This window comes from Rousettus aegyptiacus, unplaced genomic scaffold, assembly GCF_014176215.1.
Source record: "Rousettus aegyptiacus isolate mRouAeg1 unplaced genomic scaffold, mRouAeg1.p scaffold_m13_p_17, whole genome shotgun sequence".
NCBI classification, from domain to species: Eukaryota; Metazoa; Chordata; class Mammalia; order Chiroptera; family Pteropodidae; genus Rousettus; species Rousettus aegyptiacus.
Genome location: NW_023416292.1, coordinates 2025594 through 2149425, shown reverse-complemented (window position 1 = coordinate 2149425; position 123832 = coordinate 2025594). Strand labels below are relative to the sequence as shown.

At 50.3% G+C, this 123832-nt stretch overlaps 5 protein-coding genes across 10 annotated transcripts; 4 read left to right on the top strand and 1 right to left on the bottom strand.

The window, feature by feature from the left end:
• The first annotated feature begins 2160 nt into the window (after positions 1-2160).
• Positions 2161-15075, top strand: GOLT1A (golgi transport 1A). 2 transcript variants are annotated; one of them, XM_016139938.2, is made up of 5 exons: positions 2161-2341; positions 10906-10997; positions 11982-12160; positions 13988-14051; positions 14683-15075. In XM_016139938.2, exons 1-5 carry the CDS (start codon positions 2317-2319, stop codon positions 14743-14745), a joined length of 423 nt encoding a protein of 140 aa, XP_015995424.1. In that variant the 5' UTR covers positions 2161-2316; the 3' UTR covers positions 14746-15075. The 2 variants fall into 2 exon arrangements, with proteins under 2 accessions (XP_015995424.1, XP_015995427.1); XM_016139941.2 differs by having other exon boundaries at positions 2171-2341; positions 14707-15075.
• Positions 15076-16318: 1243 nt separating this feature from the next.
• KISS1 (KiSS-1 metastasis suppressor) lies at positions 16319-21553 on the top strand. The gene is made up of 3 exons (XM_016139945.2): positions 16319-16433; positions 19206-19346; positions 21254-21553. The coding sequence occupies exons 2-3, from the start codon at positions 19244-19246 to the stop codon at positions 21481-21483; spliced, it is 333 nt and encodes a 110-aa protein (XP_015995431.2). The 5' UTR covers positions 16319-16433; positions 19206-19243; the 3' UTR covers positions 21484-21553.
• A 12909-nt stretch (positions 21554-34462) lies between these two features.
• On the top strand, positions 34463-44393 carry REN (renin). 2 transcript variants are annotated; one of them, XM_016139924.2, is made up of 10 exons: positions 34463-34664; positions 37693-37840; positions 38392-38515; positions 39119-39237; positions 40170-40366; positions 42104-42112; positions 42608-42727; positions 43094-43238; positions 43480-43578; positions 44209-44393. In XM_016139924.2, exons 1-10 carry the CDS (start codon positions 34567-34569, stop codon positions 44368-44370), a joined length of 1221 nt encoding a protein of 406 aa, XP_015995410.2. In that variant the 5' UTR covers positions 34463-34566; the 3' UTR covers positions 44371-44393. The 2 variants fall into 2 exon arrangements, with proteins under 2 accessions (XP_015995410.2, XP_015995416.2); XM_016139930.2 differs by lacking the exon at positions 42104-42112.
• A 2135-nt stretch (positions 44394-46528) lies between these two features.
• On the top strand, positions 46529-64107 carry ETNK2 (ethanolamine kinase 2). 2 transcript variants are annotated; one of them, XM_016139910.2, is made up of 8 exons: positions 46680-47011; positions 48654-48913; positions 51881-52003; positions 56425-56567; positions 57162-57245; positions 59706-59851; positions 61299-61372; positions 62950-64107. In XM_016139910.2, exons 1-8 carry the CDS (start codon positions 46754-46756, stop codon positions 63020-63022), a joined length of 1161 nt encoding a protein of 386 aa, XP_015995396.2. In that variant the 5' UTR covers positions 46680-46753; the 3' UTR covers positions 63023-64107. The 2 variants fall into 2 exon arrangements, with proteins under 2 accessions (XP_036090301.1, XP_015995396.2); XM_036234408.1 differs by lacking the exons at positions 59706-59851; positions 61299-61372; positions 62950-64107 and adding an exon at positions 59008-59664 and having other exon boundaries at positions 46529-47011.
• Positions 64108-67463: 3356 nt separating this feature from the next.
• SOX13 (SRY-box transcription factor 13) lies at positions 67464-80586 on the bottom strand. 3 transcript variants are annotated; one of them, XM_016139888.2, is made up of 13 exons: positions 80388-80586; positions 79121-79232; positions 78943-79029; positions 75755-75927; positions 75331-75399; positions 74929-75043; positions 72496-72581; positions 72186-72348; positions 71664-71773; positions 71413-71509; positions 70981-71124; positions 69906-70122; positions 67464-69237 (listed from the first exon to the last, which is right to left on the bottom strand). In XM_016139888.2, exons 1-13 carry the CDS (start codon positions 80583-80585, stop codon positions 68976-68978), a joined length of 1833 nt encoding a protein of 610 aa, XP_015995374.1. In that variant the 5' UTR covers position 80586; the 3' UTR covers positions 67464-68975. The 3 variants fall into 3 exon arrangements, with proteins under 3 accessions (XP_015995374.1, XP_015995356.2, XP_015995384.2); XM_016139870.2 differs by having other exon boundaries at positions 74929-75040; XM_016139898.2 differs by having other exon boundaries at positions 69125-69237; positions 69873-70122.
• Positions 80587-123832: the final 43246 nt, after the last annotated feature.

Below are 123832 nucleotides of genomic sequence, written 5' to 3'. Positions count from 1 at the left end.
TCTCATGGCGCTCCGATGAAGCCCAGGGTGCTCTGACTTGAGAGCCCAAGCTCTTAATTAACGAGCGGTTTCAATGGGGGTGATACCGCCCCCTAGGGGGAACTTTGGAAATTTTGTGAGGAGCTTAAGGGGGCAAAACTCTTAACGGCATTTAGTGGCTGCCGTGCACAGGGCAGATTTCCACGGTAAATATTTGTCGTCTATCATGAACAATTTTAAAATGTGCAAGTGGACTACACCCACCACCAACCGGTATAAGTCGGTCCTACTACAATTCACAATAGTACTAAAAAGTTTTTATGAGCTTCTAAGTCTTTTTATAAGCTTCTAAGTTTTTTTATGTTTCATGAATAACTCAGTAAGTTAGAAGATGGTTATTATAGAGAAAAAACTTAAATGGAATAAAGACATTGTCTGGAATTATTGAATGATCTACTCATGCACTGTCTATTACAACATTTCAGCCCTGTATATTTAGTTGAAAACAGTTCCGGTGCAGTAGGGTCTTACTGAATAAGCAAAGAAAGCGACCATAAATATTTAACACAGGAAATCTGAGACAACCAAACAGTAGTAAGAAAAGAAGAAATACAAGGTATCTCCTTGGATTTCCTTAATAAATATTTTTAGAAATAATTTCACATTATTGCTATCCTTTATATTTTTTAAGTTTTTGCAGCCCAAGGTCGAACACCTATGTTGTAATGATTACATGTGGAAATGTTTTGGGAAATTGCCTGTTGTTTTTTTCTATCTTTCTCTGACATTGTTCCAGGGGTTCACATGAAATTGCTTTAAACCACTTATATCTCCATTTCTCTTTCCAGCCCCTCCTCTATTGCCCATTGCCTATGGGAAATACATGATCTCCAAAGCCTTTTATGATCCTATGAACTAAATTACACCCCAACACGCGATAGCGTTTCAAGACAGAGACCTACGTGTCTGTGACACGCCCCGCCACCCCGCGCCGCGCCACGCCACGGGGAGCGGCGTCAGCAGCACGCACCGAAGACGCGGGTCCTCGCGTTCACATCGTGCCCCCTCGTTTTCCCCACTTTGCCATCTCTAATTTGCCTTGCTGTATTATTCCTACTTCAACTTAGGTTATTGCCCTCTTTCTCTTTTTATATGCAAGTCCATCTCATCTGTTATTACTTACCTAACATTAATCTTTATTCTAGTATTTACTCCTTACTACTTTTTTTTTTAATTACATAATGGCTCTAGTCTTCTATTTCTCTTAAATTTCAAATTTAAGTGGGTGCAAGCAGTCTGCCTATTTCATTTATGTTTTCTGGTCTTGCCTGCGCATTTATATATTGAGAGACATTGTGTTTTATTATAAATTATTCTTTCTCCTTTTTTATGATTAGCTTTATTTGCGTTTTTAAAAATGATGTATGTAGATTGGTCATCTCATTTTATGAACTTCATTTCAGGATAGAGGGGATGTTACAAAGGGGATGCTGGCTCTAATGGGGTTGAGAACCACTGCCCTATGATGGGATAAAGGATGTTAGGAACGATCTCACCCTCTTTCTTCAGGCCCACAGAGGGAAGAAAGAACGCACCCAAGTCTACATAGCTGGTGAGCAGACTAGAACCAGGCTTCCTCTATAGTCCAGCCCTACCCCAAGTCCAAATTCATTCTCCCCTTCCATAGCTCAACCTCACAGTCCAAAGCTGGTCCCCACGAGGGGAAAGAGGCTGATGCTTTTCGCATTTAACTCCCCTAGGGGGCTTTTGCCCTAGAGTTAACCCAATCTGGCTCTCCCCTGAGACTAGGAGCAACAGGTTTCACTCAGTTGTTTGTCGCCCCCTAGGGTGTGGCATGGTTGCTAGCATAAAACAAGCAAACTACTTATAAGATGAATTTTGTACTTTTCCTAAGAAACACAGATTCCAACTCTTCCCACACCCTCCATTAAACCCAGTAAGGAACCTAGGTACCTCTAGGTCTCAGTTCTTTTATATTCAGTCCAAATTTTGCAGAGGAGAAAGCAGCAGCTGAACTCAACCTCAGAGCTTGGGGTGGGGGATAGAGGGGTCCAGTGGGCGATGCCTCTGGGTGGCCAACGTGTGGAGGGGCGGTGCCTTCTGGGAGAAAACAGAAGGAAATCTGTGACTTTAAGCAGTCGTGTGTGTGTGTGTGTGTGTGTGTGTGTGTGTGTGTGGAAAGTTAATGATTTATCAGAAGTTCATTTCACAACTTACCAAGGGTCAGCTTCCCCTTAGCATATACAAGCTCGGTCCTCTCTACAACTCACGCCTGGCCAGCTTCAACCCCGGAAGGTACCCCAGGCAGCCTGCGGCATGATCTCCATCACTGAATGGCAGAGTGAGTGCAACGGGCCCTGCTGCAGAGGGGCTAGGCTGGAATGGGGTGTCCGGGCTAGGCTGGAATGGGGTGTCCAGGCCAGGTGAGGGCCAAGACGGTGCCCTTCCCAGCTGGGATCACTCTCTGGGGAACTGTGAGGTGACCTCTGGAGTCGATGGCCTGGAGCTGCTGTGTTGGCATCCTCCACGCAGCAGGCTGACAGCTGGGTGTGGCTCCTCTGCCTTCTAGGGGTAGGGAATTCAGACTGTTCAGGGCCCCTAGGTAACCCAAGGCTGGTGGAACTGGAAAGGCCGGGGGAACTGGCAGATTCACCACTCAAGCTGGTGCCTTTCCCATTCAGGGTTCTTAGACCTGGAAAGCTGCAAACATGGACCCAGGAGGCTGCTGCCCATTCAGACATCTTTCCCCCCAAATTTTCAGGGTCTCCTATGACCCTGGGTCCCTTCTTGTCAGAAACTCCTCTCCACTTCCCATTCAGTGAACAAATTGTCTCCTCTGTGTGCCAAGCACTGTTTTGGGCATAGAGTATAAAACAGTGAATAAAACAGACATATACCTAGTTTACCATCTAGAGAGGGAGAACGGGAGATTAAGATAAAGACGTCAGTATGTAGTATGTCAGGTGGTGATACATCTTCTGGACAAAAATAAAACAGGCAAGGAGGTTAGGGAGTATGAGGCAGGAGGTGTTACCATTTTGTACAGAGCTGTCAGAAAAAGCTTCACTGGGAAGGGGCCTTTTATACAGAGACCCACAGGAAGTGGAAGGAAAAAGCTGTGCTGCTATCTGGAGGGGACAGATGTTCTAGAGAGAGGAGAGAGCCAGTGCAGAGGCCCTGAGGCATTAGCCTTCTTGCTGTGTCTGAATAGGCTGGTTTTGATAGAGGGAAGTGGGTAGAAGGGTATATAGTATGAGTTTAGTCACAGAAGCCACTGAGAGACCAGACAGTATAAGAACTCTGGTTTTATTTCCACAAGATGGGAAACCACTGTAGAGTTTTTGTGCAAAGAAGTGATATAACCTATTTATATTTTTAAAAGATCACTCTGGATGTTGGGTTGAGAATGGACTGTAGTGGGGTAAGGTCAGCAACAGGGAGACTAGTTCTGAGGTGACAGATAGTGGAGGAGACCAGCATGGCAGCACTGAACTGGTGGGAAGTGGTCAATGCTGGATCTGTTCTGAGAAATTTGCTGAAAGGATTTACTGATGGATTCAATGTGCAGTGTGAGAGAATGAAGTCAAGAATGTGCTAGATCCTATTAGAGAAAGAAATGAAGGAACCAGATTTGAGTCAAGGAATGGAGAGTGAACCAGGTTTCCGCAAGAACTGACATTGGGTTAAGACCTGAAAGATGAATATGCTTTAGGCAGATAACCAGTGGGAGGAAACCACAGGCCCTGAGGCAGGAAGGCGCATTCTGGAAACAAGGATGTAGCCTGAGTGTGGCAGGTAAGGGGCACGATGGCAGGAGATGAAGTCGGACCAGCAGGCCTAGGCCCCCTTATACAGGGCCTGTGAGCAGAGGACGTGATGGGAGGGCGCTGTTTCACCTAAGCCCAGTGGGAAGCCATGAAGGATTCTGTGCTGTGCATGAATATGGCCGGGTTGCATGCTTTCCGAGATGCCTGCCTGCTGTGCGGAGAAGGGATGAGAGGGTGGCAGGAGTGAAGCGGGGGCTAACGGGAGAGGGCTATAGGGCTCCAGAACAGAGACGAAGCCGGCTTGGCGTCAAGTGGAAAGAGTGGAGAAAAATGGGCAGCTTTCGTGATGCATTTGGGAAGCAGCAGCAGTAAAACTTAGCTGTGGCTTGACCAAGGGAGCGGGGAGGAGACTCGTTGATGGCTCTTGGGCTTTTGCTACAAGCTGCCAGGCGGGTGGTGACATTTTTATTCATTTGGGGAAAACCAAGAGAGGTACAAGTTTAAGAAAAGAATAAAAATAGGGCAGTTTGGACCTGCTGAATTCAAGATGCCTCGAAGAGAGAAAACCAGGCAGATATGCTAAGCAGGCAGTTGGATATGAGCTTTAGAAGCTCAAAGAGAGGCCTGGGGCATATAAATAATAATAAATTTCATATAGTAAAGATAAATATCAACATTGTCCACACAGAAGTGATATTTAAGGACATGGAAATACGTGTGAAGATAGGATGAGAAGTGAACTTGGACCAAAGCCTTGAACAATTCAAATCCCAAGAGGAGCTGGCAAAGGAGCCGAGGGAAGAATAATCAGAACAGCAGGAAGAAAATCAACATGTTGTCATGGAACCCAAGAGACAGGACATTTCAAGAAGGGAGCAGCCACCTGCTAACAGATGAGGGCTGACACCTGTCCACTGGATGTGGGAACATGGGCGTCGCAGATGGCCAAAGCAAGAACAACTTCCGCGGAGGAGCGTGGGGGTGGGAAGTAGACTGGACTGGGTTGGTTAAAGGCACTTTTTCCGGAGCCAGATGACCAGAATCAAACCCTGGTTCTGCCAGCTGCTGATTGGTTGACCCAGGCAAGTGACTTGATCACTCAGTGTTTCAGTTCTGTTTGTGAAATGGGGCTAACAGCATACCTACCTCACAGGCAGTTATGAAAATGCAATGAGTCAGTAAGCTTTAACAGTGTGTAGACTGTGCCTGGCACTGTGTGCTCATTCGTGTTAGTGGTGGTTCTATTAATCACTACTGTTAATTTTAAAAAGTAAAAGAAGGCTCTTTCTCTCCCCCTTTTCCTCCTTCCTCTTCCTGAGAAATCCAGTCCTAAAGCCATTAGGTAGAATGTGGGTGGGGCTGGGTGCCCAAAGTAGGTGTCAGAGCCCTAGCCAGGTGGAAAGAGGTTTACATTGGGGTTGGCCTGGTGCCAAGGCAGGGCGAGGAGGGTCTCCTGCCAGTGTCAGAGCAGGGGGTGGAAAGGAACTTTTTACTGGAGGAGGCTGGCAGCCACCACCTTAATCAAGTGATCAAAGAAACGGCATCAGTAATGAGCCAAATTAAAATCACATGTGGCTTCATCGATGCAACAAAAAGAACACAGCATCAAATCTTTCTGATATTTCTGCATAACCAGTATCTAGTCATGAGCAAATATCAGACAAGCCTAAGTAGAGGGACAGCTACAAAATAATTGGCTCAAATCTTCAAAAGTGTCAAGGTTAAGTCAAGGAAAGATTGAGGAACTGTTCCAGACACTGGAGCCTAAAGAGACATAGACACCAGATGCTACACGTGATTCTCAACAGGTTCCTTTTGCTACAAATTAAATTACTGGGGCAACTGATGAAACTTAATGAAGTCTGACTTTAGACAGTAGTAGTGTATCAGTGTTAATTTTCTGACTTTGATGGTTGTATCCTGGCTACATAGGAGAATAAAGGAAAACCACACCAAAGCATTTAGGAGTGCTGAGATAGCTCATAGCAACCACTCTGAAATGGCTCAGGAAAAAAATTTCTTTGTACTTATTCCTTTTCTATTCATTTGTGATGAGAGAGAGAGAGAGAGAGAGAGAGAGAGAGAAATGAATCAATGGTATTCCAAGGCTCTCTGCACAGCCTCGGGCCAGAAGGACCTGTCCACTTGCTCCAAGAGATACTGCTTTCCCTTCTGGAGCAAGAAAAACATTGAACCTGACTTCAGTTAATGTGAGCTAAAGAGGGGAGTCAGGCTAGCCTGGCTGCGGGCTCTTCTTGGCAGCTGCTCTGGAGCTTCAGGATGGGGGTGGGGGCAGGGGGCGGGGCTAAAGCCTGCCATGCCAGGGAGCCCTAAACTTGGTCTGTCTCTGAGGTCTGGAGAGGTCCCGGCTTCTCACTAGGTGGTGCCCCGGAGATCCGGGCCTCCCTGAAGAGTGACCAGAGTTGCCCGCGAGATCTCAGCTCGAGTGTATGACAGCCCTGGCCCACCTCCAGTAGGGGCCGCGGTGCCCCTATGTCTGGATCCTGGGGACAATGGGCTGCGGGCACTTCTGTCACTCCTGGTGACATGGCCCACCCCCCTGGCCTTCTAAGTCACACTGGCACCCTTGAGAAGGACTTCAGGAGCAACCCCGTGACTGAAATCTCTAAGCTACTCCGCAAGCGGGAGGCCTAGGAAGATCTGAGGCTTGTGTGTGAGAAACAGCTTCCGATTCTTTTCGTGAGGTTTTGTGTCCACCCTAGATTTTTTCCACTGAACACTAGTAACACTAACTATGGCCCATAAAGAAGGCTGTGCCCATTACAGGAAAATTCTGGAATGGTACCAGCCCTTGAAGAAGAGTGTGGAACAAGTTGGAAAAGTAATAACTGGCAAATCAGGAAAGTATAACATAGGAGAAAAGACACAAAGTGTAAATTCAAGAGAGGTTGTTCTTAAGTGTTTACAGTATGGACATATGAATATCTTAACAAAACAAATGAAAAACCAATAAAATATTCACATTGTGTTTCCACACAAAAACAACTACTAAAGGAGATAGAGGAAAAGAGTTAATAGTCAAAACTGAAATCAATGATGTATTTTTATGGCAGGTCTAAGCTAAGACCAGATATTTTTACAATAGGCATAAAATCTTAAAATATCTTTGTCATACAGATGAAAGAATATGGTTGTGGTCTTCCTCCACAATATCCCAGCCTATCTAAAATCATCATGACAAAGTAGATGTACTTCTAGATCCTCAACGTGGTTTCTCTGAGGATAGAGGAATAACACAGTTTGAAAGGACAGAATGCAAAGTTCGTAATGACCCAAGGTGGTGGTACTCCAGGGCCATAGGCTCTAAGAGATTGAATTCAGGCCTCACTAGGAGGCGTAAGTAGGAAACAAGTCCCAGTGGATCGCAGAGGTGGATCGGAACCAGGAGGAGTCAGCTATCAGTACAAGATGGATTCTGGGAGGTTGGGCCGCATGTGGACAGAAATGATGTTCCCATGGGTCCTAACAGACCTCGCTCTCCTGAGAGACCCAGTAAGACTAGCATTTTTCTGGACTATAAAGTGAGTGAGGTTTCAGTTTATAATTTGAAGGATAAATCTAATCCCTATATTTTAAATGGTTCTTTTTAAAAAGCCCTTTGGCCTTAACTTCTGTTCTGGAACTGGTCCTAATCCTTTTAAGCTCTGTGTGGTAACAGATCATGAAAGAATAGCTACCCAGAAGGTGGTTCGAAATGTGTTTCATTTTCTTGCAGTTGTAAATATAACTCAGTAAGTCAATCTCAATAATTTTGTCTTTGTTTTGTTTTCACAGTTTTACTTCTTATTAGCTAGACAACATTGTATAACTATCTATAAAAGCATGGCGATAACACCAATTTTATAGAGCTTGTGAGGGTCGATTCTAAGATATTAGTTAACAAGGTCAGTGAAATTTTTCTCTTTAAAAAGTACTTGTGAAATAATTAATTAATTAAAATTGTTTTTTAAAAATCAAACCAACTTCAAATTTTAAAAATCAAGCCATTTCAAATCAAGTTATACAAGTTGTAGCTTAAAAGATGCTCTTTGCCTTATCTTTAAGAAGGTACTCGTGCCATATCCCTATCCACCATACCATTTACAATAAAAATAATAATAGGGCATTCTAGCTACATTAAGTAAATAAAGTAAATTGCAAAACTGTATGTACAAATAAACTTAAAGTTGTACATCCTCATTAGTAATTTTTTAAATGGACACAATTCCATTTATAATAGCATCAAAAAGAGTAAAACACTCAGGAATAAACTTAACCAAGAAGGCAAAAGACGTGTACAGGCATAGCTTAAAGATAATGCAGGTTTGGTTTCAGACCACTGCAATAAAGCGAGCACATTAAAATGAGGTATGTCCACCCACTGAAAACTAAAAATGTTGCTGAAAGAAATTTTAAAAGAATATATAAATAGAAAGACATCCTATGTTCATGGACTGAAAGATTTAATATTGTTAAGGTGTCAGTACTACCCAAGCAATCCACAGATTCAATGTAATCTCTTTCAAAATCACAATGATTTTTTTTTTTTTTGCAGAATAAAAAAATCCCTCCTAAAATTCATTTAGAATCTCAAGGGATCTCTAATAATCAAAGCAATCCTGGAAATAAAAAATAAAAAAAATGGAGGTTTCATACTTTCTAACTTCGAAACTCATTACAAAGCTACAATAATCAAAACAGTATGGGATTGGCATAAAGACAGACATATAGACCAATGGAATATAATAGGAAGCCCAGCAATAAACCCTGGCCTATATGGCCAAATGATTTTCAAAAAGACCATTCAGTGGAAAAATAACAGCCCTTTCAGTAAGTATGTTGGGAAAGCTGAATATCCACAGGCAAAAAAATGAAGTCAGATCCTTACCTTACACCATATGTAAAAATTAACTCAAAGTTAATTTTAGCTCAAAGTAAGTTATATAACTCTCAGATGAAAACACAAGAGAAAAGCTTCATGACATGGGATATGACAATGATTTCTTAGATATGATAGCAAAATACAGGCATCTAAAGCAAAAATAGGTAAATTGGACTATATCGAAATTAAGAACTTCTGTGCATCAAATGACACAACCAACAGAGTAAAAAGGCGATCTATGAAAGGGGAGAAAATATTTGCAAGTCATATATCTGATAAGAAGGTGGTATCTAGACTATATAAAGAACTCCTACAACTGAACAAGCAACAACAACAACAACAAAAACCTGTTTAAAAAAATGGGCAAAGGACTTGAATGGACACTCCTCCAAAGAAGATATACATATGGCTAACAAGCACGAAAAGACGCTCAATATCGCTAATCATTAGGAAAACACATATCAAAATAACAATGAGATACCACCTTACGCCCATCGGAATGGATGCTATAAAAACAAAACAAAATAGCAAGTGTTGGTGAGGATGTGGAGAAACTGGAACCTTCTTACATTGCTGGTGGGGATGTAAACAGTGTGACTGCTATGGAAAACAGTATTGAGATTCCTCAAAAAGTTAAATATGATCCAGCAATTCCACTTCTGGGTATAAATCCAAAAGAAGTAAAACCAGGGTCTCGAAGAGATATTTGTCCACCCAAGTTCATAGAAGTGTATTCACAATAGCCAAAAGGTAGAAGCAACCCAAGTGTCCATCCACAGATGAATAAACAAAATGTAGTATATACATACAATAGAATATTATTCAGCCTTAAAAAGGAAGGAAATTCTGACTGATACATGCTACTGCATGGATGAACCTTGAGGACATTGTGTTAAGTGAGTCACAAAATGACAAATACTGCATGATTCCACTTACGTGAGGTACCTAGAGTCATAGAAACAGAAAGTACAATGGTGGGTGCCAGGGCTGCGGGAAGGGAGGAATGAGGAGTTAGCGTTTAATGGATACGGGGTTTCAGTTTTGCAAGTTGAAGAGAATTCTGGAGATGGTTAATGGTGACAGTAACACGACGATGTCAATGTACTTACTACCACTAAGCTGTGTACTTCAGAATTGTTAAGATGATAAATTTTATGTGTACTTTATCACAATTTAAAATAAAATTTCAATTTAGTTCAATTTAAAATGAAGCAATACAATGGATTGTCATTTGTTGACTATCAGTGGCAAAGTTGACAATTTTGTGTGACAGAGTTTAAGAAAAAAAGAACTTCATGTCTTGTTATTGTTACAATTCTTCTTAAATATAAAATATTTATCACATTTCATATTTATGCAATCTGAAATATGTATCAAAATGTCAAAAATGTAGCCCTCGACCCAACAAGGGAGCCCTAATATTCTGTACTTCTGTGCTGTGCTCACCGGTTCTGAGCAAATTCCTGCAATTCAGAGAATGCCCCAAGACACAAGGCCAAAAGAAAAGACACTACAGACTGAGGCTGGAGCACTGTTAGTGTGTGGTGAGCACCCATGGCAGCTGCTGCAGGAGGGAGGGAGGAGAAGGGAGCAGGTGTCAGCTCAGGTGTAGACTCCATGTGGAAAGATGAGCATCCTGATTAACGACTATTTTTCAAATCGAGTATGAGAGGCCAACACTGGAAAGCTTGAGACAGAGACAGTTTAGAAGAGGAAGGAGACAGTGTGAAGAGTTGTTCAGCAGGGCTAGCCTCTTAAGAAATACGCAGGACAGCTGGGTGGTTTCAAGACCTTTTGGGGCCGGTGGCCATGAGATGTCAGTGGTTCCCTTCTACCTGAGTGTGGGTTGGGCATCAGTAGCTCCCAATTGCAAGAGGATAGGCTCACTGTGGGCAGATGGTTGTGTTCAGCCAGGGGCCAAATCCTCATAATGATCTGGATATGCAGCCTTTGAAGCCGAGGGGAAGCTGGAAGCAGTGAGGTAGCACTAGCTACCTCGTAGGGTTGTGGGGACCGAATGCCGTGATGTGAAGAACCGACTAGCAGTTTCCAGGTACTAGATGTAGATTTGTGCACATTCTTCCCTTCCTGTCTCATCATTCCCCAAACACACAGGAACTGAGATACCTGGATAAAAATGGAATCTTGCCTCTCCGTCTCCCAGAGGGCACTTGTCCAGTGGTGTTGGGGAAAAGTTCTAGCATCCCCACCCGCACTCTAGAGCCCATCCCATCACAACCTCCTCACCCGTTGCAGAGATTGGTGTGGGCACCACTGGCTTCGGCATCTTCTTCATCCTCTTTGGAGTACTCCTGTACTTTGATTCCGTGCTCCTGGCCTTCGGAAATGTGAGTGCCCCTGCGTGCGGACCGCCCCCAACCTACCTGAGACCCCTTGTTGGGGTCAGCCCCAAGATCCTTCAAATCATGCCCATCCAGGGGTCAGGTGCCATCAAGCTCAGGCAGGCGAGGGTGGCTGGGAAGGGAGTGATGCCCACTGGGTGGAGAATCTGAGGATCTGGATTCTCATGCCAAGCTCTGGGGGAGGTCCTGGGGATGCCAAGTGGAAGTAGACACTGTCCATCCATCGGAATCGCTCCAGTTAGGGATAGGGATGTCATACAAACATACACGACTGGGGAGGGAGATACGGGTGTGGTGAAGTCACCATAAGACGTACTTAATATGAAATAAGATCCTTGGAGGAAAGAGAGTATACCCAGTTGGAGAAGGATGAGAAGGAATTTGGAAAGGAAAAAGGGTGTGGGGGGTGCAGAGAGCACTTCCAGGTCGATGGAACATGCTGGATGAAAGCCATAGTTGAATGTGAAGGGAGCCTGGGCACTCATAAAGGATTATTAGGAGGCAAGCTGAAGACGGTGACAGGACCACATAATGGAGAGCCTGGAGCCGAATTCCACAGGCAGTGGAACCCTGACAGTTCCAGGTGATTCTGGGTATGGCTGCCTAACCTGTGTCAGCCTCGGTCTTCCCCTTCCTAAAATGGAATCTCACTATCTAGCCTATCTTTCTTGGGAGGTGTGATGAGGAATGAAGTCATATGCGAAAAAAAGCACTTGGGAGCCAAGAAATTGGGTTGAATGGGGTGAGAAACTACAGACCTTCAATGTTCTCCTTGTCCAGCCCCCTGCCTTTGGGCAGTTCTGTTTCTAACCAGCTCAAATTACTTAAAGCTCTGGGATTTTGCCACATTCTGGGTGGCAAGTCCTGTCCCATGCCTGACCGCGGCTTGGGCCCGGCCCCTGAACCCCGGGGTCCGGAACGGGGAGAGAAACCACTGTGTCTGTGCTCACGCCCCCCCCTTTCCCACAGCTGCTGTTCCTGACCGGCCTCCCTCTCATCATCGGCCTGAGGAAGACTTTCTCCTTCTTCTTCCAGAGGCACAAGCTCAAGGGGACCAGCTTCTTCCTGGGAGGTGTGGTCATTGTGCTCCTGCGCTGGCCCCTCCTGGGCATGTTTCTAGAAACCTATGGATTTTTTAGCCTTTTCAAGTGAGTGCAGGTCCCTTTCCCCTGGGCAGGCTACTAGCGTCTCTGAGTAGCTGAGATCAGCCCACCAGATTTGGGCAGCCCAACCAGCAGGCAAGCCAGACTGATGGTGCAAGAGACGGGAGCCATGGAAAGACTGAAAATGGGGAGGGGCATCAGGCAGACACTTGGAAAGGTCCCTCCAACAGTAGGCTGAAGGATAAATTGGAAGAATCTGCCCATCCATCAGCAAAAACTGAGCACCTACTGTGTGCCCAGCACTGTGCCTGTCACCAGGGAGGAGACACAGGCCTGCACTCGAGTTGAATGATCCAGGTGGGGTGGAAGGGCACTGAGCTAACATCGGCAGGCTCCACACATGCAGCATCATCATCTCACCCCGTTAACTCCACAACCCATTGTCCTCTATAGATGAGGAAACCAACGCTCAGAGACGCTGCCCTCTGCCCGAGTTCTCACAGGTAGCATGTCTCTGGCTACTGGTTCCGCATCCCTCGTCCTGTCCCATGACAGCCTGGCCCTGGTGAAAGGCAGGGTGTGACTCAGGGAAGACATGTAGGCACCATCAGGGCCAACGTGTGTCCTAGAGGAAGCAGGACTAGGGACAGGTCTTAAGGGATGGGTCTAAGAGAAGACTGGAGGGCGCTTAAGGAGAAGAAAGGAAAAGATATTCGGGAAGGCGGGAGTAGGAGGGAAGACTCCCAGCGTCTCTGGAGTGCTGTGGAGAGAACAGGGGTGGGATAGGGATGATCGGGGATGGCAGAATCATGGCCATGGAAGTATGGGAAGGAGCTGAGGTCAGGAACCCCTGGGTTCCCACGGGAGCCCTCAGTCTGCTTAATGTAGCCTTGAAAATATCCCTGATTAGCCTGACTGGCAAGACCTCATAGACCTCACGTAGTGTGCCCTCGAGAAATGAAATTTTCTCACACATATACTGCCATCCATTTATTCAATTTTCAAAGTCATTTACTAAAAGAGTCAAATATATAAAAAGTACCTACTGTGTGCCCAGTGCAGGGCTAGGTTTGGGGACATGGCTCTAAACAGGGAGAAACTTCTTAAGGAACTTGCAATTCAGTAGGGAAGACAAATTCTGACAACAGTGATCATTTATTGAGGACTTAGAACTGTGACCTGGGCCACTGCAGATTCAGTAGTTCAAACCCAGAGTCAACATGGACAAAAACACCTTTCGGCAGCATTATAAGGGCAAAAAAGCTCAGGCAGCATTCAAATTTCCAATGCCCTCGCCCCTCCCTTCCCGCTCCAACCCCCAGTGCCCCTGAGCCCTTTGAAGGATCACAACTCTGTCCCGGCCAAGCCCTGCAAGGTGTGTTTGATGAGAGTAGAGGGCTGAGGCAGGCGGGACAAGACATGAGCACAGCCCCCCACAGCTGGCCCTGCCTGGAGCCCAGAGAACTTGCAGCCGTGGTGAGAACCAGTTTGGGGAGGAGGAGACAGTGACAATAATAAAAACAAACATTTCTCAAGCATTTCTTTGTGTAAGGCCCTAGGATGTAGATACTATTATTAAACACTTTTTACAGCCAGAGAAATTAAAGAATTTGCCCAAGCTTATACAGCACCAGTAACTGATAGAGCCAAGATTTGAACCTATGGAGCCTGACCCCAGGGTCTTCATTCTAACCACTCCGTTTGGCTGCCTCTAAAACATCGACGGCACAGAACCAAGCCTGCTCCCAGTGCCCAGGGGCCTATTCCCCTGGGAGCCAAAGCTGAAGACTTTCTGTGGACCTCAGCCTTGCAACTCCCCCTATCATCCCCTCCTAGGCCATCACTGACTCCTCTCCACCCCTCTGCTCCTAGGGGCTTTTTCCCTGTTGCCTTTGGCTTCCTGGGCAATGCCTTCAACATCCCCTTCCTGAGTTCGGTAAGTGCCTGTGGCTTGGTGGTAGGGCCTTGGGATGGGGCCTTGGGTTGAGAGGAGCACATGGAGTTGGTAGAACTGCCCCCCCCCCAGGTGCAGTTGACCTTACCCATCTCCCTTGTAACCCCTTCCCCAGGCTGGCCTGCCTCAGCTCCCCTTCCCCTCCCTGCTAATTCTCCATGTGACAAGAGTAGATGAGGTGAGGGGACCCAATAGCAGCTGTGCCTAAAGGATGGGTATAGAGGAAGGTGGCTATTAATAGCTCTTTATTAAAGTCAAAGAGAGTCTAGGTGACCCAGCCAGAAAGTGCCAGAGATTTCTGGGGAGCCATCCGTGTCTGGGCCCCAGACATGGAGAGAATGCGTGACAGCCCAAGACAGCAGGAAGAGCAGGTGGCAGGTTGTTCTCTCCTTGGGGCATGATTGCTGCAGTCGTCCCCAGTGTCTGCCCTGCCCTTTCTCTGAAGCACCTGACAGAACATAAGCTCTCCGAGAAGCCAGCGCCTTGACGCGCCTGCCAGCTGGGCACGTCCCCTCAGCCCCCTCTCCATAGCTGCGCTTGGCACTGCTCCCAGCTCTCAGGGCCAGCTTCGTAATAACCTAGATATTGAGTCTGCTCTCTACTCTTTGTCTAGAATAATGATTCTTGGCTCCCACAGCTGTTCCGGAGGCTTCAAGGCACCAGCTCAATGGTCTGAACAGCAGAGATGAGCTCTTTGAACATGGATCATTGGTTGAGGGGGCTGGAAAGGAAATGGGGTCACCCCTTCAAGCCCCCACACTGCACTGACTCATCTCCCCAACACACTTGTATCTCTCCAAGTCCAGAAGGAAGGACGGAGCACAGTGACTGACTTCAAATCCCCAAGTCAACTCAAGAGACCATCAGGACTGCTGGGAGTGGAGATCCAGGGCCCCAAGGGGAGATCGCACTGGGGCTGGTATCACATCCCACCCTGTATTTATGGGAGGAAAAGCAAAGATTAAATTTGCAGGCTGTGAGTGTGTCTAGGGTTCAAAGTCAGTGTCTCCGGCCCATTAAGTCCATCTCCTGACTCAATGAGGGGCAGGCCTGCTCTCATAGGCTCATTTTATTCCTGGTATTTGAAGGTCAGGAGCGACATGATGTGTTCCAAGCCCCTGTTCACAGGAGGCATTAGACAAGTGATGGGTATTGACCCTGTGTACTGGCAGGAAGTGCTTCCCAACCATTAAGGGGATGTCTGCACAGTGAACCCACCAGAAAGAGCCTGTGCTGGGAGAGCTTCCTGTCTGCGGGTAGAGACATAGCCATGCCTTCAGAGAGCTGCAGTCTGACAGAGAGAACGGTCTGTCCTGGGGAGACCCTCATCTGAGAGTGAAGAGTGTTCTTGCAGGCCCAAGAAGGAAACGAGAGTCCATGACAATGTAAATATCTTTGAGGGCCCTCTATGTCTGTACTGAGCAATGGAGTGGGTGCTGGGGGTGCAGAGGGGAGGAGCCGTCACAGTGGGGTACACAGCAATTACAAAATGTTATGATCGCAGGTGCCACAGACACAAAGGTAGGGCCCTGGAAGCTTCCCCCTGGAAGTCACTCCTCTGCCTCAGAGGTCCCTTAGCATTTCCCAGGTGCATCCACCTCCCAGGGGTACCATTGTATTCTGCCTTCCTAGGCAGCTGCTTACAGGCCTGTCTTACCCATCTGACCATCCTATTCACCTGAAAACCCTGAGCTTAAAGTGCTCAGTAACTGTTTAGGGGAAAAAGGGAAGAAGGAAGGAAAAAAGGAGAGAACTCCCATTCCAGTCACAGATCACAGCCAAGGAGTCCCCTTCAGGTCTGAGACCCACGGCCAGCTGGCCAGAGTTGGAAGCACAGGATCCCCTGAGTCCAGCTGTGCCTTCCCCTTCCCTCCTCCCCTTCATCATGCTCCCTTCACACTGGGTGTGTCCGGGCTCCTGTCTGGAGGGAGAACACTTCACACTATTCTCTCTCCCCCCACCCCTCACACAGTCCATTTCCACATTGTTTGGGGCAGAACGGGTCTTTGGCTGAGTGGGTCTGAGGGGAAAGGGGATGAGGAGGATGGAAAGAACTACAGGGAATCAGACAGAAAGGCAGCCTTGAAGGGCTTCTGAAGGGGAAGGAAGAGGCCGATTCTAGTCATAAGAGCCAGGAGACGGGAGATGGCAGTTTGTGCTCTCTGAGGGGATCTGAGGAGGAGAGAGAGGGAGGCAGAGGGGGGCCTATGCCTGAAACGTCACCCTGGGCTTTATAAAAGGGACACAATCAGAGAGCCAGCAGGAGTGAGCCCAGGAGCCAGCTCCCCTCCCTCCGGGTGTTCGCCCAGCCAAGCAGTGTCCTCAGCAGAGACCCTGCGGAGCTCCTAGGCCGGACAGAGCCAGGTAGGAGCGCTGCGGCGTCCGCAGTTGGGAGGGGTCTGCCCGGACACATGTCCACAGTTGGGAGGGGTCTGCCCGGACACATGGAGGCTCAGCCGGGAGCAGGAACTTATTTCTGAGACTGATAGATGTGCCTCAGGCAGGCAAAGGGGGTGTGATCAGTCCTGATTACTAGGTTGACCGGATTTTCTAGGATGCCTGGGTGAATACACTGAATTTTACTTTATTTGTGAAGCCAAGACCTTCCACAAGTCTCCCCTTACTGTGGCAGGAATCAGTGCAATCTGTGGCTGTGATTAGAGGCCACAGGAGCTTTTGGAGAGAGCTGGGGAACCCCTGAGGGCTCATGGGCTCAACAAGTCTCCTCTGAGGAGTTCCCCCAACTTATGGATGGCAAATACAAACCCAACCAAAAAGTGCCTTGTACCCTGCTAGTCCCCCTGCACTAAGAAGTTTACCCCAGGAAGTTACCCCACTTCAAAAGCTTTGTGGCCAAGCCTGGAATATCTCTACTACGCAATAGGCACAAAAGCCCCTAGGGTAGGGGAGCCACAAACATTGCTACCTCAGGACAGCCACCGTGGCCCCTTGGAAGCTGACAGTTCTTTTTTTAACAATTGATTTCTACTACATGTGTTAAGGGTTGGGGGTGTGTGTGTGTGTGTGTGTGTGTGTGTGTGTGTGTGTGTGTGTGTTGGGGACAAGCGACAGGAAAAGCAGAACTCTCACATGGTGCCCATGTAAGCACGATGAGGAGGCAATGGGGGGAGGCGAGAGGAGCACAGGAGAAGGAGCACTACCTTGTAACCACATGGCCTGCCCACTGCCCCCTTCCTCACTCCCCATCCTGCTTCTGCAGAGTGTCCAGAATGCTCTATCTGAAATGCAAGTCTATACACATTCCTCTCTGGCTCAGATGCTCCAGAGTGAAGCCCTCCTGCCACTGCCTTAGGTTCTTCACTTTCCTTCCGGCAAAGCCCCTGGGAGGCTAGAGGGCCTGCAGTTCCCTCCACCCTGAGCCCTGGCTGGCCTGCCTTCCATGTAAGTCTATTCGTCCGCCTGATTCCTGCAGAAAACCTGCCTAGACCCTCTAGGACGGGCTCCCGTGGGCTCCCCCAGCCCCCTGTGTACTCACAGGCCTCCAGCCTATCATTCATGTTGCTCTTTTAAAATGGTCTGCTTAGGACTCAATTTCTTGTGCTAGACTTGAGATGTGTTTGGGAGCTGGGCAGCATCCCTGTGTCTTAGCATACCTGTGCACCCCAGCACCTAGCACAGCACCCAGCCAGTGCTCAAGGAATGATTTCTGAACTAACCTAAACCCTGTGCATCCGTGATCCAAAGCCACAAAAAAATGATTTTACACTCTTCTCTCTAATGGATCGGTCCTGCCGCTACTCCTCGCCCCGCCCCAGGCCTTAAGGCAAGTGCAGAAAGCCATGGTCTGGGTTTCAGAGTGTCACAGAATCAAAATCTTCACTGATAAGTGGCTATCTGAGGGGACAGTCGGTGGTCAGTCTGACCCACTGCTCTTGTTTTACAGATGGAGCGGTAGGCCCAGAGATGGGGTCGACTTGCTGTGGTCTCTCAGCAAAGGGGTGCAGAGCTGGGGCCGGATCCGAGTTTCCTGATCCCATTTCAGGATTCTTCCCCTCCACTCCAAGCCTGGATCCTGGAGGGAGCAAGGAGGGAATGGGGGGGAGTGGGGGCAAGGACAGAAGGATGGATGGGGCTAACGGACACACATGACAGCTCCACTGGCCCCGCACCCTCAGCCCAGAGTGGCTCCAAGTCTCAGATCTGGCACCCACACCCTCGTGGCTCCTCCCGAAGCTCTACTGCCTCCCCATCAGTTTGTCTTTAATCATGTCTGTTGGACAATCCCCAAGTGCCTAATGATTTTTTAAAAGAGAAATTAGACTTGGGAGCTGGAAGAGATGGGAGGAGGCAGGAGAGGGTAAAGGGAAAGAGGGTGAAGTGAAGGTCAGGGTACACAGCTCCCACCTCAACAGCCAAAATAATGAGGTCAATTCAATTCATATCCTCTCAGAGCCCACAGAGAACAGAATACGGAGACAATTGACCTGACAAATCACAGAAAGGTTTTTCTCTTCCCTGAATTATAGGCAATAAGACAATTTAATGACGGTCTTCAGGCTGTGAAAGGCTATGAGAGAGAGCAAGATGATTGCCTTTCTTCCTTTTTCCATGAAAAAGAAAAAGAATTAAGTTTTTATTACGGCAGGAAGGAAATGGGCCAGGTCCAAGAAGGCACATTCTAATGGGGCGAGTGGAGCACAGGAAGTAGTGGATTTATGCCGAACCCAGCATGGAGGGCAGTGACCAGGCTCCAGAAAGAATGTCTAAACCTCCATGCGGTGGAACTCCTTGCCACTTCACTCCACCCCTCCTTGCTCACTCCTACACATGATATCTCATCCCTCGTTTCTCCAGCATTCCTCTCAATTCCGGCCACTTTCCAACCTGAGCAGTCCTGCCCCTTCCACCAACAAGGATCATTCCTTCCTTCCTAACCTTACTGGCCTCACCTCCTCCAGGAAGCCCTCCCTGATGATTCTCACCTCGCATGAGTTCAGCTTTGACTATACTGTGCAAGTGGTCTCAGTTCCATTTCCATGATGCCTCCGCTCAGACTCATCCCTCAACCAGGGGCCTCCAAGGGCAGGGGCTTCCTCCTCCCTTCACCCTGGGCTCTGCCCCAACACCCAGCCCAGACCTGTGCCTGACCTAGTCCCTCCTCCCTCTCTGTATCAGCCTCAGGGAACTTCCAGGACCTGAGCCTTCTCACCAGGATGAACAGAATGGTTTCCTGGCAGCTGATGCTTTTTCTCTGTGCCATCTCCTTCAGCGAGACATTGGAAAAGGTGGCACCCATGGAGAATCCTAGATCCACAGGTATGCGTTGTCTGGGGGAAAAGGTGAAAAGGAGCAAGTGGGTTATTGCAAAACGAGATTTACCACATTTTTCAGATTATGGCTAGTCTATTGTGAGTTCACCAATGTCTTTAATAGAAACCCAAGACTGGCACATGCAACTCATTTAGGGCCCCCATTAACTTTGCACGTTAGGGGTGGCTTACCGCTGCTATGGGCATCAGCAGGCTCACCTAGGTTCAGGTGCTTGTTAACTAGCAAGCTCCTGCATCATTTTTCTCACACTGTGTTATCTGCTCCACACTAACCACCTCTCTGTAGATCTGTTGGGAAGAAATTTACCATGCAAGTTTCTTTCATCAGTGACCTTAGTCCCTTTATGGGGAGTTTAGGGGTGGGGGGAACCTAAATAAAAGACAGAACCTGTCTACTTTGTGAGTTCACTATGGTACTGATGAGCTGGAGAAACCGAGATTCATATATGTAGATATCTCCCCAAAGTCACTCAAAGCTGCAGAACTTCAGCAGGTGCGGGAGTTCCCCGAAAGCGTGTCTCTGAGTGGCACAAGCTGGAACGGTGCTACTCCCCAAGTCAGATGTTGTGAGTCTAACACTGCTTGGTGGTCAGCCTTCTGGGCAAATGAGAGTTGTGGCTTAGCCGATCTGGACCACAGTTCCTCCAGCTATGGAACTTGGAGCACGGAGCATACCAACACATGTGATATCTCTGTGCCTGATATAAGATATCCCAGAACAGAGAACATAGCCCCCCGTGTTCTTTGCCAAGACGGTCTTCTCTCCTGGGATCGGGTGTCCTTTCTCGGTGAGAATAACCTCACTCTTGCCCTGAGGACATTGAGCTTGTTGGCTGTTTTTTGCAAAAGGCTTTAGGCGAGGACATAAACAGTAGCCTGAGCCATGATCCTACTGCTGGGATAGCCATTGTTAACTGAGAAGGAAGCATTTTCCTATCCCATCTCTTCTTAAGAGGCAGCGCCTCCTGAAGATCATCATTAACGCCTGCCATGCCCACACGCCTCCTCCTCACAACTCCAGGGCATTGAGGAGCAGGGCTCAAAGCCAGCCACCGACCCCCGGCCCCAACACACACACCCACCCGCTCACACATCAGGCTTCATTTCCACTAATCTCTTACTACAATTGGCTGGGTCATTGTGTACTCAGAGCTGGTTGCACTATTTACTGCTAAAAATTAGAGTGAACTTAATGAGCCTTGCCTGTGAAGTGCCTTCCAAATTAGCTTTGTCAACCCCCAGTAGGAAGAGGAGAGATTATACCCAGAGTAGGGAAGATGAGCAAGTTAGGGTGACCTTGATAATTTCCCATTCCTCACCGAGTCCTTACAAATCTTATTAGGGGATCATAGTTATTGAGGGTGTAGGGACACAATGGCCTGGATTCCACTTTCTTGACTTCTCTAACCACAAGTTTTCATTAGCTTTTATGTAGTTAACAAGCATTTATTGAGGCCCTACTGTGTGCAAGGCCCTGGTTCAAAAACTCTGAGGTAAAGGGAGGAATGAACATGGGGCAGCGTGGACTTCCCGGCCCACAGTCCAGGGGGGAAGCCTGATGCAGAGCCAGGCATTGAGCCAAGCTGTTTTCTTTATTTCCACAGTCTACCCTGTTTGCTTCCTAAAAGGAAGTAATTTAATATAAAAGATATTGAAGGTAATTCTGGAAAAGTTGAAATCAAAACTTTGTTGAAGGAGGGAGCAGGAAATGGCCTGGCTACCGAGCAGAGTTGCTGGTGCTGAGGGTGCCCAGTTGGCATTGAGCTTAGCTTCCTAGAGGTCAAGGAACAAAGGGAAGCCTGGGACGGGGCTGTGAGCCGCTGGGTGGCTGGGTGCTCAGATGCCTCTCCTGACCCCGCCTCACTCAGCCTCTCCCTGTGGCTCTGTCCTTAGGCCAGAGACTCGGCCCCCTGGCGTTCCAGACCCACTGGGAACAGAGCCTGCGGTGCGCGGACCCCGCAGGGTCCCAGCGGCTAGGCCTGCGTGTGCCCCGCAGCCGCCTGATCCCCGCCCCGCAGGGCGCCGCGCTGGTGCAGCGGGAGAAGGACCTGTCGGCCTATAACTGGAACTCTTTCGGCCTGCGCTATGGCAGGCGGCGGGCGGCGCCCCGGCATGGCGCCTAGAGACAGGAGACTTCCAACACCCCACTGGTGGCCCCCAAGAGCAAGCGGGGCGGGGCTGGGGGCCGGGCAGTGGGAGGGGGCCTGGAGTTTCTGTCCTGAAGCAATAAAGGAAGTGCTGCCAACTCACCCACGTGCGATTTGTGAATACTTTTTGCAAGCGCGCCAATGGGGCTGTTTCCCTTTCTCCTCGGTTGGCTCTTTAGCTAGTTCTAAGATGGCGATAGTGTTATCAGGGACAGTGCTTTTCAAACCAGAGGTGGTGAAGGACCAGCGTGGGACAGATCAATACTTTTCTCACACACACACACACACACACACACACACACACCCCAATACTTTTAACACACACACACACACACACACACGGAAAAATTTTAAAATAACTAAACACAAAGTAGATGCTGCTTGGTGTTTTCAGCAATATCAAATTTCCATAAAACTTTCCAAAGATGTCCTCTTCCTTTTTAGACTTATCTCACTGCAAATGCATCACAAACATTTTGCAGAGGGGCATGGGGCCACTGCACATACCTTAAGTAGCTCTGACCTAGGCCAGTGGAAAGCAAGACAGCGTAAGTACCTCCCCTTTTCCCTGGAAAGTTTTCAGCCAGTTGGACAGCTTGATTTGGAGGATGATGCCAACCACTGCCCTGGCCACCGAGGCTTAATAATACCCAGCCTCAGAGTCAGATCTGAACTGAGGTGCTAAGCTTCAAGGCACTGAAGCTCTACTCCAAGTACAAGGGGTGTCAGCAGTGGGCTGGGCCATTCATCCTCCCTCACCCCCACCCCAAGCCCTGGATGGAGTCAGTACTTTACATACATGTATCGCTATCTCCTCTGCATCCTCAAAACCACCCAGGGAGCTGGGCATGTATCCCCATTTTCACAGGTGAGAACCCTGAGGTTCAGAAAGATAAATAACTCAAGGCACACAGTCCACGAGAGGCGAGCCTAATCAGGCTTCGAACGCCAGAGCGGGGCTCCCCCACTGCACTGTCATGCTGTGCTGAGATGGCAGGGTTTGCCATCTAAGTCAGCTTTGGTGGACATTAGGAAAGGTCAGTCTGCTTTGTGTGCACATTTCCAGGGATCCCCAAAAGCTGGGGAGTTGGAATTGCTACAGGGTGGAGTAGAGCTTGTCAGCAGAGAAACTCCAAGAAGTCTTCCCTTCTACCCATGCGAAAACCTGGCCCAATTTTACAGCCTCGAGCTACCCCTACTTGGTCCAGATTGACAATATTCTTTCTCATAAGGACTGTGGGACCCACCACCATCCCAGGAAGTACCACAGTGTTCCACCCATTATGAAAACCAAGTTGCCATAAAATGGAGGCAGATCCTTGTTGCTATGGCAACGAGATAGGCTGCCATGGGAACCTGACAACATGCTCTAGTCCATCTCTACCCTGAAACCATCCTCCAGGATCTCTTAAATTATCAGTACTGCTGTGAATTCATGTCATAACATGGCATGACAGGGGGATGCTGTTTTTATTCAGAAGGGTTATCACACCCTGCCAAACAGCCTGGGGTCTCTGTACCTCAGGGAGAGGAGTCATAAACCCAACACCCATTTTGTTAAGTGAGCTATTCTCCTACTCCCTGGACCAGTCTTTCCCTGATGAAGACTGTATGGTAGGAAAAGGTTGATAGGTCTCTAAAATCTGCTCTTAGCCAGCCTCATTTTATAAAATTCCCTGTGACCCCTCTAACCTCTCCTCACAACCTTAGGGTTAGGCAGATATGAAGGGGAGTGTGTGTGTGTTGCTTCAGGAGCATGAGAGTGAAATGTGTTCTCTGGTATAAGCAGCAGACTGTGGGTATACGAGAGGGTGTATGTGAGAGAGGTAAATATGAGAAACTGCTTGCATGTTCATAGACGTGTGTCTGTGTAACCATGTATGAGGTGGGCCCTTCTAACTACATTTCAAAACTTATCAGCTCCCACTGCAACCCAAGTGCCTCCAGGATATCAGTCTAGCTGATTCAGCAGGTAGCCGGAGAAGCTGGGTCTCCCTGTCCCATGCCCCTTGTCCCAGGACTGCTGCCTCTGAGACTCTGGACTTTACAGTTCTTGGCCCCACATTTAGGGAAGAGATCTTTGGTTTCATGCTGCTCCCAGCCTGACTCTGAACCTGTTCCCTGGATTGGAGGAAGAGTGCAGGGCAGGTAGGAGGCTGTGAGGGGCTACAGACGTTCCTGGCCTCAGCGGCTTCCATCCCCCGCTCCAGACTTTCTGGGTGGGCTCAAAGATCCAGTGCACCAGAGCCCAAAGACCCGGAAGTAGGCCTGCCTAAGGATACTAAAATCCACTCCTTCCTGGGGTCTCTGGACAGTCCCAAGGGGGAGAGAAACTAGGAAGGCTCAGGCATCCTTCACTGGAGGAAGGGGAGGCGAGTAGGGCTCTTTCCAGGTTGCACCCCTTTGGGTAAGTCTGTTACAATAGTAGGGAGCTGGTCTCATGCCCCCATGCAAAGGAACATGGTAGGCAGGGCTGGGAGGGATGCAGGAAGATTTCTGGTTCTTGAATCACTCTTTTTTTCTCTTTTTTATATCTCTCTTAATAAAAGAACGAGTAATGTTTGAGTCCCTTAGTGTGCCAAGCACAGGGCTACTCCATTTCATACTCACAATAACTGCATGAAGTGGGCATCCCCATTGTGCAGAAGAGAAAATGGAGGCTCAAAGAGATTAGGTGGTGTGCTTAAGGTCACATAGCTGAAAAGTTATAGCGCCGAGAGTCAGACTCGCTTTCTAACTCTGCATGCCACAATCCTCCTATACACTACAGCCCTTCCTTTTCCTTGAGCCCCGGTGGGACAGAGCCAACCTCCCTCCTAAGTGATGTGTCTTGGGAAAAAGGTCTGGCAGCCAGTGTAACTCTACGCCATCCCTTTCCAGACTCTTTAAGGACAATACAGGTGAAGTCACCAATCGCTAGAGCACGGCTACTCACTCTCAAACCTCCTGCCAGAGACAAGACATCTGAATTTGGACCATATGTCTCTTTTCTTTGGAAGCAGCTTTCCCAAGTTCGGACTTGGTCACAGGGAGTGACAGATGTCAAGTCCAAGGAGCGCCAGCATGCTCTCCCCCTCTCCCTCCCCCTTCAGTGCCTTCTTCCATTTTAAAGGCATCAGAGCCCAAGATATTCCCACGTGTGGCTCATAGCAGAGAGCCTGGGAGCAGGGGTTGGTCTTGGTTGTTAGGAGAGCCAGGACATAACACCTTCTCAGGTTTTGCTTGCCCATGTTCAATATAGTTTTAACAATTGTCCCTTTGATATATTACCTTCACAAAACATTTAAAAGTACCACTTACGCCTTATGCCTCTTAAAAGACAGCAAAGGAACAAAAGAAGTACAAACCCTCAAGGACAAAGAAAAGGGAGAAAAGACCATAGGAGATGGGAAATGACACCAGATTCTGGAGATGAAATTAAATGAAGGGCCTGGCAGAATGCAGGAAGCTGCACCTCAACGCCAGCAAAGGGGGCACAGAGGAGACACGACCGATCCACCCCCAGGACCGATTCTCAGTACTTGGAGGTGTCTGGGATGAATCTTGGGCTGAAAACGGGAGAATGGCTGGAAATCTGTATATGGAGAAGCTAGACTTCCTGTGTCCCCTCTCCTCAGCCAACCAGCTGGCTGTCCCACTAGCCCACTGGGAAGAATCTAGAGGCTTCCTCTCCTAGGACACCGTGGAGACCTCTAGTCATGGGGACACAAGCACAGTGAGGATGGAGATGAAGAGAGTGGCCGAAAAAGAGAGCGATTATGTGAAAGTCTGTCTGGGTGAGACCACAACCCAGTCCCAGTCTTCGTTTCTAGAACGTAGGCAGTAAGGTGTTGCCTCCCCAGGCAGGACAGAGAAGGCCCCAAAGAAAACACCTTCAGATACTAACATTGGAGGGTGTCTGTATGAGTCCGTTCAGGATGCCATAACAAAATATCACAGACTGGATGGCTTATATACAACAGAAATTTATTTCTCACATTTCTGGAATCTTGAAGTCCAAGGTAAAGGGGCCCCAGAGTCAATGCTCAGTAAGAGAGCCTGCTTCCTGGTTCATAGACAGCTGTCTTCTCTCTGTCCTCGCATGGCAGAAAGGAGACGGGAGCCCTCTGCGGTTTCTGTGATAAGGGCACTTATCCATTCACCCTTATGCCTTAATCACTTCTCTCAGACCCCACTTCTAAATACCACCACATTGGGAGTTAGGATTTCAACACATGATTTGTTTTGGGGTGCAGGGGTGATGATGCAAATATTCAGTCTATGGCAGTGCCCCAGAGAAAAGCCAGCCCAGAGCCCCCATCTAGAGTGGGGTGCTCATAGCCCCATCTAGGAGCCCTGTACTTGCATACTGAGTTTCTAGGCCACTCTACCTGTTTCTTAACCATGGAGAACCAAGGGGTCCAGGACTTCGGAGAAAACCTCTAGTTTGAAAGAGGTGACCAAGCAAATAAACACAGAAAATAGAAACATCAATTTTAAAAATTAGACTGTAATTAAAATCCTCAGGGGGCATGAGAGAAAAATTTTGCATCCATAAAACAAGTAGTGGATATAATAAATATAGAAATAATTAAAGAATCAGAAAGGACTTAGATATTAAATTTTAGGAGAAAAAATTTTTTTAAAAATAAAAGAGAACATAAAGTTAAGGAAATTTTCTGAAGGTAGAACGAAAAGAAACCAGAGGATTAAAATAGAAGAAACTTAAAAAATAAACAGAAGCTGTAGCATCCTATCAGCATGAATTCCAGAAGAGAAAAAAGAGAACATGGGAGAGAAGAAATAGCCAAAGAATTAAAGCAGGATGATTTTTCCCAGAATGGAAGGACACAAATTTCCGGACTGAGGCTGTTTACTGAGTGCCCAGCTCACAAGTGGAAAATGTCCACCGCGAGAGATAAAGAAAAGGTGGCGAAAGCCCCTAGAGATGAAACCATAGAAGAGTTGAGAATCAGAGCTTCACAGATTTGTTAAAATCAGAGGATACTGGAAAAACAACTTCCAATTTCAGAGGGAAAATAAATTTCAATCTAGAATTCTATTCACAACTAAACTATTTAGAGCAAGGGTCAAATGGAAACACTTTTAAACACGCCTGGACTGGAAATGTTTACTTCTCACACACCCTCCCTAGGCAAGCTTTGGGAGCATTCCCTTAACAAAGGTGCAAACGGGAGAAAGGAAATCCTCAGAGCCTGGACACAGAGGAGAGCCGCAGAGGCGTAGTGTGCATCTGGGAGCTGGGGCTGCACAGGGCCCCCAGGAGAAAATCCCACTGGACATTTCGCCAGGTGGAGAGAGGGTTTGGAGCACCTGGGCAGAATTCACGGTATCACAGAAAAACAAAAAGTAGAAAAAAGCGGTGGTGGGGGTGTGGGCGATGATGAACTTAATGAAAAGCCAAAAATGACACAAGAAAGGAAATATAACACCCAGTGAACAATAATTATAGTAATGCAAATATTGACTTGATTTTGCCAAAATTCGAGGGACAGGGTATGAGGGAAGGATGATCAATAAATAAGGTATAAAATAGAAAAATTAAGAAATGGCAGTAGAAGCATAACCTTTAGGAATATGGGTGGCCAACAACAGCAAAATAGCAAGAGTTGAAAGATGCAGCCCCTCTTCTGCAAGGCTGGGGGCAGGACTGGTGTCTGTGAGTTTTTATTATAAGCCCTTTAGTTCTATTGGTTTTTAAAACTAGAGCATTTATTTTTCTGATAAAGAAAACAGAAAAGAAGGGAGAGAGGGAGGGAGGAAGGAAGGAAGGGTCCATTTCCTGGAAAGTGGGTTCTTGGGATTCAACCACTTTCCCTAACAGCCCTCCCCCACCACAGCTATCCTTCTGCTGGTGACAATCTTAGCACACAAACCCCTCTCACCTTCCCATCAGTACCACCATCCCTACATCACCCGCCCTCCCCATCCCCAGCGACACACAGACACACACACATGCTCCTCTGAGCTGCTCCGCTGTCATGACCTCCTCTGGAAAAGGTAGCTTCCAGTTTTTTTTGTCTTGTTTTGTTTTGGTTTTTAATAATGAAACAGACCTCTGGTGTCATTTAGGGAAAGGCAGTCTGTGCCGCGCCTGTCTGTCATGCCTCAGGATATGGCGTCTGGCTCCACTTCCACTATTCCGGGTGCATCTCATTTCAGAAACACCCTTCGACCAGGCTCTCCACCGAGCCTGGGGCGCCTGCAGCTCGAAGACCTGTGTGACCTGCTTTCGCTTTCTCTTTGAGCGGGCCTCCGGTTGGGATCACCCCAACCCTGTGGCTGAATTCTTGTTCCCCCAAGTCCCTAAACAAACAGCTAAGGACACTTGGTTCTCCCCTGACCCCCAGCTCCAAGGTTCTGCTGGTCCCAGCCCCAGTGCCTCCCCGGAGCTCTGCGGGTACTTACTTCTTCTGGAGGGCCCACCCACACGAGGCAGCCCTGGCTGCTTATTAAATTCCATTGTGGGTCTTTCTTTCCCTCTCAAGGACCCATCTGTTCATCTCTGTTGAGCTCGGTGCCCCCATCTGATTAAAAAATTCCTCCGAGGAGCCAGCTGGGGCCCTAAACGTGATATGGGGAGGAGGACAGGTGGAACAAAGACATGTCCATCTTTAATGTTTCCCCTGCTCCCCCATCTGCTTTTTATGAACAAAAGCAGGACTAGCCCAAAGACGTTCAGCTCCCCAACTCTGAGCCTCGAGAAGTCCAATCTTCACTTCTTTATCATGTTCCCCAGGGCGGTGGCCATGGCAAGGGTTATCTATTAAACTAACAATGGCCAGGAATACACCCGTGCCTGTTTCAAAGCAGTGTAAATCAGTCTTTTCCTGCTACCAGCTTTCTCTCCCTCTGCCCTTGACCTCCACTGGCCACTCCCAGCCATGGTCTCAACACCCGCATCTCCTTGGGGCCATCATGGAGCAAAATGGGATTGGCGGCCATTTTTAGAGAAACCCTGAACGCCACCGTCTAGAGCCCACCCCCGACCCCCTGCCCCCACTCTACACACTCAGCCATGGGATCTGAGGAAAGGCACAAGGGCCATGCTCCGAGTGGATTTATGCTTCTCCTGACTGGCTCTCACGCTCTGGGTCTGCCCCACTGGGAAAGGGCAGGGACCACGCAACCCTTCCCTCTGCCTCCGTCTGCTCCACTACCCTTGACCTCTAGGTGACGCAGTCCGGGGCCCAGACTTGGAATCCTGGGAACCTCTGTGAGACAAATGGGAGCCCTGGGCTGACGGGGCTTGGGAGATGACCTGATAAGGGTCCCTAGCCATTCTCCCTCCCACGCCATAGCCCAGGGCACTGGAAGTCCCATGGAGAGAAGAGACTCCTGGCGGCACCACCTCTTCTTCCAGATTCTCCCCACCCTGACAGTGGAAGTGGTAGAGTAACAGGTCAGGATACACAGAGCCGATTGTCCCAGGGTCACAGCTCAGCACCTCTCAGGGCATTCACCCTTACCCGTGAGTGCAGACCACTAAATGGTTCTTCCTGAAAACAAAACCCGAGTCTTTCTCCTGGCCACCCCTCAAGGCCTCAGGCTGCAGGATAGGGTTGGCTCTGTTTCCCTCAGAAAATACTTTAAGGACTTTACGACCCCCTGGAGCTGAGTACAGAAGGTGGATTAAGAGAAGCTGCCCCTCCCCCAGCCTCTGAGTTGTCAGGAGAAACAAGATGGTTAAAAGTCTGGACCCTTCTACCCTCCAGAAGTTGACTTTCTTGCTTCTCCTCTGGTCCCGGGCAACTTTCTCATCTAAATTTGACTGCAGCCTCATATGTTATGTGTCTCTCTCCTGGTGAGGTGATTCGCACTTCTTACTCACACTGACTGACCGCACCGCTGCTCTGAGGGCCAGCTGCATACACCCGCAGGAGGCCGGACCACGCAGTGAGGGGAGGGTGCCTGGTTCCGCAGAGGGGCCCAGCCCTGGCTGGACCGCTGGCCCCACCTGTGTCATAGAAAAGCGCTGAGTATTGACCTAAACTACATGTGAGGGTCCTGTGCACTGAGCTGGGTGTCTAAAAGTACAGCCAGGGTATGAGGCTTAAAAAGCTTCCGCCCCCACGGAGAGCTCTGTGGGGCTGGCAGTACTCCCTGCAGCTCAGCCACAGCCCGGCACCCCTGTCTCAGTCAAGAGTGAATCCCATTGACTCTGCCAGTCACCTCTGACACCCATAGCCACAGAGAGGGGCCAGGAGTCACAAGGCAGAACATTCAGCCTGCTCTTCCCTAAGCTCTCTGAAGTCTTGGCTTCCACTTCTGAACAGTGGGGATGAGAGTACCTACCCACTACGGAGGGCTGCTGAGAGGATAAAGTACATTTGTTTGCAAAGTACTTCACAGCACATCGTAGATGCTCAGTAAACGGCGCTGGTGTAACTCCGGGTTCTGATGCAAGTTCCAGGCCCACCCCACTTCCCCGCCTACTCTGTCCCTGTTTCTTGCTCCTTGTGCTCCAGAGTTTGGGGACAGGTGAGGGAGAGGAAGAATGGGTGGTCAGTCACCCGAACCATAACATGTCACAATCTTGTGAGGGCCTGTTGGTGAGAAAAGAGACATCGTCACTCTTAAGCCACTGTCCTGATTCCTAACTGACTCTCCACTGGCAGAGGGCCTCAAGATAGCGAGAAGTGACATCCTGGGAAGAGCACCCACCTCAGCAGCTGAACTCACAGGTAACACAGGATACGACACTGTCCACTCTGCCACCTACCAGCTGTGAATTAGGACACTTTAACCACTTCAGTCTTGGTTTCCTCCTGTGTTGCAAGGACACTGGTCCACTCCCCTCCCAGGGTGACGCGGACATTGGAGACCTTCCTCCTTTCAGGCCCTTGCTTTATACCTTGGACTTTCTCCCCACACTCACTTGCTGCTGTCATTACTGGACTTGAAGTTCCTGCCCCGTCATTTATCAAAGGCCATGGCTTCTGGCTTGCAGCCATCCTCCCCGACCCCTCAACCCCCTTCACCCCTCGGGCCCTCTGCCATCCTCCTGGCTGACGTCACCATCCACGCGGACGGTGACCCACGCGGACGGTGACCCAGCCAGCACCCTGACTCCTCGGTGCCCTGAGTACCCCTCTTCCAGTGGCACTACCCCCTACGCCACTTCGATCATCTCCCCCCACATCCTACTCTGGATTTTTCACCACTTGTAATGGCTCCGCCTCTGAAGAGACTACCTCAAACGTTCCCACTCTTGACAAGCTCTCTTCCTTCCAGCTTCATGCTGCCACTATTCCCGCCATCATCGCTTTTTTCTCACCCGTCCGTGGTCTTCTGCTTCCTCCCAGCTCATCCATCCTGTCCTTTCTTGACTTCTTTCCCACACCCACCTTATAGTCTGTCATTCAATAACATTTTTGCTAGAATCCTAAGTCCCTTTGTCCCTCATCTTTGATCACCACACCTGGCATCACCTCAGTCCTGTATGACACCAGACACACAATTTCCCTGCATCTGTCCCCACGCAGCCAAGCACAATGGTGGGGGTAGGAGCGGCAGAGAACAGGACAAACTGGCTTCCGGTGAAGTCATGATCTCCAGCCATTAAACGTCTCAATCCCTCCCAGAAATCCTCTTAGCATCCCTGAACAGCTTCTTCCCATTTTACGCTTTCCACAATTATTTAGAACTTTTCCCATTTTCCTCACGCCTCCAAAACCCCTCCCATCCCCAACTCTCAGCAGAGTCCCTGCTTCCTACTTGTCCAAGAAGATAACAGTTACCACACAGAAAGTCTCTCAGCTTTCAACACCAAGCAGAGAAACTGTGGACAACACACGCACCCTCCTTCTCGCCATCCTCGCTACAGCACTGGAGTTTCCCTCCCGTGTGCTCCCATGCTCTCAGGCATTCTCCTGCACTGACTATCCCTTCCTCTCGATGGAGTCCTCTCTGTGCCTTAAATATAGTCAGCTCCCTCCCATAATTAGAAAATAAGATGTAGGAGGATGGGGAGAGGAGAAGAGAAAGGAAAAGAAGAGAGGAGAGAAAAACCCTTACTTTGTCCTCATTCCCCTCCAGCTGTGTTACAGCCTACCTTCTCAAAACAGCTGCTGTATGTACCATGCCACCTTCATCTCCCTACTTCCCATCATCCTATCCATCCCTGTCTGAATTTCTGTCGCTCTGCATCACCAAAAGGGCTCCACTAACAGTACCCATTGTTGCACGTCTGTGTTTTAACCTGCATCGTACCTGCCCGAGTGGCAGCACCACCAGTGCTCACCATCCCTCCTTACCACTCTCCTTCCTCACTTCGGGGACACCTGAAGGTTTCCTCCTGCCTTCTGGCCTCTATTCTTTGCTGTCTTCTGCAGATTCTTCCTCCACTGCTGGTCTGTTAAAGCTTGGAGTCCTGGGCCTTCTTGCTCTCTATCCTTTTCCCTGTCTAATTTCGTTCATACCTGTGACATCAATTACCAAGTACAAATAACACATAAATCTTTCACCCAGGTCCATTAATGCACCTGCCATTTAATGTCAGCCCTGAGATATCCCAATGGAACCCTTCCCTCAACAGGTCTTCAAACTCGTGGTCTCCCAGACCCTCTTCCCTTCTGGAATCCTGGTTCTTTTCCACTGTACCCCATGTTTCATCAGGCATCCAGAAACCTCCTTCTCCTTCACTCCTCATATCCAACCCATTACCCAGTCCTGAGGATTTTATTTCCTAAATTTCTCTCAACACATCCAATCTTCTCTACCTCCACCATGCCCACCTACCCTCGTCCAAGCTACTTCTAATGCCATGGTTTCCTAACTGGTATATACTATGTGACTCTGGACCATTCTCAAGTCCTTGCTAGGCCACCCTATAGCCACAGTGTCTTTGCAAACATATCTAATTATAAAACACATTATTATCCTCTCCTTAACCTGTTTATCCACTGCTCTTAGGGTGAACATAGTATGGTGTTCAAGAACTTGTAGCTTTTGACACTCACATCGGCTATGTAATGAGTTCTGGGTCATACTGCCTAAATTCATAGCCTGACTTCATCACTTATTGTCAGCATGACCCTGGGCAAGTTACTTTCTGAATCATCCTGCATCTCAGTTTCCACACCTATAAGAGGGAGTAATAATGATACTACCTCATCAAGCAGTAGTGAGAACTAAACGCGTTCGGCACGTAGTGTCTAAGTGTTAGACCTTCTCATCTCTTGCCTCTCCAGTCTCATTCCTTGTCCCGCTCCCTCTCATCTCTGCTTAGCCACGTTGAGTGTTCTTTAGGGCCTTATTCTCACCATGGTCTCTCTCTCCTCAGGGCACTGCACGTGCTATTCCCATGGGAACTCTTTCTTTCCCTCTTCAGCTAGTCATTGCCTGCTTGTGCAGCCTTCAGTTCACAACTCAAGTATAATTTCCTTGAGTTCCCTGACTGGTACTGGACATTGTTAGTGTTTTACGTTTATGTTTTGATGAGAATAATCTCTCTCCTAAACACCATGGATTCCACAAGAGCAGAAACTGTGTTTGTTTTTATCGCCTTTGTAACTCCAGCATCTAGAAAGATGTCTGACAAATAATAAATTCTCAATGAATATTTTCTAGTAACTGAAAGAGGAATGAAAGAGCTCTAAGGCCTATGTGAATGCTTAATATATATTCTATAATCTGACGAGAGATTTCACACTTAAGAGATTCTAAAACGTCTCCCCCTGCCCTTAAATCCTTCCCCTGCTGCCAACCACAGTGCCTGAAAATTTTCCAGTTAGAGTTTCTATCAAGAAACACCAAATTTCCCATTATTTGATGAGTGTGTTCATTAGCAGACACATGAGCAACAAGTTTAGGAACTGAGGACCACAGAGCGGAAAGGTGGGATTCAATGTCACATGATGGTAGAGTCAGAACTAGAACTCAGGTCCCTTACAGCTAGCTCTTCGCCCTGCCCATCACAGTTCACTAATTCACTCATTTGATTAGAATTAAGCACCACTTTGGGTAAGAGGAGGACACAAACATACAGAAATGACTCCGAGGCAGGACAGTTGAGGTCCATGCTCTCATGGAAGGGCTTGTACCATGCTGTGGGAGCCCACAGGAGAAAGCAGTCAATTCCGGACTGAATCGGGGCCTGCTTCATGGAGGTGGTGGTGATAATTGAAATGAGCCCTGAAGAACAAGCAGGGAGTGCTGGGAGAGGGCATCCTAGGCTGAATAAATAGCTCCTATCCAGGGATTTAAGGGCCAGGTTTGGAGAGCTGCCCCAGACTGCTTGTAAACTACAAGGCAAAGGGAAGGAGGCAGAGAGAGGGCCCTGAAAGGAGTTAGGGCCACACGGAAAGAGGGTTAGAAGTTGAAAGTGCGGCTGCCCCACCTGACTCCCCTGCAGAAGGCTCCCAGGCCCCTGAGGGTCGTCCTTCCCTCCCACCAACATTAGGTGCATGGAAGATGGACACAGCCTCTGCCCCGCAGCTCCCTGCTTCCCGAGGGCTGTGCTAGGTGCACTTGTCCATAAACGGCCACTGCTGACAGAGGCCTGGATGGTGGTGGCATGAAGGCCCCCAGTCTGGCTCTGTCATGGAACAAGCCAGGAGGAGTCACTCATGCTTCAGATGGGAACACTGAGATACAGTCTGGGAGAAGCCAGTCGGGGACACCGCCAAGGTTAATATAGATAGAGCTTCAAGGGCATGGGAGTGGAGGCTGGCTAGGAATTAGAAACGCAGGTCCGAGCCCTGACCTTGCTCCTGAGCAGTGCTGTTTCTCATCAGCCTCTTTTCCCTCTGGGGGTCGCAGGGCCAGGCAGAGACAAGGCTGCTGGCGTCACTGGGCACAGCATTGTGTTCCCACAGCTTTTCTTCCTCCAGCTCCTGGACTATGTGCTGGAAACCTGGTCACTCTTCACCCCCTCTAGCTCAGTCCCATGGCGAGGGCGTTTACTACTGGCTGCCCTGCCATCTGCCCTAGGGTAATAAATCAGGGCAGAGCTAAACCGCCACCATCCCGAGTGTGGAACATATAAAAGGAGAAGAGATCTGGGAGCCACAAGGCTTCAGTGGATCCGAGAGAGAGCGCCAGGGACCCCTGGGAAGCATGGACCGATGGAGCAGAATACCTTGCTGGGGACTCCTGCTGGTGCTCTGGAGCTCCTGCACCTTTGGTCGGCCTGCGGACATTGGCGCCCTCAGACGGTAATTTGGGCTAGAGAAGGTGGCAGGGGCGCAGGGGTTCTCATCTAACACTTCTGGCTTTCGGATATGTGCTGTCATCTGGTCCTCATGACCAGCTGGGCAGGGAGGTATGGTCCCATTCAGAGAGATCAGGTGACTCACCCAATGTCACATAGCCAGTAGTGGCACCAGTCAAGCATGGAAGACATGTTTTTTGATTCCTGCTCAGAGCCTTTGCTTCCTGCACAGATCACCATGCTAGGAACTCAGAGATGATTGTGACATGCTCCCTGCCCTCAAGGAGCTCGTGGCCTAATTATTAAGAAGCGTGTGGTATGGTTAAGTCTACTAGGGAAGAAGCATAATACAGTGCTTAAACTCAAGGCTTCTAGAGTTGAACTGTCTTGGTTTAAATTCTATTCCACTAACAGAACTAACTAGCTTTGGAACCAGAGGAAAGTTACTTAATTTCTCTAGGTCTCAGTTTACTATTTTAAAACAGGGTTAGGTTGATAACAGCACCTACTTCACTGAGCTGCTTTGAAGATTAAATGAAATAACACAAGGAAAGGCCTTAGCACGATGCTGTCAAAACCCAGCAGTCATAGTTCTACAGGGTAGGTTGTCACAAAGGTCAAAAGAAAGGTTTAAGGAAGCCCAAAGGACAGAGAAGAAAGACCCGATTCACATCCATATGTGATGCCAGGCCCTGTGGAAACAAGCAACTCATTAAGGCTGCAGAGCGGAGACACAGGGTGGGACAGAGTGGGACAGGGACTGGTGGAGAAAGGCGTTTCTGTTTGGGGAGTGCGGATGGACCAGAAGACCTGCAGGTGAGAGGGCAGGTTTTGTGACCAGTACTAGCTGCTAAGCCTGTCAAATGTTTGGGGTTTCACAGGATCTTTTCACATATTTCATCTCACATCATCCTCCCAAGTCCCACTTTACAGATGAGGACACTGAGGCTCTGGGAGGTCACATGTAGAGGCTGAGCCTCAACACACACTGGGTCTTTTGTCTCCAAAGCTTCTTTTTCTGCTCCAAGGCTCTCAGAAAAGTAACTGCTGGTTTGGGGATGTGAGGTGAGAAGCTGGGGGCATTGCAGCAGCACGTACCTGGGTACAGCCCCCACCCCCAGGGTAAAGGCAGGAGAAGTTAAAAACTTTCTTGTTCTCTTCAAAAAGTGAAGAGTGGATGGGGCCAGGACTAGACAGGAAGTCAGGAATTTGGAACATAGCTAGAAGGATTTTGCTACCTGCTGTGGGCAAAGCGTCATGCCAGATACTTTGAGAGATGTGAACAAAGGACCCCCTTCTCAAGGTTCTTTCATGGCCTTTTACATATACAATTCACATCTATTGAGCAATAGCCATCTCATTTAATCTTTGCAGTGACTCACTGAGGTAGGTACTACTATTAAGTCCATTTTTAGAGAGGACTTCATGGAGTCTCAGACAAGGCCCAGAGAAGCTAGGTAAGTTGCTCAGAATCACACAGGGAATAAGGGTTTCCAGCATGCCCCCACACCACCATGCCCTCACCGCTGGACAGAACCACCTCTGTGAGCATTCAGGCGTGTAGTGCTGGCTGTGAGCACCCAGGGAACATGAAGAGGAACCTATGCAAAGGTGAGGTCAGCGTGAACTGGGCAAGCGGCGCGGGTGCATGCTGGGCTTTGAAGGATGAATGACTGTGAAAGAGGGGGCGGGGAAGAAAGGGACTTTCTGAAAGGAAAATGGTAAAAGGAAAGGTCCAGAGCAGAGGCTGTTAAGAGTAAATAGTGGACAATATACCCTCTTTGGGGTCAAGACTCATCTGTTTCTCTGTTTTCCCATCTGTAAAATGGGAATAATAAAATTACCCACCTCAAGGGATGGCTGAGAATTGAATAAGATCGTAATTGCAAAAATACTTTTTGAATAGTAAATAAACTGTGTTATGAATGTGACAGGTCATGTCCATTAAAATATTACACTGACAAATTCAGTATCAAAATGGTATTTGTATACACGGGCACAATGGGCTACATAGAATGCATGGGTGTGAGAAGGAAAGGAGTGCAAGTACAGGGGGACTGGCAGAAAGAGGGATTCTCCATAAGGTGGGCTGCAATTCTGGGACCCTCCCCTCACCCCCTCCAACAGCCAGGAACATCTTCCAGGTTCCGGCACACAGCCTCATCAAAATATAGGGCACCCTACATGGAAATAAGGCCAAATACCCTGCTTGACTCTGTTCCATCACTTCCGAGTCACCTCATCCCTGTGACCCTCCATTTCCTCATCATAAAGTGAGATGATGCTAGTTTGCAGAGTAGTTATGTGGGGACGTGGCAGCTGAGTATGCCGTAAGTTTCCCAAATCTCTAATTCTGCCTCCCAAAGGTGGTTAGGAAGGTGTCAGGACAAGAAGCTGAGGGGCTTAGACTCAAGAAGGCACATCTTTCCAAGGACAGGACACACAGGCACTCTGGGGATGCCAGCCTCTTTCCCTGCCTCACCCAGTTCAGTTGGTCCACTCCACCCCACAGCCGGGGCTGGGCGACTGTCCCAGGCATCCCCGAGTCCTGCAGGGCTGCTTCGGGAGTCTGCTGCCACCTACAGGCCTCATGTGGCACTGCCTCCTCCTGTCCAGCCTTGAAGGGAGCACTCCCAGCCTTCCTCTCCTTAGAGGGAATGTCGCACGTTTCCTCCTCTGTCTACACCTTAATGGAGCTCCTTAAAGGCAGCAATGACCTTTATATCTCTGGTCCCCAGCTTGATGCAGGCACAGAGGAGGTGTTCAACATGTGAGTGTGGAATGAATGAATGAATGAATGATCAAATGAACAAATGGCCTTGCAGTGACCAAAATAAGACTAAAGAGGAAGGTTGAGGGTTATTTAATACCAGTGCAGGTGACTCACAGTTTGCGAATTCCCCCCTTCACAAGCCTAAGAGCACAAGAGTGATTCTTAGGTGCCCCAGCCAAGGTTAACGGTTGTGGTCCAGAGACTACATTACGGAGGAGTACAGAGCTCTTCTCTTTTTTCTTTCTTCACTCTGGACCAGGATCTTCCTCAAGAAGATGCCCTCAGTCCGAGAAAGCCTGAAGGAGCGCGGCGTGGATGTAGCCAGGCTCTGGGCTGACAGAAGCCAGTTCCCCAAGAGACTCTCCAGCAACAGCACCTCGCCTGTGGTTCTCACCAACTACCTGGATGTGAGCATCTGGGTCCCTGCTCCTCCAGCAGCCTTTCCCTCTTAGGCCTAAGGCTTTCTTGTTTCTTTCCACTTGACTGACTTGCTGAGGAGCAAAGCCTGTAAGCTTTCAGGCTGAGGTAGAGAGGGCAGCAAAAAAGCTCAGAGGCAGGATTAAGCTTGGAACTTGGGAATCCAGGCTCTAGGCCTCAAGCCTAGGTGTCTCTGGGGAGCAGGAGGTGTGTGTGGTTCTGAGGTGCCCCAGCCAAAAGGGCAGATGCAAGCTTTTGGGATTAGGCTCAGCACAGCTTGACTGCTTTACTGAGTCAGTGGCTCAAGGGGTGGGGAATCTTCCTACTTTATTGCCATTATTTTTATTTTGCCCTCTTGTCTTACTCCCTGGGAAATCATAAGACAGTGCTAAGCCTCCCACCTGGGCCCTGATGGAAAATGGAAACCCGCAGAAGGTGTATGATTTGCCTAACGTCACTCTGAATGCCAAGGGGGATATTAGGTGAGACCTCAAGGCCCAAGGCTCCCCAAGCCCTCCAGCTGCCTCTTTCACCCCTATAGACTCAGTACTATGGCGAGATTGGCATTGGCACCCCGCCACAGACCTTCAAAGTCATCTTTGACACAGGATCAGCCAACCTCTGGGTACCTTCAACCAAGTGCAGCCCTCTCTACACAGCCTGTGGTGAGCCCCCAGACCTGTGGCACCTCTCCTCAAGCCCCTGCCTGCCCGCTTGGGCAGTCTTGCCTCATGCTCAGCCAAATCTCTCCTACTGCCATTTGAGCTGTTTCCTCTCTGCCTCTGCTCCCATTGCCCCTAAGAGGAGAGGGAAACATCTCCCACATTCCTGATGTGGCCATCAAGGTAAGATAGCAAGCTTCAGGAGCCCTCAGTCAACCCAGAAGGCCATTCCTCACCGTTCCAGAGATTGAGGACTGAAGTCTCAGACCCTCCAGGCACATGGGCTCTTCCACCCCCACCCTTAGTCAACAACCTCTCCTTGGGTGCTTACTGTGACCAGAATCTTCCCCCACCTCAGTGTTAAAAATTACTTTAAAATGTTTCATTTGAGACAAAATTCTCAGATATGGACACATAATAGGGGCCCAAGAAACACAGTCCTTGATAGATGAAACACATTTTTCCAAGCCTCTGACTGCCCTCAGAGCCACCCCACGCCTGCACCTAAGTCCTTCAACCACACAGGCCACACCCCCATGCGCCTGCCTCCAAGGCCCGCTGCCTGGGCCTCTCTTGGACAGACCTGAGCCTATGTCCCTCTGCTAGAGATTCACAGCCTCTACGACTCTTCGGAATCCTCCAGCTATGTGGAGAATGGGACGGAATTCACCATCCGCTATGGATCTGGGAAGGTCAAAGGCTTCCTGAGCCAAGACATGGTGACGGTAAGTGGGACTGCCCCAAGTCATCAGATCCCTGCCTTTCTCGTCTCCAGACCTGTCCTGCCACTCTAGGGCCCATACCTGGGGAAGGTGCCATCCAGCCCATGTGGAGCTGGGGACAAGCTCTGCCACCAAACAGAGCAAACCTGAGCTCCTGGCTCAAGAATCGGTGATTTATAGAGGCATTTAACTCACATGCAGAGCTTGTCTGAGCCCCACAGCCTCCAGAAAAGTAACCTGCCTGAGATTACCCAGTTCTGACTAAGGTCTTCACCAGACCCTACACTGAAATCAGGGTCAGAGTCAGGATCAGTGATATTGTTGACATTGTGGTCAGGGTTAGTTTTAGGGTCAGGCATAGGTTTTAAGGTCATAGTTAAAGTTTGAGTTTAGGACTAGGGATAGGGCCCGGTTTTGATTTCCACTTGGCGTGTGTCGGATCCCGTCCCCATTCTAGGGTTTCTCCAGCCCTTGCTCTGTCAGTCACAGGAGGGCTACTCATGGAACCTCGAAGGAAACCAGTACGAGCCCTCCCCTTGTCTGCGAAATCAGGGGGAAAAGGAGCACGCATGTGCTGCAGAAACCCTTATCCTACAAAGGGGGTCGGGGCCTGAGATGCAGCCCTGCTGAGGTAGAAGCTGGGCCCTTGGGCTGGGGTGTGGGCGCGCCTGGTATCTCTTCTATTACAGCTCCGCAGTGCTGCCGGCTCAGTCTCTGCCCCTTCCAGTCCCTGGGAAACCCCAGTTCTCTGGACTCCACTGCCTGCTTAGATGCAGATTAGGAGAGATATGTGTGGGGATTGATGAAATGGTCTTACCCCAGATTGCTATACCCTGGACCATTTGCATCCCTGGGAGCCTCATGTGGAAGCCCAGAATAGACTCTGGCAAGGGATGGACAGTGGGCTTGGTCTCCTCTGATCTTTCCTCCCACAGGTGGGCGGAATCACAGTGACACAGACGTTTGGAGAAGTCACAGAGCTACCCCTGATACCCTTCATGCTGGCCAAGTTTGACGGGGTTCTGGGCATGGGCTTCCCCGCACAGGCCATTGGAGGAGTCACCCCCGTCTTTGACCACATTCTCTCCCAGAGGGTGCTAAAGGAGGATGTCTTCTCTGTCTACTACAGTAGGTGGGCCTGGGTCTCCAGAAGCCGTGGCAGGGGAGGGGAAAGAGGCAAGAGAGTTGAGAGAGTAAGAGGAGAGTTTAGACCACAATTTTGATGTGTTCATGATTACATGTATTCAAATTCAGAGCTGCACTACCCAATATAAAAGCTAACACTTAAATTTAAATTAATTATAATTTAATAAAATTAGGTATTCAGTTCATTAGTCACATTAGCTACATTTTAAGAGCTCAGCAGCCAAATTGGCTAGCAGCTACCATATTGGATAGTACAGACATAGAACATGTCCACTGATGTAGAAAGTTCTGTTAGACAGCACTGCTCTAGAACAAGAGGAGAATGTGGAGTGGAAGCCATTGCTGTGACCTGGGGACCTTCCTTGTGAGGGCCAATGGCCCCTCTCACAAAGAGACAGCTAATGTCACTTATTCATTAATTCCTTATTTGCTTATTCATTGATTCAACAAATATTATGCCTATGTGCCAAGCACTGTGAGAGGCACTGAGGGTACAGCCATGAACACAATATACAAGACAGAGTCCTGCCCTCACAGAGCCTACAGTTTGGCAGGGAGGACAAGAAACATGACAATGTGATAAGCAGGTAACACAGGGCCAAGACTGTAGAAACTTTTCAACTCTAGGCTGAGCTTATGTGCAGTTTAGCTGGCCTTTGGGAAGCTGTTGGGTTTAGAAAGATAGTATGAGCTGGAAACAAGGACCATGAGGGTAAGAACATGAGGCCAGTGGCAGTGAGGACAGAGCAGAGGGTCGGACTCCAAAGAAATCTCAGAAGTAAAACGGAGAAAAGTGTCCGGTTTGGTAAGAGAAAGGAAAGCACTGAGAAAATGCCATCAAGTGGCTCTGCAGCCAGGTACGACTTGGGAAGAGCTGCTCTAGAGGTGGAGTAAGGCCAGAGGGTGAGCAGTTAAGAGCTGAGTGTAGATGTCAGGACAAGAAGGGCAGATGTAGGCTGCCTTGAAAAATTCAACAGGGAAATGAATGTCAGGTGGGGGTGCAGGCAAAGATGAAGAGAAAGGCAGAGAAAAGAAGGGTGGGTGTTTTTAAATGCTAGAGGATCCCTGAGCATGCTTGCAGGTAGATGGAAGGCAATGGAAAGCAAGAGATTGAAAATGTAGAATAAGAGATAAGAATGGAAGGCACAGGAGCCTGAAGGTCATGGAAGGGAGGATCCAGTAAAGGGAAGAAGGCAAGCTTTGCTGATGGAGAAAACATTCAAAAAAATCTTTAAGTATTGGGGGAGGGCCACTGGGTACTAGATTTATACAATACAATTAATTGCATCTATACAAACTGCATGTGCATAGCTACACACCTGTGTACACATGTGCATGTACACATGACTCCGGTTAGGAAACCCCATCCCTCTTTCTCTCTCTCTCTCTCTCTCTCTCTCTCTCACACACACACACACACACACACACACACACACACACACACGACACTGGAAAGCAGCCCTAAGGTGGACCCTGAGCTGTGGGAGGCTCTATGCATCATGGAGAAGAGAAAGGAAAGGGGGATCAGCTTCAGACTGCACCCCAAGAGCCCTGGCTCCAGTCCCCCTATCACCCACTCACTGCCTAGGTGACTTTAGGCAAGTGACTTCACCTCCTGGTGACTCTACTGCCTGAGGGGTAAAAGAAAGCAAAATACCCACCCTAGCTGGTGAGGCTCTCCAGAAACAAAAGCTTCCTTTCTGCTGTGTCTCTTTCTCCGCAGAAATTCCAAGTAAGGAGATGAAACCCCCCACCCGGCCCTGACTTTCCAGAGTACCTGGTCCAGAACCACACCCACCACCTGCCCAAAATTCACTTCACAAGCCCAGGCTCCGCTGGATGCTGATGTTCTCCACCCTGCTCCTGCTCTCCTCATGTCTCCGTCTACCCCCACCCAATAGCTCCCCAGAGTCCCCTTCCACGTACCCGCTTAACCCACAGCAACCCATACCCAAGTGGGGGAGCAATTTGAATTGTTTGCATTCTATTGGCTGTCCTGGTGCCCATTCCTTTTCTGTGGCCTCACCTGGATGCTTTATTGAGTGCAGCTGGACTAAGCTGGAACCACCACTGCCTGGGCTGGGGGAGGGACAAGAAAGGTGGCAGCATGGGCTGCAGCTTCCCAGCCTCACCATCCCTGTCTTCCTCTGCCCAACCTGCACCGGGGCCCAACTTCCCTCGTTGCTGGGGCCACCGGGTCTCCAAGAGCCTCTGATCTTTCCTTTAGGAATTCCCACTTGCTGGGAGGAGAGATTGTGCTGGGAGGCAGCGATCCTCAGTATTACCAAGGCAATTTCCACTACGTGAGCATCAGCAAGACTGGCTCCTGGCAGATCAAAATGAAAGGGTCAGACATCTTCAACCCTGCTGCTGGGGGGCGGGGGGTGGGCAAGGGCAAGGCTTCCATACTGCTCTCTCCAACGAAGCCACTTCTTAAGGCACAGACATCTGCTCTCTGTGTGCTCTGTCCAGGGATAGAGAACACTGAGATGTGAAGGAGAGAGGGGAGGGGACCTACTGACGGGAGGTGGAGGGTCACTAAGCACATGCTGAGGGAGGGGTCAGCACCTTTCCTCCTCCGCTTCCTACCTTATGCACCCCTCACCGCATCACTGGAGCAGCAGCATGGCCTCCCATCACCGCCCTCACTCAGGAAAGCTGTGCAGCCAGGTAGCCCCATTTCAGCCTTCTGTCTGACTGTGGCCTCTCCCAGGGTGTCTGTGAGGTCGGCCACCTTGCTCTGTGAGGAGGGCTGCATGGTGGTGGTGGATACTGGCGCCTCCTACATCTCAGGTCCCACCAGCTCCCTGAGGCTGCTCATGGAGACCCTGGGGGCCGAGGAGCTGAGTACTGATGAAGTAAGAAGCTAGAGGGGCGGTGCCAAGGGTGGGGGAGCGCCACCTGGTCCAGGGCCCCAAGTCACCCCAGGCAGCATTAGGTCCCAAATGAGGTCATTTTGGGCCTTCACCTCCTCACCTCTTACTCTCTTCATGTGTGGCTGGGTCTCCCCTGGGGGGCAGGGGGCACGGCACAAGCACAGAATGGTGTCTGCTGGGAGATCTCCAATACTCAAAGGGGCTCCCTTTACCCTCCCCCTAGTATGTCGTGAACTGTAACCAGGTGCCCACACTCCCTGACATCTCCTTCCACCTCGGAGGCAGAGCCTACACACTCACCAGTGCGGACTATGTATTACAGGTGAGATTCCAGTCTGCCCCTCAGGGAGAGGCAGGAAGGGTGGACAGGGGCCCTCAACAACTCACAGTAACAGATTACTAGGCCAGAAGTTCTTAAACTTGGCTGTTAGCGTCACCTGAGAGCTTTTAAGACTCCCAATAGAAAGCCACATCCCCTACCTACTAAATCAGAACCTCTGGGGGAGCAGGGGCGGCACTTGGGCATCAGTGTTTTCAAAACCCCCCAGGTGATTCCAATGTGCAAGTATAGGAATCGCTCTGATAGGCAGCTTTTCTTCATTTTCTCATCAAGTGCTCCCAGTAATGCTGTACTTCTGTATTCTTATCCCCTTTTTATACCCACTAGACTTAAAGATATTAAATAACTTGACTAGGATCACAACCTCTGCCAGACAGTAGGTCGTGAAGGTAGCACCGTGCCTGCTGCATTGTGTGCTCAGTGTCTAGCACAGTGGCTGCTTCCAGGAGGGGTGCAATCTCTGATGGGTTGAAAGGGGCGTTGCCACAGAGGTGCATTGTGGAAGGGGGAGAGGAGGAAGGACGTTGCCGAGAACGGTCCCTGGAGCCGGGCAAGGTGAGGGCAGAATGATCATGTCCTGAGCGGTGGGGAAACCCTCGTGCTTCCTGCCAGGACCCCTACAATAACGATGACCTGTGCACACTGGCCCTCCACGGTCTGGACGTCCCACCACCCACTGGGCCTGTCTGGGTCCTGGGTGCCAGCTTCATCCGCAAGTTCTACACAGAGTTTGATCGGCGTAACAACCGCATTGGCTTTGCCTTGGCCCACTGAGGCCCTCTGCTGTGGTCTGTCCGCAGTCCTAGTCCGGAGTTGGAACCCCCTCTGGTGATGTCCCTGTTTATGCTTGCGTCCTCATGTTGGGGTGCAGGCAAGGAGCTCCTCCTGGATGCTTGCCCTGTCCCAACACTGCCTCCTCCCTGCATTTAGGACAAACAGAATAAAGAGTTCATGTTCACAGCCCTGTTGCACCTGGGTCCACTAGGGTTTGAAACAGGGGGAGGGGCAGCTGCACGATCATGCGCAGACAGGAAAGTGGCACAGAATGACAAACACACTGGGTGTCTGCAGCGCTCAAATGGAGTTATTTACACAACCTTGGGTGGGAAGTTTGCAGAGAGTCAGCCCCTTGCCCTCCGCAGTCCCTCAAGGACCAAGACTAATGCTGGAGCAGTAGGCTGTGGATCAGAAAAATGCTCTCAGCTCATGGAGGCCAGCCACAAGCTCAGGCTCTGCACTGCTGAGCTAGCTAGGCCTTCCTCTCCTGCACTGCAGACCTCCAACCCCTGGCCCACGGAGCCATTTACACTGCAGTCCAAGGCACCATCACCTACAAATGTAGACCTCAAAAGATCTAACTGATACATGTGGGAGAAACTGAGGATCAGAGAATGAAAGGCATTTGGCTGAGATCGCTCAATGAATTGTGAAAAATCAAGATTGGAACTCAGCCTGTCCAACTCAGGCCCTAAGGAGCTTTCTACCTTCCCACATGCAGATGCACTTTCACAGGGAGGGCCCCTGCACCCAGGCATGGGGCCACGTTCCCAGAGACAGGCTGCTCTCTTTATCTCAGAGACTTGGGCCAAGCTGAAGTTTTCCCCCACTCCTACCCCTTAGGCTGTCTGCAGGGGATGTATAGCTCAGGAAAAGAGGGGTAGCATCCACCTCAAGTCACTGATGCTGTCCCTCTTCGTGGTAGCTGCTCACCCTCTTTTGACCGCAATGGGTGAAGCACTGTGTGGCCTAACCAGGCCCCTGCAAACCTCACACTTCTAAAATGGCAGCCTCTTGGGATTGTGTGGGACCCAGGGTTCCTCAAGGGAGGCATTCCTGCAAGGGGCTGCATCCCTCTGCAGAACCAACATGATTCTCTGCGTTTGTTTGCCTGACTGGCTTTATTTTCTTATAACAAAAAGGGTCAGAGTCATTGCCCTTTCCAGTTGCACATCCTGGGGCTCCATGACCTTAAGTAGGCAGCACTGCCCATCATCTCCTACACTGTCCAATATAATAGCCAATACACTGTAATGGTTACTTACATTAATTAAGTTAAATTACATACTAGCCATATTTAAATGCTAAAATCACATGTGGCTAGTGGCCACTGCACTAGACAACAAAATATAGAACATTTCCATCATCACAGAAGTTCCTCTGGACAGAGATGCATTCTGGACAGCAATAATAATGAGGACCTGTGGTTGAGAGGTTCCTGAATAGGCAGAAAGGACAACTTAGGAAACAGAAAAGAGCCCCTCTTCTGCAGGGACTTTCCTGGGTGGAGCAGTGAAAGCTCTCCCACGGGGCTGGTGACTACTGAGATCCCCATTGGTACACTCATCCCCAGCATGCATCTCTACCCCAATGTCCCTTCTCCATCTGCTGTGTGTGGGGTGTGCGTGTGTGTAGGGCGGGGGATACTTGCCTGGGGGCTTCTTTCCGAGATGTGGCAGGGGCCGCAGAGACTTTTCCAGGAGTCCAGGGACTGGAGGCAGGGAGCTGGGCACAGGTGGGCCGCCCAAGCTGACCTCTTGGTCGCAGCGGATCTCCCTGCTGCAGAATGGAGTGGGGGCGCAGGAAGATGCTCTAGTTGAGGTGGGAAGGAGGAAGCCACCTTGCTGCATCGAAGTCGGGCGAGCAAGCCCTGGGAGGGGATGGGGGTGGGGGTGGGCAAATCCTAATCCCTACTCCTACCCCCACCCCACCGCCCTGTCGCGGCGGGAGCTCCAGCCCGCCCCCACCCTCTCGTCACGGCCCCAGCCCCGCCCCCGCCCTTGCGTCACGGCTCCGGACCCGCCCCCGCGTCGAGGCCTCCCGGGGGGCGTCACCCCGCCCCGCGCTCCAGGTAGCGGCGGCCGGGGAGGCCGGGGGTGGCAAGCTGTGTTCTCGGCGGGCCGGGGCCGGGCGGGGGCGGAAGGGGGCGTTCCCACGGCCCCCGCCCTGCGGCCCGTGTCTGTGATGTCACAATCGCGGCCGGCCCCAGCGTCCCAGGGTCGGTTTGGGGCGGTGGGCTGCGAGGCTGCGAGCGCGGCGGGCAGGGGCTCCCGAGTCATGGCCTGCCCCCGGCCCCTCCCCCACCACGCCGCCCCCCGCGCCGGGCCCCCCCGCCAGGGCTAGCGTGCGCGCAGCGGCTCCAAGGGGGCGGCCGCTGGGAATGGCTGCGCCCCCTTCGGCTCCCGTGCCGCGCTCGCCCTTTTACCTGAGGAGGCCGGCGCCAGGCCCTCAGTGCTCATGGGGCATGGAGGAGAGGGCGGCAGCTGGCGCGGGCTGCCGGGAGCCGCCTGGCCCCCTGCGGGCCGCCGCCGTCCCGTGCTTCGGCATCTGTGTGCACCAGGACGACATCCTGCCCGGCGCCCTGCGCCTCATCCAGGAGCTACGGCCGCATTGGAAACCGGAGCAAGTTCAGACCAAGGTAGCGGAGCGGGCGTCCGGGAACGTCTGTCCGCGCATCCTTCCGGGCCTCGGTCCCAGGGGGCGCGGCTGCTGCGTAGGAGGATTGGGATGGGGGGTTGTGTGTTTGTTTCCTTCTCCATCCGCCTCCGGCGCCCTCCACATACACCCCTCCTCTCCGGCCTGCGGGCTGGGACCCCGGAGGTCCACCTGCCCGCTGTCAGCGTGCTGTGCTAGCGGCCCCACCCCCTGTGGCGGCACGCTGCTGCCTCTTGCTGCCCAAAGGCGCGTACCCAGCCGGCTCTGAAACCTGCCGTGGCAGGAACTTTTCAGGAAATCCCCCACATTCACACACACGTTGCTGCCCCTCTGCACCCCGCCATGGGGAGTAAAGCCTCCAGGATCTGAGCGGCCCCTGCTGGTCCCGGAATTTCCGGCTCACTCTTAGTCCCTATGCTGTGTGGAACCCTCCCCATCGCCCGGGCTCTGGCTCAGCAACGCTCCCCCCCCCCCCACCACCACCACCACACACAGACACACACACAGGGCGCTTCCTCACCCCTAGCCAGGCACAGTCTCAGGTACACTGAGGTGGGCAGAGCCTCCCACTGAGAAGCCTCAGGCTGACTCCTAATCTGACCTGCATCCATTAGTCGTCACCTGCTCACCCTCCCATCTTCTTTGGGAGGGGCCTGTGGAGAATGGGCCTAGAGGTGGGCACCTGCCCTGCGGGGAGTTGAGGGGAGGCACCTGTAGCTTGTGCTGGAGTGGTGAGGGCTCCATATTATGGGCCTTTTGTAGGGGGCTGAGGGGAGTGAGATTCAGGACCAAGTGTGGAGGCGGACAAATTCCTTTTGGTAAAGCATTTTCAAAATAAAACGCTCAGTTTGGTGTAAAAGTGTCAAGGCATCAGGCAGGCCAGAGGTTGATTCCAGTACTGGCTTAACATGCTATCTGCCATTCTCTCCCTACCTGGGCCTCAGTTTCCTCGCCTAGAATTAGTTCATTTGTCTTCTAAGGCCCCTTCCAGTTGTCACACTGTGCCCCATAAATCCCAGGATTCATTCCTTGTCACCCCCTTGGGGAGCCCGGTCTACCAGCGCACGGTCTACTATCTCTTCTGGTATGAAATTCAAAGGCCCTTAGGAGCTCTGACAACCAGAGCCCTGGGGTGGGTGCCAACCTCAGTACCCTGGATGGGGCAGGAGGGACAGTAAAGAGCCCCCTACCTGTAGGTGGTGAGAGGCAGTTGGGTGGGGATGTACTCATTCTGGGTGATCTGGGTCCCCCTCTGCCACATTCTGGTCCATGAAGGTTTCTTTCAGGGCCAGGATGGAGGGGGAAGGAGCAGGAGGGGCTTCTATCCACCAAGTGGTCAGCAGATTCCTCTACCACCAAATCCTATCCACTGGAGGCAGATCCAGGAAAAGTGAGGATGCCTGGGCTGAGCCCAAGCTGCCATTGTTTTCTTGAACTCTCTAGTCTACCCTAGGCCTTGAGGACGGGGTAGAGCATTAGGAACAGTGTGAGCTCTTTATTAAGTGAGGGGATAAAGGACCCAGGGTTCTGTGTGGTTGTGATCAAGGTGCTGGAACCATATAGTCATGAGGCAAGAGCAGATGGCCTGCCCCACACACCCTTGTGCTGCCCTCTCCCTTTGCTAGCGCTTCACTGATGGTATCACCAACAAGCTGGTGGCCTGCTACGTGGAGGAAGACATGCGGGACTGTGTGCTGGTTCGGGTGTATGGGGAGCGGACGGAGCTGCTGGTGGACCGGGAGAATGAAGTCAGGAACTTCCAGCTGCTGCGAGCACACGATTGCGCCCCAAAACTCTACTGTACCTTCCAGAACGGGCTTTGCTACGAATACATGCGAGGCATGGCCCTGGGGCCTGAGCACATCCGTGAGCCCCGGCTCTTCAGGTAAGGAGGGTGTCCAGGGTACTGCTCATCTCCCTGATCCCTCAGGCCTTGGGCTTTGAAATTCTTGGCCAGCTTCCATGATGTGGAGAGGAGTCCATGAATGAGTTATAAGATCTGTGAACTCTCTGAAATTGCATGAAAAATAAGTGTGTGCTTATGTGCATTGCTCTGCAAAAAGGGGCTATAGTTTTGTATAGATTTTCAGTGGGTTCAGCTAGAAGGATAAGTGCTTGAGGGAGGCACGTGAGAATTTTGGCAAATATGAGCAAAGGACCTGGCTCCCTAAATGCAGCAGAGATGGTCTTCCTGGTCCATGCCTCAGCCCTCTGCCCACCCAGATCTGACCTGGAAACATCTCAGAGCCTTGAAGTGAAATCTGAGCCAAATCCCTGGAGCGATCAGGGCTTCCTGCCCCTCCCCGCCTGCCAAGAGCTCTGGCATGCTAGGAGAATGGCCCTAGGTTGAGCATGGTTTTATCAGCCCAGAGTCATCATTCCTCCCCCCAGTGTGGGCTCCTTTCAGAATCCCTGACAAGGTAGGAACCCAGGTCTAGGGAGCTGCCCAGGCTTCCAAAGGCTCACAGAACCCATGGTCCCTTGAGAGCAGCTCCCCTTAAATGTCTAGATGTATAGGACCCAGAAACTGGACTTCGCCTTCAAACCCTGCAGATATTGAGGCTGTGGGGCCTGGAATGGGGAGGAGAACCAAAGAAGGGCCCATGGTGTACTCTCTCCTCTAACTGTGCTGGGTGGGGACGACAGGCAGAATCCACCATCCTGCCTCCAATGCTGCAGCGTGTACAGGGCACCTGGACCAGAATGAGGCCCTACGTGGGCTGAGGGTTACTCCTGGCACAGGAACAGCAACAGGGACCTGCCCAGGATCCTGGGGCTCTGTCCTGTCCCTGCCGCCCAAATTCTGAGGGATAACAATAAAGCCCACCTAGGGAGTAGACCAAGAAGTTTCTTTGCTCTCTCACTTGCTACCCAGTTAACCTCAAATTATTGCAACTGGCCCTGCAGGGACTTTCCACCCCCACCCCACAGGTCCTCTACTGATCTATAAGGGAATCTGAGCCCTACCCCCAACCCCTGTGCTCATGAACACCACCTCTGGGACTAGTGAGGCCCCAGAATACTAGCATTGAGTTGTTATAGGTATTTCTGTGTGACAGTGGGGGACAAAAAACTCAAAAAAGGGGCCTTCTCGGGCTCCAGCTGAGCAGCTCCATAGGTGCTCAGTCTGGGCAGGTGAGGTCAGAGCAGGGTGAGGGGCTAGGGAGCTCTGTCCTGGCTTCTGCCACCAACTCCAACCTGTTCTTGTGCAAATAAGCTCAAATATTGGCAGGTTCTCACTACTCCCAGGCTCCACTACTCCTTTGACTCTGATGTTGTCACTTACTGTCTCATGGAAGCAATTACCATTGTCAGGAAGACCGAAGATGAATTTAGGTTCGATAATAACTTTACATTTGCAGGGTGAGCCAGCAATTGGGAAAAGTGTAAGAAGTAGCCCTTCCTTGATACTTTTTCTAGGTTAGACCATGATCTTTCTGGGGTTAAAGTGGCTCTCTGAGGAAAAAGCCGAGGGAGGAGGTGGGGAAGGCCTCTGGGAGGCACCTTCCCATGTTGCCCTGAACCCCACCTCCCAGCCTCCACCTATTGAGGCTTTGCAGCATAAAAATGCTGAGTGCTGAGGTTACTGTCATTGCTATTCCAGACAACAGCCCTATTGATATTCAAGGAAACACTCTCTTCATGCTTTATTCGGAATCTTCCTTTGGGAAAGGAAGGCCAGGGTCTCAGATCTGTTTCCCCACCTCACCCAAACCCTGGCAGCCTCCCTCCAGCCCTGGCCTCTGAAATTACTGCCTTCATCTCTCACCGACTTAGGTTGCTGCCACAGCCTCTGCCCCTCCACCCTTTAGGAGGTGGGAGCCTTGGGGCCTTCCGAAGAAGACTCTAGACTGCCCTGCCATCCTGTGAGGTGATGGCCTGCCCCTTCTCAGGACCTGGCAAGAGGAGGGGGTGTCCCTAGAATAGCTTAGTTACAAGGTTTCAAACAGCCAATGCCTTTGTTGTCTTTCCCAGTGATTATTATTCGAGCAACAGGCAGAGGCGAAGGAAGCTTGAATGTTGAGGCTTGGCAGCAGGTGGGGGATGGGGCTCCAGAAGGGAGAGCTGGCAGAGGCCTGGGGTGGGGGGTGGGGGTAGCTGGGACGCAGGGCCTAGGCTGGGGTCCTTATCAGGGCCCTCCCACTCTGGTCAGTCCTCCATCCACCCCCACCTTCTCCCAGCAACCTTCCCCAGCAATGCTTTCTCCTCTCCCCACCACCCCCTCCTTCTCTCCTGGGACCTTGGATAATGTCCACAGGAGAACTTGAAAATAGAACGCTGGTTTGTTTTGCGTCCTTGGCACCTAGCCGCCAGCATCAACTCCCTGCTGCAGAGGAAGGGGCTGCCCTGGTCCCTCCTGCTTCCCTCCCACCTTGGCCAAGCTGATAAGAGGCAGGCATTTCTTCCCTGCCTGGCATCACCACCCCCTGATCTCTTGGTGCCCTGTGTTCATCACTCCTGGAAGGCACGGGTCAGAGTCCAAGCGGGGAGGAGGGGCACCCGCCCCCATTTCCAGGTGACGCTTCTGTCCTCAGAGGTTGCTGTGGGTACATAACCTGGGTCATTGACCTGTAGCCAATAGCTTACTGCTTTGCCCTTCTGGTGCCTGAAGCAGCCCCAGCTCTGGATCTGGAAAGGGAGCTGCTGAGCTAAAGGTCTTACCTCATGTTCATGCCTTTTCCTGAGACTGTGAGCTCTGAAAAGATTTGTAACATGTAATAGTTCCATACTCAGCCCTCTGGCTAGCGCCCTCATGGACCCTGTAGGGCCCCTTTTTTGGCAGGAGGGGCTGAGTTGGGGGGGGGGGGGGCGCCCTACACTGATACTCTGCTTTTTCTGTTTTTGGCTGTAGGCTAATCGCCTTAGAAATGGCAAAGATTCACACCATCCATGCCAACGGCAGCCTGCCCAAGCCTACCCTCTGGCACAAGATGCACAGTTATTTCACCCTTGTGAAGAATGAGATCAGCCCCAGGTACAGAGATCTGGGAGGGTTCAAGGCCACTACTGTGTGTACCACTTTCATATGATTTTCCTTCCCCATCTTTTTGTTCCATCCCACTTCACAGGAGGTTTAGGGGTTTCAGTCCTGATTGCTAAGCCTCTGTCTCCAAGCAGAGTTGGGCCAATTGAGGAAATCTGAGAAACTTAGAGCCACAGTTTTAGGCCCATGTGCTTATTTTTCCACGAGTCTTCTGGTTGTGGCAGAGCTTAGGGTCGGGGACAGTATCTCTCCCATTTTACTTACAGGATATTGAGGCTCAGAGACTAAGCTTTGCCCAGCGTCCTGGTCTAGTTAGAGGCAGAGCTTCTGTTCTCAGCCCAGGGCCCCTTCTACGTGAGCTGCTTTCTGAGCAGTGAGAAAGGAGGGCCTGGCCTGCTGAGAATGGGGGGAGGCTGAGATAGAGTCAGTCAGAAGAAGGCAGTTTATCTGCTGACAAGCCCTTAGGACATCAGGACTGCTGCTACTCACCTGGGTGCCTCCTGTCCCCATGCACCCCTGGGGACCCAGTTCCCCACCTTGTTCTGCCTGACAGCTTGCTGTTTCCTCTCTGCGCTTTTCGTCCATCCTAACATCACCTTTCTCCAGATAGGCAGGGTTCCCAAAACCTCCCTTTACGCTCCCTGGCCAGCCAGCTGATACCTGTGCTAGCCTTCGGGTACCTGGCTCGCCAGCATACCCTCAAGTGCTGAGAAAACAATAGGGGCAAGGAGGAAAGAGTGTTGTCATCCTGCCCCCTCCAAAAAAAGGCTTGAACATCACCCTGGTTTTAGGTGGCAGCGGAGTACCCGGGTTTGGGGGCAGAGTATCTCTTTCCCTCTTTGAAAATGACAAGACAGTAATGAGCTCTGTCCCAATTGTGTATCTTTGTCTCTCACACACGTGATGACTTTATCTGGATCCTCCCACTTAAGGGTTTTAAGCACTGCTTTGGGACTATTTGTCCAGCATGGGCCATGTTCAGACCTTCTATGTCAAGTATTATCTCTGGGACAAGGACTGCCTTGCCCCTTAGGACTAGAACAGCACACGGAGAGCAGGATCCACTGGTGTCTGAGCCAGAGGACCCTCTGATTACCTAGGCCACAACTTTGACAGATAGAGAAACTGAGGTCCAGGGTGGAGATGGGACTTGCCCGAGGTCATTGCTATCAGTTGCGGCTCAGGAACTAGAGTCCAGGCCTGAAGCCTAGGCATAACCATTGCTTCTGCAGCTTCATGCCTGATGATCTGAGGTGGAGCTGAGGTGGTGATGGCAGCACTGGGGAGTGGCTGCAAATACAGATGAAGCTTCCTTGATTCACTCGCTGCTCACCTCCTGCTGTGTGGCCTGGTTCCTAACAGACCATGGACTGGTACTGGTCCACAGCCCGGGGGTTAGGACCCCTGCTTTAGGGGATGATACTCACTCTGAACTGCCTACCTTGCCCCAGAGCAGGGTGTGTGACCAATCACTTGGATTCATGAAGCACTTGAGCTCCATAATAACCCTGCTGAATAGCTTGCCTAATAACCCTGATTTAGTCCATTCTTCATTTTATAAAGAATGATTGGGGTTTAGAACAACAAAAAACATGAAAGTGATATTGGCCCTGCTCACAGGACCTCAGGTACTCTCTGAGTAAATAGGACCTATCCATGCAGAGCTATAGACGAAGACAGGGTATGTAGTACATGCCAAGGGTGGAAGAACCAGGGAGAGTCTTCTTGGCAGAGAGAGAAGGGAGGCCACATTGGCATGAGCAGTTTGCTCATGGATCACAAGTAGATCAGTTGGCTGGAGCAGATCTTTTAGGAGGGTTTGGAGGGGTCATGGGAGATGAGGCTGCAGAGGTTGTATGAATTGGACCTAGATTTTGAGGGGTCTTCAATGCCAGGTTAAGGAGTGAAGATTCAATTTAGCAGCGGTGGAAAGTCATTATGAAGGTGTTTGAGTTGAGTTCAGTGACCTGGTCAGGACGCTAGTGGAGAAAGAAAGCTTTCTAGCTTTGTAAAGGACAAACTTAGGTGGACGTTCGTCTCAAGTTCGACCCTAGGAATCTGGATTTCATAGTCTCCCCTGATGATTCTGAGGCAAAGGATCAAAGAAAAACATTTGGAGGAACACTGCCCTAGGCAGCTTCATGGGGGAGGGATGGACTGGGGAGAGGGCGTGAGTCGGAAACCTTGGGGAAACAGAGGTGGTAACTTTGGTGTTTCAGTGGGCATAGAAGTGTCCAGGATAGCCAGGAGGATGTGACATTGATACTATCTTTGGGGGCATCTAGTGACTCAGAGGGACTGAGTGGTGTGAGGGCAAAGGTGACATAAGCTCACACTGGGAAAGTCTTTCCACTGTCCGGATCCTGAGAGCCCAGTGGACACTTGCCAGGCATCAGTCTCTTCATCAGGAGGAAACCCAGGCCCCTTCACCCATCTCCTGCGGCCTCTGAGGGACAGAGGAGCAGCCCAGCTTGGGGTGTGAAAGTTTCTGAGATGTGGTGGTGGTGACTGTTCTGCCAGCCCCACAGCCTTGAGAGAGTGTAGCGGTGTCTGGGAAGGGAGCCTTGCTGGCTGTGTTTCAGGTGGTCGGGGGAGGGAGGTAGAAGGCCTGGATTGTTCCCACAGTAACCATCTGCATGGCCTTGGGGTGGGTAGGGCAGGGTCATACAGAGGTCAGGGCCTGGGCAATCATGGATGTCAAAGCCATGATTCTCAAGCTGACACCCAGGCAAACCAAAGGAAACCTCATTCTTATCTTTGGATGGTCTCAGTCCAAGAAAAAAGAATCTTAAAAGGTAGCCTCTTCAGGAGAGCCAAGAGGGAAATGCATCCTGTGCAGCACCATGGATACAGATAAACTCCAGTGAGGATGGGGTGGGAACAGGTGGTGGGAGGTCTCCCCCAGACCAGCCCCTAACAGATTCCCGGACTTTGAGCCACCTGTGCAGAGGGGTTCTGGGGGGCACTGGGGCCCTTGCAGGTAGGAGGCCCCACTTAATTTTGGATCCATGCATGGGCTGAGGACTGCTTTCCTTAGGAAGTAGAGAGTCCAGCTCTGCAAGAGACATCTGGAGGTTGAGAGGAAGACTGCTTTTCCTTGAGCCTCAGTTTCCCCGTGGAGCTGGACTAGAGACCCAAGACCCTCTTTAGCTTTGACCTTCCAGCCTGAGAGAGATCCTGCTGATCATACTTTTCCGGGGGCACTTGGGGATACCTTGGTCGCCAAATACTCTTCTTGTGTTCTGGCTTCCGGGCTGGGTGAGGGGGTGGTGGGGCATCAGGAGGACCCGTTTCCTCCTCATTTCTCCACTTGTACTGTTACATCCCTGGACAAGGGAGCAAACAGGAGACACATGAATGGAGATGAAACCCTAGCCCCCCTGCCCCCCATTGGTGGTTCTGGAGTGTTAAGGGTTCCGCTGAATATTTGACTTTTCAGTGTACACAGATTTGTGTGCTTCCTGGGGACAAAAGTTCAGATCTTTTGTACACAGTGCTTCCCTGTGGCCTCTGATGGAGCCATTAATTCATTCCTCAAAGTGTGTTTCTTTCAGCAGCAATGACCGTGTGTGCAGTGGGATGGGGTGGGGCAGAGTGGCCTCCATTCCTGCCCTCAAGTTACCCGTGCCCAGTCTGTCAGCGTTCTGGGACAAGGAAACACTCCTAGTTCAAGGTGGAAGGGGTGAGATATTGGGGAGTTACATAGCAAGTGCTTTTTCATTGAAAGGCCCTAACATTTCCTTGGCCTCGTAGGGGTGAGCCCAAGAAGCAACTTGTTTGCTTTCTTATGTAGGCCTGAGTGGTCTGGCTGTGTGATGAGAAGTTAGACTACATGCTCTTTGTGACGCCAGCCGCTAGAGCATGAGGGAGGCACACCAGAACATACTTCTGCCTCCTCAAGAGTGTGCCAGCGCTCAGCCTCTCCCTGGCACACTGTGATCCCTCCACTTGAGGAACTTTGGAGAGCCACCTCTTCCCCTAGGAATTTTTCTTAGGTCTCGAGAGCAGGTCTGTTTGCATCTCTTCCCTGCTGCCCTTGTTCTCTGAATCTGGGGTAAGTGAGCATAGATAATCATCCTCACTTCCCCTGTCCTCTCTCATGCTTCCTTTCTTTCCTTCCTGTCTCACAAAGTAGCAGGGACACTGTTCAGTCAGAGATTTTGGTGCTTTGCAAAATGCTTTTAAGCTAATCAGCTTCTAGAGTAACCATGGGACATCAAAAGGGTAGGAAGCCTTAGTGCCACTTTATAGATGGCTAAAGTGAGGGTCTGAAAGGTTAGCCATTTGTCCAGGGTCCTCGCTGTGCAGTAAGAAATAGTGAGGGGGCCAGAGCTTAGAGCTTTTGAGGCCAAGCACCTGCCTGTCTACAATCAGCCTTCCCACCTCCGGCCACTTTTCTTGCCACTGTACAGCCTTTCTACAGATGTCCCTAAGATAGAGGTGTTGGAACGGGAGCTGGCCTGGCTGAAGGAGCACCTGTCCCAGTTGGACTCCCCTGTCGTGTTTTGTCACAATGATCTGCTCTGCAAGAATATCATCTACGACAGCACCAAAGGTATGATTTCTTTGGCCCTGGCTGGCCAGCAGGGTTCTATTCCTCAGGCTGGTACTTGGACAAGTGAAAGGAGACCTTTTTGCTTAGGTCTTAATTTGTAGGAGAGAAACGGAAAAGGAAACAAATTCCTATTTAGAAAAATCAATGCCAAGAAAGAACTCAGAATCATGGTTTGTGGAGGTCTTCAACATAAGAGAACCCAAGCTCTTCCCACAACGATGTTTTGGGCTTCCAAGGACATCTTGGCTGCCTCAAGCCTTCCTAGAGGGAGGACCGCTCGTGATCCTGATGAAAGAGCTTCACCCACTTAGCGTGGTCTTCAACCGAGGACAGATGTCCTTAGATGGCAAGCGTCTGAGGATCCAGCTGTGTGAAAGGGACAGCTGAAGTTGGGGGAGGGGCAGATAGACAATGGACAATGGACAGACAGACGGAAGCAGGTTAGAAGATTGCTGCTGAGGGATTGGGTAAGGCGGGGCTGCTGCAGAGACCAGCAAGAGGCAGTGGTTACCTCCTGGAGGTCTGGAGGCCTGACCAGGCCCTATGTCCATATCTCCTGAGACCAGCCCTCATTGCCTCTCCTCTACCTCATAGGTCATGTGCGGTTCATTGACTATGAATACGCTGGCTACAACTACCAAGCTTTTGACATTGGCAACCATTTCAATGAGTTTGCAGGTGAGAAGGGTATTACTATTTGGCCTGTGTCCAAGATAATTTTCCTTATGATGGATGGCCAGATCCAGGGGATGACTGAGTGGGGGTTCTTTACTTGGGGTAGGGCGGGAGGTGAGGAGGAGGCTAGACACCTCCTGTCTGCTGAATATCCAAGCTTGGGGAAAACACAACCTGTCTTATGAGAGCTGCAGCTCCCCTGGGGGAGGCAGGAACCCACCCACGCCGCCCCCTCCTCCCCCCGCCCCACACACACACAGCGCACCCTTGGCCAGCCCATATGGCAGTTTGGTGCAGTTAGGAAGACATGTCCACTATAGGATCCCTGAGGATACTCGGCTTGGCATGTGACTTAGAAGAAGACCCTTTCTCTAGGTATATGCAGCCCACGCCAGCTGGACCACCACAGGACAGCCCCACCTCAACTTTCCCCCTTGCGCAAGCTCCTTTATGCCCATACAGCTTGCACAGTTGTAAATAAGGGCCCAGCATGCAGATAAGAAGCAGAATAAGCTGCAAGTAGCTACTTGCCTTGTGGCCTGATGAGTGCAATCTAGGTGGAACTAGGTAAAAGTGTGTACTTTGCAACTTGACTCCTCAACTTCAAATCCTGGCTTTGTTGCTTACTATCTGTCTGACCCCTGAGCAGGTTACTTACCTTCTCTGTGCTTCTGCGAAATGGAGATAATAATAGTACTCACTCCATAGTATGGGATACACATACAGTTGGCACATACTAAGCATTAATTGGTATTTGCTGTGGTATTAGGAAGGGAGGCTTTCCTGTAGCCCAGGAGACTGGAGCAGGACCAAAAGAGGAATAATGAGGAAAGTGTTTCCCAGGAGCAGGCATTAGTTCTATCAAGGCACAGTATGTATAGTAGGGCCATTTGTGTAAAGGAAGCAGGGCAGGTTTTTCCAGCTTGAAGGCTGAATTGTTAAAAAACAATTAGATGGGACTGAAGAAGCTAGCCCCTAGACACAGGTTGGAGGGACATCCCCAGCATGGCAATGTGAGGTGCTCAGCATGAGTAGCCAGCCCCTGGGGCTTAGGATAGGTGAGGCAACTGTAGAGCCACCAGCCATTCCCCAGCTCAATCGTGTCTCTTCTGGTGGAACCCCAGGTGACCAGGTCTGCCAAGTGCTGATTATACCTGAAGGTATGACTCCCTAGAGTGGCCCCCAGCTGCATTTAGGAACCCAAGGGACCATGGGGCCTCAGCTGGGCTGAACAGCTGAACTGTGGGGGTGGCACAGGGCTGAGGCTGGCACTGGCAGGGCACTGGGCCTGGACCACTAGCCTCTCCAGAGGGGATAATTCTTAAGCATTTTAAATCCTCCTCTCCCACCACACAGAGCAAAGTCCAGCTGGAATTTCTTCAAAGAGGCAGATTGTATCCTGCTTCCAAGTTGAGAATAAGAAAGAACTGAGCATGGGAGAAGAAGGAGGGCAGAGGGGGAGATTGAGAGCTAGGGAGAGGGACCTTCTGCGTTCTTGGGAACAGGGAGATAGGAGTTGCAACCCTGAACTCTCCTCTAACTAGATGTGTGACCCTGAGCAAATTTCTTCTCTCTGGACCTTAGTTTCTACATCTGACCAAGGAGATTCTTTCCAGCCATCTTCTTAGGGACCTAGGAGACCAAGCGTGTTTCTCCAAAAATGTAAAGGAAGCTTGGGAAGGACAGGAAGGAAAGAAGAGGAAGAAACTGGGGAAGGTGGTCTAGTCCTGGTTCTATCTTAAGTAAATGTTGCTTTCTGTACCAGCTCTGAAGCCAGGGCCTCTGCCACCATGCCCAGGATGTGGCTGGTGCATGTTGGGCTGGCGGCTTGAGGACTCAAGGAAGGGACTAGAAGAGATGGAGGTCATTGAGTTCTGGCTATTTTTCCCAATCATCTGGAGAACCGGATCGGGGGTGGAAGATGCCTGGGAATCTGTGTTGTTACCAAGCTTTCCAGGTGATGTTTTTTCAGTAGCCAGCTCAACACTGGTCCAGGAAGCAGTGGTTGAGATGCACACGTTAAGTCTAGCCCTTTTTTTTCAATGAAGAGATTGGGCCAGTGAGAGGAACGGACTTGTCCAAGATTAACTGGAAGTTAGTGTTGGACCCAAGATAACTAGGCCAGTTCAGTGCTGTGACCAAGTGCCTCCTATGTGACACAGTTTTATAAAGGTCATGAGGAGACTGTGATTGCTGCCTTAGGGGCTCCCCATCACTCCCAAGACTGTCCCTTGTTCTTCAACTAGTTTGCCTCTCTGTCCCGCTGAAAACAGTGCCACCAGCTGGGGTGTGGCTCGGCCCTCTATATATGAGGTAAGTTAGGTGGTCAGACAAGCTGCATTCCTAGGCACAGGCTCCAGGGCAGAGCAGATGGAGGTTTTCAGGGGCACAGAGAACACTTGGGCTGGAGGAGACCTCTAGGTGGGCCATCACCCAGCACCTTCTGTGTTGCCGCCCCATTAGGTGTGAATGAAGTTGATTACTGCCAGTACCCGGTGCGGGAGACCCAGCTGCAGTGGCTGCGCTACTACCTGCAGGCACAAAAGGGGATGGCCGTGACCTCCAGGGAGGTGGAGAGGCTCTACGTGCAAGTCAACAAGTTTGCCCTGGTGAGTGCTTGTGACTGGGAGGAGGCAGGAGAAGGAGGAGCCCGGAGGAGGGACTCGGACTCACCCCCACTGCTTCTCACAGTCTTGTGGAGGAGGAAGCAGAGCCCAGGATCAGGTGTGAGGGCCTGGGGATTCTGTTTCCCATACCCCACACCCCAGCCCGTCAAGTCTAGGTTCTTTCCTTCCTGGAGAACCGCTTCCAGGAAAGAGTCTAGCTTCTTAGTTTTTTCTAGTCTCTAACCTTAGTCTTTCATGCTGCAGTTAAACATATCCCCTCATTTTTTTTTTTTTTTTAAGCCTTTAGAGAAGATAGAGACTATAAGCTCTAATCCTCCTTTTTAGCTCCCTCTGCTGACTCAGAACTCTTTGTAAGTCTTTCCCATTGGGCTCTTCCTGCTCCGATTGCTGTGCTGTCAGTTCTTGATTTTGAGTGCACTTGTCCAGGGTACCTGGCTCATGCCAGGCCTCCATGGGCGTGTGCCCAGGGGATTGCTAACTAGTCTTGTTATTGTTACTCATACATAAGCAAGAAGACAAGTCAGCTGCCCTGAATTTCACACTCCATCATAGAGCTTAAGTAAAGTCTTGTTCACCTGGGATTCTGCATTGCCTGTTCTAGCCTCCTCATTGGCACAGAGCTGATTCTCCTTCAGGTTCTTACTTTTAACTGTCCCACCCTGCTAAATCTTCAGTAATTATTCATACCTGCTAATCTACACTTCCTTTAAGTCCTAAAAAGTGAAGAAAACGACGGAGGTCGCGTACTGCCAGCCCCAGAGCAAGCAGGACTTGGGTTTGGGTGCGGGACTCCAGCCTGGGAAAGTGCTGTTGTCGCTGCTGTTTGCAGGGGCGGCAGGCAGTATGGCTCTCTTGCTTCTTGAGCCCGGGGTAACCTGGGCCCCACGGGCACCTCTGGCTAGGGGAACAATTGACTGCTTAGTCAGTTTCCACACTCAGGCTGCTAATTCCGACATCTATACTCCTTTTCCAACCTGACCCTGCCTCCTGATGGAAGAGAGGGAAAGGTCAGTTTCGGGGAGGGAGGTACCTCCAGCATACCAGACCCCATGTGGCTGGGGCACTGCTGAGAGGTTCCAGCCCCTCCACTGGCCAACCAGGCCTGTGCTTGACTAGGGCTTCATCTCGTCCTGGATACATGGGCCTTGAAGAATTAAGGAGAGGCCCTGATGTGGGACAGGCCGGGGGTGGCACTCTGCTTGGGCTGGGGAATAAGCCGAGAGCCCTGGAAGCACCGTCCAGCTGATCCTCATCCAGGGGTAGAACCAGCTCAGCTCACCTTTTTCTGGAGGGAGCGGAGCCCCCAAATATTTGCTTCCGCCAGTGTCCTAATTCTGTGTTTTCCTGAGTGACTGTGTCCCTCTAACTACATAGGGTCCATGACAGACTTGGGGGATTGCCATGCTGACCCTCTCTATTCTGTTTCTAGGCATCTCACTTTTTCTGGGCACTCTGGGCCCTCATCCAGAACCAGTTTTCTACCATCGATTTTGATTTCCTCAGGTGAGTACAGGGACAAGTTGGGGGTGGCATGGGAGAAGGAGAAAAGGAAGAGCTTTGACCCCAGGATATGGGGCAAAGGTCAGCCCAAGTAGAACATCCAGAGTCCACGCCTCTGCCAACTCACTCCCATACCAACCAGTCCGGGGCAGTGAGGTCACTACTCCGGGGAGGCGGGGAGCCCAGAGCAGCACTCGAAGGAGCCCGAAGTTCTCATGCCCTCCCTGCCTGCCTACCTGCTGGAAGATTACACTCTCCCCACATCCTCCTCCCACTCCAGTGCCCTTATCCACGGGGCCTGGTTGTGAATGGAATTGTTGCAAATCCATCTGAACGATCATGAGTCCAATCCTTATTTTATAGCAGAGGGCACAGTGTTCCAGAGAGTGGAAGTGACTCACTCAAGTCACTTGGTGGTTTAGTGCCTACCGTGTAGGGGTTATCAGACCCAGCTCCTCCTCCGGTGCCCCCTAGTGTTGCGCTACGGGCTGTATCGACACAGTACTTGAATGTCGACTCCTCCCCAGGGCCTCCATCATGAGAGGTGTTTATGTCCCTGAGGACCAGAAATCATTTTGTCCTCCATCTGGTCCAGTCTCCTTGCCCGTCTCCTCCCCATCTTCCCTCAGCCAAAAATGAATCAGTACCCTGGCTTCAAAGAGTTCACAACCGTTAGAGAAATACAGGTCAAAGGTATAGTGAGATAGTACCACACACCCATTAGAATGGCTGCTATCAAATAAACAAAATAGCTAGTGTTGGCAAGGATGTGGAGAAACTGGAACACTTGTGCAGGACTGTTGGGAATGTAGATGGTACAGCTGCTCTGGGAAACGACTCTGCTTCCCCCAAAAACGAGAAATAGAATTGCCATCTGATCCAGCAGTCTCAGGGCTGGTCCAAAAGAACTGAAAGCAGGGTCTCGAAGAGATGTTTGCACACCCCTGTTTGTAGCAGCATTATTCACAGTAGTCTAGAGGCGGAAGCAAACCATCCCTGGATGAATGGGTAAACAAAGTGTGGTAAATTCATACAATAGAATATTATTGAGCCTTAAAAAGGAAGGAAATTATGTCACATGCTAGCTATACTGTAGATGAACTTTGAGGACATTGTGCTAAGTGAAATAAGCCTGTTAAAAAAGACATACTACATAATTTCACTTATATGAGGTAACTAAATTAGTCAGATTCATAGAAACAGAAAGTAGAATGGTGGTTTCCAGGGGCTGGGGGAGGGAGAAATGGAGAGTTGCTGGTTAAGGGGTATAGAATTTCAGTTTTACAAAATGAAAAAGTCTTAGAGATCTGTTGCTTAACAGTATGAATGTACTTAACATTACTAAACTGTAAAAAAAAAAAAAAAAAGTGACCTCGTTTGGGGAGGAGTTGCTCCAGTCTGATCTAAGAAAAATAAAATTATAGTTGAAGTAAAAAAAAATATCAGCCTGGGCTGGGGTGGATCTGCCTAGACCTAGATGGGCTGAGCTGGTGAGAAACTTCGCTCATGCCGTGAGTCCCCCAGCAGGGCCCACCTGGCTTCCTTTTTCACCCCCAGCTCCCTCCCCTGTCTTCTGGCAGGTACGCGGTGATCCGATTCAACCAGTACTTCAAGGTGAAGCCTCAAGTGTCGGCCTTGGAGATGCCAAAGTGACCAGCTTCCCCATTCCTCCCCTCCCCATCTGCCTGGCAGGCCGGTTCTCCAGGGGTTGGTTCTGCTCTGGGGTCCACACCCTTTGACAAGGTGGGAGAGGGGACAGGTGGGTGTCCAAGAAGACTCCACCCCTGCCACCAGCCCCAAGTAGGTGCTGCTATGACCACATTCTCTTGATTCGAGAGGCTGATGGACCCAGCTCTGGGGGTCCCCTTTACCTGGCCAGACTTGGGAGAAAGTGCCTGAAGCCAGCCAGGGACCAGACCACAACCACCCTTGGGAAGCCCAGTGTTCCCAGTGCCAGGCCAGACTGGAATCTGGGCTGCCTTAGATGTGTCATTGACCTTCCTGGCTTGGGGAGAAGGGAAGGTGGGAGGCTCCTTTCTACCTCCAGCGCCGAGCCTCCAGCCCATCACCCAACAGGCCCCACGTGAGAGGTGCTGAGCCCATGCATCATGCCAGCTCTGACAGATGGATGTATGTATCTTGGGGGGTGGGGAGCATCTAGAATTGGGTCCAGTAGCCCCCCAGCAGCTGCCTCACCTGAGATCTCTTTCTGCAAGCAAGATCCAATGAAATAGCCCGTTCCCAACCTCAGCCTGAGGACTCGTGCTCCCTTCCTGTGCCCTTCTGCTCTGTGCTTGTGTCTGTCTCTCTCCAGCCTGCTGGGAGGGAAGGCAAGGGAGTGGTAATGTCCTGGGCTCCCAGAGCTGGGCTCTTTCAAGCTAAGGCTTGATGGGGGGGACAATAGCCAGCAGCCTCCTGCCTTGTTCCTTCCCCCTGCCCTCCAAGCCCTCACTTCCAAGGATCTGTCTCTCCCTGTTCCCCTGTCTTGAAGTTGACCCAAAGTCTCCACATTTGGGGTTGACTAGCGGGAGGCAAGGGGCAGGGGCTGGAAACCTCCAGGGCTCGCCTGGCATGCGAGAGTCTGGCTAGGATCCCCCCTGAAGTGCTCGCTGAGCTCATTGCCTCCAATTCCCAAGGGCCTCCACGTCCTTTCTGCTCTCACAGCCTCTGGGGCCCATAAAGTGATTCATTTGTAAATTATCTTGATTTTCTGCATTAAAATGGCCATTTCTGGACCACTCTGTGCCTGGCGAGGCTTTAACCAGGAGGGTACAACTAGTATACCTGTGGTGGGGGACATGTGGGGGGCGGTGTGAAGTGTTCCAGCCTCTTCTCTAGGGTCCCCTTGGGCTGCACTCTTTCTACCATGCCCTCCATGTACCTGACTTACCAGGCTCTTGGTTTGGGGGATACCTGGGCAGGGTTGGTGGTTTCACAGCCCCTCTGACTTTGACCATCTTGCTAGAATCAGTTGGCCTGGGACAGTGCTGCTTAGAGGCAGCTTAGGCTGTGGATTCCAAGAACTTGGCCTTACCCAGGTGACAAACTAGTGAGACCTTGAAGGAGAGTCCTCGGGACTTCTTCCTTGGTCCTCTCTGGTTTCTCTCTGGGGGGTAGTGGGGGAACTGCTGCTTTGCCTGACAGCAAGCCAGGGTGATTTCTGAAACCAATGTGTCACTTTCTCGGAAGGCCAGAGGGAGGGGAGAGCAGGAGCTCAGAGGTGAGTTGGCACCCTCCTCAGCAGCCCGGGTTGCCAGGGCCGCCCTCACAGGACTGAGCAGCAGCTGCTTCCAGAGCCCCCAGAAGGTGCCCAGTGCCAGGTGAACTCTTGGCTGTTTTGGCTTTCGCCTGCAAAAGTACGAGGGTGCCATGGCAACCGGTAGAACTAAGCTGGCACAGGCAGCTGAAGCCACCCTTCAAGGTCACAGTGACCCAGTGTGTTTGGGCCGTCATGGGTTGCAGGACTGAGCCTGGGGATGCCAGTGGAGGACATAGGGAAAGGTGTCTGGACATAGGGAGGGTGCCAGGGCTGAGCAGGGTAGGCCCCCAAGGGCTATCCGTGGGGTCGGGTGGTCATGGTACAGCCTTCCTGTGGACTAAATGGCAGTGCCCACCTTCCCCACCTCTGGAGCTGAGGGCAGGAATAACCACTGTGAAGGCAGCTTGTCTCCAGCCTCCTGGGGCCTTGATGTCGTAGCATTAGAGACGATGTCATGGTGGTAAGCAGGGAATGGCTGGGACAGGGCCCCCAGGTATTATCTTGTGCACCGTGAAGGCCCGTGGCCACCACCTGCATAGAGGGAATTAACCTGCAGGCAGCATCTCACTGGTGCCTTTGAAAAACCATCCTCATTCCACAGTTCTCCAGAGGGGAGGACAGGTGGGATGGGGTGGGGAGGGAGTGTAGGCATGCCCCTCCCCCACGAATCCCTGGAGTCCAACCTTCATTCCTTTCACTGCCACTCCAGACTAACTGCACCCCAGCACCCTTATGTCCCTGACCAGCACCAGGCCTTGGAGAGTCTTCCTAGATTCAGCAGGCACTATGGGCAAAGCGTGTCTGGGCAGAAGTTCATCTGTCCTGAGTTTTGACCCTTGGCCTCTGCTGGAGAGGCACACAGGGCAAAGAACGAGCTCGTGCCCCAGCCTTGCTGGCAGTTAAAAGGATACTGCTCCTGGTCTCAAAACCCACCTGACCCTGTCCTGCCTCTCCTGGGGTGAGGGGGCTGGGCTCCAGGGCACCAACTACAGGTTCCCATGGAAGGTTTTTCCCAACCTAAAAGGATACAGGGCACGTGGCTCTGTCTTGGCAGCTAAAATGAAGAGGGCAGGATGTGGGAGGTGGAGTGGGAGGTGGGCAGTACTGGCCTCAGGCTCCAGAGGCCACAAGACAACCTGAGAATAGGGAAGGAAGAACTCAGAACTGGCGAGAGGGGCGGCCTGGCTGGGAGTATCCTGACCAGACTGCCCACATTTGGTTTGGAACAGTATGGGTGATAGTGGAGACTGGGGGCGTGGGGGTAGGTGGACCGCAGAAGTTGAAGTGAGCAGCACTTCCATGTGACCACCAGAGGGCAGGTGCTGCAGCCAGCCACGCTTTTCTTCCCAAGGACCATAACTGCAAGGGACCAGGGAAGCTGGGCTCCCCTTTAGAGACATGAGGTGGAAGGAGCCAAGGAGAGAACGCCCAAAGCTTCGGGAGGCTGGGCTGGTAGAAACCAGCAAAGGTCAGCAGCCGGGATGCTCCCTAGATCTAAAGGCTGGGGCCCTAGAGACTTCAGTCGCAAGTTTGTTCCCTGGAATCAACCACACCTAAGTTCTCACCACCACTCTGATTTAGAAATCCCCTTTGCAGCATTCAAGAGCTTCTGCTTGAATACTTCCTGTGTTGGGAAGTCCACTACCACTTTGAACAACTATTGAAAGTTGTTTATGTTAAGCCAAAATATTGACCCTTGAGATGCATCAAGAAGCCAAGTTCTACCTTTTGAGCTACAGGCTATTGTTGCCCACTTGACAGCTTTGAAGAAAGTGGTCTTACCTTTATGTCCTATTATAGTCTCCTCTTGTTCTGGACTAAACACCCCTGGCCCTTTCAACTTTGCCTCTCATACATGTCCACTAGGCTCCCTCCAGTCCTCTTCTGTGCAGGGTACCTGTCCCTGGGCCCCTCCAGTAAGACAAGGGTCTTTCCTACTGAAGGCCTAAGATTGCCATAATGCATCTGGGATCAGGCCTGTGTGCTGTCCACTGGCCCATCACCTCCCTTTTTGTGAACACATGCCTCTATTAATCCAATTCAAGTCTAACTTTCACAAGAATTGCCATTCAGCTTTGTCACCATCATTCCATAATAAAAGGATCTATTTTTTAACCACGAGAATTGGTCTTTTTATCGATCCCTGTTAATATGCATTTTGAGAGTTTTAATCTGTTATCCAGCCCTTTCGGGTCTAATGCACTTATTTCTCCTAGTGTGATATGTAGTTCTTTGCAATCTTCATTCAAAGCAAAGGTCATAGATAGAGCCCTGAAATACATCATTAGAGACCTTACCCTGCTCATTAATCAGTATTCTAGGGGGTCATACATGGGCTTGGGGTATCCCTGTGAGCACTTTTCTGAGATGAGGGTCTACAGCTTTCATTAGATTTTCAAAGGGCTCCTCCAAAAGAGGCTAGGAAGCATGGATAAGGCCTAACCCTGTTTTCAGATGAGCTCAATGTGGACTGAAGAGGAGACATGACAACCCCCCACCCCCACAACACACACAAGGCCATGTGGCTAGTTCTGGAGAGAACCCAAGCTTCCTGATTCATTACAGTGCTCTTACCATCGCCCTCTTAGGACCTGGATGGACAAGTCGTGGTGAGGTCTGGCCCTCTTCCCTGAGGCAAGGGGCAGTGTCTCATTCAGAGTGTGTACTCTGAGGGGGCGGCATCTGGCCTGGGCCTCCCTCGCCTCAGATGTTTCCTCAGCCCCACACCCGAAGCTCCCACTAACTGCCACCAGGGGGCAGTGGTGCTTGGGCTGGGGGTACATATAGGACTTGCTGACTTGGGCCAGCCTCCCCTTCCCCTACACAAGGGCCAGATTCTGAAAAGGTCTGCCTTTATTATGCCAACAGAAAACAAAAAATTCCCCGAGTGTAAACAGGAGAAATGTGCTGGTTAAGTTACTCATTATCTTATTATTAACAAAATAAAGCACTATCTATGTTTACAGTCATAAAAAAAAGAAACAGCCTGGAAAGAAGTTGAGCTTTGGGAAGGGGGAGGGGAAAAATGGACTCCACATTTGCCCCTGTGGGATTTGGGGTTCCCTTCCAACCCTGACCTGCTTTGGAGTCAGGTGCCCATGGGATTTAACTTCCTTAGGGAAATAACATGAAAGTGACCAGGAGCAGAGGAGGCAAGTTCGGGGGGGGGGGGGGGCAGAGCTGGGTGAGAGGGAATGGAGCACCAGTCTTCTCACCAACCCCTTTTAAGACTGGGGAGCCCTCCCACCCCCTGCTCAAGAGGGAGGAATGGAGACCAGCTGCCACAGGAGCCCTGCTCCAGGGCTTCTGTCACTGGCGGGGGGGCAGGCACCATCAATCCTCCTGCCCCCGCTCCTGGCACTCAGGTTGGGACCAGGGTCTGGGGCACCAGGACAGAGCCCCTTGGAGGCTGAGCACATTCCCATGCTGCTCGGAGCTAAAAATGTCTCCGTGGGAACCGACCAGCAGTCAGGGTGAAGAAGCGGGCAGGGGAGGTCAGGGCGGCTGGTGGGCTCAAGGGCAGCTCACGGGCCTTCAGAGACCCAGAGTGACTAGCAGGCAGAGGGGCAGAGTCGGACACCAAGGAAGGGAGAGACACACAAACAGGGCCCTGCAGAGAGACAAAGACAGAAACGCACACAAGGATGCACAGAACCTGAGACGCCCAGACTGACAAAGAGGTAGCAATTTGGGAATGAGGAGAGCACAGAAAGAGCCCTCCAGAAGCAAGAGTGGCATCAAGAGACACACCCACAGGAACTTAGCAACAGTGCCTGGCACATAGTAGACACTCAATAAATATCTTGTGCAATGAATGAACAGATGAAAACACAATCACACATGCGTACACGTGTGCACACATGCACGCACACACAGCAGCCAGAGGCACAATAGGCTTGGCAGAAGATAGAGTGAGAGACATCTTTTTGCACACAGTACAAAGTCATCCTGGTGACAGAGGAGCAATCTGGGGGGAGTGGGGGGGTGGGCGGGGGAAGAGAGGGGTTGGTCCCATGGTGGCTGGTCCAGTTAGGACAAGGATAGAAACAATGCATATGGCCCCAAGGGGACAGGTCATACAGTGTCCCCTGGCCATGAGCCCAAAGGGCCAAGGAACTTGGTCAACTCGGCCATCACCATCAGACAGGCCCTGCCCACCTAGGCCAAAAGCTCCTCAGGGGTGCCCATATGTGATGGGGAAGGGGCCTGTATCTACAAGTACACAGCTGTGCCATCTCCCGGGCATACCCGAATCCAAGTACCAACAGAGCCCAGGTCGGCTGGCTGTGCCCATTGGCTCCGGGCCAGGTCTTCCCCAGGAGGAGGGCCAGGCCCACCCAGCCAAGATCAGTCCGTAAGCACTACCAACTCCCCATCGCTCTTCTCCTCGCCCTCCGAGTCCTCGTCCTCGCTGTACCGGTACATTTCACCATCGGCCACCGAGTGCCTGTCCTCCGAGGCCTCTGCCTCCTCCCGGAGGCTGCAGGTGTTGACGATGACAGGCATGTTGGGGTCCAGGCTTCGGGGCATATAGTGCTCCACCAGGGGCTGAGCCACCCGAGGGTACAGGACATCCGAAGAGCTCATCTGCACTTGGCCAGCCTGAGGACTGTGGGCAGACAAGAGGTAGGTTACAGAGGCACCTTCATTTCCGCCCCCTCCCAGCTCCTCTCCAGGACTCCTCAGGCCGTGCCCTCACACCCTACACCCTTTCGCCTCTGAGACACACACTCTGCCCCTGGTCTGCTTTCTGATGGCCACATTCATTAGCTACAGCTACACACACACATTCAGTCTCAGGGCCACAGGCATATTCAAGATATTCCTGGAGGACTACGTATGAATCCCACTTTTGGAAACTGTATATTCAAATGCCTGTTTAAAGGATCCCACCAGTGTGCTTGCTTTGGTCAAGTCAGGAATCCTCTGTCTGACAAGCACCTTGGTTTCTAGTACCCATGAATTTTTACTGAGTTTGTCAGAAATAGGACCCACAGGCACATTTCCCCAGAAACATGCTAGTTCCCCACAGTCACACATTTATATCCTCAGCAACCAGATACCCATCACAGTCATAGTCACCCCTGCAGTCACACACAAAGGCCCAGCCACACAGGTGATGCTCGCACACATATACAAATAGCCAACAGACACACACGCACACCACCCCCGCAGTTACACAAAAGGCCAGCCACACACTAACACCCAGCCCCTCACAAGAGCTGCACACGCGCATGCACGCACACAGTCTCGGCTGCCTGGGGAGGGCCTGCTCACGGGGTCATGTAGCTCTGGCGGGCATCCTGGCGCCGGGTCCTCATCAGCGCCTTGTACTCGCCCACCCGCAGCCGCTTGCCCTCCACGATGCAGGTGCGTTTAGGCCGTGGCTTGTACTTGTAGTCAGGGTACTTCTCAAGGTGCTGCCGGCTCAGCCGCGCCTGCTCCTCATAGTAGGGCTGCTTCTCCTGGTTGGTCATGGACTTCCAACGGGAGCCTGGCCCAGCCCCCAGAGGCAAACAGTCAGCCCTGGGCTCTGCCAAGCATCCCCAGTCCCCTGCAGGCCCTAGAGGTGCTGATATATATTTGGTTCCCAGATATATGTGCAAGCACTTAGCAAGGACCTGTTCCAATGTGGTTGCTCCTTGGATGTCAAGCATGTGATTAAATGAAGTTGGCATTTATATGAGCATCAAACTGCCAGCTTAAGACACAGCACCCACCGATATCTCAGCAACTTCTGAGAGTCCTCTGGCCTGACTTACATAAAAAGAGCAGCTGCCCCAACCCCCCAATAACACAGACAGGCTCCATGTTCAAGACAAGGTACCTGGTGTTCTTGTTCATAAGAGACCTGTGCAGACATGGAGGAGACTCAGTGCTGAAAACAACTGCCTTCTTCCAGCCCCACCTGCCCTGCCCTACACTCCTCTCTGGCCTCTAATCAGAACATAGCATTTAAAAAACCTTTCTACTGGCAACCCAAGAACACCAGTCTCTCCTGTTCCTGCCAGAGCCAGCTGCAAGGGTCTGGCAAACAGTGGAAGAGGTTAGTGAGGGAGAGATGGGGGAAGGGAGCTTTCTCTTACATGTACATGTATGTACACATGCACATATGCACATACTCCTTGAGTTCTTGCGTGCAGGTGCTAACAGAAGAACCCTACAATAGTATAAGACCCTAGGACCCAACTGCCCCACATTTCCCCTGACTCCCACACTGGAGTTCAACATGACATGGGCTATCACCAAGCAAGCCCCAAGTAGATCCAGCTGGCTCCTGAAACCGGGTCCTGCTGGACTCTGGCTCCTGGGACCCTGATTGCTCCTGCAGACTTTGCCCACTGGCCCTTACCAAGGATCTTGCTGATGCTGGAGTTGTGCATGTCTGGGAAGGCTTGGAGGATCTTCCTCCGCTCGTCCTTGGCCCACACCATGAAGGCGTTCATGGGCCTCTTGATGTGGCTGCTGTTCCTGGACTCGGGGAAGTGGCGGGAACCTGGGGAGGCAGACGGAGTCAGCAAGGCAACTGGTCTGGGGTAAGGAAAGTCCGCCAGGCCAACAGAAAGAAATGTCCCACATCTGACTGCTGAGGGGTGATGGGGGGCACCCAGGGATGACCAGCAACAAGGTGTCAGCAGAGGCCCAGCCAGAGACTCAGAGAACACATAAGGAGATGCCACAGATAAAAGGAGAGAACGGACAGCAGACAGAAACTACCTGACCCGCCCTGGTCCTGGTGGGAAGCAGAAGTGGGACCCATCAGCCCAGTGCCCAGCGCCCTCACCATCCACATCACAGCCCAGCATGGCTTCCTCCAGTGGGTGCACACAGCTCTCCTCCAGCCGCTCCTTGACTGGGGATGTGTCCAGGCTGATGAGGTCCTAGGGTTGACAGGGACAAGCTGTACATCAGCCTCCCTGTGTCACACGCTTCTCTCCCTCACCCCTCCCTTCAGGGGCCTCAGACTGTGTCTTCCACCCCGGCCGCCGTGTGTCCCTTGCTCCCACGTGCAGGGGAGTAGGGGTCCGTCCATACCTTACGAAAGGGGGTACTGGGGGAGCTTTCCAAGGCCCCACTGTGGCCGTGCAGCAGCTGTCGAGCATCCTGGATAGCCTTGGTGACAGCATCCCCCTCACCAAGGAAGCCTATGGGGGTAGGAAAAGAAGGGAAGAGAAAGGAACTGAGGGGTCACCCCAGTTCATGCCATGCCCCTCCTGCACTCCCTCTTGCCCTCCGCAGGGCTGTTGCACCGCACACCCTCAAGGGGGCACCATTTACACTGGTTTTTGTGCCAACAAACTAGAAATGACAACAGCACCCCCTGAAAGTGTGCAAACCAGTGGTCTGAATCCCTGAGGCCAGGGAACCCAGACAGATATGGTGGGGGAGAGGAGGAAGCGGGGTCTTCTGAGATGCTAAATGCTGAAACTAAAAAGAGCCGACTACAGCTAGTCTAACCCACAGAAAGGAAGGGCCATGCCCAAGGCCACATCATGCTGTCTTGACTAGACACTAGAAGAGGACTGAAGGGAAAGGTGCGGGAGGTAGAACACTTACCCAAAGGCAGGCTGGGGGAGCTGGACTGCAGGTCCCGCGTGGGGGCCCCATGGCTGGGGGGACGGGGTCCACAGCTGCTCATTTTCAGGCTGGGGGAACTGGAGCTGTTGGGCAGCTCAGGGGCCTTGGGCTTGGCTGTGAGGTTGAGGGGCTGGGAGGGCTCCTAGGGGAAGACCCAGAGCTCAGAGGGTGAGTGACACCAAAGGAGATCCCCACAGAGGAAGAGGGCACACGCGTGCCCAGGGCACACGAGGCGGCAGCCAGCCAGCCCGGCAAGGCAAGGAGCCCCTGGCCAGCGGTGGGACGGTACCTGCAGGGGGTGGTGGGCGGCCATGGCCCCGGGCCTCTTCATGGCTGGGGTGGGGGGGCTGTGCAGCAGCTGCAGCGGATACTCCACTATGGAAAAGGCGGCAAGGAGAAAAGTCCTGGATGAGCACAGAACAGCAGTCACCCTGCTTGATGAGGTCCCAGCGGCACAAAGTGGACGAAGGCTCAGAGCTGGCCTAGCTTGCTTCCAACCGCTGTCCTCCCCAGCCCCACAGCGCCGCCGAGGACCTCCTATACCCTCGCCCGTCATCGCCCTGCACGCTGATCAGCGTCGTCACCTTGTCATGCCCTTCCCAATCCACCGGGCCTGGCATTCTAAACCCACAGTGAAATGACAACAGAGGCACCATCGAGCCACTCTTCGGATACTTGTATTTTGTACCTGCTATGTGCAGGGTACAAAAGCAGCTGCCTGTTGTAGCCTGTCTCCTGTGCCTTACCTCACAATAATCCTCAGTGTGTGGTGCATAACAGGTGCTCAACACATCATTCCATTTTACAGATAAAGAAACTAAGACCTAGAGAAGTTAAATGGACTGCCCACATAGTTCATCAATGGGAGCACCGAAGTTTGAACCGGGTCCTCTGACTCCATGGTCCTCTCCCCTCAGCACGGTGCTCTCTCCTCTCCCTCACCAAACTCACTCCTCAACCAGGCCCAGAATCAAGGAGTTGACAGTTCAGATGGAGAGAGATAGCCCTGTATACAAATCACTAACCACATGGCCCATGGTGATATGGACCGCATAGGTAGCATTTGAGTGGACTTTGTTCCAGATGGAGCGGCTGCAGCAGGCTGCCTGGGGGAGCCGAGGCGGGAGCTAATGCTGGCGGGCGGACGGGGGAGATGGAGTGGTGGGGCGTGGAAACGAGCTGTACGGAATGAGACTGGCTGGTTCGTGATGGGCAAGGTGGAGCAGAAGCCTGTGAAGGCCGAACTCAGAAGTTAGTTCTCCATGCTGGAGACAACGGGGCACCATCTGAGGTTTGTTAGCTGGGGACAGGCACTTCTCACTCAGCCTCTCGCAGGGGCATCTGGCAGCCCGCAGGCCCCCTGCCTACGGGAATTCTGGAGCAAACGAAGCAGGTGGCGGCCTGGCCAATCCAGGCCTTCCACAGCGTATTTCCTACCTCCCTTGTCCTGAAAGTGCATGGCCCCTCCTCTCCTCACCCCTGTGGCTCTGCTGCTCCACGTTCACCCGGAGTTGTAATGGTTTGTGCCGTTGCCCCGTCCTCCACCCTCAACCCTCCCCCTTCCCGGTCTCCCCACCACATACCCCAATTGGAATCTTCCCTCAAGGTAGAATCAGTAGGGCTGACTAATGAACTGTGCCCTTGGCCCACAGGCTTGGTGGTGGAACTAGGAACTCACTGGCTGGATTTCTCCTGCCTTCTCTCTCACACGCAACAGGGAGGGTGGGCAGAGGAGTTTACTTAAAAGCTGTGCCCCCTCCTCCTGGGGTTGCTACAGGCAGCTTCTCTGCCTTGTCCCCATGACCATTCACAAGGAATCAATGAGCATGGCCTCCATCCCACTGTCCTGCCCTCATTCAGATTGTCACCCCCTAGAATCATCTCAACAGCCCCCCACCCGGTACTGCCTTCAGTTGGTCTCCATTCCATTCATTCCCTATCACCCACAGCCTGTGTGACAACACGTCTTATGTTCAATGTTCAAGTATGCCCCACATTCTACACAATAAATCCCAAACTCAGTGCTCAGTCACACCTGGCCTCCTCAGCCATGTCCCCATTACCCTGTCACGTGCTCCCCTCAACTCTGGCCTCCTGCCTCAGGCTGCAGGGCCTCTGCCTGGACAGCCTTTCCCATGCCCTCCATCCTCAGCTCCCAGCTCCCAAGTCTATTCTCCCAGAACCCAATCAAGCACCACCTTCTCAAGAAACCGTCCCAGAGTCCCCAGTTGTTGGCATACTTCTCCCTCCCCAGACTGTAAATTCCTTATGCTCGAAGTCCACATTTTATCACCCCACAGTCACCTGACAAAATGTGCTCAGTGCTCAGTCTGTGTTTGCTGAGTTTCGGTGCCGGGACAGAAGGGAGGGGGGCCAGAGCAGTGTGAGAACAAAAGTCTGAATTTGGGAGACACATAAATCTCAGTTAATGTTTGAAATATTAATACTCCGGTGCAGTAATGTACCAGAACTGGGGAGACTAGACCTAGATTGGCTACATCCGCTTACATCTGGAAAGCACTTTATGGTTTTCAAAGTGCTATTTTTCATTCTCTCAGTGACATTCAGAAACAAGTGAGTATTCTTCCACTGGACAGATCCCAAACCAAGGCCCAGAAGTCCACACTGCAAATTAATGGATTGAGAGTGGCGGGGGGGGGGGGGGGGGGGCCTTCTTCCCTAATCTCAAAACAGGTAGCGGGTCCGCCCCTCCCACACTCACCTGGTTTGCAGGGGATTGGCTGAATGGGCAAAGCCAGCTGAGAGTCTGGGGTGACAGGTAGAGGTTGGTGGCTTGGGGGAAAGGCCGGGATCATGACATAAGGCATGTTGACCTGCTGAGAGCAAAGAAACCCTGAGTCTCTGGGGGTCCAAACAGCTACCCAGCTGCAATTAGCTCTGAACAAAGGGTAGACCCAGGGATGAGAGGCATAGACCTCGGGCAGACAGTTTTCCAAAGGATCCATGTGACCCCACACCACCTCTGTGGGCTCCTAACTACCTGCCCACCTGCCCTCAGGTCCCAGCTGGAGAGAAAGATATTTTGGGCCTCAGCATCTCTCCAGGTTGGTGTCAACCCCTTGGCCTCCAGTTTGCCCATCCCCCAGCCCTCTCCTGTTGTCACCTGAATCTGCTGCTGAAGGAGGTTGATTTTGTGCTGCTGCTGAATTAGCTGCTGCTGCTGCTTAGCAATCTGGCAGAGGGAAGAGCAGGCAATGGGGGCGTGGGCATAGGCCAGGGGGGCCCTAACACCCAGAGCCTTCCAGCCCCAGCCACGCCCTGCCCTCCAGAAATGCAAACACGAAAGAAAGTTGGGCAGGGCAGGAAGCAGAAGAGCCAGCCCTTAAAACTGATTCTCCTTTTGACAGGATCTCACCCTTCCCTCATAGACCAGGGGTGGAGATTAGGCAGGGCCCCTCAGCCCCCTCCCCCACCTGCCCCAGGCCTCAGCCTGTACTGGCTGGGTGTGCCCTCAAGGTACTCCCTTCTGGGCCTCGACAGACCCCTCCCCTGTAAAAAAAACATGCCAGACACAAAGCAAGGCCTACCTGCTCCTGCTGCTGCCGAGCCAGTTCCATCTGCTGCTGCTGCTTCTCGAAGAGCATGGCAGCCATGTTCTTCTGTTCTGAATGGGCTGTCAGGAGCTGGTCCCGCAGGGTGGACAGTTGATGGATCATGACTAGAAGCTGGAGCTCCTTCTCTGCCAGGCTCTCCTGGGTTCCTGCTCCATAGTGAAACAGCCACCACTGAGAAATGTTGTTTGTTCATCTGTCTAGCCACCCACATAACTGACATTTATTGAGCAAATGCTATGTCCCAGGCCCCTATTAGGGGCCAAGCAACAGAGGTGACTGACATATGCCTTGCTGCGGAGGGGCTCCTCATCTTGCCATCTGACAGACAACTATGTGCCCTAGAAGTATCACCAGCAATCACTGATTTCAGCCCCAAAAATGCTGATGGCGGAGCATGTCAGCCTCGAGTGTCCAGTGCCACAGGGTCAAGGTGGACAACCGTCCACAGGAGGCGCCTGGCGGGACATATTCAGGCTTTGGAGCAAGATCAGGGTTCAAATTCCCCTTTCAACCCATCGCACCTGGGAGCTGTTGGGCAAGTTACCAACTTCTCTGCACTTGAGTTTTTTTCAATCTACAAAAGAGTACACTAATCTTCACTCTACAGGGGTGCTGCGAGAATTAAAGGGATAATAAATGTTAAGGTTTTGGTATAGGACCTGTCACATGGCCTTCAACCAACAACTGTCAGTGCTTCCTTGCCCTCCAATTTAGCTAGGGTCAGATGCAGAAGTGCCAGGTCATGGACCATATGCATCAGAGTTACTCAGGGAGCCTTTGAAAATTACAGCAGCCTTGCAAACTTCTTGGAATTATCACTGACCTTATCAGCCTCAATGATCAGTCAAGTTTGAGAGAACTAATGGCAAAGCTGGATTCAAGCAGAACACATGTAACTATACATGACTGAATGAACTGAGGAAAGGGGTTAAAATTTTTATGACTTTTTTGTTTGAGATTGCTGATTTTTTAGTCTTTTGCTTTCCAGATCAAAGGAAACTGGTTTCTTTTAAACTACCTATGATTTAGTAATTTGGTAAGTTATACCTTTGTAAGCAGTATTAAAATATTTTATATTTTTCTCCCTACCTGATCCCTCCAGAATTTGGAAACTCTTAATAAATGAGTGTTATTTTGAAGGCAATATGGTTATTTGCATAAATTCAATAAGAAGTTGTTCTCTTTGTAATAGGACACAATTGGAAACTGATTTTACTCCCAAGGTTTTGACTGGAATGTCATATTTGAGAGAGATACATAGACTCAGATATAACCAAACATCTTTAAGGAATTAAGATGGACTTACGGAAGCCAATAAAAACCCCTGGAAATGCTGGCCTGGTATTTGCTTATATGGTTCCCAGCCGCATTATCATGTGAGCAAAGAATGTCACTTCTTGGCAGGTGTAGGAACCTCAGGATATTTGAGGAACCTTGAGAAGAGAAGAACTCACCCAGACCTAATACAAGTAACATCTAATGGCAAGTCCTTGCTTTGGCTTTTCTGGACTTGAGAGACATTGTTAAATTCATTTGCTCTGAAGATTCCTTATGCAAAATTCTAGCAAAGCAGATTTAAAAGACCCTATGTGGTTAATTACTATTCTTGCTAGACATAAACAAATTGGGCCAAGTTTATTGAAACTAGACTTATTTTACAAATAAATGAGTCTTAATTTTGCTATCTTTGATAAAACTAGCGGTGACTTTTTAGAGAAAAATTGTTCCAATAGAAACTATAATATATCTTTGTGCAAATTAGATTCTAGTGCTGTTCATTGTCTTTCAAGTTTTAAAATTTTTCTACATATAAACTGGACTGGATCCTAAGTTTTTCTGGTTTTCTTAAATACTTGGGGGCGGTCTTCCAAACTAACATTTTCATTTTCCCACCCTCTGATTTGGAATCATCCAAGGCCATGCAAGCTAAAGCGGGACACTCTGATATAAACTTCAGAGAAATCACAACAGCTCATCTGGAGACAAACTTCGTGCCTGTTGCCGAAAGATCACCAGAGACATTCAACAGCGGACCAGGAGAACAAATCCATCAGACTGTCACTTCCTGCCCTCATTCCATCTGAAGATGCTGCGAGCCGAACATCTTTGGAACTCAGAAATTGAGAGTAGTCAGCTCCAATCATTAACTTTGTTTTTCTTTGGTTTACACAGAGATGCTTCTTACTAAATATCTGACTGCTTACACCATAGGCTTAACTTTGGAGCCTACCAGCATCAATGCCTCCTGAAACGAGACACGACCTCAACTGAGTAGAACTTTTCTCAAGACTGAGACTGGTTTAATGATAGAACAGTCCTTCAGCCCAGCTTCTGGAATGTGAAACTTTCAGGAACGTGTCAGAGGAAGGAACTGTGGGGGTTCAGAACGAGCCACCCCTGAGCTGTGCCTCAGTGTATGCACATTATTTTGAGCAAAAGGCAATTTTAGTCTCAGGCTCAGGAGAAACTTCTCCCTCTTTTTGACACACCTATATGGCAGGGCAAACTTTTATGTACAAACATTGCTCTTCTTATCACCCTGCAATGACCCTTTGAAGCCCCCAAGGTACGTTACTGAGGTACTTTTATATGCCCAGGCTCCCTTTCTATCTCTGAATCTTTCATGGAGGTAGGAGATTCCCATACATACATATGTATTAAATTTGGTTATTTTCTCTTGCAAAAAAGTTAAAAAATAAAGTACCCTCTGTAACTGTGAGCAATCACACTGAGAAAATTATCATTCTAGTGACTCCACTTAAGCAGCCCTTTAATCCCTTTAGTGAGGTCCTGCTGGCTTGGAATTAATTTTCAAAAGTGAAAGAGAAGGTTCGGCTCATTTTATAGTTGCATGTAAAAACTGGCAATGATATGCCCAAGGTCACAAGTGTGCCGTGCCCATGGGATCTGATTCCTACCAGGCCTCTCCTACATGGGATGAGCTGATCCCTAGGGCCAAACCAAGCGCTTGGTCCCCAGGTAAGGGATGTGCTGATCCCTAGAGTCAGGCAGGAGCCAGACTGGCAGAGGCCACGTCTGAGGCCACCAAGAGCCCCCAAAATTGCCCTATAGGCCTGGACTGCATGGCCAGTCTGGCGGAAAGGGATGGGGGGTGGGTGGTGTTCAGGCATCCCTCCCCTGCCCACCCCCATGATCTTCACCTTTGATATCTTTGGTTTCCACGGAGCTCCTTCCCAGAAACCTCTCCTTCCAGTCACTGGACAGCAGCTTCTCAATGGCTGGCACGACTAGAAGATACCAAAGAGATAAGGAGTAGCTATCCTAACACCTCCCCTGCCCGGGGCCCCTGCCTCTAACTATGGCAGACAGACACCTTACCTTCTTTTAAATTTCGGTTGAAGTCCAGCTTCTCTTGGCTTCCACAAGCAGCCTCAGAGCCTCCTCGTCTCTTGGGTTCTGGGCACCCGCTGCTCTCCGGTGAGCTGCAGTCCTGTAAGACACACTGAATGTCATTACCACCTCCAAGAGAAGAGGGGTAGAATGAAGCAAAGACGGAGTACCCCAGACATGTACACCCTGAGGGAATCCTAGAGTCCACTGGCCCCCCCAAGTAGCGTCTTCTGTCCCCACCTTCCCTATCTTTGCTCTGCCTTTGCCTGATATACTGAAAAGAACAAAACATTTAAAGACAAGAGACCTGGCTCAGCCCAGGCTCAGTGACTCATAAGGTGCTTGATCCACATGAGTCTATGAACTTCTCTAAACCTGACTTTCCTCTGCTAAAAGCGGAAAATACTCATACCTCCCTTGTCACAGAATTGTGCTGGGATCAAGGGAGTTAATGCATGTGGATGAGGTTTGCCACTGCAGAGTCTGAGGCCAAAAGCCAGCTATTAATTATTATTCCTTTACATACACTCACTGCTCCAGCTGGGCCGGTGACTCCCGGGGCCCCCGCCCCCGCCCCCTTTCACACACCATGCCCTCTCCTCTGCTTCTCTGAGGCCTCTCTATTCTCCAAGGCCCAGCTCGAGGGCCCGCTCCTCTAGGAGGAAGTCTTCCACAGTCACCACCCTGCCTCCTAACAGCCTCCCACACACACCGCAGGATGGAGCCCTTCTCAGAACCTAAAACTCTTATTTTCTCCTCATTTGGCTTTTAATTACATATTTCTTGTTTATACCTCTTAATAGAATCATAGAATTTTTAAGAACTGCAAGAATCCTCACTGCTCATATAATTCAGCTCCTTCATTTTAAGGATTTTAACAGAAATTAATTCTGGCCTTAAAAATAAAACTGGTTTTCTCAACTCACATGCAAAAGCTGGTAGATTAAGGCAAACTTTGAGCTTGTATATCCAATCTCCCCAATTAGTCCTCAGGGGTAAGGTCTAGTCACACAGGTGAGCATTAATATCAGGCGAGTGAGTGCAGGAGTAAGTCCACATCGTGCTCAGACAGGTGGCCCGACTGAACTTGGCAGCCGCTCCCCGCTCACCTAAGTTTTGCCTGGAGATGAACATTTCTGCCTGCCTCTCTGCCCATCTAGGGGGTAGGTGCCTGCCTAGCCTAGCAGAGAGGACAGGGTGGTGAATGGGTGTGGTGGGGACACTGACTCAGGCGCCCCTGGCAAGTGCCGGGCACCTGGGTTGGAGCTTGAGGGTCAGCACCATCCTGTGTGGCCCGGGCCGGATCTCCAGGCTGGGGTTCAGCTGTAGCAGCCGAGCCCTGCGGGGCCTCCTGGCAGGGCTCCTTCTTCCCCTCTGACTTGACGGTACAGTTCACCATGGTGCCACCGCCATCCAGGGCCAGCTGGGCAGGGCCGGGGCTCCTCATGGACATCCTGAGGGCAGAGGGACAAGGAGAGTGAAGTGAGTCCTGGGCCCAGGAGAATCAACCCCACCCTCCATCCCCAGCCCCAAACAGGCACACACACGAGATGGAAGCTCTCACTGGGGACCCATAGAGGAAATTAGAAAAGACTCTTCTGTCCTTGTTGTTCTAATTTTTATCTTTTTTTATTTTTAATAGGAAGCTGTAGAGAGGATGGGACCCAACTTTTGGCACTCCCTGCCTGCTGTAATGTTGGGACTGGTGGGTTAATGGGTCAATTTAAGGAGGCTAGAGATTGTTAAGTGGCTATTTCTGACCCCAGTAAAGCCAAGATTATACATATAGGTGTGTTTGTATATGTTTATATGTATTTGTAATTAGTTACCAAAATTTAAAAATCAAGAGGTATCACATAAACATCTGGATCTGAACTTCTCTTGGAGTTGGTACATAGCAACAGTTGGCTATAAATGAGGTACCTCTTACAGACAGGCCAGTTTGCCTTACTTCCCAACACTCCCCAAAAGGGAAACCATCAGCTATCCTGAATAATACAGTTATTCTTTTTCTTACAGTAGAGGCAAGATCAAAGTGAACTCTTTATACCCATGTACCTAACAAAAGTGGGAAAGTAACAGGTTGAGAGATGGATGAGTGGCTTTAAGGAAAATTTTTTTTTATCTAGCTAGAATCTCTCATTGAGAGCTGGGCCCTGTAGGCATTTGCAATCCCTGGTTTATGCAGAGATTCTGAACCCACTGCTCCCATTGCTGCCTCCCCCACTTGTCACACCACAGCCAGGGACATCTAGAGTAGTGGAGCAGGCACAGGGTTCCTGGTAGTTGTTTCCAGCGGTCATGCCAGGCTCAGAGCCAGAGCGGCATACCTTTATAGCTCCCCTGCTCACCCTCCAAAGGCACTGAGACAAGACCACTAGACAGAAGGCAGGTTTCAGGTACGCATGGGTCCTGCCTCGGGCACTCACCAAGCTGCTAAGTGACCTTGGGTGACTTAGGTGACCTTAACCTTGCTGAACTTAGGTTTCTTCAACTGTAAAATGGGTTATGAACTGTTATTTGCACAGTGTCCAGAACACCACCTGGTACCAGTAAGCACTGGTGTGGTGTCTGTTAAACCACTGCTCGCTGGGATGCAGCACAAGGACTCAGAGTCAGCGGAGCCAGGAGGCTTGAGAGGCAGTCATGGGTCATCCACAACCCGAATCTGCAGGTGGGGCCAGGGATCTGTTTTAACAAGCTCTCCAGTGATTCTGATACAAACTAGCTGGAGGATTGTTAATTTAAATAAAAATGAAAATAAAGGTTTTTTGTTTTTTTTTTTTTAACATAGGCATTAAGCATTTAGGAGGGGAGTGTAAGGCAAAACTCAGATACAGAAAAACATCCCTTAGACTGCAGGTGCACTATAGTATTTGTACATTGCATCAACTCTGTACCATTAAATATTTCTTGTAACGTATAATGAATGGCAGTGTGCCATATACAATACATAAATGGTATTTCATATTAAATAACTGAAGGAGCATTACAGTTGAATAAAATGTATTCTGTTTGATGCCATCCTATAGACCGGCCCAGACTGTCCCGCCATTTCCAAAAGGCAGGGTGCCCTGGGGGTTGCTGTAGGACCTAGGACAGGGTACTGCAGGGCGAGGAGGAGCATACCTGACTCTAAGAAGGTAAACCCGAGAGAAAAGAAGAGACCCCTGCCCAGCTTGCCAGGGCTTTGGGGTCCAACTCAGGCGTCCCGTCCCACCACCCAGGGGCCTGGAGAGCGTCCAGGAAGCAGGCAGCTCAGCCCATCCGGGCACAGGGAGGGGCGGAGAGCCAGGCCCAAGCAGGCGGGGCCCCCAGTGGGGGAGGGGGGAGTCGAGGAAGGGTATTATCCTGAAGCTGAGGGCAGCAATTACATAACAAACAAACCCTGGGCTCAAGCTGTGAATTAATCAAACCGCTGAAAATAAAACCTTCCTCTCAGGAACTTCAGACAAAAGAAATGAAAACAACCAGGCTGGCTGGGAAATAAAAGGCAGCAGCACTGAAAGGGGGACAAAAGGAAACCAGACAATAGGGTGTTGGACAAAGGCAATAAAGCCAAAGGAAGTGTGACAGGCGAACAATGCAGGCCTGTGGGCTTCTGATCCCGCCCGGCTCAGCGCCACCTTGTCCCACACCCACCACTCTGCTGGCCTCCGTGCGGGCAGGCCACCGGGTCACCTCCTCACTCCAGACTTGGATCCTAAGGGCTCTTCTCCTACATTCCGTCCCAACTTCATGGCCTTCCAGCCCCTACCTCAAAGCTTTTCTTACCACTATAGCTCAGAGACCTCAGCAACAGCGGCAGTACACAGATCTGATGAGAGGGTCTAAGGCCTCAAGGCCTGGGTAGAACTGGGCTGCGTCTTCCCAGGGCCAGACGCTGATCCTGCAGCCATCCTCCAGCTGAAGGTGGAGGCACAGAAAGTGATTTTCTGTCCTAATTAACTCTTGGACGGCACTCCCAATACAGCCACTGGCCACCCGCAGCTACTGAGCACTTGTAACTTGGCCAGTCCCAATGGAAATGTGCTTGGTGTGAAATACACCAGGTTTCTAAGGCTTAGTATAAAAAACGGAATGTAAAATAGCCTGTTAATAATTGGTTATTGATTACATGGTGAACTTACAATTTTTGTAAATGTTGGGTTAAATAAAAAACATTAAAATTCATTTACCTGTTCCTTTCTACCCTTTTCTTAATGTTGCTACTAGAAAATTTAAAGCAATGCGTGTGCCTAAAATTTTATTTGTTGGGCAGTGCAACACTAGGACATCTTCCTTTGAGCTTCAGTAGACTTTTCTACTCACACTTTACCCCTTCCCCCAGAGTCCCTCCAGTGAAGCACTTGAATTATCTTTATATTGGGGAGCTGGTCTCCTGGGGCTCCCCATGGCTCATCTTGGCCTCTGGCCCAGCTTCTGGTAACAAAGAAAATGGCTCCTGGTGACCAGCCAAGCTGGCTGGGAGGTGTCAGTCTGTTCACTAGGGCGTGGTGCCCACCAGATAACCCTGCCAGAGCCTGCTGCCCAGACAAGGGCCCTTTACTCCCACAGGCTTGGGCTCAGACTCGACGTACTTCCGGCACTGTGGACTGGGGACTGGCTCTCGGCAGCAACCCTTTGCCTATTTATTTGTTGATGGAGAAGCAACAATGCAGGCCTGACAGGCTCCTCCTAGAAAGCATGTCCCTGGTCTCACCTTTTAGGAAGAGTCATTGGCCCCTCTTTTCCTTCCTCTGGCCCTCCCTGAGCACAGGCCTGCTAGAGAAGAGGTGCTCCTTCCTGCCCTTTCACAGTCTGAGGCCCACAGAGATAAAAAGTCTCTCTGGGGCGCGCAGGTGCCAGGCTCTGGACTCCAACCATCCCAGCTCTCAGAGTATGGAGTAAAAGACGTATGTGATAAACTAAACAGAGAAAAGACAACAAGGTGGAGGGCACAGAGTTGACACACAGACCTGTTCTGTCACCCTGCAGCTGAGTGTCTCGGTGCAGGTTGCTTCACCTCTATGGTCTTTGTCTGTAAAGCGAGGGGACCCAGGGTCAGGGTGGGGAGGTGTCAATGGAACAGAGTTTGGAAAACAGGCTCTTAGGTTCCATAGCTTGGGTTCAAATTCCTGCCCTGCCACCATCTGACTTGTGTAATCTTGGACAAGTTAATTAACCTCTCTGAACCTCTGTCTCCTCATCCATATACTGGGTGTAATAACTCATATCCCACAGGTGTCCATTAAAGACAGAAGAAGATTAAATAATGCAGGGTAAGCATCCATTAAGTTGTCCCATAGCTCAAGATGCTCCTAGAGTCAGGTGTTTGAGAGAAAAACTTCTGGGGTCAGACAGACCTGAGTACATTTGAAACCCAACTTTGCCCAGTTAATTGTCGTGCAACTTTGAGCAAGTGTCTTAACCTCTTTGAACGTGTTTCCTCCTCATTAAAATGGAAATTTAAAAAAAAAAACAACACATAATATGAAGGGATGAGCCTTCCCGTAAAACTTCAGACCCTGTAAGGTGTGCCTGTTTTACATTCTCTTAGTGTTCAAAGGACTACATGCTTAATTTATTTCTGACTCATCCAGTAGCCTGAGAACCCACCCAACCCCACACAAGGCACTGTAGAAAATACACAGTTTTGCTCATCAACATAGCTCCGGAGTCTAGCAGAGTGCCTGGAGCAGAGTAGGTAGGTGCTCAATAAATATTCGTACAATAATTGTGTAATATAGCTCAGCAGCATAACACAAGGCAGACTGGAGGCATCATAAGTGACAGCTACCATTATCCTCATGCTTAGATAGATGCTGCTCGCTGCGATTTATTTCCCACACCCTTACTTCCCGTACTGTTATCCTCAGCTGCCTTTTTCTAGCGTCTAAGCTCTGTTTATGCGTGACCTAAATCCTCCAGCAGCAAAGCAAGCCCATTTCCTTTTGTTTTTACCTTGGGATGGTTGAGAAACATTTTCCATACCTTTTGGATTTAAAGACTCTGTTGGAGTCTTCTCTGAAGTTACTTTTTTTCCAGAAACTGAAAAAAACCCTCAAGTTCCTTTACCCCTTCCTTACCAAGCATGTTCCATGCTTCAATAATCCCCGTAGTTTCTCAGGAGGCATTAAGTTCAGCAGCCACACCTGCCCTCTCCCCAGCCACCCAGACGTCAAAGGACCCTTGATGTATAGGAGGAGTCTGAGTTACTGGGCTCCCCAGTTCCCACCCAGGCCCCGGTCCAAGGCCACAAGCCCACAGGACACTCCACTGGCCTCCCACTTCGGTACAAGTGCTCTTGTGGATCCAGTCTCCTCCCTCTTCTTGCCCAGCCTTACTCACATTTTGTAAATGGAGAAACTGAAGCCTAAGTTGAAGGTTTTTTTGGGTGGTACCGCTTTAGGACTACAGAGTCAGAAGACCTTAACCAGCTGGGACACAACATGGCACTGCTGTTCTGCCTTCCCTTCCCATCTTGGGAACCCACCCACAGGCCTCCGCTGCCTTCTTTCTCCTCCACCGTATCTCACCTGAGCATCTGTCACAGGTGAAGGCTCCTAAAGGAAGAGGGCGCCGGCCATCCTCACCCTTGATGCTGTAGAGCCTTGAGTCTCTGAGCTGGTGCCCAAGAGGCCCTGGGGCCCCCAATCCAGTGCCTAGGACAAGGCACAAGGCACCTGCCCTCCACAGAGCGCCACAGGTGCCATCTCCTTTCTCTCTCCCTACAACCAACCCTATCCTGGCCCCTCCAACCCCCACCCACCCACAGACGCACACACCAAGCCCCTTTCTACTCAAAACAAATCACCAGCCACTTCCTCTCCCAATCAGCCAACGAGCAGCCCATCTGGACTGGAATCAAAGGAGTTTTCACTCAGCCCTTTCTCCCTCCACAACGACAGTCCCCTCCCCACCCCCACTCCCAAAAAAATATCTAGATGTAGATAAAGACAGAGATAAATTCCAGTCATCGGAGCATGACGGCTGACTCAGACCCAGGGTACAGGAAGACAGCCTCAGCCTGAACAGACAGGCAGACCCTCCAAGGAAAGCGGATGACGCCTCCCCACTGCACACACACCAGGCCCCTTTACTGCAGGCTCCCGGTCCCAAGCTGGCCCTGAGGGGGTGGTGCCAAGGGCATCGCCAGGGAGAGGTCTGCACTGCAGGGTTGGGGCAGGCCCGAGTCCTAGGGGAATGGCACTTCCTCTCAAAGCCCTGGAGAGTTGAGAGCCTCAGGCAGCCCTAAACAATAGCCCGAGGCGTGGGTGCCCAGAACAGTGCCCCGGTGCCACATCCTGCTATTCTTCTCCCAGGCCGCACCCTGCCACCCTTCCTGGCTACGCCCGATCCTATCTCTAATGTTTACTCTGAGCTGGGAGCTGGGCCCGCTGCAGGCTTAGGACACAGCTTTCCTGAGCAGCCCCCTCACCCTCTCCGACCTCTCTGGGACTGGGGCTTATGAGGTCCAGAGCAAGTTCCTGGCTAGTCTAGCCCAGCTCAGGAGGGGGCCACAGCCAACACTCCCAGTCCCTGGGCTGGCCAAAGCAGTAGTCACCAGGCAGAGCAGCCACCAAGTCAACAGAGGCTCTGTGAACTCCCGAGCTCCTGTCCTCCCACCTGCAAGAGGAGACAGCCTCACGCCACCTGTGGTACAGAAGCCCAGCTGCAGACAGAGCTTCTTCACAGGCTGCCAGGATTCAGCTGACCCCCAGCCCAAGGGCATAAAGGACTGAAGGAGCCAGGGAGGGACCGTAGCTCTGATGTTCCCATCCACAGCCCCATCTGGTTGTCAGGCCTCTGAGGCACCTGAAACTTCTTCTGACCCAGAGGGAGAGCCCAGAAAAAGACAGATGGGACAGAGGGGGTCTCTAACAGACTTGGAAGTGCTGCTGAGGTTCCCATAAGGATGTGGCCTGCCCATAGCCTCGGTAAAATTGGTAAGAGGTAAACAGGGTCCCCAGGAGTCCCTTCTCTGGGGGTCTTCCTGCTTCAGACCGGGATCGGATGCATCTCTAGCCCCTCCCATGCCCCACCAGCAGCCCACCCACAGTGCTAGGAAGCAGCTGCAGGTCCTGTCCTATCTCCCAGGGGCCAGGCCCAAGACTGTGCCCTGGACAGGGGAGTGTGTCTGGTCTTCTGCACGAGCCGTGCCCAGCCCAGTGCTGGCACACAACAGAAATGGTGCAGCTGGGGCTGCCTGGCCTTGTCAAAGGCTTCCTTTTTGGGACAGCCATGAACATTAACCAAAGGAAGGAAGGTCAAAAATAATAATAATAATGTCATAATAGAGCAATCACTTGGGCTCGCTACTGAACACAGGGCTCGCCACTCATTTCCCTGTCCTACCTACCCCAGGCCAGTGGAGGTGGCATCTGAACCCAGGCCTCTGATGCCCTGGCCCCACTCTCCCTCTACCCTAGATAAATAAGAGAATCTGGTCCAGCAAAGACAGATCCGCCACTTTCTTTACTAGTTACAGGATTCTATTTGTCTTCAACTTGAGTCACAGCCAAGGAAGAATCAGTCCAAAGAACTGAGGCCACTGTGGGAACTTACAGAAAAGACTCACCTCCAAAAACCTTAGTTTCTTGGTGTGTTAATGGAGATTCCAATACCTACTTTATGGTTAGAATATATAATTAAAGAATCTGGTATGGAACATGTGTTCAGGGAAGGAAAGAGGAGAAAGACCTAAAATAGGAAGGGATGTCTTTCCTCCCACCCTCACAGCTCTGGGAAGCAGGTGGGCCTGTCCCAGGCTCTCGGGGCGGGGTGTGACCGTCCAGCACTGCTGGGAGGAGCCTGGCACAGCAAAAAGAAAATTGGGCTTTGTGGTCACCCAGACCTGTGTTTGAGGCCTGGCTCTAGCTGAGACTCTGTTACCTGTATGACCATGGGGAAGTGTCCATTTCTCCAACTCTAAAATGAAACAAATAATAACTATCTCCGAAAATTATTAAGATTGAATGTAACATTTGCCAAAAGCAAAAAAAATAGTTTGCTCCCTGAAGCCTCCCCACCCCCTGCATGGACATGCCGCCCTCTTCCTGCTCTTTCTTAACCGCACCCCACCCCCAACAGGTCTCCCTCTCTCTGCAGTGCTGCCTCACCACCCTGCCTAGGTTGTCTGAATGTTGTCACTATGCCCAATCACCCCGGCATCACCCTGGCCAGTGCCTACACCCAGTTAAGTGCCTAGGCACCACATGGAGCGGACAGGCTGAAAGCACCTAGATTGGCCAAGGAAACCTCACACGCACAGCGCCCCTGCTTCGTCTGGCCGAGGGGTCACGCCTTCCCTTCCAGGCTGATGACACAAAAGCTCTGCAAAACTCATGAGCCCCTCCGCTCCCTCACTTCTTCCAGAGTCCAGGGAGGTAAAGTGCTGTTTTACTAACCCCAGTAGCCCCCTGTGGAAACTAGAGGGATGACCACAGAGGGAACCAGGACAAGTGGGAACCAGGCTGTATGTGGTGACAACGGAGGCTCTGGGGACGTGCACAGTCGCTTCCAGCCCCAGCACTCCTCTCACCAGGAGTATGGACAGGCTACTTACTCTCTAAGCCTACTAATATCTTTTTTTCTCTCTTTTTTTTTTTACAGTAGAAAAGTTTTATTAGAAGGGAAAGTACACTTCCAGAAGTGGAAACGGGCCTGAGCAAGAGAAGCGTGGTTCAAAAGGCCCCAATCTTTATCTACAAGTGGGACTGATAATATATACCCAGTAGTGTGGTTACAAGAAGAAACAATATAATACAGGCAAAGGCCAGTGCACAGCACACAGCTGTGTGGTATACCTGTAAGGGGCATTATCATCATAATCAAGAGCCGGAGGGTGAAGATTAGAAGTGGGGAGTCATCCAATTCCACATGGCTCTGAGTAGGAAGGAGTTCAACAAATACTTAAGACTTAACCTCTTTATACCATGGATTCTTTATCAGTAAAGGGGGCTGACAATGCCTACCCTCATGGTTGTTGGAGAATTAATAAGTATTGCACATAAAATATAACTTAGCACAGTGCCTAGTACAAAGCAGATTGGCACTTAGCGTTGTTGTGGTTGAATGAATGAATGGATGAATGATGTTTCCAGGGAACCTCTGCCAACCAAAGCACTCAGTCCCAAGCCAGCATTATGTTTCAAAGGTCCTTCTTAAAGGCATTTCAAAATATCAGCCTCCACAAATCCGTGAGCCCACAGCCCCCTCTCAAAACAGGCACCTCCATACTGTACCCTGGGGTCCCTGAGGGCTCTAAAAGGTATCTGAGTCCTCCCCTAGTTCCTCTCCCTCTTTCTGCTTCAGCCATTCACTGCAGGGTAAGGAAAGTGGATCAGTGATAGAGATGGGTGAGTGGTACAAGACAGAAAGAGGAGTCAGAAAACGCTGGTCCCCAAGAAGGCCATCAGGCAGTGCTGAGAGGAATATAACCTTGAACCTTAAAGTCAGCATGCAAATAATCAGCATATCCACTTGGGCCTCATCCCCCCCTGGGGTGTACCTCCTCCCTAAAGCTCCACAAAAGACACACCGCCAGCGAAGGCCTGGGGGCTCCCAGAGGGGTTCCAGAGCCTAGCTCCTCGACTTGAACAGACAGTGGAGGAGGAACACAGTGACCGGAAGCCCTGCAGTCATGCTGGGCACACCGGCCTCACCTCTGGACATCCCTCTCAGGCCTGCTGCTTCTCCCTCAGCCTCCCCTCTCCACTGCGGGGTTCTGAGTGGCCGCCTCCTGTGCCCATGTTCACCTAATCACCAGCACGTCCCCCAGACAAGCTCGATCATCGGAAACCCGCTTGGGCTCAGGCAGCATTCATTCTTCCAGCGTACAAAGTGTTCCGTTCTTTTTCTCTGCAAAGGCCGCATTTCCTCTCCCATTATCTGCCCCATCGGCAGCCAAGCCTGCCGCAAAAGCAAGATTTCTTTTTCTTTTTCATGGTCCCCTTTATTTATAGGTTATGTTTCTTCTTGGCTTTGGCTCCTTTTCAAAAGAGCAGGGAAGCAAAGGCAGGAAAGCAGTGTCATAGTCTGAATTCATCCAAAATGCTCACCACACACCCCAAAAGCAGCCAGCTTGCACCCCAGTCTTCCTGGGACTCCACCTTCCAGCACCAGCCAGCACCTTTGCAAATTGAGGTAGGACCACTCCAACCAAGAAATGAGCCAGATTTGGTAAAGGGGTAGGATGGGGTATGATCTAGGGGGGATCTTAATATCCAGAGCCCACAACTCTAATAATAAAATAATAACTGACATTCGAAGTATTTAACAAGTGAATGATGGGCACTAACAAATTCGATGGCACTCTTGGGACAATCAGATGAGCTGGTAGATGCCAGCCACCAACAACTGATGCAAATGCCCCTTCCCCATCACAGCTAACACTGAGCATTTACTTTGTACAGAGCACTGTTTGAATCGCTTTTACTTATATTGACTTATTTAATCTTCACAATAATCACCTGAGGTAGATGATATTACTACCTCCATTTCACAGATGGAGAAACTGAGGCACAGAGGTGGCTGGAGCCTGAGCAGTCTAGTGCAAGAATCTCTCAATCAGACAGTAGGAATGGAGCACACAATATGCTAAGTGTCATCTGTAGGAATTAACTCTTAATTCTTTCAACAGCCCTGTGATATAATTACTATCATCATCTCTGTTTTACGCATGAGGACAGAGGTTTAAGGCTAAGAAATTGCCTCAGGTCATATGGTGACAAAGACACACTGAATCCAGAGACTGGCTGTTGAGTCCCTTCCTTTAAGCATCGGATTATACCAGCTTCTCCTCCACTTGTCTGGGGTCCCACTGGCCATGGAAACTTGTTCCTGGAAAATGAATTGCCTGTTCCCAACCCCCAACCTCTGCTGGGCCACTGCTGCTCACACGATGGGGGTCAATGGACCCAGGGGCAGGTCCTAATTCAGTTGCTGTGAGAGAAGTCAAAGGCAAATTTGGGACCAAAGAAGCCCTGGTTTCACAGATTGCAGGCCTCACTCACTCCTGCCAGCCATGCCGGGAGACCAGGTCAAAGCAGGTGAGGGACAATGCCCCCACTCACAACCACATGCAGAGATAAAAGGATGCAAAGCCAGGGCCCGACCACAGCATCTTCTGAGTGAATTAGGGACAGTATTCCTGAAGGCGCAGGCTGCCCCGCCTTTGATGTCCCTTAGTTACTATCACTTCTCCTTTATTTCCTGGCCATCCCTCAGTGCCATCTGTCCCCACATCTCCACTCCTGCTCCCTTAGCTTCCCATTCATGCCTGACTCTCAAGAGCATTGAGGAGGGAGCTACGTGCTTCACAGACCTGGCAATACATACGTCTAATGAATGGCTGCAGTCATTCTTATTTTCTTATCAATTTTTTCCTGAATACAAAAGGAACATATGCTTGTTGTATAAAATCTGCAAAATTTTTAACATAAAGAGGACAGAAAAATTAACAAGTCACCCATTTCCCATTGACCTGGAGGAGGCCACTATAACAGTTTGGCATATAACCACCAAACCTTTTTCTGTGCATTTTTTTTTCATCATTAAGCTATAAGCAAGTTTTTATACTACCCCCCTCCAACACTTATAGAATATATAAGGGGAGTTTTCACATCACTAAAAATTGGAAATTGTTAAAAGTTCTTTGTAAAGCCATATGTAATGGTTGCACAATTTCCACACCATGGCTGCACCATGATTCACTTTACCGAATATCCATGGTTGAAATGGTCAACTTTTAAATCTCATGTTACTGAAACCTTCTCCTCACCCAAGGCCGCCTACCCTCGAGAGGCCTCTACCAGGTCACAGCCCTTCTGCTCCTGTGACAGATGGGAAAAGGCCCTGACAGCAGTCAGTGGACAGTGCAAAGCAGCAGGAGGAGCTCACCTGCCTCCTGCTGATGAACTGGAAACAAAGTGGCAAAGGGAGTAGACAATCGAGGACGAGGCTGTGATGGGCCGGAAGCTGGGGCCCACGCTCTGACTACCTCTGCAAGGGGCGGGGGGGGGGGGCGTCTCAGCATGTCTTAGGGCCTTGACTTCCCCTTAAAAAGATGGAGAACCACAATGAAATACTACTTGACAGCCATTACAGTATTTTTGTTTTTGTTGTTTTTTTAATGTTGGCAAGGATGTGGAATGTAAAATGGTATAGCCACTGTGGACAACAATATGGCAGCTCCTCAAAAATCAAACATAGAATAACCATATGATCCAGCAATTCTACTTCTGGGTATATACCCAAAAGAAACGTAGGTAAGTTCTTGAAGAAGGATTTGTACACCAATGCTTACACAGCATTATTGCTTACACAAAAAGCCAAAAGGTGGAAACAACCCAAGTGTCCGTGGAGGGAGGAACAGATAAACAAGATGTGGTAGATACATACAATGGAGTATCATCCACCTTAAGAAGGAAGGAAATTCTGACACATGCCGCAACAGGGATGAACCTTGAAAACACTATGCTGAATGAAATAAACCAGACACAAAAGGACTAATATTTCATGATTTCACTTTTAAGAGGTACTTGGAATAGTTAAATTCACAGAAACGGAAAGTAGAATAGAGGTTGCCAGGGGCGGCAGGAAGGGGCAAAGGGGGAGCTACTGTTTAATGGGAAAAGAGTTTTAGTTTAGGATGATTCGAAGTTCTACTAGAGATGGACAGTGGTGATGGCTGCGCAACCTACATGTGAATGTACTGAATGGAACTTAACTGTGACTTAAAAAATGGTTAAAATGATCAATTTGTTATGCATATTTATCACACAAAAAAAGGTGAACATAAAACTGCTAATAATTTGCACTTTCTCGACACCTTTAATTTTGCACATGGGCAGAGGCAAGAGTATAAACACAGCCTCACAGACTGGGGACGAATGTCAGACTGGGCGTCAGGGAGAGCGCAGGCCCATGCTCACAAAGCCATAATTAACGTCACTAATTGAAGTGTCTAGAAAAAACCAGGGCCAGACAGTGCCAGACCTGCCCCACCAGCTAAGAGGCTTCCCCTGGAAGCCTCCCGTGCCTCTAGGATTCAAGGCTTCCACCTGCCATGCAGGGACGAGGTGTATTTAGGGTCCCTTAGCAGAGGTAAAAAGATCTGGGGGCAGGAAGATGGGGATAGAGGAAGAGATTTAGTGTTCCTTCACGTTGGTTCCTTGGTTTTCCCAGAAATCCTTTCCTCAAATGTCCTTCCTTAGGGCAGTGGTTTCAAGGAAAGCAATGGACTGACACCTGGTTTCCAGAACAGGTGTGCCCCTGACTTGCCAAACAACCCTGGGAGAGTTATCCTCCCACTCTGGGCCTCTCTCAAGGTTTGCTCTTAGTGTTCTCCCTGAAAAGGGTCCCCAGGTAAGGTCTGTGCTAACCGTGGGCGTGACTGGGGTAGGGGCCTCCTGAGGAGAGAATGAGGGAAATAGGCAGTGTCCTCAGTCTGCAGGGACCCACCCCCTTATCTCACATGCTGGCTTCTGTGGGCCACCGAATCACCCCTTTCCTCCTCTCCTCCTCGGTGAATGACAAGCTGGGACCAAAGTCTCATCCAGCCCTAAGGCTCACTGGATATTTCCACTTTCTATTAGTGGTGCCTTTACTGGTAAAAATTATCCCAGTTCCCACTTAACTAAGAACACATCACACTGTTTCCAGTGTCTCTGAGAGCTGCCTGTGCTCCAATGGCAGGCCACCACTAGGGACCCTTAGGGATTTCCTATGGAAACCAAAAAGCCATCAGCATCTTGTCCATTTTCGTCCAAAGAGGAACAGGGATGAGCGTCTCCTCTCCCACCCTTGCCTCCCTAGAACTGCCCTCTGCCCCACTGCGCTGTTAGAGGCTTTCTGCCCTTCCCCCACAGCCTGCTGCCCTGACCCAGGGGATGGGGGTCAGTGATGGGGTCACTGGCCACGCCAGCTCAAAACTAGCACTGTGCTTAGGAGGAATTTAACCCTCTTCCTGCCGGCTCATGACTATCCACCACCCTAACGGCCCTACCAGTATGGAGGGGGGGAAATAACTGTAGAGAGGGTCTAGACAGGCCGAGGTGAGAATTCTGAGTGCACGGCGGAAATGAGCGGTCTGAGTTTGAGCCCTCGCTCTGCCCCAAACTCGGCTTTCTTACCTGTGAAATGGGAGTCAAGATACACACCAAGAGATTGCTGGGAGCCTTCGCAGAGTGATTTTCTAAATGTCAAAGCACTCATACACATGATGGCTGGTTTATAAAGCCCCATACCTGGGGGAGGGGTTTGGACACCTTTCATTCACTCTAAGATCTGGGACACACCACCCAAACTTCCTAGCTCTCAGTTTTTCTATTCGCATGTGGAGAAAATTTTTCCTTCTCCCCTCAGAGACAGTATTATAAGTGGGGGAGGCACCATAGCCTTTGATGCTGTGAAATAAATACAGGTGCTGCTAAGCCCCTGTTCTCCTCCTTCAGGTTGCAGCCAAATTATCGGAAAGATACTGACAGCACCTGCCATTTATTGAGTGATCACTACAAGCTGAGCACTTCACAGATGTTTTCAGCAGTGACAAAACCTATTTTATAGATGAGACAACTGAAGCCAAGGAGTGAAGGCAGAGTCTCACTTAGGGTTTGCCTGACCCCAGGCTCAAAATCACAGGCCAAGGATCTGGGAGAAGAGGCTACTGCCCAGAGGCACTCCAAACGCAATTAACCCTCTCACCATAGAGGTGGGTGCGGACCAGGCAGCCTCCACTTCCTGCCAGGCTCCTGCAGGCAGCTCCTGGGCGCCCAGAGTCCAAGAGTTAGTGAAAGACTGATCACTACAGCTGGGTTTTGCGAATGTGGTGGTTTCCAGCTTCAAGGTGATCCCAACTACTTGTGAATTTCATTGGTTTTACAAAAAGCTGTCCTGCTTGGTGCAGAACTGCTCCCCTTAATGACCAATTTAAGGGACCACACTGAGCAAAAAACAAAAGGCGGGGCACTCTGAACCAGAGACTGTCATTTCTGCTACACCTGACAACACCCTGCCCGCAGCTAGTGTGTGAGAAATAGTGTGTTCCCTCTCTGAGCTGCTCCCTAGCACCAGCACGGCAGGGTCCCCGCCACCCCCCACTACCCCCCACTCCCGCCCAGCCCACTCCTGCTCCCAGCTCTTGGGGACACTCGTCGAGCAGCTCTCGCCCTTGTTTCTTTGAGAGAATGGTTCACTTCAATAACAGCATAACCACAGCAACAGTAACCACCAAATACCTGGAGAAGAGTGCCCTGTGGCAGACGCTGCTCTGAACACTTTCCACGCAAGCCTCTTTATTTCAATCTCCCAACATGCAGGCCTGAGTGTCGGCAGCATTTGACAGTTGAGGAAGCTGAAGCACAAAGAAGCTAAGTAACTTGGCCAGGGCCACACAGCACATCTGTGGGTCATATCTGAAGAAGAAATACTGAAGGAGGCTGAGGGAGGCTGAGGGAGGTATCACGGCCGGCAGTCTACCCCCGCCATACTCTCCTTCCCCGGACCCTACAGAGGCTACACTCATGACCCGAGGGGCACCCAGGCAGGCCCCAGGAGAGCAGCGTCATCGCACCCCAGCACATGTCCCAACAACCGCCAGCACAGCGGCCACAGTACTGATATCGGCTCCCACTTACCAGCGCCTCCTCCACTCCAGGCCCTGTACTAAGTGCTGTACTATATACACTACTTCATTAAATCCTTTTCCCCTTGTGAGGCAGGTTTTATTCTTTTCCCACTGTGAGAAAAGTAGGCTCTAAGAAAGTTCTGGTATTTGCCAGAAATCACACAGCTTAGAAGAAGCAAAACCAGCACTCAAACCTAGATCTGTCGAACTCCACCTCCCCCCGAGACTCCCTAACCCAAGGCTGCAGAGATGCAACTGTCACCATCAGTCCTGGTGCCCTGGCCAACTCTGCTGAAAGGCTTTGTTCCCACAGTGCAGCTCGGTTTCCTAGGATTTTGTCTCACCACCCCAGACCGATTACGGCTTCCCTACAGACAGGGTCTGGTCTCTCCGCCAGCCTCGCCCAGCGCCTTTGCATAATGAGGGCTTGGTAGAGCTCATCCACTCTCTATCTCACGTGTTCAAAACCGTATCAAACCACTGCCTTTTAAAAAGATATATAGAGATGAATATTTCTCAATATTTTTCAATACATTTCTAAACAATATAAATTTGCCCATTTGTTTAGAAATGGCACATGCTAGATTTCCCAGGAAAGTTGGCCACCCACACTTGTTGTGCACTTGGACCCAGTGGGACCAAAGCCAAGCATGGCATGGGTCAGGGCAGACAGGGAAAAGGGACGTCCCCACCACCCAGGGCTGCCAGTGTGGCCCCACACCCTGGGATCTGACTAGCCCTGGCAGGGAAGGTACAGTTGTCTTGACCGCTAAACAAACAATTCAGTATGATTTAAAGGCAGCAAAATGTCTTTAAGGAAAGAAAAAGAACAGAGATCTGTTAGAATTTGTCATAGAACAGCGAGAGAGAAGTTTCAGCCTGAATGAATGAGCCACCATCCTGAAAGTTCTCTGAAATGTTTTCTGGTTCCTCATTATCAACAAAGCCCTAGCTCCCTGGCCTGCTAGGACCTTGGTGGTTTCCATCTAAGCCAAGGCCCTCCCTTTCCCCCAGAAGGGCTCCTCACAGCCCCTGGTGTGGAGGTGCCCATTGCTGTTCGCCTTAGAAGCCACGGGGTTGCTCGTGGAGCCGAGTCTGGTGCTAGGCCCAGAGTACATGCTCCACACACATTTTACTGAGCTCATCTGTGCCGAACTGAATCTCCGAGTTCATCCTTTCATGAACCCTAGCAAGAGCCTTGAGCTAGCCAGGGATGAGGATGTCAACCTGAGAACAGAAGACAAGTACCTGCTTCAGGACTGAGTGGCAATCAGCTGTGTGAGGATAAAAATAATGGTCCAAACCTCACAGCTGGAAACCAGGCCCATTCTCTCAGTGCCCTACATCCCTCTCCCCCACCGCCCGACGAAGATTCTCTACCCTGGCTCTTTCCAGAGTCCCACAGAAACGTTTTCCCCCTCCAACAAGTCTGCCCTTCCCTTCCCAATCGAGCAATGGCACCAAGCTGAGAGACTTGCTGGGTTGCAGGAATCCACGACTTGAGAGATTCACTCTCCTCAGAGCAGCCTGGGACCCTCACAGCAGCGAGGCCGAGGCCAGGGGACCAGGCAACACCGGCCCTGACCCTGAGAAATCCCCCCCACTCCCTGAAGAAAGGTTAATGTAACTACTTCTAGTCCAAGCCAGAGTCGGGAGGAGAATGAGGGGACAACAAGGGAAGAATGAGACCAACTTACATGAGGGGTGGATGGAGGAAGGGGACTTGCTTCCAGGAATAGAGACTGGTGATAAGCCCAGGGAAGTGCAGAGGCCAGCCTGGTGGAGGAGTCTCCCCAGGTGCTGCTCCTGCCCTCTCCATTGTCCCACACACAACCCTGCACACACGGCCCAGGCGCCCGCAGACCTCTATCTACTGCCCCGATCTCGCAGCCACCGAGCTAAATTCCACCAGCTCAGCACTTCTGCAGAAAGGGGGTTGTTTTGCATGTGCACCATTCTTTCCACAGGGTGGTCATCTTGCCGGCTCCCCCTCTTCCGGGGTCCTCTCGCACACAGCTGCTCTCCTTTCCTTGTAGGGGTCTTCCTGGGCCCTGCCATCTCAACGAACTCTACAATGACTGTTCTAAACGTCAGTGCCCTGACCCCATTTCACAGAGAAAAATCTGGAGCCCGAGGCCCAGTGGGCATGAGCGTGAGAGGAGAGCCTACTGGCCCTGCTTACAAGAGCCGTTTGGGTGCAGGTGGGAATGCCATGCCATCTATAAGGGCATCCGCCCACACAGGGCTGGGTTCGAATTGGCCCTGCACTAAAACTGTCCCCTAGCACAGGCCAGGACACCACACAGTCAATCATAAAATTGTTGACCCATGCTCTTTCCTGTCCAGCCTCTTGCCATGGCCCCTAAGAGTCTCCCCAACACTGGAGAACAGGATGTGCTTGGCTGGAGACCTGGGTGTCATAAATTGCTCATTACAGATTCTCAACCTGGAAAACAAAATAATAGAAGGCCTGGGCTTCTCTCATCCCCAACACTATTTTCTGCAAGGCCAAGAAGAGAATTAAATACCTCCTTTGGCCACAGTCAGAGAGAAAAATGGATTCTTACCACCCCAGAACCCCCAGGTGCTCCTTTTTCTGCACTAGCCTCACTGGTCACAAGCACAAAAGCCAGGCCCAGAGGAGATCCTTCCATCTCTAATTTCACTTTATCCTCACATTTACTGAGCACCTGCTAAGTCCCAAGCACTGTGCGCCTGTGTGTGAAGGCTCCCTGGTACCCACTCACAGGTGAGGGTGGCCGCTGAGGAGCGGTGGGATGACTGGGCCTGTGCATCTCTGTTGAAGATCAGTGGCTTGTCCAGCCCTCTGTGCTCCCCCCAGGGAGGGCAGATATGTAGAGGGTGACCTGGAGCTGACTCCATTCCCTGAGAGGAGTCACAGGGGAAATTGGACAGGAGTAAGAAGGCCTAGATGAGCAAAAAGCCAGAAGCAGCCATTTTTGCAAAGAACAATGGTATCAAAGACAGATCTGAATATGCCGGGAGATAGATTATTAAATTGTGTTCAGTGTATTGGTTATATACAAATTACATGTAAATATGTACATGGCCCTTGAAAAACCCAAGTGTGACCGTTGCTCTTTCTTTCTGCCTCTCACTCAGGGTTACCTAGGAAGCTATCTGTCAGCCTGGCCAGGGCATCCCAGAGTACTGTCCCCAGACACACCTCCCAGCATTCCCCTTTGTACCAACTTCTCTCTGTGGCCTCACCTCACCTTGCAGCCACCTGAGAAACATGAGCACAGAGGAAGAAGACAAAACAGACATATGCTCACACTGGGCATGACAGAAGTGGCAAGTGAGGGAGGAAAGGAGAATAATGGCCTCTGCCCAGGCAAACATGCTTCCAACCTGGTCTCAGGACAGGGTCCCTGCAAATGTCAGGAGACCCTATGAGCTCTGGACATTCCTCAGTGCCCCGGCCCTTCCTATCACCAATTCCTCAAGAGCAATGGCAGGAGGGCAGGGGGCTCTGCAGCAAATCCCAGAGTGGGTTTCCTCTGATTCTTCATAGGGTCAGACACACCACGCGGACTAGCTAGCTCACCCCTGCGGACAGCCAGTGTGGGACGAGGAAGCCCCACTTCTTGGACAAGTCCCCATCTCCAAATCTCAGTCTCCTCACCCACAAGATGGGCAGTTAGATACTCTCAGCCCTTCCTGATCACAGGTGTTGTGAGGCAGCCCAGAGATAAGCCACACGGAGGGAGGCCAACCGGGAGAGTGGGGACTCCGCCAAGTGACAATGCAGGTTTATGGAGAGGCGTCTGGAGTTCAAAACTGCCACAAAAATGACCAAGGTGGCTGTCATTGTCCTTATATGACTATTGCCACAGCAGCACAGCATTCTCGTTTCATCCTGAGAGGGGTCACAATGGGTCTTCCTAAGTTGCAGATAGGAAAAGCAAGTTTCCAAGAGGCTGGAGGACACATAAGCCGAAGCTGGACCAGAGTCTCAGTCTGCTCATTGGCCCCCACTGCCCACAAGCCCTCATCACCAGCTCTGCAGTCACAGGAAGAAGCCAGAGGGCCTCTGAGGTGCTTCACCCCGTGGGAAAGGCAGGGCAGGGACCCCCCTGCCTGACGCACAGGGAGCAGCACCCGAGGCTGGCACCGCTGCGGCAGCCGCTGCGGAGCCAGCGCCCTACAGTCAGCCCTGCAGGCCCAGCGCTGCCACACGAAGGCCAGCGTCTGGCCCCTCTGGTCCGGGGCCTCCAGGCGTGACTCATCTGCCCATGGCCTATCACCAGTTCAAAAATCATGGAAGGAGACACAGTTGTTTCCATGTTACAGATACAGAAACCGAGGCCCAGGAAGGGTTCTGACACGGACAGTACCACACAAAGAGTGACCCTCAAAGCTCCCATGACCGAGGGTCATGAGCACTTGGCACACCTTTCTCTCTAATCCCCACACTCACCCAGCCCCAGGGGAGATCCATTACCCCATTCTATGGAAAAGAAAAATGAGACTTAAAGAAATTAGGTATATGGCCCAATATCAAGATTCAACGTCCAAAATTTTCACATCCAAAACTTTCTGACTCTAAAACTCTATAGTGTTTTCACTAAACAATCCTGCTTCTCTGTAAATTACAGTGAGTGAGACTAAGTTTTTCATAATGTATTGGTGTGGAGGAAGTAAAAAAAGAGGAGAAAGACACGGTGTGACAACCAAAATCGGCACCTCTCCCTTGCAGCAAGCTGGGATGAGCCTGAAGTCTTCTCAGCCTGGCCCCAGGTACCCCTCCAGCTGTTGTCCTCACAACCTATAATACAGGTACAAAAATGCACTTTCACATCTCTACACTCTGGTCACTAGGTGCCTCTACCTAGAAGGCCCGTCCTACATTCTTTCCTGGAAAACTCCTACACCTCACTTAAAGCCCAGCTCAGATGTCCCAGCCCTTCATAAATCACTCCCTAATAATCCGAAGCAAAGTTTATTGTTTCTCCAGGGCATTCCAGAGCCCTTGGACATCCTGGTCTCCAGTGCTTGACCGGACTGCAATTGTTTTTACTTGCCTAGTTCCCAGGCTCTGGCTAGATTTCAGCTCCTGATACTCTGAGACACAGGGACAGTAATGGCGTTCTCTTACATAGTACTTACTATACAACGTGCATTGCACCAGGCCTCTCTCTACACATTTAAAAATCACGACAGCCCCACACTAGGCAGTGACTATTATCACCCTCATTTTACAGATGAGGAAACTGAGAAACAGAGAGGTTAAGTTACTTACCCAAGACCACACAGGCAGTCGGCTGCAGAATCTGCCGCTCTGTGCTGGTACTGTATTATTTTTCCTTGCCTCCCCCAACCCAAGTACAGTGCCTAGCACATGGTAGGTGCTCAGTAAAGGTGTGTTTCATAAAGAGATATAGAGGAAGGAGGATATTGCTGCACCCCAGCCACCTCCAGCCCCTAATTCCACCTGGAACGCCTTGGCCCAGGGCTCCCATCTTCCATCGCCTCTGACATTCACTGCTTCTTTCCTCCCAAAAGCGCCAGGTGCCCTTCCCATCTCCCATCCGTTTCTTCCTTGGGCACACTAGCAGGGGTGAGGGGTCTTTCTGGCTTTCTGGTGGGGAAACTGAGATTCACTGAGGTCTCATGATGAGTGCGGCTAGTGTGCCCGACTCCCCCCACTCCACCCCCGCCCCCAGTCAGGATTGGTTTTACCTCATCTGAAGCAAGAAAAAACAAGCACCAAGAGGCAGGGGGAGTCTAGCGGTCAGGACCTGCCCTGCCCTGCCCTCACTCCCCGCACCCCCAGCTGACCTGGCCACTGGTCTCAGGACTGGGCCTGAGAGAAGGAGGAGGGGGGTTGCTCTCTGGGGCCAGGGAGGAGGAGACAAGAGGTCCTTTGTGTCTGCAGTGATCCTGAGACACCTGTTCTCCCTCCTGCCTACCCGTGGGCTCCCTCCCTCCTGGCCAGCCTGTGTGCGGCCTTGTTTATCCTGCAGCCCTGGCAGCCAGGCCCAGCTTGCTCCCAGCATGGGGCTCCGACAGCCCCTGCCAGCACCTGCCCAGTCCTGGCAGCCCTGGAGGCTGCCGGCCAAGCACAATCACCCCGCTGTTGACACAGTTGTTGATTTTCAGGAAGGCAGGGAAGAACGGGAGGGGAGGAGAGAAAGAGAAGTAGCAAAGGCATTTAACGCCAGCCTGGCTAATTTGCAGTTGGTCCTGGCAATCCTGCACCCCCTGCAGCTGCCTGGGCGAGGCTTGGGCTTCCAATCCCTGGGCTGCTTGGGCCACACACCACTCTATGCCCTAGTCCCGCTGGAACCCACAGCGCCATACCACCAGCAGCCCCCACACATCCATGCAAATCAGGGTACCGCAAAACCCATGTCCCTGCGTCCTGGCACACACGACTCATAGCTGAACAAGGCCTCTGGGTGCCAGGAGCCCCTAGTCACCCTGTCTTCGAATGCCCCCTACTTAACCCCCTCCCAAAGTCAGGATGATCATCTGATATGCTCTTGGAGACCCAGGTGGGGCCTCTGGGAAACAAGGGGATCTGCCCTCACAACCTTCTCTCCTCTCTCACTTGTTCTAGCCAAGCTCTCTCCTCATTCTCTGGGTCTTTGTTTCCTCTTCCTGGGAGCCTTCCCTGACTGCCCAAATCTGGTTGCAATACCCATCTCGAGTGATCCCAAAGCACTCCACCCTGCACCTCCCTACCTCCACTCTTGTCAGTCAGTATTTAATCAATTATTTACTTATCTTTATCTTCCTCAAAACTGTGTAAGGGCTATGCTGGTCTCTTAGCCCAGTGTAGTAGGGCAGAGCCAAGAGGCAGGCACTCGTTACACATAGGCTGAGTGGTTGGGTGAACTGAGCAGGCCCAAACATCCACTCCACCTCTATTCCAAGTTCCCACTCTGAGAGTCGCCTCGTGGATTAATAAGGCCCTGTGGCTGGTTAGAAGGCTCATGTGCTTCAGTAGTTCCCTGTTGTCACCAGTACCTGAACTTAGGTTGGTAAATCCAATTAGCCAGCAATCTCTTCAGAGATCAAGGGGCAGGATCCTGAGGGCCAAGGGATGGGTGAGTTTTCATGATGGAACAGGGAGAAAGGTAGGAGACAGAGGAGACCCTGTGAGTAGAAAGCCAGCAAAAGGGCCTGGTGGAGCGGCTGCTGTCAGCGGAGGCAGGAATCTCTTCTCCTCCCCATTCACACATCAGTCTTCCCTGCCCCATCCAGCTTTGCCTCGGGAATCACAAGGTCCCTTATACCTGTGGCCAATTATCCAAACAGGACTCTGATTCCACAAGAAGGACGGTGATGGTCCAACTCCAGATCTGCTCTAAACTGCCCAACACACCCACATCAACGCTTGCACACCAGCTCTCCTCCCAAGTCTGGTTCCCCAAGCTCCCAGTCAATCACTGCCCAGAAAGGGGTAAACAATAGCCAAGAATCACCTCCAGATTGGGGGTATCATGTTGAGGAGAATGGCTCTAAGGCCAAGCAGAGCTAGTGGAAGAGAAGAATACTTACATTAATTATGAAAACCATAGGTCCCAAGCTCACACCTGTCAGAATGGCTGTCATCAAAAAGAACCAATAACAAGTGCTGGCGAGGATGTGGAAAAAAAGGAACCCGCACACACTGCTGGGATTGTAAATTGGTGCAGACACTATGAAAAGCAGTTTGGAAGTTCCTCAAAAAATTAAAAATAGAACTACCATATGTCCCAGCAATTCCGTTTCTGGGTATTTATCCTAAGAAGTCCAAAACACGAATTCAAAAAAATAACATTCACCCCTATGTTCATTGTAGCATTGTTTACAATAGCCATGATATGGAATGAAAGCAACCTAGATGTCTATCGACAGATGAACAGATAAAGAAGTGGTACATATAGACAATGAAACATTACTCAGCCATAAAAAAGAATGAAATTGTACCATTTGTGACAACATGGGTAGACCAAGAGGGTATTATGCTAAGTGAAATAAGTCAAAAAGGAAAGACAAATACCGTATGTTTTCACTTACATGTGGAATCTAAAAAACAAAGGAAACAAACAAACAAAACAGAAACAAACTTATAGATACAGAGAACAAATTGATGCCAGAGAAGAGGGGGTGGGGGTGGGAAGTAAGGTGGAAAAGGGGGAGATTAAGGAATGCAAACTTCCAGTTATAAAATAAGCCACAAGGATGTAATGTACAGCATAGGGAATAGAGTCAATAATAATATCAAAAGAATTATGTATGGTGATGAATAGTCACTATATTTATTGTGGTGACCACTTTATAAGATATATAAATGTTGAATCACTATGTTGTACACTTGAAACTAATATAATATTGTATGTTAACTATAATTAAAAATAAAATTTTTTAAAATTAAAAAATAACAACAACAACAAAAAAAAAACCACGTTAAGTCCCTGATGGTCTGAGCCAGTTCTGACAGGGCCCTCATGGCCAGCTGTGCAGACTGCACACTGTAGAGCTCCAAGAGCCTCGTTCGCCCAGACTTAGATACTCGCTACAATAATTCTGTCAGACAGCTGTAAAGTTCATCCCTTCACTTCCTCAGATACCAAAAAGAAAGCTCTCCTGCTGTGTACCTCTGCCCCAGGCCAGACGTGACACAAGTCCCTTCTCTGTTCTCTGACCCTGTTTCCTGGCTAGGGTACCTGTGAGTGAAGGCTGAGCCCATCTCCCCTCCCTGTCCCACCAGCCCCAGCTAGGGGACCACACTGACCCACCACCAGCTCTCTCCCTCACCACTCCTCTCTCTGGCCCCTCGCCCTGGCCAGATTCCCACATCATCCACTCCTGATGTGAGGGGGTGGCTGTGATTCCATGCTCAGTGACACTGTGGGAGGAAACTGAGCTTACAGACAGAAGGGAGGGCTGGAGGATGATTGCCCACTGCGTGCTGCTCCCCAGATAGACTGGGATTAAAATCCCAATCGTGTGGGGCTCAGAGGATATGGGAAACTAGAGCTCAGGGAGGAGGGATGAGAGAAGGGTCTCCCTCTGCCTCTCCTCAAGATGGCCCCCGCCTGCCTCTTTCTTTGCCTCTCAGTCCACTCTCCTCCGTCGTCCTTGACACTGGTCTAATGTCCCCACTGTCTCTCTGGGCTCTCAGAGGCTCTGCCTGGTTCCCCAGGGGCCAGTGGGGGCTGACCAAGCTCCCAACCTGGCTGCCTAAACGCATACATGCACATGTGCAAACGTGAGCACATGGACACACACACGCATGCTCGCACACCCTCTCCACCAGCCAAGAAAAAGAGCCAGGCAGGCCAGAGAAATGGCAGGGGCTGAAGGGGCCACTCCCTTCTGCTTTCAACAGCTCCCATTCATTCCCCACTCCCCTCACCCCACCTGCCTCCGACAGCCTGGTTGTACCTGCACACAGGCGGCCTTCCAGCCCCTCCCCACTAACCTTTTATTTGCCCTTCCTTCCCCACTCCGCCCCACTCCACTCCACCCCTCAAGGGACAGGCCTGGAACCAAAGCCTCACAGGGATGGGTGAATGACTTCAGACTCCTTCAATAGGGTTGGGAGGTGGGGGGCGAGGACTTGACAGATCTTCACACCCCACACACTCAAACAGAAAACTCCCCTCACCCTCCACTCTGAGAGTGAAAGGCCTGCCTTGTGTGGCCAGGCAAGAGTTAATTCTCTCGTGTTGGCATGAGAGCAACTTAAGCCAAGGCTACACTCCCTTTCCTGCCACCTCCCAGGTGCCAAGGCCAACACAGGAGGCCTCAAGGGCCTGGGTCCCTGGGTCACCCACTCCCGGCCCAGCCCACCAGGGGGGTCCATGGGGTCCACTCAACTATCATCTTGAAAAGGTATCAGTCCAGTCCTACAGGCTTCTTCGCATATTCCCACTATTACTCCTCCTGCCAAGGACTCTTTCTTCTGCAGAATATTCTAGTGCTGGTCAAGCCTCAACTTCTTTTGGTCTTCCAGAGAGTAAATGGACAACTACTTTTTGTTTTACTGCCTGGCAATTCTACATATATCTCTAAACTCTTGCCGTTTCGATTATAAAAGTATAACATTGTTGTACTACTTTTAGAAACTACAGAAATATAGAAATAACCGAGTAAATATGAACCACAATTTTTAAAAAGAAGCCAACAAAGGTGGTTGGTCCAGGGCAAGCCGCCACAGCTGTGGGAGTCGGGAGGATCCGCTTTGCCTGCTTCCCCCGGACTCTAATCAGCCACCTACCTTCATCTTGGACTTAAAAGGAAACCCCATGTCATCCACCTCTGCCCCAACTCAGCACAGGCCTGGGACTGGCAGGGGAACCTCTAGCTGTGCCGAGGAGCCAGTCAGCCCCAGTGTCCCCCACCCATTTTGGAGAAGGGGCGGGACCAGGCCCTCTGGGAACCAGTTCTCACCCCATCCTGTTCCACAGGCTGCACATTCCATCCTGAGTCAAGCCGGGGCGGGGATGGGGGAGGGCGAAAGGAGGAGAACAGTCTGGCCTCCTCTGGGGCGGATCCCCCAGGGAACTCCAGGCCTGGCAGGGATCACAGACCTAAACCACCAGGGGAAGGGGCAGAAGGTTCCTGCTCAGTCTGTGGTCTCTGCCCATTCTCCTCCCCTCAAGTCTAAAAACTAAAACCCTACTTTGGACATGTCCCCAGAGATACAGGGAGACAAGGTTGGGGGTAGGTTGGTAACACTAAGCCCCTCCCCCCAACCTGGCCACAATCCTTTAGGCTGTTTATGGGGCTTCATGTCAAGACCATTTAAATGCTAAGGCCACTTCCGGGGGGTGGGGGGGCAGGGGAAGGAGTCTGAATGCTGTGTATCAAAGGATCTGAATTTGGTTTGATGGCCTGTGTCAGGCTTCCCAGAGTGACCAAAAGCACCTGGGTAGTGATGCTATTTAGGAAAAAAGGTGGCAGCTGGAGAGACTGTCCCTACTTCTTTCCTCCCCTATATACCCCTCCACCCACCCCCACCCCCACCAAAAGTAAAAACACTTCGGCTGGAACCCTCAACTTTTGGGTACAAATCTCAGCCCCTGCTGCTCTCCTAGCTTGTCCTCGCATGCACACTCACATTGAGATGACAGTCACACACAGCACGTCCTGGGCTGTGCCCAGTGCTTGGGTTTGCCCACAATTGACCTTGGGAGGAGACAGGGGAAACCCCAGCCACTTCCTCCTCACCTCATAGCCTCTTGGAGGTCTAACCGACCACTGGTGCTGTTCCTTCTCTGAGTCCATCAAAACCCTTCCTGATAACACCTGGGAGGAGTGAGCTGGAGGGCTGCAGGGCTTCCGGGCCCTTTTAGATAGGCCAGGTCACAGGACCAGTGGGGTCTTTAGAGGTAAGAGAGCCAAGAATGTGCCTAGAGTTATGGGTAGGAATTACGAGGTTCACGCTATGGACCATGCAGAGTGGACACAAACCTTTTCCTGGAGGAGCCACAAGGGCCTTCATCACCATGAAACTAGAGCAGGGATGGATACATGGGTCTCAGAGCTAGCTCCAAGGCACTCTCAGGCTGAACTAACTGTATGTTCCACCCTGCTCCACCCCACCCTTGGGAGAGAACTACCATATCACTGCTGCTCAGAGAAAAGTATTTGAATTTTTAAAAGAAGCAGCATCACCTCGACCAGAGAAATTGGCAGAGGTTGAAGGTGGCCCTGATAAGCTGGTCTAACAAATCTCCCACTCAAGTCTTTCTAAGGAGCTGGAAGGACTAAGGAAGTAGCAGTTAAAATGGGGCCACCCAGCCAAAGACCCCAATTCAGGTCATGTCTTCCTGTTTGAAAGCCATGAAAGAGATCTTCATAGACCCTGATTCCCCTGCATGGTGACAGGCACTGTAATAGTCTTCCTGGCTAAAACATCCAGGTTCTAGAAAGGAGACCAGCAAAGGGTGAGGATCACAGCGAGTTCAGGCAGGAGTGAACCTCTTAAACAAACACTGAGCACAAAAATAATTCCCATTCAAAGCACGATTTACTGTGGGCCTGGCGGGGCCTTCCCAGCACAGAGCCCTTTGCAAACACTCAGCTTCACCCCTAAAAGTAGCTGGGGGAGGGGCACACGGACACAGCTGCATTTGAATTCCACTTTTTCCAGAGGCATCAGTTTCTGCTACCTAGCGACCTACTCAGGGGGCTGCTCTCCAGAGAGAACACCTTTGCAGAGTCAAGTGTAGCCCAATCAAACACTTGTGTAGCAAGAGCAAACTCAACACCCTTACCATTCATGGAGCCCTGCTGCAGACATGATCAGACGGGGAAGCCTCCATGTATTAGAAGGCAGGCGTTGTTGACGTTATTGTCCCATCTCACAGAGGGGAAAACAAGCTCAGAGATATTATGTACTGCACACCCCGCCCCCCCCACACACACACACAATGCTCCAAATCCATCTCACTTTATACATCATGTGGCCCTGATCTGCTAATTATCCAATTAGCAAAATGTTCAGGATGCCCCGCTCTACTACAAGGAAAGATGGGGATAAAGATGTCGCTGGAACCTGAGACATTTCCAAAGCCAAGGCAGCACTAGAAATGGTCCTTCACCATAACGGATCCCCACACTCCTGATCACAAAATCTGAGTTAGGGTGAATGCCCACTCTCTCCAGGCAAAAGCAGAACCTCCTATCAGGTAATGGTGTGTTAGCGAGACCTGTTGGCTCTACCTGCACGACAATCTCCCATTGGCCCACCCTAATCCAAGGCATCACCTCAATTTCAAATCAGCTGCCTAGCTGGCCTCTCTGTTTCCATCCTTGCTCCCCTTCAAGCTATCCTCTACTTAGCAGCTGAAGCTCCTTTATTTCATCTTTTTCCCACTTATAAAAGTGATTTAGGACCATTGTAGAAGATTGGAAAAGTCAACAAAAGACACAGAAGGAAGTAAAAATCACCGTATGTCCAGTATCTAGAATTAACCTCTGTAAACATTTCAAGGCAGCCTTCTAGTCTCTATGTGTGTATGCATGATGCACATGTATACATATTATCTTTACAAAATTGGTACTATACTATATAGTTTTATATCACTTTTTACACTTATTAAGTACAGTTTCCAGGTAATAAGCTACTCTTGTTTAACTATCCTTTTTTTTTGGGGGGGGGGCATGTAGTTGATACATGAACACAGTACTACAGTCAGAAAGGACAAAAGAGTCTACAGTGAAAACACCATTTTCCCTCCATCTCATTCCTCAGCTGCTGTTCCCTTCCCCTGGGGCAACTTTGATTACCATTTCTTGTGTACCAAATAATCTTTTAAAATCATAAATCAGATCATGTCACTCCCCTACTTAAAACTCACCAATGGCTTCTCATCGCCTGGCCATAAAATTCAGGCTCCTAACCCGGGTCACTCCTACCAGGTCCCTATGACCAGGCTCTGGCCTCCTCTGATTTCCCCAGTCTCCCTCTCTAGCCACAATGCTGTCACAAACCCTATTCTGGCCTCAGGGATTTTTCATTTGCCAGACTTGCTGCAGGTCTTTGTGCCACTGGCTCTTTCTCATCCTTCAGGTCTCTCACTAAGCTGTCTTCTCCCCAGGGTGGCTTTCACTGGCCTCCCTATCTAGGGCCACCCCTCCCCCCCCCCCCATCGTATAAGCTCTCTGTCACATCACCCTGCTGTATTTCTTTCACATCACATAGGATCTAATATTGTCTTGGTTACTTATTTCAAGTTATGCATTGCCTGTCTCCTCTTACTAGAAAAAAGGCTCCCTGAAGGCAGGCATACTACCTGTCTTATTCACCCCTGAAGCCCCACTTAATAGATGTTCAACAAATTTCTGTTAAAGGAATGAATAAGGGTGACTAAACTGGCTGGTTCTCATCGCTGAAAACGCCCACTTGCAGGATTTCCAAGCACCAAGAACCAACCTCCTGGCCATCTTCAATGCCTGGGGTGGGGGTTAGAGGGTCAGAGAGAGAGAGCAGCCCATTGTCTGAGACAGCGTGGGTGGTCAGCAGCAGCCTGCTCTTCCCCCTGTGCCCAGCTCGCCCCTCACACGAGCTGTGCATTTTCAGAGTCTAGTATTGGACAAGGGAGCTTGTGAAAAACCCAAATTCCTAGAAAATATTCCACATGCAAGTGGAGAGTTGGAGGTGAAACTGTGGACTGTCAGGTATCCAAAATCCCACAACCATTCTGCCCAGGCAACTGGGACATTGCAGTTCCCAAGCGAGGCGCAGAAGCAGGCAACCCAGACATCACTGCTCCCCCAGGAACAGCCCCAGCCCATCCAACCTGACTCTTCCCCTGAGCCCCAGACACCTGGCTCCTCTCCCCGGAAATTCACCCAGCCCCAGAGACACAAATGCACATCCAATCCTGAGCCAGCAGCCCAGGCAGGGGTACTCAGGGGACACCCTGTGGAGACACTTCCTTCCTGGGGCCTGATTTCCACTGAGAACACTGCAATTTGGGCCAAGATTGGAGAGAGAGAGAGAGAGAGAGAGAGAGAGAGAGAGAGAGAGAGAGAGAGAGAGAATATGAAGTGCCTTTCACAAAAAATTGTAAAGGCAAAGAGGGAAGGAGGGGCCTGGAGGAGATAAGAGACTCAACAAGATGGAACTAAACAAAGAGTAGGTAGGATTTGAGGAGACAAAATTAGGAAAGGGTGAGAAGAAGAGTGAGGTTTCTTCTTCCCCAGAAGTGGACAATTATTATCATTGATTAAATGAACACAGTCCCAAAGTGCTCTTCTGGGTTCTGTACAAGGTCAGGTTAGTAATAATAACAACAGCTAACGTTTCCCCAGCACTGTGTGCCAGGCACTGTTCTATGAGCTTTATTTTATTGACTTTTAATCTTCAAGAACCCAATAAGGCAGGTACTGTTCATATTAAACCCAGCTTGTAGAAGAGCAAAGTGAGGCACACAGCAGTAAGGTTAAATTGCTTAAAATCATGTCGCCAGCGACAGTTAACCACTAAGCTATACTTAGCTTTCAGCGGTCAAATTAGAAGGGGGGGGGGGCTCCCTACCCTCCTATAGTTCATGCCTTCCAAACCACTATCCCTTAACTAGTCATTAGATGCCAATTTCAAAGATGTATGCATAACTCTTCCCATTTCGCATAAAGGAAAATCTAGAAAAGTTAAGACTCGCCGGAGCCCACGGTGCCCATAGGTGAGGAATTATGACCAAAGTGTGCTGAATCCCAGCATCGGGAGCGTCATTTCCTAAGGGAGCCCAGCCAGCGTAAACCAGGGTCCCTAAAAAGTCCTCCCAGAACAGCAGGATCTTCCCTGGCTGTCTAACGCCAGACCCCCTCACCAGCGCTGAGGCGCCCTGCCCGGAAATTCCCACAGAGTCAAAGCAAACTTCCCAGGAAAACTCGCCGGCTTTCTCCTAGCCCCTGTCTCGAAGGCGGCTGCCAGGAACGCCGCTGGAGTCCTTGCAGCTGCCGTCCGCCCTCTAGGGCGGGAGCCACCGCTCGTGCGCCGGGGTCCTCCCGGAAAAGTCCAGGGCTGAAGTTCAAAATTCACTTCCCGCCCAGGCACAGCTCGCAGCCCCGCCCGGGACTCTAAAGCCACCCCCAAGTTCCTGCACCCCACCCCACCTCCAGCTCCCGTGAAGTAATGGAGCAGCTCCAGCTGCAAGATCCAGCCGGGCAGCTGGGAGACCCCGCGGGCGATCCCTTCGCATCTTGGGACTCGAAGCAGCCGGGGCGCGCGCGCGCACACACACGCGCACACACACACGCACACACACACGTGTGTGTGTGTGTGCGTGTGTGTGCGTGTGTGTGTGTGTGTGTGTGTGTGTGTTTACGTACGGAACGCGCGGGGTGGGAAAACAATGGCGAGCCTCTGGGAACAGAGCGACTAGCCCCCCCACCCCCGACACACACACCCAGGGACGATTTGCTCTTGTGATGAAATAGGAATGAAAAGGTTCACCTCCGACATCCCATGGCGGGAGGTGGGGGTGGTAAGAAGGCTAGGTAGGAGGTGGAAGGGGGTGAGCGGAGAGCAGCCCCAGCAGAAAACAAACAGGATACAGCGCCCGCCAGTCGGCTGGTCTGCTGGGCAACAGACCTGGAAGGGTGGGAAGGTTGGCGTGGCTGGAGCCCCGCACCCCACACACCAGGGCGGGGCGGGGGATAGGAGAATCTGCGTGTCGGCGCCTGCACCCGAGCCCCACTCGGGGCGCGCACAGGTCGCCTCGGCTTCCCGCTGGGAAATCCTTGAACTGGATGCATGGACAGGCTGGTGGGAAAGACCTGGTGCCAGTCGGCCAGGAGCGGGCGTGCGGGCCCCCCAAGCTCGGCTAGCTCGGTGCGCAGAGGCACAGCCACCCACAGCCGCCCACAGACTCACCAGGCGGCCATCCCTCTCTACAAGCACCCGGTCTGCCCGCGAGGAGCCCCCACCGCCTGGCGTTGCTGGGGTCAGGTGGGGGTCCGTCCTTCCTCGCGAAACTTTGCAAAGGATGGAAACTCGCAGAGATGAGAGCAGGCGTGTGCCCAGAACCGTGGGGGCGCGAGTGTCAAACTTCCGAGGGCGGGGAGGGGGCGCGGAGGGGCGCACTTACTACTCTACGGGGCGCCGGGCTCTGGGGTCTCTGCTCCCGCTCCTGCCGCTCCTCCGGCCGTCCTGGCGCTGGCAGCCCGGGCTTCCCGCTCACATGCCCGGGCCACGCAGCGATCGCGCGCGGGCTGGGCGCGGGGCTGGGAGGGGCACGCCCCCCGCCGTTGGCCGGGGACTCGCTCGGGACGCGGGGCCGCCCGGGTGCGCGCCCAGCTCCTGGCCGCAGACTCCCGCGGAGAGCTCGGTTCCGGCCGGGCGGCGCCCTTCGCGAGCCAGGCCGCTCTCCGCCCTCCGCCCTCTGCCCTCTGCCCTCTGCTGCGGCCGTCTCCCTGCCTTCCGCGGTCCTGCCCCGGATTCGCCCGGACGCGGCGCCCGCCCGCCGCTCGGCTCTCCGCGCCCCGGCTCGGTCTCGAGCAGGGCCTCCGCGGCGGACCGCTGCGCCCGGCCTCAGACCCGGCCCGCCGCTTTGGGGTGGGTGCCAGGACCCGCACTCACACACTTCAGTTCCAAGCCGGGACTGGGAGCCGGGCGCTCGCGGCTGCGAGGCGACTCCACAGCCTCAGAGGAGAAAGAGGGAGGGAGACAGAGAGCCGGCAGCAGGAGGAGGAGGGGGAAGGGTGGGGAGATGGAGGAGGAGGGAGGGACAGAGAGTTCCCTCCTCCTCCCTGCAGCCAGGTCCATCCTGCCATCAACAGCTGGAAACCTCTGGTGGAAAGGGAAGAGCTAAGGCTCCTGAGCGGCGGGGATGGGTGGGTGCAGAGAGAATAGAAGAAAGACGTGGATTCTGCCACTCCCACTGCTCAGGTATGAGGGTCGCTACCTAAGCAAGACCCAAAAAGTTATCCATCCAATTCCCAGCATCCTTACCCTTCCAGACAGAGAGCCTCGATTTAAGGTTTTTAAAACCCCTATTTCAGAACCTCTCTTAGGAACCTGATCCCACCTGCTGTTAGACAGTTTCCTGAAGTCTCAGACCAGTCCCTAGTTCTAACATTTGCACTCGCAAACAAGTCCTTTATTTTTTTTTTTTCTGATCTATTCTACATGGGCGGGGGGGGGGGGGCGGTCAATGTATTTATTAAATATCTACAATATGCCAGGTTCAAGTGGGTAAAGGAGACACCGAGATGAATGAGAGAGTGCCCTGCCCTTTCAGGATTCTCACTTTGTGAAGGAGACAGAAGAGTGAACATACAACTACCGTGAAATGCAAGAGTACTGAGATTAGACAAGCACATGGGACATGGCGCCCATCAAAGGCAATAAAGTGAAGGTCCAGATCAGAGTCTTCTTGGGGGAAGTATCATGTGAAGGGGGTCTTAAAAGGACCTGGGGAGTAGAGTAAGTTAAAGGAGTGGCAATCCTGGAATTGCAAGTAACAGCATGACCACAGTGTAGGTGGCCTGAGTCTCAGCAAGTGATGGTCAGCCAGGCATATAGGCTTTCTAAGGGCTGGGATTTTATCATTTCCTAGCACCTTCCTTGGCCAACTCCTTCTATTCTCATTTCAGGTCTGTGTGAGCCTTCGTTGACAAATCCAGGTCAAATGCCTCATCTATGTATGGGCTCCAGAAGTCTCCCAGTCATAGATAGTATGAAAACTGTTCATTAGCTTGTCTCCCTCCACTGGACTGTAAGCTCCATGAGGGCAGGAATGTGTCTTTCTGGCTCACTGTTAGATCCCTGAGCCCAGCCAGGGCTTAGCAAAGAGCAGACCCTTGAAAAATACTTACCGATCAGTTGGTTGATTGAAGGGAACAGAGAGTCACTAAGAGATTCTAAATAGGGCCTCTGATTCTAGCTGGAGGCAGGAAGGTCAGGGACCAGACAATGGCAATAACCAGGGTAAAAGTGATACAGGCTTAAGGCAGGGGTGGGGAAGATGGAAAGGAGGAAACAGGTGGGGGTAAGGAGGTAGGAGAAGTCAACATCAACTCTTCACAGTCTGGCTTTTGGATGATGATGGATGAAGACATTTCAGAAATTATTAGAGTACCCAGGTGCCACCGGCCACCATGGCTGTGTTTGCCATATATCTGGAAGTTTTTCTCTGGCTCTTGATCAAGATTTAATGGCTACCTTCATTATAGATCCTTCCATGTATCGGTCACATGGTTCCAATGTTCCAATTAGCCACAGCAGATTGAGTGAAGAAGAACAGAGAGATAGGCAGTGGGCTCTCCTCTCTCGAACATCCCCGATCCACCATATCTCACGTCACAAATGTCAACCTTTCCCAGTAGCTGCCACTAAATCGAGATATTTTTAAGTATCTTCCTACTATGTCTTACACGTGGTACTATTTTCATATACAGTATCTACTGGTAACTTATCCTAAATCTTTGAGGTTGGTCGGATCACTATCTCCATTTTAGAGGTGAGAAGAATTAAACTCATGGTCATAGCCAATAAATGATGGAAGCTATCTGACTCTGAAGATTCTAGGTCTTTGTACACTATCATACTACTTCCCAGGAACACCCATCAAATTTACACCATTTACCCCAGTGGACCCCCCACCCCTTGAAACTCTCACTCCATGACTCCACACTCTCCTGAATGTCTCCTGACCTCAATGGTTGCCCTTTCTTGGCCTCCCTTATTTATATTCCTTTCTCCACCCTTGTCTCCAGGTGTGTGTTTCCTGTAGGCGCTCTCCTGCACCCATTATCCTTCTCTCTAATTTCTCTCCTAAGGTGAACTTTTATTCCATTTCTATAGCTTTAAATAACAACTATGTGCTGATGATGTTCCAATTTTTATTTAAATTCCCAAGACTGTTTAATGCACTTCAGATTCAACTATTCAAACATACACTTGACATTTTACCCAAGGATCTCACAGACACGCTAAACTTGACATGTTCAAAAGTGAAACATTAGCCACCGCTCCCAAGCCTGTTTACAGAATGCGCCGTCTTTCTCATCTCAGTAAATGGTACTACACCCTACACAGTGGCTCAGGACTAAAACCTAAGAGTCATCCGTGATTCCTCCTTTCCCATCTAATCGAAGTGGTGCATGCTGTTGATCTATCTGCAAAAATATATAACAATCCATCCACTTCTCTGTCTTCGCTGTCTCCTCCCTAGCCCAGGCTATCATCACCTCAGCCAGGCTATCACAGCCTAACAGCTTCTTAGAACTGAGACCACCTGCAGCCACATAATTTAACTAAAGCTGTTTACATCAACATGTCTTTAATATTTGTTCCATAAATTTCTTGCCCAAGAAGATAAGACCATAAACAAGTAAATAACTTCATTATTTGTTTCAGAAACTTCCTGAAAATCAATTTATCTGAACAATAGACTGCTCAAATAGCCCCCTCCTTGGGACAATAGTTTGCTTAACCTAGCGAACCACTAGCTTATCAAACAGTTGTTTATTTTTCAAGACCCTCTCCTTGCTATGTCTACCAATCCTAATCTGTTATCTCAGAATGTTGCCAAGTCCCAATCAGATCTTCCACATTGAAAGAATCACCTTAAACCAGACTTCAAATCCTATGAATATCCCTTTATGTGGAAAGTACTTCTGTAAACCCTGCTCTTCCCAAAGCAGACTCCTTCCTCTTCATCCTCTGGTCTCAACATAAATGTCCCTCTCTTCATCTTTCCTTCATAGCACTTTCCACAGTTGGTACTTATTTTTTCTGTTTTCATGTGCTTTTTCTACCTCCCATTTTGACTGTAGTCTCTATGAGGGAAGAACTTTGTCTACCCTATTTTCCATTTAATTTCCAGAGCTCAGAGTACAGTTAAGTCCTCACTTAACAACGTCATTAGATTCTGCAACTTTAAGCAAAATGAGTTGTAGAAACCAATTTTACCATAAGGTAATTGACATAAACAAAAGTTAAGTTCCTAGGGCATCTCATCGACATTATAACAAAACAACATTATTTGAGGACCTGCTGTAGATGCTCAAAAAATATTTGCTGAAGGAAAGACTTTGATTGGCTTCAGTGTGTCTCCAATCCACTTCCTGTGGCTATCAAGCCCGATCCTGAGACACTGGTTGGGGCTGTGGTGCCCAAGGTGCTGGGGTTCCCCACACTCTCTTTAACCTCCAAGGGTAGAGACAAAGTTAAATGCAAATGTCCTTGGGAGAAGTAATCAAAGGATTAAAATTCACAGAATGGTGTGAATTGCTTTCCTCATTGTACCAGGAGCAGGGTGAGGGAGAGAAAGCTCTGAGAAAAACAATGAGCTGAGGAGTCTGAAGAAGCACAGATCCTCACCGAAATCCCTGTCTAGCTGCTTTGCCTGAAGCCCTTCCTGCTCCTCCCCACACCCAGACCACCTCCACCTACCCATGGACCATTTTCTCTGTGACGCCTCTGAGAGGAGGGTGCTTGTAGGTCAGGTAAGGTCAAGGTAGACGCAGCCTAGTGGAGCTCGTCTGGGTACCAACTCGTCATCCAACTGACTGATTCCTGGATACCTGTAGCCAGATGTGGGCATTAGAAGCCCTCAGTTCAGATGGGTCTTGCATCATGGTGCCGCCCACAGCAACTTTTCAGAGTCAGGCATTCCCTTTAGGTCGTCGTTAGGGAGGCCTCTACTAAGTTCTACTTGAGTTTTTCCAGAGTCACATTTGGATATGGGAGCTAATCAAGAAGATCATAGATTGATTCACAGAATGTTTCATTTGCTTGTCAGATTCTGAGACTATCAGATGTGGAAAAAATCAGCCTTCCAGAAACATCTCCTGTGTAGCTTCTCTTTTTTTACACAGAAAGAGGCGGCATCTTAGCCAAGTCCTGCACTTTACACACATGATCTCCTTTAACCTGACAGCTCTATGTAGGTGAGGACAGTTCCATTTCACAGATGAGAAAATTGACACTCAGAGGGTGGAAGGACAGTTTCTAGTGCCACAAGGTGAAGGGGCAAGAGCTGACATTGGAACCGGGATTTCTGATCCTCAAATCCATCCTTTTTCTGCTATACCGTCTGCACTTCTTATGGAGTTTTCTGGTCCTTAGAATCTGAACCATATAAACTAGCACGTAAGTGTTCAACAGCCTAGACCCTAGAAGTAGAAATGGCTCTCTGCTCCTTATATGTCAGTTTGTCTCCTGTCCCCCAACTGAGGACTCTTTCCAAAGGAGAGGACTCAACTTATATCACCACCCTGCAATACACTTGCGAGTAAACACACAGACACACACACACACACACACACACACACACACACACACTTCCAAAACCTCCACTCCATTCTTCACATGTTTAGCTACCATGGGGAATTGAGAGAGAGGGTGAAGGCTGGACTGATCATTTTTACCTCCATAGCATTTTCTCTGTAAATTTAATTATTAATAGTCTCAAACACTAGGGGTAAAGATCAAGCTACATATCTTACCGGTCAACTTCACATGGGTTCAGTGCAGACACACGTGCACAGGCACTCACACATATACAAACATACAATGGTTGTTTTTCTTTTCTTTTTCCATGCTCTCCTGTCTCATCCCACATTGGGGGCCATTGGGCCCCACCTGAAAAGGCAGCTGATTGGGGGAGGGAGCCAAAGAGGTAAAGATGTGTTGTTCTCTTCCCAGAAGCCTGAGCAATTTAAACAATCTTGATGTTGCCTCTTCCGTCCTTCACCTCCACCCCCTAACTTTTTTTTTAACCTTCTTTCTGGTCTTGAGGAAGCCTAGATCCTCATCCTGGGAGGGACTAGCAACAATTAACAAAGACACCATGAAGTAAAGACAATTAACAATCCAGAAAAGAGGGGAAAGAGATGCTTTGTTCTGGTCTCCATGGCAACGGGGGGAGGGGGAGGAGGAGGAGGAGAAGGGGCCATCCAGAGAGGCTGATACTTTCACTTTCCTTTCATCCTTCCCCTTTCCCACCCCCTTGGGTTTCTGCCTGGGAAACTGGGGATCTTGAAGGGAACAGGGCTGGGATAGGCCAAGTCTGCAGGCTGGAGATTCGAGGTGGATGCCTCTAGGGTTCATGCCCTAGGTAAAAACCCACTGGGGAATTAAAGACAGAGAGAAAACCTTGGGATCTGCAGCATCCTCGCCTTCCTCTTCCTGTTCTGAAGGACTCCTCCAGTGCTAAAACTGTGCCCAGAATGTCTGCTCTGGACAGCTCATGGTCAAAAGGAGCTCGAGTGGCTGCGATTCCTTCTTCATCACAACACAGTGGAAAGTGGAGTTGGAGGTAGGGTTGCCACCACAACACTTGCAGGGCCCACTGCAAAATGACATGTAGCAACTCTCATTTCAAAATTTTCAGGAATTCAAGATGGGAATAGCAGAGTATTAAATCAAGCTCAGGGCCCTTCTGAGCACAGAGGTCTCTTCAATTGCACAAGTTAAACACTCTCAAGTCAGCCCTGTCAGAAGACAACTTGGGGCCTGGGCTCTGTCTACTTAGTGTATGTGGGTGGGGTGCACAGAGGGGGTGGGGTGAATGGGGCGGGGATGAGAACACTTTTTTGGGGGGAAGTCTTTCCTTCCTAGAGTTCTATTTCCTCAACTATTAACAAGGAGACCGAGCTAGGCGATCTCTGGCTTGCTTCTCCTGTGGCTCTGTGCTTCTTTCTCCAGGAAGAGGGGAGGAGGACTTCTCAGGCTTTTCTCTACCCCACACACAGCTCTGAGCTCCATCTTTGGAGCAAGAGAGAAACCAAGTACAGAAAATTCGGTCCCGTGAGTGAGGTGTTCTGATGGCCAGCTCTCCTGAGCTTCCCTGCTAGGAAAAGGCAGAAGACAATGAAGTATCTGCTAAGCTCCAAAACAGCAAAGGAGACCACATTGTTGATTTGTGAGGGAGGGTGGGGCGTGGGGGGGGGCGGGGGGTGTAATTAGTAGGCACTTATGATCTCACAAATGTTTCCAGCCAGAGCAAATGTTTCTGTGGCCTGAGAAGCTAAGCACACCAGCCCAACCTCATGGGTGGGTATCTCCATTAGCCATAGGAGACTGGCTATAGGGACATTTCTTTCTCCCCAAAACCCTAACATCAGGACAGAAAATGGATTAGGGACTCCAGAGTCTCATCTGTCTAGAGCTCAGCCTTTCTGCCTTGTGGGTCTAAGTGAAATGAAGAATATTAATCAGAAAATGAAATCAAGGAGGAAAAAAAAAAAAAGTTCCATCAGGGACCCAAAACCAGGCAAGAGATCAAAGGTCTTGCTCTCTGTCTTCTTCATCTCTCTGCCTAGAGGGTCTCCTCCCAGGGATTCCTTGCAAGGATGCTGTTATGGGCTGAATTGTGTCCACCCCCTCCCCCAAATTCATGTTCTAACCCCCAGGACCTCAGAATGTGACTGTATGTGGAGACAGGATCTTTACGGAGGTAAATAAGTTTAAATGGAGTTATTAGGGTGAACCCTAGTCCAATGTGACTGGTGTCCTTATAAGAGGAAATTTGCCCAGAGACACATACAAAACAAAGACACAGGGAGAAGATGGCCATCTACAAGTCAAGGAGAGGGACCTGGGACAAATCCTTTCCTCACAGCATTCAGAGAAACCAACCCTGTCAACACCTTGATCATGGACTTCTAGTCTCCAGAACTGTGAGATAATAAATTTCTGTTGTTTAAGCCCCCTGGTCTGTGGTACTTTGGTAGGGCAGCCCTAACAAATTAACATGGATGCTTAGAGGGTGTGAGGCTGCCTGGACTCAGGAGGAATAGACTTTTGTACTTGCATTGTAGCATTACTTTAACTTGAAACAAAATTAATCTATTACTGTCTTGCCCCATAGCCCGCTCTTTTACATTGTTTATTTCTGTTGGTATTAGTTTACCACATTTTATTGTTTTAATTCCTTTAGTCTTTTATTTTTCTGGTTTTAATGATTTTACTTATCTCAGTCATTTTTTAATCTCTGTTTTGTCTTCTAGTTATTTTATACTATTTTCTTCTATCCCGTCTTATCTTTTAGATTTATTGTTATTTTATTATCTTTTTATTCTTCATCTTTTATTTCTAACCTTTGCCTTATTGTGTCCTTGTTTTATCTTTTCATTTCTTTTAAGTTTATTTGGTTTATTTTTAGGTCATATCACTTGCCTGCTGCCTTTTTTTTTTTTTTTTTTTTTACTGTTTTCACCATCTTTTTATTTCTTCTTAATTTACTTTATCTGTTTTATCCACTGTTGTATTATCTTCCACATTTTACTGTTTTTGATCCTTTCAGCTTATTGGATGTGGAGGCTGAACACACAGCCCTCAGGGAAGAGCTGTGAGGCTAACCCAGGCCCAACCTGACGCTGAACACTTTGCCTGCTGAAGATGGCCCTCCAGTACTTCCCAATAGATAAGCCATTCATCCTAAGCAGCCCCCCCCCATCTAAAATAATTAATTGGTGCAAGATAGGAGATCTTGGGATAAAATTCTCTCAGGAAGATATCAGATTCGCTTATAGTGACAACATATTAGAATGGCCGGAAGAGCCTGGCTTTCTCGCATCGTTTGCCATCGAACTGCCCTGTGTACACCATGTCTTCTAAAATTCATCACTAGACATTAGACCAAGGCTATGAAGAAACAAAACTAATTGCCGGGGTGGGAGCAGCGGGTAGGAAATTTCACTTTGGCTCTCAACATACTTCCTCAGGTTTAATTTTAATGAGAAACCAAGTGGTCTTGATCCTTGCAACAAAAGTCCCTGGGAAAAGGCACAAGAGGATCTTCTAAAACTCTCATTCATTTATTTATTTGATAAACACACATTGAAAACCTGCTGTGTGCCATGAATTGTGCTAGGCGATGACAATAAAGTGAAGAGAAAAAGGAGCTAGGGTCTTCGCTGTCATTAAGTTTATAGTCTAATGAAAGAATATTTACCTGACTGTGACTTATCTGTTTGGTCTTCCTTTTAGGCAAGATTACAGGAAGATTATTATGTCAGAGGCTGCTAGCTGTCCCCCAAGTATCTGTTTTTCCCATCTAGAGTAATACAACTTTTAGCTGAGAAAATGACAACCAAACAAAAGACTGTATTTTCCAGTCTTCCTTGCAGCTAAGTATGGCCACATGCCTAGGTTCTGCCCTATAGGACCTTAGCAGAAGTGATACATACAACTTCCTTGTTCTGCCCTATAGAACCCGCACAAAGTTAGATAGGTACCTCCAGATCATGTTCTTAGCAAGAAAAGGTATATTCTTCCCATTCTGTCTTTCTCCTTTCTGCTGGATGGAATGTGAGCATGGTGGCAGGAGCTGTGGCAGCTATTCCAAGCCATGAGATAAAAGAAGGGCATTGGAAAAGGAGTCTGGGTCTCTGACTATGCAGCCCCCATAACACTCTGCACTGCTTATTCTTGGATAGTTACAGAAGAGACTAATAAACTGCTATCTTCTATAAGTTACTGTGACACTGGTGTTTGTTACAACAGCTGAATTAATTCCCTAATTTAGCATATAGGTCTCCCCTAAAACTTTTCTTTATTTTGAGATGAGCCTGGAATCATATCTTTCTAAGAACTGGGTGGCTTAACAAAGAAATTCATTTCTCACAGTTCTGCAGACTAGAAATCCAAGATCAAGGTTCCAGCCAACTGAGTTCCTCATGAGAGCTCTCTTCCTGGCTGGTAGATGGCCATCTGTATCCTCACATGGTGAAGGGAGCTGTTGCCCTCATCAAGTGGGCCTCACTTTCGTGGCCTCATCTAAACCTAATTATCTCCCAAAGGTCCCACTTCCAAATACCATCATATTTGGGGATTAGGACTTCAACATATGGGAGTCCATAACACCCCTCATCCTCACTCCTCTCTGTCTTGTTCACTGCTGCATCTTCAGTCTCTAAAATAAATAAATTGAATCATAATCCTGCATAATTCTAAACTGCCAAAGGATAATGGTAACATCCTTTCAGAAGATTCCTTGAAGTTACCTCCTAATAGCTAAGGTATTTCTCCCAGCATGGGGCTGAATTTGGTTATCAGTAAAAACTCTTATTACTTCTTACTTTAAGATGTAATTGTATAATATCTATAAAGAGGAGTAGATTCTACAAAGTAATTTTATTTCTAAGAATTAGGCCCTTTTCTTTACATTTCTACGGGAAAATGAGGCAAAGGTGAGTTGGCTATTTCAATATTAATGTCACTAAGCTTCCAGACCTCTAAAACTGTGGTTAGTCTATGATAGTATCTGTAGTGAGTAAACACCTGAGAGGGTCCCCGATGATCCCCATCTCTTGGTGTGCACACTTGCCATGGTGCAATCTCCTTCTAACTGAGTATAAGATGGACTTAGTGACTCACTTCTAATGCACAGTATAGGGCAGAAGGGACAATGTGTGATTTGGAGAAGAGGTCATAAAAGACAGAGTGGCATTTTGATTATTCGCTCTGGGGGAAGCCACCTGCCTTGTCCATTGACCCTGTAGAAAAGACCTACACTGTGAGGAACTGAAGCCACCTGCCTGCAGCCATGTGACTGCCTTACAAGCAAACCCTCCAGCCCCAGTCAAGTGTTCAGAGACTTCAGCCCCGGCCACTAACTTCGTGAGTGACCAGCTACAAGACCCTGAGCCGGAAACACTCAGCTAAGTCACTGCTGGGTTCTTGACCTTCAGAAACTGTGTAAGATGACAATAAAGTTGCTAAGTCAGGGTAATTTATTTGCAACAATAGGTAAAGACATAATAGGTAAGAATGTCAATATCGATAACTCCACAGATTTGAAATATGTTTAAATGGGATTGGCCACCTGCAAAAGAATTAGTAAATAGAAACCTGAGAGAATATTTATTCTCTGGAAAGCACGATTGAGTTATCTGCATAATCTGTATTCTCCTGAACCTCCTAACACGACACTGGACACAAAATTAGCTAATTGATTAATTGATGACTGTTTATTGAGACTCGTATTGTTTTCTATTGGCCTTTTAAAACAAATATTTAGTAGCTTCACAAAATTCTTTCTGGACAGAAGAAGAGTGAATCCATTTTGCCTGCTGAATCCATTTTAAAAACTTCCTCCACCCTCATCTTCACACTAGCCTTCAGACGTTGTCATCTGGCTTCAGTGCATTCATGGAAGCCTGAGAGCACCTCTATTGTGGCACTTGGTGCTGCATTGTAATTGTCTGTTACTTGCTGTCTCCCTTATTAGGCTGGGAGTCTTTGAAGGCTGAGACTGTGACTTACTCTTCTTTGGTTTTGGAACAGAACAGAGTCTCTGGCCCATAGTATAAGCTCAACAAATATGTCTTAATGAATGAATAAGAATATATTAATGAAGGAAGGAGTAAATAAATGAATAAATGAGTTGGCCTTGGAAGAAAACTAAGTTGCCTGAGAAAAATACCATCCCCCTAGGATATCTGTTCCTCTATAAAATGAAAGGGATTGGACAAGATTATGTCTAAGATCCCTTTCCACTCAGATATTCCGTTACTTATGATAGAAGATGGAAGTGGGAACCCGTGTCCTTCTATGACCTTCAAAAAGTAATGTGAGGAAAAAAATAAGAAAAATAAGAATGGAAATCAGTGAAATAGGAAACAGACCAACAATGAAGAAAATGAAAGCAAAGGCTGGTTCTTTGAACAGG

Excerpts from the sequence above, each read along its gene's own strand:
- SOX13 (XM_016139888.2), bottom strand. The coding sequence starts at position 80,585 with ATGTCCATGAGGAGCCCCGGCCCTGCCCAGCTGGCCCTGGATGGCGGT. Across the intron at positions 79,030-79,120 it reads CAACCGAAATTTAAAAGAAG|TCGTGCCAGCCATTGAGAAG; the intron begins GTAAGGTGTCTG and ends GGTATCTTCTAG. Across the intron at positions 72,349-72,495 it reads CCGCCCACCACCCCCTGCAG|GAGCCCTCCCAGCCCCTCAA; the intron begins GTACCGTCCCAC and ends GTCTTCCCCTAG.
- GOLT1A (XM_016139938.2), top strand. The coding sequence starts at position 2,317 with ATGATCTCCATCACTGAATGGCAGA. Across the intron at positions 10,998-11,981 it reads TGCTCCTGGCCTTCGGAAAT|CTGCTGTTCCTGACCGGCCT; the intron begins GTGAGTGCCCCT and ends CCTTTCCCACAG. Across the intron at positions 14,052-14,682 it reads ACATCCCCTTCCTGAGTTCG|AATAATGATTCTTGGCTCCC; the intron begins GTAAGTGCCTGT and ends CTCTTTGTCTAG.
- ETNK2 (XM_016139910.2), top strand. The coding sequence starts at position 46,754 with ATGGCTGCGCCCCCTTCGGCTCCCGTGCCGCGCTCGCCCTTTTACCTG. Across the intron at positions 48,914-51,880 it reads CGTGAGCCCCGGCTCTTCAG|GCTAATCGCCTTAGAAATGG; the intron begins GTAAGGAGGGTG and ends TTTTGGCTGTAG. Across the intron at positions 61,373-62,949 it reads ATCGATTTTGATTTCCTCAG|GTACGCGGTGATCCGATTCA; the intron begins GTGAGTACAGGG and ends GTCTTCTGGCAG.
- REN (XM_016139924.2), top strand. The coding sequence starts at position 34,567 with ATGGACCGATGGAGCAGAATACCTTGCTGGGGACTCCTGCTGGTGCTC. Across the intron at positions 37,841-38,391 it reads TTCTCACCAACTACCTGGAT|ACTCAGTACTATGGCGAGAT; the intron begins GTGAGCATCTGG and ends TCACCCCTATAG. Across the intron at positions 43,239-43,479 it reads AGGAGCTGAGTACTGATGAA|TATGTCGTGAACTGTAACCA; the intron begins GTAAGAAGCTAG and ends CCCTCCCCCTAG.
- KISS1 (XM_016139945.2), top strand. The coding sequence starts at position 19,244 with ATGAACAGAATGGTTTCCTGGCAGCTGATGCTTTTTCTCTGTGCCATC. Across the intron at positions 19,347-21,253 it reads GGAGAATCCTAGATCCACAG|GCCAGAGACTCGGCCCCCTG; the intron begins GTATGCGTTGTC and ends CTCTGTCCTTAG.